At 38.3% G+C, this 144,179-nt stretch overlaps 1 protein-coding gene, 1 long non-coding RNA gene and 1 pseudogene across 5 annotated transcripts; 2 read left to right on the top strand and 1 right to left on the bottom strand.

Annotated features, from left to right (window-relative positions):
- The first annotated feature begins 3,090 nt into the window (after positions 1 to 3,090).
- LOC129659272 (protein yippee-like 5) lies at positions 3,091 to 3,522 on the top strand (annotated as a pseudogene).
- A 32,400-nt stretch (positions 3,523 to 35,922) lies between these two features.
- Positions 35,923 to 38,547, bottom strand: LOC129659274 (uncharacterized). 3 transcript variants are annotated; one of them, XR_008717924.1, is made up of 3 exons: positions 38,337 to 38,547; positions 36,816 to 37,374; positions 35,923 to 36,484 (listed from the first exon to the last, which is right to left on the bottom strand). It is a non-coding gene; the product is annotated as an uncharacterized LOC129659274 (long non-coding RNA). The 3 variants fall into 3 exon arrangements; XR_008717923.1 differs by having other exon boundaries at positions 37,183 to 37,374; XR_008717922.1 differs by having other exon boundaries at positions 35,923 to 37,374.
- On the top strand, positions 37,611 to 139,226 carry ZNRF2 (zinc and ring finger 2). Of its 2 annotated transcripts, XM_055590498.1 has the most exons (5): positions 37,719 to 38,723; positions 96,009 to 96,104; positions 127,216 to 127,321; positions 132,935 to 133,014; positions 136,257 to 139,226. In XM_055590498.1, the coding sequence occupies exons 1-4, from the start codon at positions 38,267 to 38,269 to the stop codon at positions 132,990 to 132,992; spliced, it is 717 nt and encodes a 238-aa protein (XP_055446473.1). In that variant the 5' UTR covers positions 37,719 to 38,266; the 3' UTR covers positions 132,993 to 133,014; positions 136,257 to 139,226. The 2 variants fall into 2 exon arrangements, with proteins under 2 accessions (XP_055446474.1, XP_055446473.1); XM_055590499.1 differs by lacking the exons at positions 127,216 to 127,321; positions 132,935 to 133,014; positions 136,257 to 139,226 and adding an exon at positions 100,454 to 102,168 and having other exon boundaries at positions 37,611 to 38,723.
- Positions 139,227 to 144,179: the final 4,953 nt, after the last annotated feature.

Below are 144,179 nucleotides of genomic sequence, written 5' to 3'. Positions count from 1 at the left end.
TGCGGTCCATGGGTTGCTAAGAGTCGGACACAGCTAAGCGACTTCCCTTTCACTTTTCACTTTCATGCATTGGAGAAGGAAATGGCAACCCACTCCAGTGTTCTTGCCTGGAGAATCCCAGGGACGGGGGAGCCTGGTGGGCTGCCATCTATAGGTCGCACAGAATCGGACATGACTGAAGTGACTTAGCAGCAGCAGCAGCTGAGAGGGAAGTGCATAAACTTCCAAATAACAGCTCATTTTCTGGGTATGTTTCAGTATGAAAAACGGGCCAAAGAGAAAAAAACCCTTAGCTGTGGAGAATTCCAGAGGACTGGGGTGTCTGTGTGTGTGTGTGTGTGTGTGTGTGTGGTGGGGGGTGATAACCCAGTCATGCTAAAGATCCCAGAAAGGACAACATTACGCATACCCTTCAGAAGGACAAGGAATATACTAGGGCCATCAGCATGAAGACCATAAATCTGGACTGGGCAGTCACAGTAATTCAAGTTGCTTGGAATTTCCAGACAGTTCTGTTTTTATTGAATGTACAAGTCAGCATCTCTTTTAAATGCTGCCTGAAAACACCAGTGCTCTGGCTGCCTGCCATGCTTCTCCAAGGTAACTGGCACCACGGTAGGGCTGTCTTCCTGGTTGTTTATGGGCAGGGAGCCATTCTGGTTGATGAGCACCTGAGCTGAACCAGTTGTTAAATACACTGAATGTCTTCCCTAACTCTGCCAGAGCCTTGTGGGTAAGTTGTGACCGTGGAGAGTCACAAAGAGTGAAGGGCATAAAGGGTGCCTTGAGAAAGGGGAGCTGGAGTCTGAGGCTCCTGGCAGAAAAGCAGGAAATATAGCTAAAAATACTTAGTATGCTGTCCCCAGTGAATTGGGGAAACTAGGCCAGAGATGGCAAAGTACCGTTAGGAGAATTAAAGCTGAAGGGCAGGTAGTGGCTCCCTGCCCTGAAATAGATTCGGAGACCAGTCTTGGCAGTGATCATCTACAATCATTGATTACTGATGTCTGCCAAGGGCTCAGGATGGGTACGTGTGTGAGGCATGCTCGTTAGCTGTGCTCTAGGGGACATGGGGCTGACCTTTTGCTGATCTCTCCTTTCAGAAAAACACACCAGCTTATTCTTTCTCCCCATGAATATACATGGCCATCTCCAAGCTGCTCAAATAAGAGATTTATAGTAGTTTAGGCAGAATCTCTCAGAGATATCTGGGCTAATGAGCAGTGAATGCCAGTCAACATATGTCTCTGAAAACTATGAACAGGGGACTCCCTTCAAGCTGGCTTTCCCTGTGTAGTCACTTATTCTCTTTGCAACAGATGTCCAGTGTGTCAGGTTCCCCCAGGCCTTAGAACCTACTGTCACCCTCAGATCCCCTGGAGTGGATCGTGACTGTGGTAGGATGTACATCTGTCACTAGGTTTCACACAGAAGACACGGTGGGTTACTACGAATTACGCCTGTGAAGTCGCAGGTACTCTCAGTCATGGCTGAGGTCCCTGGAAACACCCGCCCCACCTGATGGTGTTGATGTTCCCAGTTGTGATCTGCTGGATGGATGGGCAATGGTGCAGAGGGGGTTCACCTTCTTCCTTATCGCTCCACTGATTGGCTTTTTGCCATTTTTTAAAATGAAAAATCCAGTTTCCTTAAATATTAAATAATCTTGCCTTCAGGGACACTCTCTTTTCTAGAAGGTGTATTGTCATTCAAAAACACCAGCCTTTGATAATAACATAGGGGATATAACCTATGTAACCAAATTTTCTACCAAGATTTTGCTTTGCAGTTTGACCTGACAGTGTTATGCTTGGGGCCTGTAGGGAGTTGATATCCTGGTGGTACTGGGTTGTACTAGTCAGGGTTCTATGGAGAAACAAAACCAGTAGGATATACAGAGATATACATAAGAGGAGGGGCTTCTTTGGTGCTAGTGGCAAAGAACCCGCCTGCCAATGCAGGAGATGTGGGTTTGATCCCTGGGTCGGGAAGATCCCCTGGAGAAGGAAATGGCAACTCACTCCAGTATTCTAGCCTGGAGAATCCCATGGACAGAGGAGCCTGGCGGGCTATAGTCCATGGGGTCGCAAAGAGTCAGACACAACTGAAGTGACTTAGCATGTACGTATGCACATGTAAGAGGAGACGTATTATAGAAATTTGCTCGTGTGAATAAGGAGGTTGAGAAATTTCACAGTCTGATCTGCTGTCTACAGACTGAGAACCAGGAAAGCTGGTGGGGTAATTTAGTCTGAATCCAAAGGCTACAGAGCCAGGAGCCCTGGATATCTAAGGGAGGGAAGAGATGGATGTCCCAGCCCAAGGAAAGGAAGTGATTTCCCCCTTCCTCCAGCTTTTTGTCTTATTCAGTTCCTTAACGGATTTGGTGACACCCACCTGCCTTGGTGAGGGCAATCTTCTTTACACAGTCTACTGATTCAAATGCTAATCTCTTCTTTATACAGTCTACTGATTCAAATGCTAATTTCTTCCAGAAATAATATTTTACCAGCTATCTGGGCATTCCTTAGCTCAGTCAAGTTGACACATAAAATTAACCATCACATGAGTGGAGAGCACAGAGCCTTAAAAAATCATCAAGATTTAGAGAAATAATGGTATTTTTTCAGGTTTAAAAGAAGTAGTGAGTGATTTGGTTGTTAATGCTAATCATAGAAAAATGCCTTCAAAGAATCCTCTGGGGAAATACAGAGGAACCTGCAATAGGGTGTGGGGAAGACTCTTTTCGACTGTAGCCCACCAGGCTCCTCTGTCCATGGGATTCTCCAAGCAAGAATACTGGAGTGGGTAGCCATTCCCTTTATCTTGAGGATCTTCCTGATCCACAGATCAAACCCAGGTCTCTCATATTGCAGGCAGATTCTTTACAGCGAAACTTCCTCTTATATTCACATTTCTAAGCCACGAAGAACTTCCATGTATATACTGACAAATTACGAAAAAGAAAATAGAAATGGTACAGACACATTTGAAAAAATGTTCAAGGCTTTATCCCAGTTGGGGAGCAAAGAGTCATTGGCAGTCATGATCTCGCAGCCACTTGGGGTATTTAGAGCTTCAACTATAAAAATGGGCAGGATTTTCCTTGATATCAGTGGTACCCGTCTGTTTTCCTTTGCAAACTGATACAATCCTGACCAACTGCTCAGAATTCATCTCCATGCAATTCACAGGCACCACTAGCAGAATAGTTCTTTTCAAAAGAAAAATTTCTTTATTTATTTTACTTGGAGGATAATTACTTCACAGTATTGTGATGCAGAGCATTTCTTTATAACAAGGCAGTCAACCTGTGAATTTCAAGACTGGGTCATGCTGTCTAGTCATCACTTGGTTCAAAATGTGAGCTGCAAAAACTGCAATAGCAAACTGGGATGGATCTATGAGTTTGCCACTGAAGATAGCCAATTTTATAAGGAAGGCCATGTGACCCTGAAAAGTGCTCTAGTTTGAGAAAGTGAGGGCTTTGAGGAGGAGCATGAACCATCTGATAACTCTTGAAGAAAAAGAGATAAATCCATCTTTGCCCAGGTCTCTTTCACTGGAAACAAAACTCTACTTACATACATTGTCACCTTAGCATCAGAGTCAGAGTCATGAACTGTGGAATGAGAGGTTATGAGAATCTATGATGGAACCTTTCTCTCTTTTTAAAAATTTTCTATTTTCCATCCAACAGCAGTGTGTAGAGACAATATTATGCAGCTGCTGTTATTTTTTCCCCCTATGTTTATATCTTGGGGCAGAATAGTCTACCTGCAGCTACATGGTGGGCTATGTGAGGAAAAAAATCTGGGCTATTGGAGTGAAAAAGTGTTTTAAGCACATTTTGAAAGGAAAATGTGTCAAGAGCATGGTTTTTAAATTTTTCTGGGCTTCATTTTAAAACTTTTTTTAAAAAAAAAAATCCAGTTATTTCACTTGATTTGCTGAGTTCAAAGAAGAGATCTGGATTTGTGACCAGTGCTGAAGGTTCAGAGTTAGTCTTTTCTGTGTGACTGAAGCATGAAAGTGAAAGTGAAAGTCTCTCAGTCGTGTCTGACTCTTTTCGACTCCATGGACTGTAGTCCATGGAATTCTCCAGGCCTGAACACTGGAATGGGTAGCCTTTCTTATTCCTAGGGAATCTTCCCAGTCCAGGGATCAAACCCAGGTCTCCTGCTTTGCAGGTGGATTCTTAACCAGCTGAGCCACCAAGGAAGCCCAATATATATATATATATATATATATATATATATATATATATATATATATATATATATATATATAAACTATATTGCATCCCATCATTAAGAAGATAAGTGACATGGACTTCCTGGGCATCTTTTAAGAGAGATGAGACACTTCAAGAGACTTGAAACATTTCATCCATTGACAGTGTAATTCCATTTTTAGGGAAACATTTTTCTTAGGGAAACAAAGCTTTATAACAAAAGATGTTTGTTACATCATTACTTAAAATAGCAAAGAAAGAAGGAAGAAAAAAAGGAAGAAAAGAAAGTTTCTACAAATAGCTTAAATGTTCAATGAAGTAATGATTCAGTAGATTATGATGTATCTATGAAGTGATCTGGCTTCCCAGGTGAAGAGGTGGTAAAGAATCTGCCTGCCAACACAGGAGACATGGGTTCAATCCCTGGGTTGGGAAGATCCCCTGGAGAAGAGAATGGCCACCCATCCCAGTATTCTTGCCTGGAGAATCCCATGGATAGAGGAACCTGGCAGGCTAGAGTCTAGGGGTCACAAAAGACTGGACACAACTCACTGACTAAACAACAACAACAAAACTGTCTGTTAGAGGCCTTAAAATGCCAGGCATTCCTACAGTTCCCTTCTAAGGGTCTTTTAGCCAGTGACCTTTCCAGCTGGCCCAGGGGCAGAAACCTGACCAAGGGAAGCCAGTTTATTTACAGGATGATCAGCAGGGGAGACAGTGATTCACTGAAACCATGCAGAGCTTTCCTTGGCACAGGCTGAACCTGAAGCTTGGGGAGAGAAAAGCACTTGGAGGCAGAGGAGAGGTGAAGATGACTAGGATCTCCATCATGGTGGTGACTGAAACAGTGTACCAGTTTTCTCTTGCAGTATTAACAAGCCATCCCCAAATATAGTGCCTTCAGTTCAGTTCAGTTCAGTCACTCAGTCCTGTCCGACTCTTTGAGACCCCATGGACCGCAGCACGCCAGGCCTCCCTGTCCATCACCAACTCCCGGAGTTTACTCAAACTCATGTTCATTGAGTTGGTGATGCCATCCAACCATCTCGTCTATCATTCCCTTCTCCTCCCACCTTCAATATTTCCCAGTATCAGGGCCTTTTCTAATGAGTCGGTATTTGAGTTTCAGCTTCAACATCAGTCTTTCCAATGAACACTCAGGACTGATCTCCTTTAGGATGGACTGGTTGGATCTTCTTGCAGTCCAAGGATCTCTCAATAGTCTTCTTCAACACCACAGTTCAAAAGCATCAATTCTTCAGTGCTCAGCTTTTTTTATAGTCCAACTCTCACATCCATACATGACTACTGGAAAAACCATAGCCTTGACTAGATAGACCTTTGTTGGCTAAGTAATGTCTCTGCTTTTTAATATGCTGTCTGGGTTGGTCATAACTTTCCTTCCAAGGAGTAAGCGTCTTTTAATTTCATGGATGCAGTCACTATCTGCAGTGATTTTGGAGCCCTCCAAATAAAGCCAGCCACCATTTCCACTGTTTCCCCATCTATTTGCCATGAAATGATGGGACCAGATGCCATGATCTTAGTTTTCTGAATTTTGAGCTTTAAGCCAACTTTTTCACTCTCCTCTTTCACTTTCATCAACAGGCTCTTTAGTTCGTCTTCACTTTCTGCCATAAGGGTGGTGCCATCTGCATATCTGAGGTTATTGATATTTCTCCCCGCAATCTTGATTCCAGCTTGTGCTTCTTCCAGCCCAGCATTTCTCATGATGTACTCTGTATATAAGTTAAATAAGCAGGGTGACAATATACAGCCTTGACGTACTCCTTTTCCTATTTGGAACCAGTCTGTTGTTCCATGTCCAGTTCTAACTGTTGCTTCCTGACCTGGAAACAGATTTCTTAAGAGGCAGGTCAGGTGGTCTGGTATTCCCATCTCTTTCAGAATTTTCCACAGTTTATTGTGATCCACACAGTCAAAGGCTTTGGCATAGTCAATAAAGCAGAAATAGATGTTTTCTGGAACTCTCTTGCTTTTTCAATGATGCAGCAGGTGTTGGCAATTTGATGATCTCTGGTTCCTTTGCCTTTTCTAAAACCATCTTGAACATCTGGAAGTTCTCGTTTCATGTATTGCTGAAGCCTGGCTTGGAGAATTTTGAGCATTACTTTACTAGCGTGTGAGATGAATGCAATTGTGTGGTAGTTTGAGCATTCTTTGGCATTGCCTTTCTTTGAGATTGGAATGAAAACTGACCTTTTCCAGTCCTGTGGCCACTGCTGAGTTTTCCAAATTTGCTGGCATATTGAGTACAGCACTTTCACAGCATCAACTTCCAGGATTTGAAATAGCTCAACTGAAATTCCATCACCTCAACTAGCTTTGTTCATAGTGATGCTTCTTAAGGCCCACTGGACTTCACATTCCACGATGTCTGGCTCTAGGCGAATGTAAGTGATCACACCATCGTGATTATCTGGACGTGAAGATCTTTTTTGTATAGTTCTTCTGTGTAGTGCCTTAAAACAACAATAAAAAGTAACGTTGCTCACAAATCTATAATTTGTGGGCAGAGCTTAGTGGGGACAACTGGTGTCTGTTCCATGAGAAGAGCCTGCTCGGGAAGTTAGTGGAGGATTGGATAGAGGATCCCTCTCCAAGATGGCTCACTCACATGGCTGGCATGTGCAGGCCCATCACTAGCTATGAACCTCTCCATGGACTTCCTCACACACAGCATGGTGACTGGGTTTCATCGGGACAGGGTTGAAGAACATGAAAGTGAAAGTCACTCAGTCATGTCCGACTCTTTGTGATACCACGTTCTGTAGTCTGACAGGCTCCTCTGTCCATCGAATTCTCCAGGCCAGAATACTAGAGTGGGTAGGTGTTCCCTTTTCCAGGGGATTTTCCCAACCCAGGGATCAAACCCAGGTCTCCCACATTGCAGGCAAATTCTTTACTATCTGAGTCACCAGGGAAGCCCCTGAAGAACATAGTTTTATTTTTTATAAGCACATGGTATTTTTATGACCTAGACCTGGAAGTCAAGGAGTGTCACTTTTACCAGGCTCAAGGTAAAGGCAGTCATAAAAGTCATCTTACTTTCAAAGGGATGATCATAGACTTCACTTCTTGTTGGAGGAATGGTTAGGCTTTCCTGGTGGCTCAGATGGTAAAGAATCTGCCTGCAATGTGGGAAACCTGGGTTCAATCCCTGGGTTGGGAAGATCAGCTGAGGAAGGGAATGGCTACCCACTCCAGTATTCTGGCCTGGAGAATTCCACAGAGGAGAGAGGAGCCTGGTGGCAGGCTACAGTCCATGGGGTCGCAAAGAGTTGTTCACGATTGAGCAACTTTGACTTCAAGGTTCTAGAGGAGAGCATAGAACAGGAGACACCTTTGCAGGTCTGCCACCAGCATAGAGGGTTAAATAAATGAAAGGGGACCAAGGACCTTAGTTGCTAATTAGGCTATGCTGGGCCCTGAATGACCTGAAGTTTCAAAACTACATTCTAGACACCATGGGACCTGTCTGTTCTTTTTCTCAGATTTCATGATGGCAGACCTCCATTTTTTACAATAAACTTCCATTATTTAATTATTAATACCTCAGGTAACTTTAGCAAATCTTCCATCCTTGCAAACAAAAAAAGAAAAAGAAGTTCCACTAATCTAGACATCCAGATAGCAACTACCTAAAGAAAAATTAATAGAAGGAAGACTGGAAATAAATGTGTTGAAATGATAACAATTGTTGCCTCTGAGTCGTAGATTTTTAGGTGATTTGACTTATTCCTTTAAGATTATTTGAAAAACACTAAGGTGTAAAGGCACTAAAAAACTTTATTTAAAAAAGAAATAAAATTATTCATGGTAGGGAAGTTTGTATTATAAATGAGCCTTCTATCAAGTTATGTCTGGTTGCCCAGAACTGGTTCTCATAAAGATCTTAGCTATACCCAGTTCTTTCCCCAATCTCATTTTTATTTATTAAAAATGTTTTTAGTATTTATTTTTATTTATTTATTTATGTGTCTGCACCGAGACTTAGTTGCAGCATGTGGGCTCTAGTTCTCCCAGCAAGGATTGAACCCGGGCCTCCCACACTGGGAACACAGAGTCTTAGCCACTGGACCACCAGGGAAGTCCCCTAAATCTCTTTTTTAATAATCCCAGCTTGGTGCCAGTTATTTGCAAGAGATCGTTTTCTAGACATATTCATGTCTAATAACAATCCTAAAATTAGATGTTCAGGGAAATTGGAAGAGACATCTTGTCTGATCTGGCTCTCTTGTTCTTCACCACCCTTAAACAAGCAGTCCCTCAGTAAGGGCTGATGATTAAGGATGCTCTGCAGAGGACCCCTGCATCAGGCTGGCTGCTCAGGCTTGCCAGGTTGCCCCAGTGTTCTGCTGCTGGTCACGGAGAGTGATGACATCCTACTGCAATAAATCCTCATGGGCCAAGGGCTCCGTTTCTATTTAAATCCACTGAAGCTAACTCATCTTGTTATTTCTCATTTCCACCACTGCCAGCTGGTTTAAAGGCAGTGATGAAGCAAGTTCAGGCCAAACAGTCCCCATTCTAGAGATTCCCTCCCACTGTCTCCACTGTCTCTTTCTCTTTCATGTTGTCATGTATGGAGAGAGAAGACATAATGTCAGCCACGGGCACGGTCCCTCGACTCGCTGGGAAGTCAGATTGGCTCCCTAAGATTGTAGGGGTATTCTTTATCATCTCCTTCACCCCAGTTCCCTTTTCTTCATCTGACTCACCTCACCTTACAACTCCCCCACTCACTTCTACCTGAGGCACATGTATAAACACACACACATACACCCTCTACTACCACCTCATACAAATCTGTTCATCAGAGAATCTCTTACCAACTTTCCGTAGAGTCTCTGTTGTACTTTGGTACAATGTGGTTGTCCCCTATTCAAAACTAAACCTGTTTCCTTTATCCTCAGCATCCACCTTCTAGCTATGTTTCAAAGCCTCTGTAGGCTTTATGTTTAGTGGGAAGTTCCAAGCAATCCAGGTACTTTTATGGTCAAATAGCTGGGGGGAAGATGGTGCAGGTCAGGCAGACATAGAGGATCTGTGACATTTGTCTTTACCTGTACAACCTCAGGGGTCCTGCTACTTACCAGCGAGATAGTGCTTTAAGGTTTGCCCCGTTTTCATCTCAACGAGGACTTCTCAGACAAGCAAGATTACATCTTGGATTTAGCACTGTTAGCATGCACTCTTCATTCATTTATTTTGGCAATAATAATTAATCTGACCTATACAAACTGGCGTGGTGTGGATCCACTTCAAATGCTTTTCTCATAGGGTAGTTCAACAATAGCAGAAGTAATGATGTCATCTCTGCAGAGTTGTCTAGTATTTGTTTTTTTCCTGACCATACCTTCTGATAGATCACACAAGAGCACTGTGAAGGCAGCAATTAATTTTTCTTTAGTTACTGCACTTACTGAAGACACTTCACTTGTGAGGTCTATGCCTCCTGGCAGAGCATAGAGACAGCCCTGCCAGAAAGAAGATTCCCTTAGTAAGACAACGTTTTGTGCACAGAGAATGTTGAGATTCCCTGTTGAGGTATTTTAGTCTTTTGGAAATATTTTGGGGGAAGATTAGTTGGAATAGTTTTGTGTTAATAAATCCAAAGATCTCTGATGCAGAACCAGTCTCTTCCTTGCTTTTTGAAAACAACAAAACAAAAAAATAAACTATTATCCAATACAATATGCTGAAAAATTGATGCTTTTGAATCGTGGTTCTGAAGACTCTTGAGGGTACATTGGACAGCAAGGCGATCAAACCAGTCATTCCTAAAGGAAATCAACACTGAATATTCATTTAAAGGACTGATTCTGAATCTCCAATACTTTACCCACTTGGTGCAAAGAGCTGACTCATTCGAAAAAAAAAAAAAAACAAACCCTGATGCTGGGAAAGATCAAGGGCAGGAGAAGAAGGGGACAACAGAAGATGAGAAGGTTAGGTGGCATCAACAGACATGAGTTTGAGCAAACTCCAGAAGATAGTGAAGGACAGGGAAGCCTGGTGTGCTGCAGTCCACCAGGTGGCAAAGAGTTGGACACGACTGTGTGACTAAGCACAGCACAATATTCCTCTGTATGATAACATTTTGTTAATCAGTTGACAGTTGGATTGTTTCCACCTTTTGACTATTATGAATAATGTTGTTTACCCCCTTTCGTGTGACACATTTTCAAATCTCTTAGGGGTATGTTTAGAAGTAGCATTTCTGGGTCTTATGATAACTCTATGTTTACGGTGTTTTTGAGGAATTATTAAACTGTTTTTTAAAGTGGCTGTGCAATTTTACACTCCATAAGCAATCACTAGGGGGTTCCAGTTTCTTTATATCCTGCCAACACACATTATTGTCTGTCTTCCCCACTACCCTCTCATGAGTCTGTTTTCTTTTAAATTTATTTTTGTCTTTTATATGATAGCTATCTTAGTGGGAATGAAGTGATATTTCATTGTGGTTTTGATTTGCATGATGACTAATGTTGTTAAGCATCTCTTCATGTGCTTATTGGATATTTGTAAATATTCTTTGCTCATTTTTCAGTTGGGTTATTTGTTTTATTATTACTGAGTTGTAACAGTTCTTGATTTTCTCTCTAGTTGCTCTATCCATTATTGAATCATATTGAAGTTTCCAAATATTATTATTAAATTGCCTATTAATTCTGGTTAGGTAATTATTAGATAGAAATTTCCTTAAATGTTGGGAACCAACGGATCTTTCTTTCTTTGCAGAGGGCCCTTGCATACATGTTGAAGCATGCCTTCAACATCCAGTCAGGCAATTGACAACTCTGCCTTAGCTTACATTTCCTGCCTACACACAACTTCAACGTTAGGTTGCATAGCAGCGAGAACTTAGGGCCTTCTCAGGTCTTTCCTGAGCATATGCAACAGTCCCATGTATGACCACAGCTTTCTAGTTTCCCAGGAATGTGTTGGAGTTTTTCGAAGTCCTTATGGGCATTCCCCAGCCTTTCCTTTTAAGCTTTTAGGTTAGCCTACTGTTTGCCAACATATATCCATTGCCTCGAAGTAGTCATGAGGTTAAATAATTGCTTCTAAGTATTTTCAACAAAAGTCCTCAGGGAAAAGGCTTTTCACATTGGGTGAGCTCCAAAAGAAGTCAAAGATTGCCTTGCAATTGGAATATTTCAGGGGAACAGCAGACAGGTCAAATCATGACTGTTCTGTGAGAAAGAGGCTTTGCAGGTGCTCTAGTTTCATTTTACCCTGTGCCGTTGCTGCCGGCATGCTAATTTCACTGTGATTGTTGGCTATTGGTTTTCAAGGCTATAGAGCTGGGGGATGTGGGTAATGAGAACCGGGAAAATTAAACTCACTCTTCTTTGTAAGATTCAACTGTTTTTCTTGAATAAAAACTTCTTGAATTCCTGTAATCTTTGATTAATTTTCAGAGTTTTGAAAAAGCTGATTCTGACAACTTTTTGCCAGTTTCCTCCTTGTTTTTATGGAGGAAAGAATTTTTGGAGGTCCTTACTCTGCCATTTTCACTGACATTGCTCCAGTGAAGTCTTAATGGGGAAAACAAGTATGTGTTTTGCAATAGTGGAGTACAGTGTGTATGCTTAGTCACTCATGTCATGTCCGATTCTTTGCGACCCCATGGACTGTAGCCCACCAGGCTCCTCTGTCCATGGGGATTCTCCAAGCAAGAATACTGGAGTGGGTTGCCATGTCCTTCTCCAGGGGATCTTCCCAACCCAGGGATTGAACCCAGGTCTCCTACATTGCAGGTGGGTTCATGTTTTGAAATAGTGGAATTGTTTCAAGTAATGACAAGATTCAGGGTAGGATCATGGGACTGGAGAGCTGGAGTGGAGGGTAGGTAAATGCCACTGCTGTGGAGGAAGGTGGCAGGTAATGGATTTTTGAGGCCAGGCTGATGAGAGGATACCATGGTCCCTATGTTTGTATCCTCCCAAAATTCATGTGTTTAAATAATAACCCTCAAGGTGACGGTATTCTGAGGTGGGGCCTCTGAAAAGCAATTAGATCATGAAGGTGGTACACTCATGAACGGGATTAGTGTCCTTATAAAAGAGGTCTCAGAGAGCTCCCTGTTCAGTTGCTAAGCTGTGTCTAACTCTTTGCAACCCCATGGACTGCAGCATGCCAGGCTTCTCTGTCTTTCACTATCTCCCAGAGTTTGCTCAACTCATGTCCATTGAATCGGTGATGACATCCAACCATCTCATCCTCTGTTGCCGCCCCCCGCCTTCTCCTCCTGCCCTCAATCTTTCCCAGCCCCTTCCATCATGTGAGGAAAAAGATGACCATCCAGGAAGGAGGCCTTCACCAAACAACAAATCTACTGGCACCTTGATTCAAGATCTTCTCAGGTTCAGCACTGTGAGAAACAAATTTCTGTGGTTTATAAGCCACTCAGTTTATGGTATTGTGTTTTAGCAGTTTAAATGGACTAAGACAGAGGGTGTCAACATGGATTTTGAAATCTTCCTGAATGATGATACTGCTTCAGGGAAAAGGATATTGACCAGGTACCTAAGTTTCCCATGACTAAGAAGTTACCTGAGACTGATGGATGGTATTGTCAATGTTTGAAATTTGAGAAATAAAAGTTATCATATGCATAGCCCGTAGGAAAAAGCAATGGTAGAGAAATTCTCAAGGGGGAATAGGACCAAAGAAATTTTAATGAGAATTTTAATTATATGGATATTATACCAAGATAAAAAATGGAGAGCTGTTATCAATATACCAAGGATGGTCTATCTGTAGGAGCATTTCTTAATGCCAACAAACTATTTTTACTCATCCCTTCATACATCAGGATGTAAAGGCAAGAATTGCAGCCCTCGATAGCTTCATCTTCTCATAGTTACACTCTGATCATTTTTCAAGGCAGTCTCTTTCTCTGAGCTTCCTATTACCTGGGTTTCTTTCTAGCTTTATATTATAGAAGAGTCCATAAGTCTCTCTCACTGGAGATGACCCACTATAAGGACAAGTTTGGTGACCTGCAATATCTTCAGATCAAAGTTAGTCAAGGTCTTTGTCTTTGGAAAGTCATTGCTTTCTGCAGGCTCTGAGGGCACTGAATCATCCATCTTTGGTCTTTACACACAGAAACATGAGTATTCATTATATAAAATTCTTTTCATTAACATTTTCACTATTTATAATAGCTAATCTATAGTGGCTCACAACACATGTGCAAAAGCATTATACACTAAAATGTCCTAATGGGGCCATTACCAAGTTATATCCGAATACAAGCCAAGACAACAAGATTTGGGACTGGAAAATACACTCTTTAACAAAGTGGTTTAAAGCTACCATCACTTTGGACAAGGAAAATCACTTCAAGTTCAGCTCTCCTGACTGAATTTTAGACCCAAGGGACATGGGGTGAATTCAACTGCTTTTCCCCTAATTTTCTAACCACATGTTATACCAGACTTAGAAGTAAACAGCATGAGGAAAATAAAGCAGGGAAATTGCCTCTCCTTCAAGTGGCTGTAACTCCTTTTCCTGCTGGTTGTTGACTTCCTGGAAATAGTGGTTCCTAGTTGCCTTCTAGTACTCATTCCCAAGCGATCTTCAGCAAGCAGTGGCCTGGCTTCCACCTGCACTGCTCTAAAAAGATCAGCTGTGATGGATGCTCTGCTGTCAAGGATCATGTCTGTCTTGTTTGTGAGCGCTGCATGAATAATTTGATCCTTCATCCCCCTATACCTCCCATCTCCACCTGGGAGCCCCATGTCTCCAGCTCAGCCTGCTGGGCACTGACATTGACACCAATACTTAGCAAATATCTCCAGCTCAGCATGCCTCAGATTGTACAATCTGGTTTCCCCAAACCTGCTTCTCTTCTTGTCTTCCCTAGTCTCCATGTTACCCAGCCTAGAAATACTGAGTCATTACATATTCTCTCTTTCTCCATATAATCCATTCACTCCATTTCTGAATAAAACATTCTTAGATGCCTCTCCTCTCCAACCCCACTGGGTTCCCAGTTATCCCCTCTGCTTTCCTATGTGCATTGCCATCAGACTCCCCTCTATAATATAGACACATCTGAACAGTGTCAGGCCTTACGGGTGTGGCAATGCTAGGGTGACTGAATCGCCCCATTAGCTTGGAAAATTTTAGTTTTATGTTGGGTGTTGTGTTATCCCATCTGGTTAGCATGCCCTTCTATTCTCAAAAGTGACCCATTTGGATGATGAATTATGTGGTCATTCTACCATGGCTAACAGGATAAAATTCAAACTCTTTTATCTAACTTACAGTCTGGCTCCAGGCTAACTTTTTGGCTCTGTCTTCTTCCATTCTGGACACCTGCTATTCCTCAAACATACCAAGCTGTTGCCCACCTCCTCGCTACTGTCTATGCCATTTCCTCTTCCTAAGCAACTTTCCCCCTATTTCCCACTTACTGATTCCTCTTTGACCTTCACTGCCCAACCAAAATAGCACCTCTTCGGTAAACACTATGTCCTCTCTGGCCCCACCTCCACCCATCAGAGATTGCTTCCCACTGTCCCCCAGAATCCTGCCTGTGATCTTGTAGCAATTTGTTCAAACGTTTGTTTGAAACTAGTACAACACCTGGCACATTGTAGGCCTTCAAAGTGTTTTGAAAGAGAGGCTTTAAAGGAGTATGAAGCCAGGAGTATTTTCTCTGTCTCTTTTTAGAATTGAGAGCTTTTATCCTCCATGTGGGACTTACTTGAGAAAATCTGACATGTCAGAGCCAAGTCTATTTCTTCTTCATCTGTAAAGAAATAAGGCGAATAATTGCTGCTGCCAAAACCTACCCAAGTAAACTCAATAGGATGGTAAAAACAAGTCCTTCTGTTGAACTGTAACATGTTGAAATAAAGAGATGAGCTTTCCACCTTCTGTCATCTGTCCCCACAGCCTAGGGCCTGTGGAGGGTGTGGGCAGGAAGAGGTTCTGAGTTCTGGCGGATGGCTAAGTAGAGAATGTACCTATGGGAGGTCAGAATGATTTATTCCAATACAAATGAAACTTAGTTTCATTTATAATAAATAAATAAATAAATAACCATTTATTGACCATATCCATGAGTCAGATACTGTGCTAAGAAGTTTATATACCATTTTTTATGTAAGGCCAATCTTGTAGGATAGATATTATGAGTTCCCATTTTATATTTGAGGAAACTGAAACTCAGAGAGGTTAAGTAACTTACCAAGGGCATAAAGATTGTAAGTGGAGTCGGAATGCATAATCATAACACTAATAAACACATGTATGTGCCAAGGTCTTTATGAAGTTTGCTGCTTGGTCTTCACTACCACTTCACTACCACATATGAGTTTAATACTGTTATGTTTCCATTATCAGATGGGAAAACCTTTAAGTAACTAGCCCAGGGTCACGCAGCTAGTAAGAAATTATACCAGGAAGTTTACATCAGAAGTCACATAGCTGGTCAGTAACTTCACTGTCCTCCAGCTCTGTTTGATTTTGCGATTTTGGTTCATTCTATATTGTCAGCATCCATAATATACTCTAGCTCCTCAAACATATGCAGACCAGCAACACTGATATCACCCGGAAGTATGCTTGAAAATTCCTGGACCCTAGTCCAGACTAGGAAACCAGAGTCGGCACTGTAACATGATCCCAGGTCCTGTCTGAACCAGTGGGTATCAACCTTGTCTGCACACTGGACTTCGTCAATTCAGTTCAGTTGCTCAGTCATGTCTGACTTTTGTGACCCCATGGACTGCAGCATGCCAGGCTTCCCTGTCCATCACCAACTCCCGGAGTTTACTCAAATTCATGTCCATTGAGTCAATGATGCCATCCAACCACCTCATCCTCTGTCGTCCGCTTCTCCTCCTGCCTTCAATCTTTCCCAGCATCAGGGTCTTTTCAAATGAGTCAGCTCTTCACATCAGGTGGCCAAAGGATTGGCATTTCAGCTTCAGTATCAGTCCTCCAATGAATATTCAGGACTGATTTCCTTTAGGACGGACTGGTTGGATCTTCTTGCAGTCCAAGGGACTCTCAAGAGTCTTCTCCAACACCACAGTTTAAAAGCATCAATTCTTCAGCACTCAGCTTTCTTCACAGTCCAACTCTCACATCCATACATGACCACTGGAAAAACCATAGCCTTGAGTAGACGGACATTTGTTGGCAAAGTAATGTCTCTGCTTTTTAATATGCTGTCTAGGTTGTCTTTTCTTCCAAGGAGCAAGGGTCTTTTAATTTCATGGCTGCAGTCACCATCTGCAGTGATTTTGAAGCACCCCAAAATAAAGTCTCTCACTGTTTCCATTGTTTCCCCATCTATTTGCCGTGAAGTAATGGGACGGGATGCCACGATCTTAGTTTTCTGAATGTTGAGTTACAAGCCAACTTTTTCACTCTCCTCTTTCACTTTCATCTAGAGGCTCTTTAGTTCTTCAATTTCTGCCATAAGGGTGGTGTTATCTGCATGTCTGAGGTTATTGATATTTCTCCCAGCAATCTTGATTCCAGCTTGTGTTTCATCCAGCCCAGCGTTTCTCATGATGTACTCTGCATATAAGTTAAATAAGCAGGGTGACAATATACAGCCTTGACATACTCCTTTCCCGATTTGGAACCAGTCTGTTGTTCCATGTCCAGTTCTAACTGTTGCTTCTTGACCTGCATACAGATTTCTCAGGAGGTCAGGTGGTCTGATATTCCCATGTCTTGAAGAATTTTCCACAATTTGCTGTGATCCACACAGTCAAAGGCTTTGGTGTAGTCAACAAAGGAGAAGCAGATGTTTTTCTGGAGCTCTCTTGCTTTTTTGATGATCCAGTTGATGTTGGCAAATTGATCTCTGGTTCCTCTGCCTTTTCTAAATCCAGCTTGAACAAAAAACAAAAAACTCGACAATTATGGTGGAGTAGAAGGACATGTGCTCATCTTCTCCTCCGAGAACTCCAAAATTACAACTCGTTGGTGAACAGTCATCAACAGGAGAATGTTGGATCCTACCAAAAAAGATACTCCACGTCCAAGGGCAAAGGAGAAGCCCCAACAAGACAGTAGGAGGGGCGAAATCGTGTTTAGAATCAAACCCCATAGCTGCAAGGGACGCTTGGAGGGCTCAAACAAACCTTGTGTGCACCAGGACCCAGAGACCCCACAGAGACTGGACTTCCATAGGGAGCTTGAAAGAATCCTGATGCCTGGGTTCCACTGACAGCGATTCTGCTTTGTCTGGCTATGGTTTCAGTATCGAACTTATAAAAAGCTTCCCAGGGGAATTCTGATGTGAGGCCAGGTCTGAGAACCACTCCTTTAAGCAAATATAGCTTGGTTCCTTTCTTCCTTAACTCATTTCTCTTATGTGCAATTGACCTTGCCAAAGTATAGGCACAGCTCTGTGGGAAGATGAACAAACAATTACAATATTGTAGAATAAGCACTATGAAAATCATTACCCCATTGGGCAGGGAGATCCAGAGGAAAGCCTGATGTCCAAGTTCACGTGAAAGAATCAAGGCAGATTGTTTCCAGGACACCACACGGGTTTCAAAGGCAAATAGGAGTTCTTGGATCTGTTGCACCTATGCTCAGTTGCTCAGTTGTGTTTGACTCTTTTTCACTCTATGGAGCCTGCCAGGCTCCTCTGTCTATGGGGTTTTCCAGGCAAATTGAGCCATTGAGCCACCTGGGAAGCCCTGGATTTGTTGAGGGGGATGGGAAGCTGGTATGGGTGAAGGGAGAGTTCTGTGTTTACTATGAAAGTGAGAGTCATAGAATTTGAAGCCATAACAGATTATAAAGATCATTTGATGAATCCAATGAAGTAATATTTACCTTCACTACATGTAATGCACTTTGATGTTTTCTAGTATTTCAATACTCTTTTCCTTCATTAAAAAAATAAATACTGGTCATGCCTAATTGAACTGGCTTCCTGCATCACTAATGGATCACATCTGCAGTTTGGAAGACCAGACTTAAATCCTTCCATCTTCCCTCGCAGAAAAAAATAACCTAGAATATTGAAATAACAGCCTGGAAGAGTAAAGAAAAATGTGTTCAAATTCCAGTGTGAAGGATTTGTATCAGAACTTTTTTTAAAAAGCCTTCTGTATGGTTTCGGTTGTTGGATATTTCAGAAGGACTTGCCTTCCCTAGAAGTTCTACCCATTTTCTGGCAGACTAAGGCATAGACCTGTGCAGAAGGCCAGATGGTGATTAATAAATGAGGTATCCAGGCCCTTTCTTGTCATTGTTGTTCAGTCGTTAAGACATGTCTGACTCTGTGACTCCAAGGACCGAAGCACGCCAGGCTTCCCTGTCCTTCAGTATCTCCCAGAGTTTGCTCAGATTCATGTCCATTGAGTTGGTGATGCTATCTAACCATCTTATCTTCTGCCACCCTCTTCTGCTTTTACCTTCAACCTTTCCCAGCTTCAGGGTCTTTTCCAATGAGTTGGCTCTTCACATCTGGTGGCCATAGTATTGGAGCTTCAGCTTCAGCATCATTCCTTCCAATGAATATTCAAGGTCCTTTCTAACCCCACTCAAATATCCTGGATATATTAATACTACTGAGCAGGAATTCTCAGTATAGCTGGGTTTGGGAAGTGGTCATTGCCATTTGGGCGCGGGGAGAAGGCCCTATTAGCATCACCCGGGGTCTTAATCTAAGGTACATGACTCCCATCTCTTTTGATATGCACCCTGCCCTTTTAAGGCCCCAATTCCAGCTGACAGTGCTATTATGACAGCTCAGTATGCCCTATTGAGGCTGTGGGAAAGGTAGGAAAAGCAAAAATGAGAACCACTGATCTCTTCAGCAATGGTTCCCCACCTTTTAGGTTTCACAGGTGAATAAAAATTCAAAACGAATTTGGGAATCAATATCAGGGTGCCAATATTTCATTGTGTCAAATAAGGAAGTAAAAAAAAAAATACCAAATAAGCAAAAAAAAAAAAAAAAAAAAACAACAAAAAAAAACAAACAAAACACCCAAATTCCCCAAACTACTGCTCTCTACATTTATCATAAGATTAGGAAGGACATAATCTTAAAGGAAAGTTTTGTGAAATGAATATGTTTAGCCTTTTAAGAAATTTTAAACATGGTAGCAGAAAATTTCCCATCTTAACCATTTTTAAGTGTATGGTTGGGTAGTGTTAATTATGTTCAATTATTGTGTAACCAGTCTCCAAAAGTTTTCATCCTGCCAAACTAAAATTCTGTACCCCTTAACAACTCACAGTATCCTCCTCCCCCTAGCCCCTGACAACCACCATTCTACTTTTGGTCTCTATGAATTTGACTGCTCTAGGTACCTCGTGTAAGTGGAATCACACAGTATTTTTGTCTGTCTGTTTTTGTGACTGACTCCTGTCAAGTCTTTAGGTTTCATCCCTGTTGTAGCGTGTGTCACAGTTTCCTTCCTTTCTGCTGTCCCTCTGCTCTCCACTGTGTGTGAATACAATGAGAAGACAGTAATTTACAAATCAGGAGGCTCTCACCCGCCACCAGATCTACTGGCACCTTGATTTTGGACTTCCCAGCTCCAGAGCTGTGAGAAATAAATGTCTATTGTTCGAGTAAAAAAAATCTGAATAATATTTTATCATATGTATATACTACATTCTTTTAATCCATTCATCCACAGATGAACACAGGTTGCTCCCACCTTTTGTCTATTTCTAGTAATGCTGCTATGAACAGGGTGAACAATTCTGTTTGAGTCACTGCTTTCAATTCTTTTGGGTATAATCCCAGAGGTGGGATTGCGGGATCATATGGTAATTGAATGCTTAATTTTTGGAGGTACCATCATATTGTTGGAAGACATTTAGCGTTTTCTAGATAAGAAAGCAACTGCTGCATTGAACTAATTTTTCTTAGTTTACTGTGAAGGCTTCCTCACATACCTGCATCAGTCTGTAGATCGATGCCTAGAATTACTGTTTCAACAGATATAAACTTATTTCTGATGCTGTCCACTCTTCAAATGAGGAAATCTGGGTTCTTTATATCTTGCCTGACAAGAAAGATAATTATTTTTCATCATAAAATATCCATTAAGTAGTTTGGAAAAGTATACAAAATCCATTAGCTTGATTGCACTAAATTATGAAAAACAAGACAGTTTCTGTTATTCACTTTATCAAGCCATCACTATTTTAAATTTGACTATAGGTCATTATCATTCTAATATTGAGCATTGAAGACAGCAGACATTTGCTCTTCCCTGCATAGTGACTGAGTTTATAAAACTCCTCGAGGAGATACTCTTGCTTTCCAAAACTCTTTTCTCTAAAGTTCATGTGTATCAAACTAAGTAAAATTTCTGAATGATGGGGCTTAAAAAAAATTTTTTTTCAAGTTGTTCTTTTTCAGTTCTCTGTGAGCTCCACAAGAAACTCTTTTACTACTGAAAGTCATTAGTTATTATCAAATAACTTTAATTCAGTAGGAAAAAATCCTAATAAAAGAAAAGAAAATCCTGCTGTATTAAAATAAAATCTTAATTGTAGCTGCCATATTGGCCTTGATGGTCTTGACAGTATTTTTCACATCACCCAGTCATTGGAGAGGGGCAGGCATGAAGAAACAGAGCAAAATTTATTAGTAGTATGATGTGTCTTAAAAGACCTTACTCCTTGGAAGGAAAGTTATGACCAACCTAGATAGCATATTGAAAAGCAGAGACATTACTTTGTCAACAAAGGTCTGTCTAGTCAAGGCTATGGTTTTTCCAGTGGTCATGTATGGATGTGAGAGTTGGACTATAAAGAAAGCTGAGTGCTGAAGAATTGATGCTTTTGAACTGTGGTGTTGGAGAAGACTCGTGAGAGTCCCTTTGGACTGCAAGGAGATCCAACCAGTCCATCCTAAAGGAGATCAGTTCTCGGTGTTCATTGGAAGGACTGATGTTGAAGCCAAAACTTCAATCCTTTGTCCACCTGATGTGAAGAGCTGGCTCATTTGAAAAGACCCTGATGCTGGGAAAGATTGAAGGCAGGAGGAGAAGGTGACGACAGAGGATGAGATGGTTGGATGGCATCACCAACTCAATGGATATGGGTTTGGGTGAACTCTGAGAGTTGGTGATGGACAGGGAGGCCTGGCGTGCTACGGTTCACAGGGTTGTGAAGAGTCGGTCACGACTCAGCCACTGAACTGAACTGAACTGATGACGTGTGTTAAAAGACATACTAGAGAAACTCCATAGATGTACATCTGAATGTTAATTGAAATGTTGCATTTTACTGAAGAAATTTCAGATCTCTCCTAATTCCTCCCTGGAATGCCAATGAATCATAATTTCAATATGTCACAAATTCTAAAAATTGTCATTTCCAAACCTGTGAATCTGCTCTTTGCACAAGTCATGTCTGAAGTTCCTCCTATTTAAATATCTTTTTTGTTTTTGCTTGCCTTACAAAGAACTCAATTCTGGAAATGTTTTTTTATTTTTTCTTTCTTTCTTACTTCTGACACTCAAAACGGAATCAGAGATCCCTCACGAAGTGTTTGTGGTTGTATGTGTGTGTGTGTTTTCTTTTTGCCCTTTCTCTGCTAAATCTGTGTGCTTTTAGTGTAGCACATTTTATTTTCCCATCTGTATGATTTGCTTGAAGCTTGGTATTTTTATGCCATACAAGAAAATGTTCTAAATGTATGGGAAAAATACACTTCATTGTAAAATCTGATGAAGTTATTCCACACTGTTTCAGTATGTTTGTTTCAGACAGTTTTATGAGTGTTTTTTGGCATTAATCTTCTAGAGTTTATTATTTGTTCACAATTTGCCCATGGTATGAAAAGGAATCTCCACCCAATCATTTCATTAGGCCTGTAGACTCTTCTTCCTTTCCCACTGTTTCCGATGCAGGTCAGCCTCTTACTTTTTTTTTTCTGGTGGTAAAATATACATAACAAAAATTTTAATCATTAAAATAATTTTATTTTATTGAAGTATCATTGATTTACAATGTTGAGTTAATTTCTGCTATACAGCAAACAGCAAAGTGATTCAGTTACACAAATGTATATTCTTTTTCATACTTTTTTCAGTACTATTTAAGGATAATGATTATAGTTCTCTGTGCTATACAGTAGGACCTTGTTTATTCAAAGCGTCTTTAAGTGTACAGCTCAGTGGCAGTTAAGTGTATTCACATGATTGTGCAGCCCTCATCATTTTGTACCTGGGTTACTGCAACAGCCTTCAAAACCCAGTCTTGCTTCTAATTTTGCCCGCAGTAAGGAAACATAGAAATCGTAACTCTATTGACTTATTTTCACCATGTGCATCCGGAGAAAAAAAGTGAAATGTAAGGGGCATTCTTTGCCATTTCTTCTGTGCTTTAGTCTACATAGCTGATGAAGATCAAAGGCAGATAAAGTTCCAGGGGCAAAAAAAGGCATGTACCTGTTGCACTTGTGCTTCCCTGACGCAAATTATTCCTTGCTCCGGATATCACAGCCGACGCGATTGCTTTGTGAACCTTGAAAACGTAAATGCTCTTAAACTGATTTGGCACTAAAGGGTATGGTCACCAGACGTACCAAAAGGCTTTTAGAAGTAAAATTTGTAGGTTAATAGAGCGCAGAAATGATTATTTCCAAAAACAAAGACGCAAAATTCTTAGACGGCTGAACTTTGTACACACACACACACACACCCCGCCCCCACCCACCCATCCCGTAAAGGAGCCTGACCCGCCTTGGCCCCGCCCACGACCGCTGACGTCACCTGGTCAATCTGGTCCACGCCGAGTCCTGAGCCCTCTAAGAGGGTAAGTGCATCGAAAACGAAAACCAGGAACCGGTTGACGCAAACTGATTCAGGTTTGGAGCCTTTAGCAGTGCAGTTTTGCATCACTAGATGTCAGTGTGGGCTTTCCCGACCGCCTCTGCAGGAGATGCCCCAGACAGCACCCTGGGTCCTTCCCCAAGTCCTGGCAAATACAGGGCTATTTTCAGAACTGTAATTTCACCAAATATATACTTACATATTTTGACTTTTCAGAGCTCTTGTAAAACACAGAAACCCTGAACCAAAGGCTGTTCTTTTTAATGCTGTGACCTAATCTCAGTGCTTGCATTTGGAAGACAGCTTACTACGCTGTTTTGAGGCAGGTGATGGGAAGTCCCAGCTGTGTTCCACTTAGGGTCTTTCAAAAGCAGCGTGCGATGTCAGATACTTGTAATACCTAGCTTCAGGAAATCAAGCATCTTATGCTACCATGACTCACGAATAGGGCAGGAAGCCAAGAAAAAAATATGTATGATTAGCTACATAAGAATTTCATTGGCCATGGTTATTAGATTTTTTTTAAATGTAGTTTGTCATCAGGGAGCTTCTGAAGTCTTAAAGAACAATCAATATATTCGTTTCCTATGGCTGCTGTTGGAGAAGGAAATGGCAACCCACTCCAGTATTCTTGCCTAGAGAATTCCATGGACAGAGGAGCCTGGCAAAAAGTCCAACACAACTGACTAACACACATGGCTGCTGTAACAGATGACCACAAACAGTTGCCTAAAAACAATACACATTTACTCTCTTGCAGTATCAGAGGTCAGAAATCCGAAATGGGTCACACTGACTAAAACCAAGATGTTGGTGGGACTGTTTTCCTCTTGAAGGATCTCGAGAGAATCCATTTTCTTGCCTTTTCCAGCTTCTAGAAGCTACCAGTATTCCTTGGCTTGTAGCCCCCTGTCTTTAGCAATGGCCCACTGAGTTCTTCTTGCACTGTATCACTCTTCTTGATGTATCATTTTGAAAAGTCAAAATATGTAAGTATATATTTGGTGAAATTACAGTTCTGAAAATAGCCCTGTGTTTGCCAGGACTTGGGGAAGGACCCAGGGTGCTGTCTGGTATATCTCCTGCAGAGCAGAGAGATTGGCGGTCGGGAAAATCCACACTGATATCTAGTGCCTCTCCTCTCCTCCTCCCTGTTTCATTTATAAGCAACCTTGAAATTATTATTTTTTAAAATTTATTTATTTTAATTGAAGGCTAATTACAATATTGTAGTGTTTTTTGCCATACATTGACATGAATCAGCCATGGGTGTACATGTGTTCCCCATCCTGAAACTCCCTCCCACCTCCCTCCCCATCCCATCCCTCTGGGTCATCCCAGTGCACCAGCCCTGAGCCCCCTGTCTCATGCGTTGAACCTGGACTGGCGATCTATTTCACATATGGTAATATACATGTTTCAGTGCTCTTCTCTTAGATCATCCCACCCTTGCCTTCTCCCACAGAGTCCAAAAGTCTGTTCTTTATATCTGTGTCTCTTTTGCTGTCTCGCATATAGGGTCATTGTTACGATCTTTCTAAATTCCATATATATGTGTCAGTATACTGTATTCATGTTTTTCTTTCTGACTTACTTCACTTTGTACAATAGGCTCCAGTTTCATCCACCTCATTAGAACTGATTCAAATGTATTCTTTTTAATGGCTGAGTAATATTCCATTGTGTATATGTACCACAGCTTTTTTATCCATTTGTCTGCTGATGGACATCTAGATTGCTTTCATGTCCTGGCTATTATAAACAGTGCTGCGATGAACATTGGGGTACATGTGTCTCTTTCAATTCTGGGAACCTTGAAATTAAATTGGGCCCATTCAGATCATACAATCTCCCTATCTCAAGACCCTTCATTTATTTATACCTGCAAAGTCCCTCTTGCCATGTAAGGTAATATATTCACAAGTACCATAGATAAAGGCAAAGACATCTTTAGGTGAGCATTTCCCTGCCTATCACAGTCATTATTTTAAGTACAACAATATAAGATGCAATTTTTAGATACTTATTTTTTATTTACTGATGTATTTGTCTATGCCGGGTCTTACTTGAGGCACAGTGATCTTTGATCTTTGTTGTGGCATGCAGGATCTTTATCAGTTGCAGCCTGTAAGATCTTTAGTTGTGGCATGTGGGATCTAGTTCCTTGACCAGGGCTTGAATTGGCCTATTAAGGAGTTCATCACCTCAAAAATTGTATCTTAGTCACTGGGACTTTCCTGGTGGTCCAGTGGCAAGGATGCAATTTTTGAGGTGATGAAATTTTTAATAGCCTAATTCACTGTGATAGAAAACTGCTGTACATAGTAGACTGTGTGGGAAAATAACAAGGCCTAAATTTCCTTTATTCATGGAATGTTAACAAGGAGGAAAAATAAATTTGCCACACCCAGCATTAATATTTGGTCACCCTCCAACCTGACTGCACACAGCACTACCTCTCCTTGCCCTGTGGTTCCGCATATTCAGAATGTCTATCCTAGGAATAGCACTGAGCTGGAGAGTGGGAGATGTGGTTCTTGCACTGAGAAGCATTGTACTAAATGAAATCCAGGGCTTTGAGAAAGCTGTTTATATCCCTGTGCAAATTCAGTATAGGATTGGATACTTAAAGCCAACAAAACTTAACTCCATGGCTTGTTACAACCAAAAGGCTGGTTTTGTTCTGCCTTGTAGAGCTGAATGTATTTCCCCACTTCTCAAAATTGATCTTTCCTATCTAGTGCTCGCAGGGACCCAAAAGCTTACCTGTTATCCTTGATTGTCCTTTCTCAGTAATGTACAACACCTGATGGGCCTCCAAGACCTGTGGTGGCTACTCTCTTCATAGCTTTTAAATCCACTGTACATCAGTCTCCTGACTTGTCTTCCTCTTCCACTGTGCTTTCCTATCAAGAAACTCTCCAAAACACTGCTTGAGTTATCCTTCTAAAATGTATATCCAATCATGCTACTTCCCTGTTTATGAAAGTGGTTGTCTTTTGTCTTCTGGATTGATTCCAACCACTTAGCCCAGCACATCAAGCCAGTTAAACTTTGCCTCAACCTACTTTTCCAGCCTAGTTGCTTGCCTCATCTCCTCCCACTCTTTGTTTCAGCTCTAATGAACTGCTTGCTGCTCTTCAGATGCTCAGAGCTCTCCCTTGCTTCATGTTCCCTCAGCCTGGAATGCCTGTGGCTGCTTAAGCCAACTCTCAAGATTCAGTTCAGTATCACTTCTGGGAATTCATCTGTCCTTCACCCAACCCCTGTCCCTGCACTCAGCTCCAGCATGCATTTATCACACTGCACTCTAATCATCTCATGATTTATATCTATGTCCCCTGACTCTAGGCTCTAAGTTTTTCAAAGGCAGGGACCCTGTTTAACTTTGCGTCCCCACTGGTAAACACAGAGCCTGGCAATTACAAATGCTCAGTCACCTTTTGCTTAAGAATGAAGACATCTCCAGCGCAGGTCCCAAGGTATTCTGCAGTTTCCATGAATCAAGGACAACCTAGTTCAGGGCTATGTTCCAAAACCTACCTGGTTTAGACCTGTATCCTGAGAGTGCAGCCAGAGCCCAGCTAGTTTCTGGGAAACAGAGGGTGGGGCAAGTTGAACAGTAGCTCTTATTACTCTGTTTTCTCTCTGGTTGCCAAGGATAGATCATCCATCAATTATGAGTTTACTACTTCCAACCTGCCCTAACCTGGTAGCATATGTCAATCGACAGTGACCCAAAGGGAACTGGCCACCCGAGATATGGACTTCCTGGCTGAAAAGCATAGAAGATGGCAAATGGGACACATGCAAACTTAATGCGGTGATGACAGCCTGGTAAATCAGGAGAGATTCAGGACAGGTACTGTCACGGCTGCCCGTCGTGATCCACGGCAGATACTAATGTCTCTTGTGTGCAGAGTGTCTCAGAAGCAGGCACTGTAGGGAGTTAAAAATAAAACAGAAACAGAGTTCTGTATTTGGGAGGCTTATGCAATCTAGGCTTAAAATAAGGGGCTTGCTTTCATTGGGGCTTTTGGCTACTTTTCGGGCTAGGGGAGGACATGGTTAGGGAAAATGTCTTATAATACTATTTAATCATTGATGTATAACCATAAGGATTTCAGCAAGTGACAGGAAGCAGGGGAGCAAGTGTATATGCACTGGATAAGAGCCCACATGCATTATGTAGCAGAGAGCTATTTTTTCTCCAAGCCAAGCTGTTCTTCACTTCTGGAGGCAGGGAAACACCCCTTGGTACTAACCTCATGACACACCTTTCCACTAAATCTTAAATTTTTTCAACAGTATGCCTCTCAGAGCGGGGATTCCTTTTAAATTTAAAACAGTGTGGGGAAGCTGAGGATTTCTTCATAAGGGAGGAAAATCATTATGTGTTGTGGTTGTTTTGTATGATGGGTTTTAAAACAGGGCTTTTAAATATTGGAAAAAATATATTGTTTGCAATCCGAGGTGGATTGAGAAGACAGCATAATATAAACATTTACACTTGTTGATACTCCATATCATTTTGATAAGCAAGAATTAAGTTATTTTATTAGTAGTTGCTGACATTGTATCTCAAGCTGTTTTGGGAAAGGAAAATGATTTCAGAACCTGTGTTTGACATAGCTTAGGGATCTGGTCACTGATCAACATGAAATGCTGTCACAACATGTTTAGTTCCATTTAGGATGCTGAAGTCTCCTTAGTGAAAATGTGATTTAATTATCTTGTGGACTCAAGAGATTTTTTGTTTTTAAAGCTTTAGATATATTTCAAATAACTAGTCCCTGGCCTCTTAATGACAGTTTCTTTTCAAATTTTATATATATTCATGCATACATATTCATCCATCTTATGACAGTTAGATTTGCCATTATGTCATATTGTCATCAAAATTAGAGGAGTGATAGACATACTTATTAGTAAATTACTACTAAACAATTATTACCAATAAATTGTGTCAATAATGTATTCAAATTATACAAAGTGGTAAAATCAATCCCAGTCAGTACTAGTATATATTAAACTGAATAATATCATAACTTGCTAGAAGTAATGCAAATTATTACAACCTGCTAGGCACAATCACATTGAGATTAAAATGTGTGCATCTATTAACAAATTTCAAAGTGTTTTCCAATAGAGACTGAGTCTTTTGAGACTCACAACTGCTCTGTGCGATGGGTATTATGATCATTTGCATTTTACAGAGGAAACAGGTTTAGCCAGGTGAAGTGGCTTGTCCTAAATCCCACAGCCAGAGCTAGGCAAAGCCAGGGCCTAATGCTGGCCTGAGCTTATCCACTTCACGGTGTGGCTTAGGATCCTATCATGATGGCTCCATCTTTTGGAAGACAGGCATGATTGATTAAAGAATCAATGAAAGTAAAGGGATGGAAGAATTTGGCTTACTTGTGATCCCCAAAAAAAGTGTGTTAAAGACATTATCTAAATTATTGATGTCCTATGAAAAATTACCCAACAACACGAGTCCTAAATATGCCTCTCAACTGACTTCAGTTTTATTAAGATATGTTTCTAATTACCACTCAAGTCTTTTGTAGGATGGATTAGGATAAATTTTAATGTTTAGATGCCTCATTTATTTATGTAAAAAATGAAACATAAGAATAGGAAAAAGGCCTATTTAAAGATAGGTAATTATACCTATGGCTTCCCTGGTTAGAGTAAAGAATCCGCATGCAATGCAGGAGATGCAAGAGATGCGGGTTTGATCCCTGGATTGGAAAGCTCCCCTGGAGAAGGAAATGGCAACCCACTCCAGTATTCTTGCCTGGAGAATCCCATGGACAGAGGAGACTGGTGGGCTATAGTCTACAGGGTTGCAAAGAGTCAGACACGACTGAGTGCACACACACAATTATACCTATAGTCCTATAGTTTGGTAAGGAGACCAGATAGTATATAATACCAAAAAAAAAAAAAGAAAGAAAAGGCAAAATCATGGCCTTTTAAATACTATAGTAAGAGGAAAGTGGGATGGCGGAGACTTTAGCAAACGATGTAGGGCTGGTGCTGGCTGTAGGAAAGCCTGGTGGGGAGGCTGTGGCCTGACTGAGCAGATAAATGGGCGTGACAGTTCCTCTGCCCGGTGCAGATCTACTGTATGTCAAAGGTCTGACCCGTCATAACTTTAAAAGAGTGGGCAAGAGAGGAAAGAGAAGCACACACAAAAAGAGTAAGTGCAAAAGGAAAGAGACGTGCTCTGACTGGAATTCAAACTCGATAACAGCAAACTGCTCGGTCAGGTATTTTTACTAAGTTCACAGCTACTTTATTTGTTCCAGTGTGGGTTTCTGGTCACCAGTTTTGTCAACAGGAAGTACTTTCACAGTACAAACTGATTGTGAACCCCAAAAGTCTTTTGATCAAATATCATCATTTAAACCTGTCAGGAGAAAGAAAAACAGAGCATGAGAAAGCTTCAGACAATTTTAAAGAGCTGGGGCTTTGGTCTCTTGAAGAGTCACTGAGACATTAAAACAACAGCTCTGATTCGGTACAGGAGAGTGTCCTTGAGACGAGTGCTTCTCCAAGGATGTTCTGAGGTCCTGTGGCATCAGCATCACTGGGCTGCTTGTGAGAAAGCACATTCTCAAGGTCCGATCCTGATCTAAGAAAGGAGAATCATTGAAGGTGGGGCCCAGCAGTCTGTTTTAGCGAGGTCTCCAGTTGATTCTCTCATGCACTGAAGTTTGTAAAGCACTGATTTAGACCATCATTTGTCAAACCACAGATTACAACCCATGAGTGGGCTATAAAATCAACTTATCAGGCAGTAACCAGCATTTTACAAAAGTGAAATGGAACAGACCAGAAACTGGAGTGTATCCCATGTAGCATGGGTATGATCGCATAAGGCTTTGTTCAGTTCTATACAAGTGTACCGATTTGGATGAAGCAGCACTTTTAAATGTTGAAGAAAGGGTAGGGTAGAATAAAGAAGCTACAAATTTTAAACGAAGTCAGAACTGTTTGGTTGACAATAAAACACACGGACAGCTTAATGTGCATCCCTGTTTGGAGAGAGACAGAGGAGAGAGGGAAGAGGGCCAAGGGAAAAAAAAAAAAAACAACAACAAAACAGAGCAGGCCAAAGTTTCATAATTCCAGGATCCTTGAGGGGAAAGAAATAAGTCCCACCCAGAGAGAAAACAGAAGGGGAATCAACCACAAGGGAGCTATCAAGGGGGATTCGTGCATGTGTGCTCAGTTGCTTCAGTCATGTCTGACTCTTTGTGACCATATGAACCGCAGCCCTCCAGGCTCCTCTGTCCATGGGATTCTCCAGGCAAGAATACTGGAGTGGGTTGCCATACCCTCCTCCAGGGGATCTTCCTAATTCTGGGATCGAACGCAAGGCTCTTTTGTCTCTTGCATTGGCAGGCAGGTTCTTTACCACTAGCACCGCCTGGGAAGCCCATCAAGGAGGATAAGTATGAAATAAGGTCATGTGTAACCTTCAGGAAACCATCATTTAAGCTGAAATATTCATTCACTCCTTCATTCATTCATTCATAGATCACTTATTGTACCATCACAGGTCCCAGGTACTGTGTTAGATGCTGGACAGTACTGTTTAATGACAGCAAGAAGATGAGTAATAACTATAACAAGATCTGTTATGTGAAGGGAATATTAACTTGTGTTGAGTGAGAATACTCAAGTTAGCCTGTGATGATGGGGTTAAGAGTAGAGTGACAAGTGACATCCATATGGAGAGGGTGTTTAATCAAAATGACCACATTTCAACATGATAGTTTATTCTGAAGTTAATTAATGGTTATTGAGATAAGTGATTCTTAAATATTAGCATGCCTCAGAATCCCTTCAATAGCTTGTTCACACACTTTTTGATTTAGTAGTTCTGGGGGGTGGGGGGAGGGTGGGGTCTGAAAATTGCCTTTCTGACAAACTTCCAGGTGATGCAGATACTACTGATCTGGGCACCATACTTTGAGGATCACTGACCCAAATGACTAAATGAATGGTATTTCTAGACACACAATGTAAAGCAGAAGGAATTTAGCTGACCCATACAGACACAAAACTTTTTTTTTTACATTTTGATGGCTTAAAAACAATAGCTGCCACTTGAAATTTTTCATGTAACTTAATTTTTATTGTAAAGATTAAAGTGTTACTAAGATTTCATACTTAGCTTAGATGTTTGATGGCCAGATAGTTGTTCTTGTGGGGCAAAGATATGTTTGCTATGTGCTTGCCAAAATTATTTCCTTCCCTTCCTGGGCACACACACAAATCCACATTTTCTGACCCCTTTGCAGGTAGGTTAGACCATGTGACTGATTTCTGCCAGCATGGAGAGTGGGAAGGGGGATGCAAAATCTTCTAGTCTTGGCCAAAACTTCTTCCTATATCTGTCCTTTTTCTTTGGGTGGCACAGGATCTAGTGAGGGGACCAGGGGTCTGCTTAGCCACAAGATAAGAACCTGGGTCCCTGAGTCACCACTTGGAGAAGAGACACTCAGGATTGCCACTTAAGTGGGAAACTATTTGGAGGGAGCTGAGTGGGTTTACCAAGTGAACTTGTAATGTGCTTTCATTGCATCATGAACCTGAGGTCAAGGGGCTTGTTTCCATTTTGTGGCTTAGCCTGCCCTGATTAAGATGCTGTTCCTGGCACTAAGTAACACAAAACACACACTTTTGAAGCAGAATGAATAATCATTACAACTCTAATTTTTACCCTGTATGTTCAGTTTGTAAACGGCCTTCTCACTATTCATTTATTCAACAAATACCTACCTGAAGGTTACTGTGTGCCAAGCATTGCAATGGTGAGACAGAAAATGACACTTTCCATGCCCTCATGGAATTTACAATCTTGTGAGGAATGGACATAAACAATCAAACAAATAAAAAATTCCAGGTGTTGTGAGTGGTGTGAACACTGGAAACCTGGCACTATAAGGAGATGTTTTTTCTAGGTAGGAATAAATGAATAAATATTGAGTACTGTTTAGGTGTAATTAACATCTGAGTAAAAATGATTTAAAAGTATAGGTTTGGATGTGTTGAAGCAAAATATATGTAAATTTGGATATGAGCAAGAATCATAGGGTTAAATCTTTTCATTTAACAGTTTTAACTAATGAATGGGGTTTGCTCCATATTATAGCTATCAAAACTTTTAAAATGCATAATGTATAATGATGCATAAAATTTTATATATGATAAAATGTATAATGATGAGTGTGAAACTCTTTATCAGTTGTTAGCTCCTCAGACACCTGTAAAAGTCTTTTATTCCCTTTGAAAATCATAATTTGCTATTTTTCTCTATTAACAATAAGTTCTTGCCATATTGGTATAAATTCCTGTTGAACTAGAGTTTCCCACCAAAGGCCTCATTCAATAAAACTTAAATCGGATTGAATAACTAGATTGCCTGCTTAAATTAGAGCTTATTATTCTGGTAACGACTTTGACCTTTCAAACTTTATTTTTGCTTACCAAGTAAATATTAAATTCTTAAAGAGATAGGAATACCAGACTAACTTACCTGTCTCCTGAGAAATCTGTACGCAGGTCAAGAAGCAACAGTTAGAACCAGACATGGAACAACAGACTGGTTCCAAATTGGGAAAGGAGTACGTCAAGGCTGTATGTTGTCACCCTGCTTAACCTATATGCTAAGTACATCATGAGAAATGCTGGGCTTGATGAAACAGAAGCTGGAATCAAGATTGCCTGGAGAAATATTAATAACCTCAGATATGCAGATGATACCACTTTTATGGCAGAAAGCAAAGAGGAACTGAAGAGCCTCTTGATGAAAGTGAAAGAAGAGAGTGAAAAAGTTGGCTTAAAGCTCAACATTCAGAAAACTAAGATCATGGCAACCGGTCCCATCACTTCATGGCAAATAGATGGGGAAACAGTGGAAACAGTGGCTGACTTTATTTTTCTGGGCTCCAAAATCACTGCAGATGGTGACTGAAGCCATGAAATTAAAAGACCCTTGCTCCTTGGAAGAAAAGCTATGACCAACCTAGACAGCAGAGACATTACTTTGCTGACAAAGGTCTAATCAAAGGTATGTTTTTTTCAGTAGTCATGTATGCATGTGAAAGTTGGACCATAAAGAAAGCTGAATGCTGAAGAATTGATGCTTTTGAACTGTGGTATTGAAGAAGACTCTTGAGACTCTTGGACTACAAGGAGATCAAACCAGTCCATTCCAAAGGAAATCAGTCCTGAATATTCATTGGAAGGACTGATGCTGAAGCTGAAGCTCCAATCCTTTGGCTACCTGATGCAAAGAACTGACTCACTGGAAGACTCTGATGCTGAGAAGGATTGAAGGCAGAAGAAGGGGACGACAGAGGATGATATGGTTGGATGGCATCAATGACTCGATGGACATGAGTTTGAGCAAGCTCCGGGAGTTGGTGATGGAAAGGGAAGCCTGGCGTGTGGCAGTCCATGGTGTTGCAGAGTCGGACACGACTAAGTGACTGAACTGAAGTAAACGTTGGTTTCATTAAGCTCATACCCAAGATGAAAGAATTTTGAGTAGCTCAAGATTGAACTCCGGGAGTTGGTGATGGACAAGGAGGCCTGGCATGCTGCGATTCATGGGGTCACAAAGAGTCGGACATGACTGAGCGACTGAAATGAACTGAACTGAACTTTTATATATATATATATATATATATATATATATATATATATAAAATCGGAGAAGGCAATGGCACCCCACTTCAGTACTCTTGCCTGGAAAATCCCATGGATGGAGAAGCCTGGAAGGCTACAGTCCACAGGGTCACTGAGGGTCGAGGGTCGGACACAACTGAGCGACTTCACTCTCACTTTTCACTTTCATGCATTGGAGAAGGAAATGGCAACCCACTCCAGTGTTCTTGCCTGGAGAATCCCAGGGACGGGGGAGCCTGGTGGGCTGCCGTCTATGGGGTCACACAGAGTTGGACACGACTGAAGTGACTTAGCAGCATACACATGCACACACACACACACAGTACATCAATATCTATACATATAGTCTTCTGTTTAAAAACTTGATTCTCATACTTCAAAGTGATAATCATTACATAAATTACTCATTACTCATTACAAGTATGAGAAAAAAGACAAAGTATTTCTGCAGTTTGTACAAAAAAATACCAGTTATTATTATTTTCACAAAGAGAACATTTTTAGGCATTTTAAAGATTGAAGGGTCACAGCAGGGTGTCCACTGGGTATCTAGACCATGCTTTGCCACCAAAATACCACATTACAGTTTGGACTGGAGTGAGGATAATTTTATTCAGTTCAGTTCAGTCACTCAGTCATGTCCAACTCTTTGCAACCCCATGAACTACAGCACGCCAGGCCTCCCTGTCCATCACCAACTCCTGGAGTTCACTCAAACTCATGTCCATCGAGTTGTCCATCCAGCCATCTCATCGTCTGTCGTCCCCTTCTCCTCCTGCTCCCAGTCCCTCACAGCATCAGAGTCTTTTCCAATGAGTCAACTCTTCACACGAGGTGGCCAAAGTATTGGAGTTTCAGCTTCAACATCAGTCCTTCCAATGAACACCCAGGGCTGATCTCCTTTAGGATGGACTGGTTGGATCTCCTTGCAGTCCAAGGGACTCTCAAGAGTCTTCTCCAACACCATAGTTCAAAAGCATCAATTCTTCGGCGCTCAGCTTTCTTCACGGTCCAACTCTCACATCCATAGATGACCAATGGAAAAACCATAGCCTTGACTAGATGGACCTTTGTTGGCAAAGTAATGTCTCTGCTTTTGAATATGCTATCTAGGTTGGTCATAACTTTCCTTCCAAGGAGTAAGGGTCTTTTAATTTCATGGCTGCAGTTACCATCTGCAGTGATTTTGGAGCCCAGAAAAATAAAGTCTGACACTGTTTCCACTGTTTCCCCATCTATTTCTCATGAGGTGATGGGACCAGATGCCATGATCTTTGTTTTCTGGATGTTGAGCTTTAAGCCAACTTTTTCACACTCCTCTTTCACTTTCATCAAGAGGCTTTTTAGTTCCTCTTCACTTTCTGCCATAAGGGTGGTGTCATCTGCATATCTGAGGTTATTGATATTTCTCCCCGCAATCTTGATTCCAGCTTGTGCTTCTTCCAGTCCAGCATTTCTCATGATGTACTCTGTGTATAAGTTAAATAAGCAGGGTGACAATATACAGCCTTGACGTACTCCTTTTCCTATTTGGAATCAGTCTGTTGTTCCATGTCCAGTTCTAACTGTTGCTTCCTGACCTGCATATAGGTTTCTCAAGAGGCAGGTCAGGTGGTCTGGTATTCCCATCTTTTTCAGAATTTTCCAGTTTATTGTGATCCACACAGTCAAAGCCTTTGGCATAGTCAATAAAGCAGAAATAGATGTTTTTCTGGAAGGTTGATGCAAATACAATTGCGGTTTCACACCGTGAATTTTAAATCATAACTGGGGTCAAGCCCATCTTTATTATTTAAAATAGGAACCATTATAATCAACACATTTTTGCCAACAAGAAATAAGTTTGTTTATCCCTGTAGTATCAAAATCAATACTCAGGGATTCGATGAACTCTTGGAAAGCATTTCCTGCCTTCTGCTGGCTCTGGAAGCATTTTCCCTGCAAAAAGTTCTCGAGATGGTTGAGAAGTGGTAGTCGGTTGATGAGAGGTCAGGTGAATATGGTGGATGATGCAAAACTTCATAGCCCATTTGTTCAGCTTTTGAAGCGTTGGTTGTGTGATGTGCAGTCAGGTGTTGTCAAGGAGAACTGGGCCCTTTCTGTTGATCAATGCCAGCTGCAGGTGTTGCAGCTTTTGGTGTATCTCATTGATTTGATGAACATACTTTTCAGATGTGTTAGTTTTGCTGGGATGGACAAAGCTGTAGTGGATCAGACCGACATCAGACCATCAATCAGTGACCATAACCTTTTTTGGGTGCAAGTTTGGCTTTGGGAAGTGCTTTGAAGCTTCTCGGTCCAACCACTGAACTGGTCATCACTGGGTCTCATATAAAATCCACTTTTTGTCACATATCACAATCCGATAAAGAATAAGAGAAGAACCTAATGTAGAAAAAGAGAAGATGACCCTTCAAAACAATGATTTTTTTCATTATTGGTCAGCTCATGATGCACCCACTTCTCGAGCGTTTCACCTTTCAAATTTGCTTCAAATGCTGAGCAACTATAGAATGGTTGATGTTCAGTTCTTGGGCAACTTCTCATGTAATTTTAAGCCTCTCAGTTGGTTATTGTCAACTTTCCATGGGCAGCCACTATGTTTATCTTCAGGCTTTTATCTAGTCTGCAAAACTTCTTCAACCACCACTGCACCGTACATTTGTAAGCAGCTCCTGGGCCAAATGTGTTGTTGTGAGTTGTCTCTGCAAACCTGAGTAGGAAAATATCTTGAATTTGCTTTTTCTCTAACATCATTTCCATAGTTGAAATAAATATAAACAAATACTAAGTCAGCCAAAAACATAAAGCAAGAAATGTGCATTAAAATGATGTACAGCACAACCATACTTAAGAATGTATTCCAATATAAAATGGAAAATTTAAACAACGCAAAAACCGCAATTGCATTTGCACCAACCTAGTAGTAATTGACATTTTAGCGAAATTACAGGGTTTTAAAGTAGCAGGTGCTGTGGAGATTTGATACAAACATCCCAGGTAAGGAAACTAAAGTCCACAAAGGTAAAATGATTGCTTATTACACTTAGTTTTGGTCCCAGACCTAGACCCCAGGTCTTATGAATCGGTTGCAGTTGTCTCTGTGCCGCAGTTTTTGCTCTACAGCTGAAGATCATGTTGGATTATCTTTAGTTCTATCAACTCTGCTTTCTCTACAGTCGGAGTGTTTAAATGGGATAGATCTAATTCAGATCAAGTTGCCTTCAGCCTCCTAGGTTGTTTCTTTTGTTTTCAGTCTTTTATTATCAGACTGGTGAGCTTCTGCTTTATTTAAAAGACGCACTCGGAGTAACATCAAGGAGGAAGGTCGACACCCACTCAAACGCAATGGCTAGGGACACAGGACCGAGACACACCCAGCCCCAGCTGTAAAAAGGTGAGACTACCCACCGTCAGGTCCAGCGTCCGAGGGCCACGTGCAGGAGGAGGGGCCGCCTTCTGGTTGGCGCCCGGAGGAGCTCCGTCCCTCCAATCAGCGCAAGCCCCGCGGTGGAGAGGGGGCGCGCCCAGCAAGGGAGGGCGGGGCTAGAGACCTGTCCATCACCGAATCCGCGGGTGGCAGCACCTACCCCACCAAGGCACCTAGGCGAGACAGGGCGGGAGCGGGAAGGCCGCGGCGAGGGGGGAGGCGGGGCCAGACCGGTGGGAGCCAATCCGCCCGGCGGCGCCAGGGGGCGGAGGCGGGGTCACCGCGCGCGACCCAAACACACGGGTTCGGGCGCACCCTGGGGCCGCGCTGCTCCTCCGCCTTCCGGTGCGAGGGCCGCAGTACCTCCTTCCCTTCTGAGCACCCCCACCTCGTGGTCCAGACCCTACCCACCCCCCCGCCCCTCCTTCTCTGGGGGAGCGCGGTGACGGTTGCCGGGAAGCGCGCGCTGCCCCTCCCTCTCCTCCTGCGTCCTCTCCTCCCGCGCCACCCGTTTTTCCTCCTTCTCAGTTAATAACAGCTGGGTGGCTGGGGGAGGAGGGAAGGTGGCCCCAGCGGAGTCTGGGCGGGCACCTCCCACTCACCCGCGAGCCGCCGTGGGAGCAGGAGGATGGCGGCGGTAGCGGCGGCCGCCCGGGAGGAGGCGGTGCCGAGGGCCCGGGCGCAGAGCGCAGCGGCGGCGGCAGAGAGCGGCAGCGGCCCGTCGCGGCGCACCAGAACCGAAAGCAGCGGCAGCCGCGCAGCCACCTGAGCCGCCCCTCCCGCCGGAGCCAGCGATCGGCGCCCGCGGGAGCCGGGACCTCCTTCCTCTCCGTCTCTCCTTGTCCCCCGCGTCCCCAGATAGGCCGTCGATCTCGCTCGTCACCCCTTAGAAGAGCGCGGCGGGCGCCGACCGCCCCCTGGGGCGCCGGGCGGCGGCCCTGGACGTGCGGGCTTCTTTCTGCGCCGGCCTCCGCGCCTCGGCCCTGCCCTCTCGCTCCCGCGCTCGCTCCCGCCCTCCCGGCGCTCCAGGCACTGTGCGCGGGCCCGGCCCGGGGCAGGGCGGACATGGGCGCCAAGCAGAGCGGGCCGGCCGCTGCTAACGGCCGCACCCGCGCGTACTCGGGCTCAGATTTACCTTCCAGCAGCAGCAGCAGCGGAGGGGCCAACGGGACCGCGGGCGGCGGGGCGCGAGCCGCAGCCGCTGGGAGGTTTCCGGCTCAGGTGCCCAGCGCGCACCAGCCCAGCGCCTCCGGCGGCGCCGCGGCGGCCTCGGCGGCCCCGCGCAGCCGCTCCCTCGGCGGGGCCGTGGGGACCGTGGCGTCGGGGGCCCGGGCGGCGCAGTCAACCTTCAGCATCCCCAACAGCAGCAGCGGCCCGTACGGCTCGCAGGACTCGGTTCACAGCAGCCCGGAGGACGGCGGCAGCAGCGGCGGCAGGGACCGGCCGGCGAGCGGGGGTCCCGGAGGGCCGCGCCTGGTGATCGGCTCCTTACCAGCTCACCTCTCGCCGCACATGTTTGGAGGTACGGCCCTTTCCCTCTCTGCCTCCCGCAGGCGGCACGTGGGCCGCGGCTGCGCTTATTTTTACCCTTCTCCTTTTCTCCTTCAGCCCGAGCGCCGGGGGTTCGCCGCGCGGCCGGGCCGGGTCACCCCTCTTTGGGGTGGGAGGGGAAGAGAGAGGGAGAGAGCGCCTCTTAACCCCTGCAGCGCCGCTACCGCGGGACCCCAGTGTTTGGTTTTTGAACACCGCGTGCACCCTCACCTCTTCGTGGCTTTCTCATACAGAAAGCCCTTGTTTGCTCCCGGAGGTGAAGGGAGCAAATATTGTTTTAAAAACAAACGCAATAGCTGGTGCTTGTGGTTTTTAGTAGCAGGAAGTCAGGACCCGTTGCTAAATGTAGTTGTATCTGGTGACTCGAGTGGTGAGCGGTTTTTAAAGGCCAAAAGTCAGAGTCTCAAATGAACAGATGAGTGTTTGAAAAAGGAGCGAGTTATCGCTTTTGGAGTAACTTATTGTAGAGCTGTAATTCTCATGCCTTGTGTCAGTAGTCCCACCTACTGTGTATGCTTTAATTGAGTGAATGTGTTAATGAAAAGTATATTTTTAACCTCAGTAAACTGCTGCTTTAGATAATGATTAATGTGAGTTATGCTTAATTTGGACAGAGCATTAAAAAATTGAGAACTGTTTTTTAAGGAAAGAAACCAATAATCATTACAACTCTGCCTACAAGATGCAGTAAAAGCCCAGGTGTTTTTGAAAAGCGGTGCTCTCTAGGGTTCAAGAAAGACCTTGTGAAAAATGGAAATTTTAGTAGCAAAACGGTATGTCTTTTTGGATTGATAGAAACGGGGGAGGGGTACCCCTGATCTGAGGAAAGCAAATTCGACCTCTTCAGTTGTGTTTTATGGTTTCTACTTTCCTTCAGAACAGTTAATGGTAAATGAATTAAGACACTCCCTTCCCAGTTCATGAAGAGTAGCAGTTAAATCCGGTTAGAGATGCAGACAATAGAAGATAAACATTTCCATATCATTGCTTTCTTTACACATCATGGTATTACCTACAATTACAGTTAAGCACAGGTGAATAGTGAAAACACCATCTTCTCTATTTCTCTGCTTCCTTTACTCATGTTTATAAATGTGAGAAATTTGAGCAGGCAGTTGGTAAAGTGAAATGTTCAATAATGTAATTGCTCTGATGTTCTGTACTATCAATATTCACATTCGCACAAATTAAAAATGGAGGGGACATGTTTAGTTTTCCTTCCATCTTTTTAATACCGCTTTGCATATTCAAAATATAAAACAACTTTTTAATCACCTTTATTTTAATTACTTGTTATAAAATGATTTTTTTTTGTAACTAAAAATACTGATTTTTCTTAAGGGGCCCTTAAAACATTTCTTTTTGAGAAAAAGAACCAGTGCTGACTGTACTGTGATTTGTCATTCATAACTAACACAGCTGAAGGTCCTGTAGTACCGCACCGAAGAAGAACAAAAGACAGTTTCTTAAGAATGGGAGATTAGTGGCAAGAATAAAGGCTAAGCTGGTCCTAAAAAAAATATATTTATCTTAAGATTAAAATTTGCATGTAGTTCTGTCTAACAGCTTGCTAAAGAAAGGGAATAGGGAAAGGCTCATCAGATGAGTAACTTCTTTGGTATACTGATGGCTTAACTTTTTTTAAAGGACTGTTTTTTTCTTTTAAAAAAGTTTATCTGTATGGGTTTAAAGTGTTTCATCTGGGGGTGGGGGCAAATATTTGACACCTGTGCTATTAATTCTTAGTGAAATAGCAGGTGGAGAAGATGTAGTTGCTGAAAGTTGGATTAAGTAAAGCATTTATCTTTTTTCTTCTCTGAGTTCTTAGATTTGTACACGTTAGCCGTTTTTAGTATTTTAGGGGTCAGCATGATTGGGGCCTAGTGGAAGCACAGTGACACTGAGAACTGTGGCAGCGTTTCCTAACCAAGTCTCTGTAGAGAATGGAGCCCCAATGACTTAAAAGTATCTGTTGTGTGCAGTTAGTTAACTATTCTCTTGTGCATTTGGAATATTTCTAGCTATGTATCATTCTTAGGAAATTTGAGAAAACAGTCACTGGGATAATTTTGTGTTTGGTAGTTCAGATGAGGGACTCTAGTTGAGAAAACTTGGAAGAGAATCAGAGAAATTACCTGTTCTTTCTAAATGACACGAACAGATCAAAGTGCCAGTACCTTAAATCCTACTTAAGACTGGGAGATGGAATACACTTGAGAGTGAAAAAGCGTCTTTCTAGCAGCGTTTGCTTTAATGAGATTTTTTACCTGTATTTCAGTAGTTGGGCTCATTAGGGAAACGTAATAGAACCCTCTTTGTCATCATCCTGAGATTTAGGGAACCAGATGATAAATCTTATTTTTTTTTTTAATTTTTTAAACTCTTTATTGAGTTTGTTACATATTGCTTCTATTTTACATTTAAAATTTTTGGCCCCAAGGCTTGTGGGATCTTAACTTTCTGACCAGGAATCGAACCTGCACCCGCCACATTGGAAGGCAAAGTCGTAACGTCTGGATTGCCAGGGAAGTCCCTGAATCTAAAACTGGACTTCATTATTACTCCATGTTGACTTAATTTTTTAGTAGTTTATTCAGTTAGAAATTGTGCAGATGTTTGGGCAAATAAAAAGGAACTCCATCTGAAAGTTGAGAGAAGGATTATTTCTAAATTAGTGGAAAGTTATTTCTGTAATTTTATAAAACTTTAATTGATGTTTGTATTGTTACTGTTTCCTAATAGGAAAATATGGTACTAATCAGATACAAAATTATCTTTCCCTTATGGAAAAGGAAAATCTAAACAATATCACTTTAAAAAAATTTAGACGTCTGGTGAGTTGAATTGTTAACTAGTTCCATCGTAGTGAATTACCAAATTAAACGAGGTTTTCTGTGTTGGTTTTATGTTTTGCTCTCTTTGGGACATGTATTTTGGCTATATTCGCTCTTCTTTAATTCTGTCTAGAGAAATAGAAGAGAGGTACTTAATTTATATTTCAGTTTACAGAATTTTCCTAGAATTTCTTAGAACTGAGTTGTATATCAGAGTATGATTATAAAACATACAGGAATTTTTAGATCAAGTAGGTTTCTTTTTTTATTTTCAGAGTGCTGAGTTTAACAAAAGTTTTACAGTGAACAAAAGCCTTTTTTTGTTTAATCACCTTTGTTTAAAAACAGGTCTTTAAGAGAATAGTCTAATATTGAAGACTTGATGGTATCTTAGGATTTTCTTGGCTTTAGTGTATATCTGCATTTTTTTCACTACAAGTTGCTAATGTTTGTAACATCAATTATGATGGATGGTAAAATAGTGTTGAATGATCTAGCAAGGATATCGAAGGTAAATTGGACTATAAAATTATGCCAGTCAATGGAGATCATTTCTAGAGAAATCATGTGGGGTCCTCATGTATCTGAGTCTGGAAGTGAGACAGAGAGATGAATTAATCTAGACTATTTATTGATGGTACTGGGTTGCTTTTGGTCACCTCCTAATTGATTGGTTTAAGTTTGGGTGTGTGATTGTAATTCAGGTGCCTCCTGTTACTTAGGAACAATTGCTTCCTTTTATTGAAGAAGTTTGTCATTGCTTAAAACTGAATATGTTAAAATTTGTAGTTCTAGGCCAACTTCTCAGGAAGTTCTAGGCCAATCTTCAGGACGGATGTGGGTTTTAAGGTGTTAGATTATCTGTATTAATTAACTGTTGAATTATGCTCAGTCACTATTACTTACCAGTATTTAGTGCCAGAATGTTTGAATTGGGGATATTGTGATTAATCTCCTTTCTATTCCTGAATGTTCTTTTATTCAGTTGAAAACTTACAGGGTGGTAGAAGAGAAATGTCTGCTTCAGAAAAATGACTAATTAACCACCATCCTGTCACCCATCTCCTCCCACATCCACCCCCCAGAAATCAAGAACTCTTGTGGTTACTTTTTCTCATTTGTAATCTCACATAATCCTTAAACACTTGATACTTTGTTATGCTAAAGTATGTGCTCCCTCATGAAAGTTTCTGCTTTGGGAATATTTTAAGTTTTCTTGCCTGCAGGGTGGAGCGGGTGCCGAAGGGGGGAGTGGTTTGTGTTGCAGTGGGCACCTTCTGATAAGAGAGCAGCTGCCTGACCTAAGTACTTTTGATGCTTTGCTGACTGCAAAGCCAGTACAAGCTCCATTGTTTTACTAACAGGTAGTGTCTCCAGCGGAGAAGGCAATGGCACCCCACTACAGTACTCTTGCCTGGAAAATCCCAGGGGCGGAGGACCCTGATAGGCTGCTGTCCATGGGGTCTCGAAGAGTCGGACACGACTGAGCAACTTCACTCTCACTCTTCACTTTCCTGCATTGGAGAAGGAAATAGCAACCCACTCCAGTGTTCTTGCCTGGAGAATCCCAGGGACAGGGGAGCCTGGTGGGCTGCCGTCTATGGGGTCACACAGAGTCAGACACGACTGAAGCGACTTAGCAGCAGCAGCAGCAGCAGTGTCTCCAGCAAGTCCCCTAGTCCTCTCCAATTGGATTACTTTGCCTGGAAACCACTTATTTATTTTCTTTACCAATACCACTAATTAGTTGTCAGTTTTTATAAGAATTGTGATAAGGTTATACTTACTATGTATTCTGGGTATCTGCACAATTGGGTATATTAGCAAATAGATTAAAAAAAGTATAGGAACTGCTATATGTAGCAAAATACTTCCTAATTAATTTTACATATGTGTATATACTGACTGGTGTTAGTAATGAATTGTTCTCCACTTATTGAAGTGTTTAGAATTGGGAGCAAACATGCCCTTTGTATGAACAGAGTTCAGAAATAGCTTAGGTTATGATTGTATTCAGTTGCAGGTAGTTTTCTGTGCTGCTTATTAAATACTACAATTCATTTCTTCATGGTTATTAAGCTGTTGGCAGCTTGCTTCTTCAAAGCCAGCAAAGGAGAGACTCGCAAGATGGGCCGGTACTACACTCTCATGTAAATATGTACACGTAATGACACTCAGCCCATGGCCCTTGCTGTGTTCCATTGGTTATAAACAAGTCACAGGGCCTGCTTATACTCAAGGGGGAGGGAATGACAGAAAGGTGTAAGTATCAGGAGGCAGGAATCACGTGTGCCCACACTGATGATAGACTTAGGTTAATCAGCTAAACATGCAACTGTTCGAACCATATTTTTGAATTTACTGTTTACTTTGAAGAAGTTATAATAGTGTAGATGCCAAGTATGCTTTAATAAATGTGAATCGAGCCCTTTCTAGGGGCTGGCCATTGTAGTTGTCAGGGTTACAACTGGTTATACACTTGAGTTCTCTAAGATAGAACTGATAGAGTTGGGAACTGGGGTGTGTGGTGATGTCATTAACCAATATTAAAAATAAAGAAGAAAATAATAAGTTATAGGAAATGATAATGAGTCCTTTTAGGCTTGTTAAATTTTGAGGATTTCTATCTGGAAGCATCTTTTAAGCATTTGGAAATATGTCTCCAATTTAGGACATTACAAAAAAAAATTGAGAAATTGTCAATTTGCATATTATAAATGAAGCTGAACAGTGGTTAAGATTACTGAGGGATGGATACAAATTGAGGCACAAGCATAGAATTCTGGGGAGCAAGAATTTTAAGAGACAGGCAGTGCAGGAGGCCAGTGATTACAATTAAAGCACAAAGAAAATTTGTTTAAAATGTTTTTATTATTAAAATAATATGTGTTCATTAGAGAAAGCTATAATGTGGAAAATACAGAAAGGCACATACAAGAAATTGCAAATCACTTGTAATATCACCATGGGAAATAACCAGAATAAAATGTTGATGGCTATTCTTCTCATATATATGTTTTGGATAGAAAATTTGGAGGTCATTCTTGTATATTCTTTTGATTTTTAAATCTTTTGGATGTTCTAATAGAAGATTTTAAGGCTACAGATTTCCCCCCAAGAATTGCTTTAGCTGAATGCCACAATTTTTGAAGTGTTTTGTTAACATTCAGTTAAAAATATTATCTAATTTTCCTTGTGATTTCCTTTTTGATACATTGGTTACATATTCTTTGATAAAATGCTCTTTCTACTTAATCAGTTTCTTCTATCATGTTAAAATTTTTTATAGCATTATTTTTAATGACTGCTCAGTATTCCAGAGCTCATTCAATAAATATTTGATGAAGACCTACTTTGCCTTGCACTGTCCTAAGGATATAGAAGTGGAGAAATCTCCGGGGGAGACAGTAAACAAACAAGTAAAATATCAATATACAGTGTTTCAGAGGATTTTGAATGTGATGCAGAAAAACGGGAGTGGAAAGGTAGAGATCGTGGGGAATAGACTTGTTTTTATTTTAAATAGGGTTTTAGGGATAACTTCTCTGATAAGGTGACATTCAAGCAGAAACTAAAGAAACAAGCCATGAAGAATCTCTAGGTGAGTAGCAAACGCAGGGAGAAAGTGAAGTGAAGTCGCTCAGTCGTGTCCAACTCTGCAACCTCGTAGACTGTAGCCTACCAGGCTCCTCCGTCCATGGGATTTTCCAGGCAAGAGTACTGTAGTGGGTTGCCATTTCCTTCTCCAGAAGATCTTCCTCACCCAGGGATCGAACCCGGGTCTCCTGCATTGTAGGCAGACTCTTTACCATCTGAGCCACCAGGGAAGCCCTGGTGAAGGAACAGTAACTAGAAAGGTACTTAGGTGTGATTGTAATGAACATACCTGGTGTGTTCTGGGAGTAGTTACGACACCAGTGTAGTTGGAGTGCAAGGGGTTGTAGATAAGGACTGGGATGGGGTATGAACTGCCTTATAACCATTGATGTGGTTTTTAGAGTTTTGTTTTAGAGAGAGATGGGGAGACATTGCAGAGTTATTTTGAGGAGGAGATTGACATAACTCGACTTAGGCTTTTAAAAGATTGCTCTGGGCACCATGCGGGAATAGACCCTAGAGAGCAAGAGTCAAGCAAAGGTGCAAAACCCTTGGCAAGAGATAAATGTCTTGGACAGAGTCGTGGCACTAAAGTTGGTGAAGTTGGTGAAGAGTTGGTAGACTCTGGATATCTAGCTCTTCGAAAGTGGAGTCAACTAGATAAGATGTAGAGGATTTATATTCAGCCAACCCTTGAATGTCATGGGGGTTTGGGGTGCAGGTGCTCTGGGCAGTCCAGTTTAATTTGTAGCCCTTCTCTGAAATAGCCATTCCTCTGTATCCATGGTTAGGAATGGAGGACTCAACCAAACTGAAGATGGTGTGTTGTTGTTGTTCAGTCGCTAAGTCATGTCCGACTCTTCCACCCAGTAGAATGCAGCATGCAGGGTTCCTTTGTCCTTCTCTAACTCTTGGGAGTTTGCTAGAATTCATGGTGTACTGGAGAATTTACTATTGAAAAAAGTCCATGTATTTGACCTTCACAGTTCTAATTTGTATCAAGGGTCAACTGTAGTTTGTCTGAAGTTTGGTTCTTTCAAATTATTAGGAAAAGTCCTACAATAGCTCACAGACTCAAAGGACCAAATTCAGGAACCAGCATCAGTGGAGCTGAAATTGAGAAATTCTGTACGTGCATGCATACTTCAGTTGCGTCTGACTCTTGTGACCCCATGGACTGCAGCATGCCAGGCCCCCCTGTCCATCACCACCTCCCGGAGTTTACTCAAACTCATGTCCATTTGAGTTTGTGATGCCATCCAACCATCTCATCCTCTGTCGTCCCCTTCTCCTGCCTTCAGTCTTTCCCAGCATCAGAGTCTTTTCAAATGAGTCAGCTCTTTGCATCAGGTGACCAAAGTATTGGAGTTTCAGCTTCAGCATCAGTCCTTCCAATGAATATTCAGGACTGATTTCCTTTAGGATGGACTGGTTGGATCTCCTTGCAGTCCAAGGTACTCTCAACAGTCTTCCTACACCAACGCCTCGGAAGAGTCGTCTTCTCCAACACCACAGTTCAAAAACATCAGTTCTTCAGCGCCCAGCTGTCTTTATAGTCCAACTCTCACATCCATACATGACTACTGGAAAAACCATAGCTTTGACTAGACAGACCTTTGTTGGCAAAGTAATGTCTCTGCTGTTTAATATGCTGTCTATGTTGGTCATAACTTTTCCTCCAAGGAGCAAGTGTCTTTTAATTTCATGGCTGCAGTCACCATCTGCAGTGGTTTTGGAGCCCCCAAAATAGTTTGTCACTGTTTCCATTGTTTCCCCATCTATTTGCCATGAAGTGATGGGACCAGATGCCATGATGTTAGTTTTAAGCCAACCTTTTCAGTCTCCTCTCTCACTTTCATCAAGAGGCTGTTTAGTTCTTCTTTGCTTTCTGCCATAAGGGTGGTGTCATCTGGATATCTGAGGTTATTGGTAATTCTCCTGGCAGTCGTGATTCCAGCTTGTGCTTCATCCAGCCTAGCGTTTCTCATGATGTACTCTGCATGCACACCCACACCCTAGTTTTCATTTTGCTTGTTACCTAGTTTTATCCTCTTATATTGTGTAGAGGCTTTATTTAAGGTGATGGGCTGTTGGCTCATGGTTACTTCCATCTGCATGTCATCTGAGTGGCCTGAAGGGAATGTTTTCCTCCAGCTGTAGCAAGAGGACTCTGATTTAAGTTGTGTGCCTATCCACACATCAGTCACCGAAGCGAAGGAGATGGAATGCACTCTCGGAATGAGAAGGCTGTCTTCTGTTATCATGGGGAGGAGTTTGGGTTTTCCGAGTCAGGCTGCCTGGGTTGAGTCCATCCACACTGTGTGACCTTAAGTAAGTTATTTAACCGCTCCATACCTTAGTTTTTTCACCTCTAAAATCAGGATAAAAATAAATCTTGTTTTGTGGTATTGTGAGGTTTAATCTATCTTTTTATTTTTAACATTTGAACTGCTATCAAAAATTAAAACATTTAAGACTCATATCCCTCTTCTCATTCTCACCCTCTTCAGGAAGACTATGTCCTTTACTTTTCTCAACTTCTCAGATTTTGCAAAAAAAAAAAAAAATCCAAGTATTTAGTTTTTATGTATGTGTTTTCTGTTCCCATGAATCTCCCTTGAATATCTGGATTAAGCTTTACAGCGCATGTACTGTGTTAATCAGAAGGTAAAATTTTGTAAATTCAGTGTTTTCAAGTACATTTTGTATTTGAGAACACAGCTAATGGTCACTAAAATTATTGTATATTTAAATTGTATATAAAAACTTACTGCTCCAGAGAGATGTTATATTTTTACTTGTGTAAAGTAAATATATGTAAACTGAATTGTTGAGCCAAAGAAAATAGGTATAATGTGGACTATGCAAATGTGGCAGTCATAAAATTGTCTTACAAATAAAAGTATGCTGTACTTAATAGGAAGTGCTGCAAACATTGTTGATCAGTTTGAGTATATTTTGTGGGTGGTGGGAGATGGTTGGTGTGAAGTTAAAGCAGGTCAATTCTTTTAAATATAGGCTACTTCTCCAGGAAAGTATCCGAAAACCTTAGCGTTTTTATGCTGTATGATTTACTGCATCTCAGGCAACCTGGATGACATGGCATTTGATAAAGGAGCATGCTGCTTTGCTGGTGTTTTGGCATGCTCTGGTCTGAGACCTCTAAGGTCTTGATTGGGATTTTTTCAGATTTCCTGTCTATTAGGACACATCTTCAGAAGCAGTGCATCTTCGGAAGCAGTGCCTCTGGTAACCTTTAAATCTCAGTTAATTCCCATGTTTCACTCTTTCCACCATCTTGCCATGTAAAGAATTGTCATTAATTTCCTAAGAGAAAACTTAAACGAGGAATACTTAATATTATAGACCACTTTTAGTATCTCTTTAAATATAGAACTAATACTGTTTTATGTGGTAATTTGTGGATTAGAAAAGGGACTTCACAAGCACTGACCCATTTGCATTTCATAAACATAGAGTCATTTCTTTGGTTATTTGGAGATGAACATCAGAAGTTAGATGAATTCCAATTCTGCATTTGTTGTATTTTTACTTATTCCCAGGTGGCGCAGTGCTAAAAAATCCACCTGCCAATGCAGGAAACACAAGAGACACGGGTTCATTCCTGGGTCAGGAAGATCGCCTGGAGTAGGAAATGGCAACCCACTCCAGAATTTATGCTTGAAAAAGTCTCCTGGACAGAAGAGTCTGGTGGGCTGCAGTCCATGGGGTTTCAAAGAGTCAGACACGACAAGTGACTGGACATGCATTTCATATGTTGCAATGCACAGATCCTAATTTACATTTTATTTATTTATTTATTTTTAAAAATTTTATTTTATTTTTAAACTTTACATAATTGTATTAGTTTTGCCAAATACCAAAATGAATCCGCCACAGGTATACATGTGTTCCCCATCCTGAACACTCCTCCCTCCTCCCTCCCCATTCCATCCCTCTGGGTCGTCCCAGTGCACCAGCCCCAAGCATCCAGTATCGTGCATCGAACCTGGACTGGCAACTCGTTTCATACATGATATTTTACATGTTTCAATGCCATTCTCCCAAATCATCCCACCCTCTTCCTCTCTCACAGAGTCCATAAGACTGTTCTATACATCAGTGTCTCTTTTGCTGTCTCGTACACAGGGTTATTGTTACCATCTTTCTAAATTCCATATATATGTATTAGTATACTGTATTGGTGTTTTTCTTTCTGGCTTACTTCACTCTGTATAATAGGCTCCAGTTTCATCCACCTCATTAGAACTGATTCAAATGTATTCTTTTTAATGGCTGAGGAATACTCCATTGTGTATATGTACCACAGCTTTCTTATCCATTCATCTGCTGATGGGCATCTAGGTTGCTTCCATGTCCTGGCTATTATAAACACTGCTGCGATGAACATTGGGGTACTCGTGTCTCTTTCCCTTCTGGTTTCCTCAGTGTGTATGCCCAGCAGTGGGATTGCTGGATCATAAGGCAGTTCTATTTCCAGTTTTTTAAGGGATCTCCACACTGTTCTCCATAGTGGCTGTACTAGTTTGCATTCCCACCAACAGTGTAAGAGGGTTGCCTTTTCTCCACACCCTCTCCAGCATTTATTACTTGTAGACTTTTGGATGGCAGCCATTCTGACTGGTGTGAAATGGTACCTCATAGTGGTTTTGATTTGCATTTCTCTGATAATGAGTGATGTTGAGCATCTTTTCATGTGTTTGTTAGCCATCTGTATGTCTTCTTTGGAGAAATGTCTATTTAGTTCTTTGGCCCATGTTTTGATTGGGTCATTTATTTTTCTGGAGTTGAGCTGTAGGAGTTGCTTGTATATTCTCGAGATTAGTTGTTTGTCAGTTGCTTCATTTGCTATTATCTTCTCCCATTCTGAAGGCTGTCTTTTCACCTTGCTAATAGTTTCCTTTGATGTGCAGAAGCTTTTAAGGTTAATTAGGTCCCATTTGTTTATTTTTGCTTTTATTTCCAATATTCTGGGAGGTGGGTCATAGAGGATCCTGCTGTGATGTATGTCAGAGAGTGTTTTGCCTATGTTCTCTTACATTTTATTTAAAGAGTTTTGACAAATAGATTTGACAATACACTGTGTAACCAACACACTGTCAAAAGTAGGAAACACTCTCTTTATCCCCAAAAGTTCTCTTACACTCCTTCTAAGTCATTCCCACGGTACTTCTTAGAGATGATTACTATTACCTATTTCTATTATCATAGATTATCGTATCATCTATTATATCATCTATTATCATAGATGAAATAGTTGGATGGTATCAGCACTCAATGAACATGAATTTGAGTAAACTCCAGGAAATAATGAAGGACAGGGAAGCCTGGCATGCTGCAGTTCATGGGATTGCAAAGAGTCAGACATGACTTCACAGCTGAACAACGTTATCATACATTAGTTTTGTCTCTTCTTGAATTTAATGGAGTCATAATAACAGGTAGTTCTTCATGTTGAGGGTTTGGGGTAGTTGTAAAGTTAAAAATAGGAGACATTGGAAAGGTTAATAAAATTTTTTATTGCCACTCCCTCCCTGCAGTAACACTGTCCTCTAATGTGTGGACACTAAGCCTGAGAATACCCACGATGTTTAATCAGTGATAGATTTATGGTAGGATACTTGAGTGTGTAAATACTTCAAATAAAGGAGAAATTTAATTTTAAAATTAATGCTTAAATTTATCCTTAAACTTGATCAACTCTTTAATCTTAAATTATCTGATTGGAAAAGGTTTTGAATGATACTAAATGTTTTAGATGTTATTCACTTTATCAAAGTGGGATATAATGGTTAATTGTGTCTTCAAATTGTCAATTCTAAGGAAAAGGACAGCATTCAGGAAGCTTTGTTGTTAGGATCAGTGCTTCTAAACATGGGAGAAGTGTAACTTGTCCAAGGAATGTAGAGAAGTGATTGAACAAAGATGAAAAAGTTGGTTATTTCCTGTGTTTTTGGTTTAGTCTAAATCTTTTAAAAATTAAGTAGACAGTAGCTAGCCATCTAATTTTCTTTCTTCTTATGGTTTCTGTTTTTGTATATAAATCAGGAAGTATAAATGAGTCAAAGATCCTAAGTTTTGTGTACAACCTAACTGTAATCCACAGTAACAGCTGCTGCTGCTAAGTTGCTTCAGTCGTGTCCGACTCTGTGCGACCCCATAGATGGCAGCCTACCAGGTTTCTCTGTCCCTGGGATTCTCCAGGCAAGAAAACTGGAGTGGGTTGCCATTTCCTTCTCCAATGCATGAAAGTGGAAAGTGGAAGCTAGTTAGTAGAAATTGCAGTCTTATGCAAGAAGAACCAGAAAAAGGAGTTCTTAGGCTATTTGTGACCGTGAGACAGACTGTACTGAATCTTGAATATGGATTCTGTATTCACCAAGGATGAGAACAGGAGAAGAATCTACTCATTTTTTATATGATGCATGTATCAAGCTACATGGACCGAGAAAGGTGACTAGGAAGACAGAACCTCAGCCTGGAGATTCCTTTAATATCTATGGAGAAGAGTATTCTTAAAAAGCTAGTATAAAGGGCCTAACTAAAATTCTTAAAAGCAATCAGGGACGTGGTTAGCTGCATTCACTTTTGATATATTAGATATTTTTGGAAGGGTCATTGGTTATGGTGAGAACAAATTCTACCTTGAGGTCAATAAAGCTTGTTTTATGACCTTCATCTTTCATTTTCTTGGGCTTCAGTTTCCAGGATAGACTAAAGAATAATGAAGCTTAAGAAAACAACTCTGTCCGTGCCTTGGAATTGAATATACTAATGCAGACAATTCCCATTTTTACAAATTCCAAAAGGGTAATTAAATTTGCTGTGTAAGAACAAATGATTAGGACAGCAGCCTGGAGGCCTCCTCTTGCAGGTTAGTGCGCTGAAGAGTCATAATGAGACTTGTAGAAAGGCACATGCTGTTGCTTGTTCAGAGGAGGTGGTTTCACTTGGTTCAGAGGGGGTGGTAAACTAGCTCTGTCAGCATTATTCCTTGGTGTTCTGAAAGCAGTCTTCCTCTTTCGGAGTCAAGAGCTCTAGAGGAATTTGAGAAATCTGACAAGCTTATGCCACAGAAAATTGAGGTCCTTTGGGGACCAAATTGTCTGTCATTCTATTGACATTATTCTTGCTTTTGCTATGTATCCACATACTTAATGTCTTAAGGCTTTTTGAAGAAAGTAGCTTTATAATGTGGCAAGCACTAGAAAAAGTATTTCCTGTATTATGAAAGTGTGACAATGAACTTTTATAGGCCAATGCACAGGACTTAGAGATATCTTTTGTGTTTAGCTGGCTTTAAAATTGAGCATGGAAGAAACCTAAACTCTTCTCTTATTATCATGCACAGTCTGTATATCTGATTCTTCTTATTCACTCAGTCAAAAAATATTCAATGCTAGCTGCAGTAAGCTAGGTAGGCTTTCTGGTACTGGGAATGTAAAGGTCAAAACCACTTTTGTCCTCAGAAAGTCTGTCTAGTGGACAGACTGGAAACTACAAAATTAAGTATACAGTGGTACGGGTTTTGTTTTGGTGATTTTGTTACCAAATTTGTGTATGTATGTGCCTATAAGGAAAAAAGACCAGAAGGTAATAGCCATACACTAAAAGTTGATTATCTGGCTTGTAGGAATTTATGTTTTGTCATATAATACGTGTATACCTTTTATAAAGAGAAAAGAACTGGTAGCAGTATCATTATCATTGCTGTTCTTACTGTTACTACTCCTGTACTACCTTTACTCGTGCTTTGAGAGCTCAGGTTCACATTTAAGTTTATCTGACTTCCGGTGTGTGCCCTTAGCCCTCAGGCCCCACGGAACAAAAGCTGCTTTGGGACAGGATCCTTGAGAGTTTAATCATATTAAAACACTGGTCCCATAAGATTCTCCTAGAAGAGAGAGTTCTGCAGCCAAGGAAGTTTTGTAAAGAAATTTGGTTAACCCCTTTTAATTCAGTAGCTCCTAAATTAGTTTCACAGTAATTTGACTTCTGTTTCATTAATCCTTTATTGATCTTCTGTGGCTCTTAAACTTTAGTGGGCATCACCCCCACTCCCAAAGTGTTTGACTCAGTGAGTTTGGAATGGGGCCTGAGAATGTGCATTTCTGACAAGTTTTCAGGTTGCTGATGCTGCTGGTTTGAGAATCACAGCTAGTACTCTCTCTGTTAGGTGATTTGCAGTCCCATTTTTGCATTGAGATGTAAACTTGACAACTCTTAGGTTATGATGCTAGTGTTTTCCTGCTGAAAGAAGATATCTAAAAATAGGAAATAATTGTGGTATGGAAAGAGCCGTCAAAGGGGTTTCATTAACTAAATTAACCGGGGGGCATTATTTCCCTTCTACCATCAGTATTTCTCTGTTACCTTATGAGCTTGAGTTTAGGTATCTGTAGATGGAAATGAGTAAACCTACCTCAGAAAGTTTTAATAAGGATTAAATGATGTAATATTTGCAAAAGTGCCCAGTGCTCCCCACTTAGTGCTCACATTCTAAATGGTCACCACCTTGTTAAAGTACACTCTGTGGGCCAATTGCATTACATTTACTTGTGAGCTTATTAGAAATGGAGAATCTTGGGCCCCATCCCAGACTTACTGAAACAGAAAAGAAAGTGAAAGTGAAAGTCGCTCAGTCGTGTCAGACTCTTTGCAACCCCATGGACTATACGGTCCATGGAATTCTCCAGGCCAGAATACTGGAGTGGGTAGCCATTCCCTTCAAACAGAATCTGCATTTTAAAAAGGCCCAGGTGATTGGTATGTACATTACCACACAAGCAGGGCTAGTGGCGGACACCTTGAAAATAGCTTCTCTAGTGTAGCATGTGACTTACTTTATAAACTGACCATCCAGGGCTGTTTCTGTATGGCTGTCACCAGGTGGGCTATTATTTATTTTAGACCTTAGAGATACTTTGTCCAAAATGATAGTATCTACTTTAGTGTTTACTGGCCATAAAATAATATATCCTATTTATAAATCTGGAGTGCTATTGTTAAAATCTTGAAATGGCACATAAAAATATAAGAAAATAAAAATTACCTGAAAATCCAGTAAGATAAATTACTTGAAAAGTTGCTTGAAAACCTGCTAAGATAAATACCACTGACACTTTGGTACATCACTTTATACATGTATGTATGTTCACACCAATTTTTTTTGCTTTCTTTTTCTTTTTTATCCCCACACCTTTACCTGCCAGATAAAATGATTTCATGTTTATTTTCTGAACCTTTGTGCTAGGCATGGATATAACATATACACATATATAGGCATTTTGTGGATTGTATTATGAATACTTTTCTGCATCTTGTTTTTTTCACTTAAAACACTTTAAAAATTCCTCAAGTAATGTACTTAAGATTCTTTGTAATGACTGCAAGATATTTCACAGTTGCCATGTTGGATAAATTATTGAGCTTTTTTTTTTTAAACTACTACAAACAAATGAAAATCATTATGCATATGTCCTTTGTATATTGATGTTATCCCTAGGATGAATTACCAGATGGAGATTGCTGGATCAAAGGGTAATTTTTAGAAGTCATTTTATTGTGTAATATATTTTACATGCAGAAAAATATGTAAAATTGTATGCATCTTTCAAGACTAATAAAGTGAGTCCTTTAGTACCGCCACCCATGCCAAGAAATGAACGGTTCAGTGTTTGTTAGAATCTTCCTCTTGGTCTTCTGTTGTATTATACTTGCCTCTGAGAAAAATATTTTTCTTTCTTTATGGCTTCATCGCTAAGTTACGCATCTCTAAAACATAAGCATCCTCAAATAATAGACTTCGTCATGAATACCATGTAAATGGAGTCATTCTAAATAGATGACTTTATTTACAGTTCATCCGTGTTATTGTTTGTAGCTGTAGCTTATTCATCTTTATTGATACATTGTATTCCATTGAATGAATATCCCACAATTTATTCATTTTAATTGTTGATGAAATTGGTGTTTCTGATTTTGCATTATTATAAAGATGCTGCTGTGAACGTTTTTATTCATGACTCCTTTTGCACATGTTCACAAGTACTTTGGGACAGTGGTCATTAAACCTTTTTGCTTTTTTATCTCCTAAATTTAAAAAATTGAAGTATAGTTTATTTCCAGTGTTGTTACCTTCTTATGTACAGCAAAGTGATTTAGTTATACACATGCATACACACACACACCTGTATATACTTTTTTCAGATTCTTTTCCATCATAGTTTATTACTTGATATAGTTCCCTCTGTATAATAGAACCTTGTTTATCTGTTTTATTCAATATATATATATAGTTTGTATATGCTAATCCCAAACTCCTAATTTATCCCTCCTCCCTGCTTTCCCCTTGTAACCATAAATATATTTTCTATGTCTATGAGCCTGTTTGTTTGTAAATAAGTTCATTCATATCATACTTTGGATTCCACATGTAAGTGATACATTTGTCTGATTGCACTTAGTATAATCTGTAGGTCCATGTTGCTGCAAATATTTCATTCTGTTTTATAGCCAAGTACTGTTGCCTCGTGTGTATGTGTGTATATACACACCACATCATCCTTATCCATTCGTCTGTCGATGGACATTTACGTTGCTTCCACGTCTTGGCTTTTGTAAATGGTGCTGCTCTGAATATTGTGGTGCAGGTATCTTTTTCAGTTAGAGTTTTCTCTGGGCGTATATCCAGGAGTAGGAGTGTTGGATCATATGGTTACTTTCTTTTTAGTGTTTTAAGAAACCTCTATGCTGTTTTCCATAGTGCCTCACCAGTTTATAATCCTACCAGCAGTGCAGGAGAGTTCCTGTTTCTTTGCATTCTCTCTAGCATTTATTATTTGTAGACTTCTTAATGAGGGCCGATCTTACTGGTGTGCGGTGATACTTGATTATGGTTTTGATTTACATTTCTTTAATAATTAGCAGTGTGCATCTTTTTGTGTGCTATCGACCATTTGTATGTCTTCTTTGGAGAAATTCCTATTTAGGTCTTTTACTTGTTTTTTGAACCCCAAATAATTTTTTAAACTATCTACCTCTTTTTACATTTTTAAGTTGACCTCTAACTTTTTTTATCATAATGTTTAAATAGTTGTAAGGGATATAATTTCAAGAATATTAAAAATATTGATGTTTTAAAATACTAATATCACTGTTTTAAGTATATCCAATGGAATATAAATATAATATCCTAGTGTCTTGAGATTTGCTTGCATCCTTTATAACATTCATGAAGAGCCTAGTCTTTAGTTGTTGGACATTTTGCATTGTTCCTTTTTTACCTTGAAGTAGTATTTGTATTTTATTTCCACCACAGAATTTTGCACCAGAGAACCATACTTTTATGTTTGAGTGTTCACTGATCACTTTATTATACTCCTCTTCATGTATTTTTATATATATATATATATATATATATACACACACACACACACATACATACACACACACACGCACACACACACGTGCATATTATGTAGTACTGGTACATAATATATTTTAAATATAATTTAAATTTCATTAAACATTTTGTTGCCATCAGACTCTAGATATTAAACATTGCAGCTGATGATAATATCAGTTCAGTTCACTCACTCAATCCTGTCCAACTCTCTGCGACTCCATGGATTGCAGCACACCAGGCCTCCTTGTCCATCGCCAACTCACAGAGCTTGCTCAAACTCATGTCCATCAAGTCAGTGGTGCCATCCAACTATTCATTCTCTGTTGTCCCCTTCTCCTGCCTTTAACCTTTCCCAGCATCAAAGTCTTTTCAGATGAGTCAGTTCTTCACATCAGGTGGCCAAAGTATTGGAATTTCAGCTTCAGCATCAGTCCTTCCAATGAATATTCAGGACTGATCTCCTTTAGGATGGACTGGTTGGATCTCCTTGCAGTCCAAGGGACTCTCAAGAGTCTTCTCCAACACCACAGTTCAGAAGCATCAGTTCTTCGGCACTCAACTTTCTTTATGGTCCAACTCTCACATCCATACATGACTGCTGGAAAAAACATAGCTTTGACTAGACAGATTTTTGTTGGCAGTGTCTCTGCTTTTTAATATGCTGTCTAGGTTTGTCATCAGAGAAGGCAATGGCACCCCACTCCAGTACTCTTGCCTGGAAAATCCCATGGATGGAGGAGCCTAGTAGGCTGCAGTCCATGGGATCGCTAAGAGTCGGACACGACTGAGCAACTTCCCTTTCGCTTTTCACTTTCATGCATTGGAGAAGGAAATGGCAACCCACTCCAGTGTTCTTGCCTGGAGAATCCCAGGGACGGGGGAGCCTGGTGGGCTGCCATCTATGGGGTCGCACAGAGTCGGACACGACTGAAGTGACTTAGCAGCAGCAGCAGCAGGTTTGTCATAGCTTTTCTTCCAGGGGCAAGCATCTTTTGATTTCACAGCTGCAGTCACCATCTGCAGTGACTTTGGAGCCCCCCAAAATAAAGTCTCTCACAGTCTTCATTGTTTCCCCATCTATTTGCCATGAAGTGATGGGACTGGATGCCATGATCTTCGTTTTTTGAATGTTGAGTTTTAAGGCAGCTTTTTCACTCGCCTGTTTCACTTTCATCAAGAGGCTCTTTAGTTTCTCTTTGCTTTCTGCCATAAGGGTGGTGTCATCTGCATATCTGAGGTTATTTATTTCTCCAGGCAATTTTGATTCCAGCTTGTGCTTCCTCCAGCCCAGCATTTCACATTATGTACTCTGCATAGAAGTTAAATAAGCAGGGTGATAATATACAGCCTTGATGTACTGCTTTCCAAATTTGGAACCAGTCTGTTGTTCCATGTCTAGTTCTTACTGTTGCTTCTTGACCTGTATGCAGATTTCTCAAGAGGCAGGTTAGGTGGTCTGGTATTCTCATCTCTCTAAGAATTTTCCACAGTTTGTTGTGATCCATACAGTCAAAGGCTTTGGCGTAGTCAATAAAGCAGAAGTAGATGTTTTTCTGAAACTCTCTTGCTTTTTTGATGATCCAATCAATGTAAGTTGGCAATTTGATCTCTGGTTCTTCTGCCTTTTCTAAAACCAGCTTGAACATTTGGGTGTTCTTGGTTCACATACTCTTGAAGTCTCGTTTGGAGAATTTTGAGCATTACTTTGCAAGTGTGTGAGATGTGTGTAATTGTGCAGTAGTTTGAACATTCTTTGGCATTGCCTTTCTTTGGGATTGGAATGAAAACCGATCTTTTCCAGACCTGTGGCCACTGCTGAGTTTTCCAAATTTGCTGGCATATTGAGTGCAGCACTTTCATAGCATCATCTTTTAGGACATGAGATAGCTTAGCTGGAATTCCATTACCTCCGCTAGCTTGTTCATAGTGATGCTTCCTAAGGCCCACTTGACCTCGCACTCCAGGATATCTGGCTCTAGGTGAGTGATCACACTATCGTGGTTATCTGGGTCATTAAGATCTTTTTTTGTATAAATCTTCTGTGTATTCTTGCCACTTCTTCTTAATATCTTGTGCTTCTGTTAGGTCCATACTCTTTCTGTCCTTTATTGTGCCCATCCTTGCATGAAATGTTCCCTTGGTATCTCTAATTTTCTTGAAGAGATCGCTCTTTCCCATACTGTTGTTTCCCTCTATTTCTTTGCATTGATCACTGAAGGAGGCTTTCTTATCTTTCCTTACTAGTCTTTGGAACTCTGCATTCAGATGGGTGTATCTTTCTTTTTTTCTTTTGCCTTTAGCTTCTCTTCTTTTCTCAGCTATGTGTAAGGCCTCCTCAGACAGCCATTTTGCCTTTTTTGCATTTCTTTTTCTTGGGGATGGTGTTGATCACTGCCTCCTGTACAGTGTCATGAACCTCCATCCATAGTTCTTCAAGCACTCTTGTCTATCAGATCTAATTCCTTGAATCTGTTTGTCACTTCCACTGTATAATCACAAGGGATTTGATTGAGGTCATACCTGAATGGTCTAGAGGTTTTCCCTACTTTCTTCAATTTAAGTCTGAATTTGGCAATAAGGAGCTCATGATCTGAGCCACAGTCAGCTCCTGGTCTTGTTTTTGCTGACTATATAGAGGTTCTCCATCTTCAATTGCAAAAAATATAATCAGTCTGATTTTGGTGTTGACCATCTCGTGATGTCCATGTGTAATTCGTCTTTTGTGTTGTTGGAAGAGGGTGTTTGCTATGACCAGTGCATTCTCTTGGCAAAATTTATGAGCCTTTGCCCTATTAGTTTTGTACTCCAAGGCCAAACTTGCCTGTTACTCCAGGTATCTCTTGACTTTCTACCTTTGCATTCCAATCCCCTGTGATGAAAAGGACATCATTTTGGGGTGTTAGTTCTAGAAGGTCTTGTAGGTCTTCATAGAACCATTCAGCTTCTTCAGCATTAGTGGTTGGGGCATAGACTTGGGTTACTCTGAGACTGAATGATTTGCCTTGAAAACAACTGTCATTGTTTAGGGTTAGGGTTAGAGATCATTCTCTCATTTTTGAGATTGCACCCAGGTACTGCATTTCAGACTCTTCTGTTAACTATGATGGCTAATCCATTTTTTCTAAGGTATTCTTGGGCACAGTAGTAGATACAATGGTCATCTGAATTAAATTTGCCCATTCCAGTCCATTTTAGTTCACTGACTCATAAAATGTCGATGTTCACTCTTGCCATCTCCTATTTGACCATTTCCAATTTACCTTGATTCATGGACCTAACATTCCATGTTTCTATGCAATATTGTTCTTTACAGCATTGGACTTTAGTTCCATCACCAGTTACATCCATAACTGGGCATTATTTTCACTTTGGCTCTGTCTCTTCATTCTTTCTGCAGTTATTTCTCTACTCTTCTCCAGTAGCATATTGGTCACCAACCGACCTGGGGAGTTCATCTTTCAGTATCATTCTTTTTGTCTTTTCATATTGGTCATGGGCTTCTCAAGGCAAAAATACTGAAGTGGTTTGCCATTCCCTTCTCCAGTGGACCACATTCTGTCAGAACTCTCCACCATGACCCTTCCGTCTGGGGTGGCCCCTCACGGCATGGCTCATAGTTTCATCTAGTTACACAAGGCGGTGGTCCGTGTGATTAGTTTGGTTATTTGTCTATGATTGTGGTAATAGTAGGCTATAAAAATGAAAGTTAAAGGAGTAGTAAATAACTAAAATTTTAATAAATTAAAAAGTGATAATATTTATCTAGGAGTTTCTCTGGAGCTGCTCTGGGCAGTGTTGGGTCAGTTCAGTGTCAGATGGTTCCTTATTCCGGCTTGTATTTGTTCTCAAGGTCTATGGTTGCCCCTCAAATGCAGTCTCAGCATTAACTGCAGGGTTTTAATCTGTTGCACCTGTCACTTCCAGAGCGGTATGCCCTTCTTTGTTTGTTTTGGCTTCCTCTGTTTCCAAGTCTCTTCAGTGTCTAATTTCTACCCTGACACGAGGGGGCAAAGGTGGCCCCTTATTTAGACTCACTTGTTCAATTGTAATGTGGAGAGGGAGGGACACCCAAACAAATGCCGCTAGCATGTGTGGGGAGTGCTCGCAGCGGATGGATCACGCTGGGTTCCCTCAGAGGCGGCATGCACTCCCCAGGCCTGCGATGCTCTGGCTCCAGCGTGCTCTGCAAGTGCACTGTCCCCTGTGGGGGGACAGTGTGTCCCCTTTGTTTCATGCACTTCCCCGGTCTAAGCTGCTCAGGTTCTCGGGTGCTCCGCAAGGGCACAGACCCAGATGGGCTGTGTGTTTTGTGCCCTTCTCAGGTCCAAGCCACTCAGACAGCTGGGTACTTGGCGAGTGCCCTGTCCCAGATGGACTGTGTGTCTTAGGCACCTCCTTGGTCCTGGCTGCGCGGTTTCTCATTGATCAAAAATAACATTCAAATTATGCAAATTACACACACACACACACACACACACACACACACACACACATTTATCTATGAGGTAGCAGCATTCTGTTTAAATAGGCCATGTAGGTGATTCTGATGCCTGTTAAAGTGTGAGAATTTCAGGATAGGGATTTTGGACCATGTAGGAATTACAAAGTCAGAGAGCAGATGCAGCAAGAGTTCTATTTGTGTCCCAAATTCACAGTGGTGATTTTTTTCATCTCCTCCCCACTCAGTGTCCAGGTTCAGTGGATTTTCCTTGAAGTTGCCTGGGAGATGGTGGTCAGGAGAGGAAAGTTATTTCTAATTTACCATAATACAGCCATTTGAGGGTATCCTACCTCAAGGCAAAGGGCTTCCCTGGTGGCACTAGTGGTAAAGAACGCCCCTGCCAATGCAGGAGACATGGGTTTGATCCCTGGGTCAGGAAGATCCCAGATCCCCTACAGAAGAATGTGGTAGCCTATTCCAGGATTCTTGCCTGGAGAATCCCATGGACAGAGGAGACTGGTGGGTTATGGTCCCTAGGGTTGCAAAGAGTTGGACATGACTGGAGTGACTTAGTATGTATACCTCAAGACAAAAGCTTGTCGCTGTTCTTGTACTGTTTTGGATTTTCAGTCTTTTTTCATTTTCTGGCCTAGGAATTTGTATCTTCCTTGCTAGCTTGTTAATGTTTTTAAGATTTTTTTAATGCTAGATTTTTATTTATTTATATTTTTTTCTGTTAGGATTGACATAAGTACCTATTCTTCTGTATTCCTGGGACATCTTTCTCTATTACTAAATTCAATAGATTTTGCCAGGTTGCTCTCTAGGGAAATTCAAGCTAAAGTAGTAATGCAGCACTTTGTTCCTGTCAGATTGGCAGAAAGTAAAGTAGTAGCAACATAGCATTGCAGGTGAGAGGGGTGTAAGTGATAGTGGTGTAAATGTAAGTTGTTCTGGTTTTGTAGGCAACTTAAAAATCAGCTTGTGTCAGGCAAAAACCATCATGTCAAAGGAATAGGTTGGGGGAAGTATGTTTACAGCAAAGGAAACTGGCCATTGCTTTTATTTTTCTGTGATGAGGAATAGGAATGAATGATTGTTACTCATTTTTTATGTTTAAGCCCTGGGGAGTGGCTTTTGCTTAACTGAACAAAAAGAATAGGTGGATTTAGGGGATATTTACATAGGCTTGGAATAAATAAGTGAAAGCACTGATGGATTAAACTTGAAACTTCCTTACTAATCCACCAAAATGTATAATAGCAAAGAGGGGAAATAAATGAAGGACTGGGGTGAATTAAAAAGGGAATAGTGGTGTGCTAGAACTGGCTCTTCTTGGAGTTGATTATTAAATTCAGGATTTTGGCAGCCATCATTACATTACATAAACATACAGTTAGATAAATTACATTTTGAACAAAAATAATGAATACTCAAAACTCACCACTTCCTAGTTACTTTACTATATTTTACTGTTAATGTGTTCTTGAGGTTACTGGCATCTATTTGATTGTATCTGTATGGTGGAAATACTATAAAATGATGTACTAGTGCTCATCTCTTCCCAATTCTGTTCAGTGATGATCCTTTGGTGGCTTAAAATCAGACAGAAATCATGGAAATTAGCAAATACTGAAATTCAGGATTTTTTTTTGCTCTGAAGAGCAGTTGTTATGCATTCACCAGAACACCACTGGGTATGTAACATTTTGCTGTTTGAGATATCGATTGCCTTTCATCTCTTTAAATGCACTTAGCTTTCTGAAGTTTTAGGCCTTCCAATATTATGTGTAAAGCTTTAACTGTTCTTAGGGAAATACTCAGTTATTTTAAACGAATCTTGAAGATACGCCTTTTACTTAGCTGTAACGTGTATAGACTGTATCTGCAAATTTGTTCTAGTCTTTTAAAACATTGTTATTTAAAAGTATCTTGATAAACTTTTGTTTTTCATGTAAGTCATTAGTTTCATTTATTGAGTTCCTTGTAGCAAGAAGGAATATGCTTTTTTGTTATTTTTAAAATGAGTGTGTGTGAGAGAGAGATTGAGAGATTTGAATCTTGCACTGGTGTTATCGATGAAGTTGACCAGTTAACACTAAGAAACATTGTCTAGTATTTTTATTTATGACTAGAATTTGATTTTTTAAAATAAGATTCAAGTAGTGTTTTAATTATTTCCTACTTGTATATGTGGTATCTTTATATTCAGGTACTTAGAAAATCAATGAATTGGGAAGTTCCTCATAAAACTTTTGATTGATGTTACATTGGTCTGTCATACATATTTTCAGCATTCATAGAAATAAGAAAATGACATTGAAATAATGTGAAAATACTATTTTAAGTTGCTTACTTATTCTGCAGTATAATGGTTTACATTTTTGGATTTATAGTTGGGCCTTTGCGACTTTGGTCAAATCATTTAAACACCAAACCTGTATTTCCTCAAATAAGTGGTTATAATAAATAGTATCTGCCTCATGTGATGGTTTTGAAAATTAGATGAGGTAGTGTAGCATTCAGCAAATCACTTGACTTAATAGTAAAGTGCTCTGCAAGTATGAGTTAACATCCTTATTACCAAAATAATAAATCCTCCTATCTACAGATTGCTTTGAATGGTGGGTATGAAGCTAGTAGTAAGTAAAAGATGGTATGATATACTTTATAAAACAATAAAAGCTAATGTAACAGAGTTGTGAGTAAAATTCCATCTTTTATGGCACATTAGGTACATATAAGTAAGGTAATTGTCACCTTTCATTTGTTCAGGGTGATGGTTCGATATGAACCGTACCAGCAAATATAAAAACCATCTATTTTATTCACTTAAATGTTAAACCACTACTTTAGTTGTATAGATACATTCTGGATAAACTTAGATGATTTTCCTAAAATACTAGGTAGTCCAGTTGCTGTAGAATAAAATGTAAGGGTTCTTAGTCCGTTAGTGATTTCAGTTGCATATTGATTCGTTGACCTTAATGAATATTACAGACTTAACCTTTGCCCTCCCCAGTCTGCTCTTTAGAATAGCTAAGGAACTCTGTCCATATAATAAGCAAAATGGGGATAAGAAGCGGAAGGGGCACCAACAGCCCACCTCTCAATACTTGTAGAAAGTTGGCCGCTTGACCTCGTACTTTCTATTCATTTGTTATTTTATTCAAGGTGCCTAGAGTTGATGTTGTGTTGCCACTTTTTATTCTTAGTATTGATTGGGTTTTCCCTCTTTTTTCTACTCTGCTACCTCTATTCCTTCTGGAACCAGTAGTTTGATGGTAAGTATTTCAATAAGATTTACAAAGTTTTTGACCTTGTGAGGAATTTTTTCCCCTCACCTATGCTGGTGAAAACTTTGTAGACTCCAGATGGTCCCTGTGGTTTCCCAGGTTTCATTGTTGCCTTGTTTGTGTGTGGACTGATGGACCTCAATTTTGAGGTACCGCTGTCCTTGCATGCTGTGTCAAATGGCATCCATCGTTTGTGTGTTTCATAGTGGTATTTCTCTTGGAGCTTGCACTCTCCTTTTCCCCTTCTTTCTGCTGTTTTTTTTTTTTTTGGGGTCGGGGGGTGGGGGTGGTGGTGGAAGAGGGAGCTTTTGGGGTGGGAAGGAGAAAAATCTTTCTCACACCTGCACTTTATTTTTCCTATGATATTTGGAATCTTTCCAAATCTTGCTAGTTAGATACCTGTAATGTTTGTTCTATACACATTAAAAGCATAATTACTATTATCTTTGGGCAGACTTACAGATTGAGTGATAGTGAAGTTGATTAAGCAATACTGCTTTCATCCATTGACTCTTCAGTGTTAAATTTGCAATTAGGTTTTGTGTTGCTGTTATTTCTCAATTCAGATTTCAAGATATTTGAGCCGTTTCAGTATTTTTAAAAGGTATAAATTTTTTTTTTTTTAGGATTTATCATAGCAATATCTATTTGTTACGCTGTTCCCTCAAAGCTTTGTACTGTAGTGATAAATTACCATTGCATTTACCACCAAGGCTAATATTTATTTCTTTGAACTTACATTATAAAATATAATTTAATTGACTGAAAGGATGAGGCTAGATTTAGAACACTGAGATTCAAATAGCAAACTTTGGGAAGTCACTTTCATAAAATCCTATCATCAAAGAAAAATCTTAAAAAATTTGTTATAGGAAAGAAAGATGCATAAGATAGAATAATTCATATTTACAAAATGAATACCAATGCAGCTATCACCAATATGCAGAATAGAACATCGCTAGTACTCCACCCCACTCCAGTGTTCTTGCCTGGAGAATCCCAGGGACGGGGGAGCCTGGTGGGCTGCCGTCTATGGGGTCGCACTCGGACACGACTGAAGCGACTTAGCATTAGCAATAGTACTCCAGAAACCTGTCTTTCTGATTATGAAACTTCTTCTTTCACTTAGAATAATAATTTTTTAGATAACCATTTCCTTGATTTTGTTTATTATTTATATATGCAATCTAAAGAATGCCTTTAATTTTTCTGGCTTGATATAAGCAGAATCATATTTTTATTTTTGGATCTTTCTTCTTTTCCTCAGTTTTTTGGTAAAAGATTCATTTAATTTTGTGTGTAGTATACAGAGGGAATAATAATTTCCCTCTACAGTTCTGAGATTTTAGCTGAAACTCTGGTAAATGGCAGCCCAGTCCAGTAGCCTTGCCTAGAAAATCCCATGGACGGAGGAACCTGGTGGGCTACAGTCCATGGGGTCGCAAAGAATTGGACACAACTGAGCTGCCTCCACTTCCACTTCCACTGGTAATGAAAGACAGATTAACATGAGAAAAATAAGCTTATTAACATGTGTGATTTATGTATACATGGAAGAAACCCAGAGAAAAATGCCAAGATGGCTTAGAATTCAGGCTTAAATATCATCTTAACAGGGAAAGGGGAGAGGGGATATTGGTCCCTCAGGGGAGAGAAATTACTTTTAGGAAGAGTGAATGGACTTGTATAAGAACAGATGGGAGGTATGATAGTTTGTGACAAAGTTTGTCTGACTGTAGTGTCAACTTCTAGTCTCCTCTCCTGTGATAAGGGTCAGTTTTCCCTGGTTGATGAAATTCCTGGGGCAGGGAGGAAGGAACTCCCCAACTGAGTTCTTTCTTGAGCTTACCTCTTTGGGCAGATAAGAGGAGTTTGGAGGGAGCTGCTCTATGGATTAGCTGTCTTTTCAAGTGTCTACAGCTCAAAATAATCTGTATACCAAAGTGACATGTTTTAGGGTGGTGTATTCTGTCCTTCGGTAGCTGGTTAATCTCATCATTCCTTTCTCTGAATATACCACAATTTATTTTACCATTCCTTTGCTGGATATTTGTTTCCATTTCAGTGTTAGAAATACTGCTGCTGTGAATATTTTGTTAATGTGCATTTTGGTGCACGTGTGCACAAGTTTCTTTAGGACAGTGTTAACTCAAAGTGTGGTCCTTTGATCGGCAGCATTGGTGTTATCATCTGTGCTGCTGCTGCTAAGTCGCTTCAGTAGTGTCTGACTCTGTGTGACCCCACCAGGCTCCCCGTCCCTGGGATTCTCCAGGCAAGAACACTGGAGTGGGGTGCCATTTCCTTCTCCAACGCATGAAAGTGAAAAGTGGAAGTGAAGTCACTCAGTCGTGTCCGACTCTTAGCGACCCCATGGACTGCAGCCCACCAGGCTCCTCCGTTCATGGGATTTTCCAGGCAAGAGTACTGGAGTGGGGTGCGATTGCCTTCTCCCTATTATCTGTGAGCTTATCACAAATGCAAATTGATGGGCCACACCCTCACCAGCTGCATGAAAAACTCTGGTGTCCAGCAGACTGAAACAAAATCTCCAGGTGAATCTTAAGCACATTAAAGTTTGAGAATCACTGTTCTGAGATTTATACCTTGGAGTGGATTGAGGAATTATAGGTGTGCATACCTTCAGCTTTATTTCAGTTTTCCAGTGTAGTTGTATCAGTTTATACTTAGGCTGGCGGTGTTTCAAGACTGTTGTTGCTCTGTAAAAATGTTGTCAAGAGTTTTAGGGTTTTGTTTTCTTTTACATGTCAGTATTTTCTGAGTTCACTTTTAATTGCAGTCGAATTTCGCCTTTTCAGACCTGTTGGAAAAATTGACTTCTTAGATTTACTGAAGACTTTCTAAAAGTAGTATTAGAGAAGTTTTCAAACATTCTCAGAAATAGAAATAGTGCAGTGAACTAATAAACTGCATCCCCATTTACCGGTTAATTATTTTTTTTCCATATTTGGCTTTATCCCTTTTCTTTGAAATATTTTAAGCCAGATCCCAGATATTCTTGTCATTTCACCCCATATTCTCAAATGTGCATATTTGAAATACATACTATTTCTTTATATGATGAGAAAAACTTTTTTATTTTAAAAAGTTAAACATCGTCATATTAAAAGCATTTACAAATTCTAAAGTAATGACACAAAACAGTTTTTAAACATTTGGGACATTATGAGTGAGGGATTTTGACATTGAACATTCAAACATTCTCTGCACTCTTCTAATATATTGAATTAGATAATTATACTGAATATTGTCTCTTTCACTTCACCAATAGAGTCAGAAATTTAACCTTCTTAAAATTATTAACTGGGTTTTACTTTTAGGTATAATTTTTTTTTGAGTGCTTAGAAATTTATCACTTCTCTAATGACTTACTTAATGACTTACTCCAGGGATCAGCAAACTTTCAGTAAAGGGCCAGATAGTAAATATTTTAGGCCTTGCAGGCCATTGATCTCTGTTCCTTCTTGTGTAGTATGAAGTCAGCCATAGAAAATATATAAGTGCATGTACATGACTCTGTGTTGCAACAGAGCTATTAGTGGACACGGAAGAACTTTGAATTTCATATAACTTTCATGTGTCACAAAAAATTCTTCTGGTTTCTTTCCCCAGACATTAAAAAATGTAAAACTATTTTTGATTCAAGGGCTGTGCAAAGGCAGACTGCATTTAGCTCAAACATTCAGTTTGCCAGTTACCCCAGATGCAGGTTCTTCACAAGAAAGTTTTAAGATAAACAGTAAATAGGCTGTAAGGTGTCAATTCCTTTCAGTCCTAAGGATTTATAAATCTTTCAGTATGTAATGCTGTTATTTGATCCCTCCATGTGTAGGTTGAATTCCCCAAGAGACAGGAATATACACAGAAACAAGGAACTCCCAGCGAACTCTGTATAGCTGGGGAAATATTTAATGTAGAGTGAATTCCCTGAAGAACTGAATCTTTAAGGAGGTAAGAAGTAGTTTCCAGAGGTCAGCCCCTATGGGAAAGAAAGTCAGTAACTTCGACTAATTGCAGATGTGTTAACAAAGTGGAGTTGGGTTATATTCTAGTGGTCAGGAATCTGATTTGTACATGGAAGTTGGCATTTCTTTTAGGCCTTGCTCTACTCAGTTCAATTCAGTTGCTCAGTCGTGTCTGACTCTTCTTGACCTCATGGACTGCAGCATGCCAGACCTCCTTGTCCATCACCGACTCTGAGTTTACTCAGACTCATATTCATTGAGTCAGTGATGCCATCCGACCATCTCATCCTCTGTAGTCCCCTTTTCCTCCCACCTTCAATCTTTCCCAGCATCAGGGTCTTTTCCAAGGAGTCAGTTCTTGGCATCAGGTGGCCAAAGTAATGGAGTTTCAGCTTCAGCATCAGTCCTTCCATTGAATATTCAGGACTGATTTCCTTTAGGATGGATTGGTTGGATCTCCTTGCAGTCCAAGGGACTCTAAAGAGTCTTCTCCAACACCTCGGTTCAAAAGCATCAATTCTTCTGTGCTCAGCTTTCTTTATAGTCCAGCTCTCACATCCATACATGACTACTGGAAAAACCATAGCTTTGACTAGATGGACCTTTGTTGGCAAAAACGTCTCTGCTTTTTAATAAGCTGTCTAGGTCGGTCATAACTTTTCCTCCAAGGAGCAAGCGTCTTTTAATTTCATGGCTGCAGTCACCATCTGTAGTGATTTTGGAGCCCCCCAAAATAAAGTCTCTCACTGTTTCCATTGTTTCCCCATCTATTTGCCATGAAGTGATGGAACCAGATGCCATGATCTTCGTTTTCTGAATGTTGAGTTTTAAAGCCAACTTTTTCACTCTCCTCTTTCACTTTCATCAAGAGGCTGTTTAGTTCTTCTTTGCTTTCTGCCATAAGGGTGGTGTCATCTGCATATCTGAGGTTATTGGTATTTCTCCTGGCAATCTTGATTCCAGCTTGTGCTTCATCCAGCCCAGTGTTTCTCATGATGATCTCTGCATAGAAGTTAAATAAGCAGGGTGACAGTATACAGCCTTGGTGGACTCCTTTCCCAATTTGGAAGCAGGTCTACCAGCTCTACTAGGAATACCATATACTAGTGATTTAACGTCTCCTGCTAAACTTATATAAACTCTTATAGAACCAGCCTTTTAATTCTAAGTCAGATTTGATACGGTAAACCATGAGAATTAAATTATGTATACATGATATTAGGAAATACTGCCAACATTGAGTCAGATTATTTGTGTACAAATATAGTGGGCGAGTTTTACCCAATTCGTTTTGTGTGTGCGTGTGTGTGTGTGTGTGTGTGTGTCTGTGTGGCTTGTGGAATCTCATAGTTCCCTAACCAGGGATTGAACCAAAGCCATGGCAGTGAAAGCCTGGAATCCTAACAAGTAGGCCACTGGAGAATTCCTGATACTAAACTGTTAATGTATGTTTAGCTTTCATAATTAACTCTTTGTTGTGGTGGACTTAAAAAAATTGACAGTAACTGAAAATACTTTTAGTCAAACATATAAGATTTTAAAACTCCAGTTGCCAAAAGAGCATTTTTTAAAATCCTATCAAATTTTGTTAGGTATATTCTACATTTGATTGTGTATCTAAAAACAGTTATTTGGTAAAGAATTTAGTGTTTGTGATAGACATGTTAAATTTTTACACACTAGTGAATTGAATTATTTTATTTATTGTCTATAAGAAATCTCTAAACATCAAAGCCATATTGTTTTTTGCAGAAAACAAAATATTTAAAATAAGATTTTAAAGTATCAGGCTTCTATTTAACTTTTAATTTTTGTTTTAATTATTTTTATCTCCTCACATTTCATGTTAGCACATTAGTACTAATGTACTACATGGGAAAAAGTAAATTTACTCATTCAAGTGTAAGCTATAACTAGAATGGCACAAATATAATTTAAATCTAATTCTAGGAGTTTAATAAATATGAATATTTTGTATACTTTGTCCCTGTATAATGTTTGGCCTAGTATTTTTTCTTTCAATGTATATTTTTTTGCATTTCCAATTAAAAAAATCTTTTTTCATTTTGTATAGGGTATAGTGAGAAGAGAAATAAGAGTATAGAAGAGAGGATATACTTTTATTCTTGGCTGTATCTTCCTGTTTTCTTGGCTGTGTTCTAACAGCTCTGCTTTAGCCATTGCACCAGGTACTTGTACTTTCTCTTGCTCTCTCAGCCTTCCTGGTTGGATATTAACTTTTTTTCTTTCGCTTCTTCAAGTCTCTAGTTCCATGAGAGTGAATGGAATCATTAAAGGTTTTAAAATTGAGTTAATCAGAATGATTGATAAAAGATTATCCCCCTTAGAGATAAAGTGCACACTAAACGTTTTAGGATTTTATTAAAAAGTAAGTTCTCTAAGAATGTAATGTGCATATCATTCCCTGATCTTTTTTGAAAAACATATTTTTTTATGGTCGATGAGGGAGAATTTATACTATGATTTTCAGAAGAATAGGTACCTCACTCTGTCTGCTTCTCCTCATGTTTCTGTGGCTGAGTGGAACATTAAACCATTTAAATGTGTTTTTATGTGAAACAACAGACAGGCACCAGCTATTGTTCACCAAATAACTATTGTATAGTTATTCAGTGAACTATTGTTCATTCTGTCTTCTCCTACTTTCTAGAAAATTGTGTCATATTTTGTGGTCTTTAATTTAGGTTTAATTCTGACAGTTGACAGCATGATAAAACATCCATGGTGTGTAGTGTGAGAGAGAGAGAGACAGACAGACAGAGGTGGGGGGAGGGGAGAGAAAGAGAAATATAAGTGAGCCATGCTTTAAAAATGTCATCTAGCTAGCTCTTCAGAGCTGCTATTGTTAACTTGAGCACTAAGGAGAGAATTGTGGAGAGAGAAAAAAAACTCATACTTCATCACATTTGGGCATGAGGAGGGATATATTAGAGGGAATACATCACTGTTCATTCATTCAATAAATATTTGAATGTCTACTTTACTTTGCCTTGGTGTGCTGGAAAGTAGATATCCTGATATGAAACACAAAGAAGATATATTTTAATCAGCTGAATATTTTGTATATTTTATATTTGTACTTGAAAGTTCTAAAGACGTTTGACTTGAAGACTCTAATATGATTAGCTGCCTTGTAGTTCCTGAAAAAAATTTTAAAGTCTGATGACTATACTATAGTAGTAATTTTGTTCTCGTTTACATTTTGAAAAGGCTTGAGCTTTAGTAAAATTGAACTGAACCTTTAGCAAATTGTTTTTGGAATAGCTAATAAGACAGCAAATATAAATATGATAGGGACAATATATGTGTCTTACAGAACCTGAAATGAAACAGGTGATAAACATGTATAAGCCTTGTGGGCTATATCCAGGTTGATAGTTTGTTTCTACAGCTTTGGTCATATGATTTCTGCACTTCCAAGGGAACTGAAAACATGTCTGTTTACAAACAAATATTTTGGGACATTGAGCTTATTGAGAATTTTAGTTGTGTAAGTTTTTCATAGTATTTTGCTTTAAGCCAACAAGTGTGAAAAGTTAACTGTTGTGGTTAGAGTTCATTGTAATAATTCTGAAGTTTATTGTTTAAAAATTTCCCCTTGATTTGATTTCTTTGTTAATCTAGAGCCATGACAAAACTAACACTTAGCTTATTATATGTTATTACATATGAACTGGTAGACTAGTGGGCATTATTATATAGCTGTACCATGTGTGTCTTGGATGAGAAACTGTGGCTCAAAGATACTTTTCTCCATCTAGTATGTGAATTCCCAAAGTAAATGCCATTACTCTATCCTCTGCCTCTCCTCCTCCCTCAACTGAGAGAACATCCCAGAGCAGAGGTTACTGTCCTTTATATAAAAATGAATTAACTGTGACTGTTGCTGAAGTTCAATTTCTAAAATGCCTTGCATATTGTTGTGATTTGAATATTTGTGCCCTGCCCCCAAATTAATATGTTGAAAACCTAATGGCCAAAGTGATGATGGTGTTAGGAGATAGGGCCTTTGGGGTGGGATTTGGTCATGAAGGTAGAGCCCTCATGGAAGAAATTAGTGCCATTGTGAAAGAGGCTCCAGAGAGCTCCCTAGCCCCATCCACTGTGTGAGGATACAGTGAGAAGTCTGCAGCCAGGAGGGAGGGCCCTTGTGCGACTATGCTGGCACCCTGACCTCCAGAACTACGAGAGAGAAAATTTCTGTTATTAGCTACCTTGTCTCTGGTATTTTGTTCCGGTAGCCTGAATGGACTAAACATGTCCCCAAAATGCAGAGACTAATTTACCCTTGGCACTGAGGCATTCTCCTGTTCTAATAGTGATCTTTTTTCCATCAGTGAAGGATAAAAACTCATTCCTTCCCTTGGGCCTGTGTCTGTGTTTTGGTCATTCAGTGTCCTGTCTCACTGCCCTCCTCCCCCTGTGGGGATATGTGGCCATTTTGAGGTTCACTGATGAAAGAAGATGTTCAGTATATTAAATTTAACAGGACTCATTTGTACTTGTTAAACTACTGATCCATAGGTTCTTATACTATTATTGGCATACTTATTCATTATGAATTAAGGACATCTTGTTTGTATTACCATATGAAATTTAATTTTCCATGAGAGCTGACCTGTTGCATACTACTGTAGTTTGTTTACTTTTCTAACCATTCCCCTTTTCCAACCGTTTAATAAGAGCAATCAGTCATAGCCTATGGTTCTTCTCTTCCCCTTTTCCAGTAGTTTAATAAGTGCAGTCAGGCGTATCCTATGGTTCTTCTGTTCCCCTTTTCCAACTGTTTAATAAGAGCAATCTATCATATCCTGTTTGACTTTCTTATGTAAGATGGATTAATTTCTTAATTCAGTCATACAAGTTTAAGAAGGAAGATTTATCTTATTTGTCTTCCAGAGAAAAGATCCATGTTGCTGTGGCTGTGCTGGGTCTTTGTAGCTGTGCACAGGCTTTCTCCAGTTGTGGCGAGTAGGGCTTTCTCTTGTCATGGTATGTTGGCTTCTCATTGTGGCTTTTCGCTGTAGAGCATGGGCCCTAGGGAGTGGGGCTTTGAGTAGTTGTGGCTCTTAGGTCTAGAGCACAGGCTCAATAGTTATGGCACATGGCATGTAGGATCTTCCCAGTTCAGGGATTGAACCCGTTTCCTGCATTGGCAGGTGATTCTTTACCACTGAACCACCAGGAAAGCCCCAAGATCTTTATTTTTTAATGAACCTGTGATTTTCCATGTTAGAATTATCTTTCTTTTTTTTAATTTAATTTTATTTTTAAACTTTACATAATTGTATTAGTTTTGCCAAATATCAAAATGAATCCGCCACAGGTATACATGTGTTCCCCATCCTGAACCCTCCTCCCTCCTCCCTCCCCATTCCATCCCTCTGGGTCGTCCCAGTGCACCAGCCCCAAGCATCCAGTATCGTGCATCGAACCTGGACTGGCAACTCGTTTCATACATGATATTTTACATGTTCAATTATCTTTCTTATATAATATAGGGCTCGTACAAATTGCTGTGCCAGAGAAGCCTTCTCTGTCACTTGTGGCCCACTGTTAAGATGGTTCCTTTATCACATTTGTCAGTTATATGTAATATTTAAAATAGTCGAGACAATAAAGAAGCCAAAATGTAGGATGAGAAATAAAGCTAATGGGATATTTAAGAGAGTTGGGTGGAGGAGAGAGAAAAAAGTTGACTTAGAGTTGATTGATAAACTAGAAGACAGTAAAAAGAATAATAAAAGGAAACCAAAGTAAAAAGATGGGCATCTTTGCAGTATTGTTTTCTAAGATTGTGAGTATATCAAAGACATAAACATTTCTACATGTTTTTCTTGCATTTTATGACTGCAATTGCTTTTTGAATATTGAAGGAAAATTATTGAATCTCCAGTACTTAATCTTTCTGGGTTTCTGAACGGTTTCCCAAGCATGGGAAGTACAAGTGTTAAGATGTCCAGGAATGGGTCCTAGTATGGATTTTGATTTGCTTGTGGTTCCTGGTGTATGTTCTTAATTCTGGCCATTGATTTTGTAGAATTTTGCCACTGTACACAAGGAATCTCACCTTTTCTTGAAAACAAACAAGTTCAGAATAGATCTCCTATAATTGTTGTATGGTTGTTACATTAGGTTGGTGCAAAAGTAATTATGGTTTTGGACCCTGAATTTTAATTCGTTATAACTAGGCTCAAACACATCTTTATTAATCAAAATAGGAACCATTACAGTCAACACAGTTTTGCCAACGAGAAATAAAGTTTGGTTATTCCTGTAGCATAAAAATCCATGCTTCAGGATTCAGCAAACTCTTGGAAAGCATTTTCTCTGCAAAAAGTTGTTGAGATACTTGAAGAAGTGGTAGTTGGTTGGCCAGAGATCAGGTGAATATGGTGGATGAGGCAAAACTTCATAGCCCAATTCATTCAACTTTTAAAGCGTTGGTTGTGTGACGTCTGGTTGGATGTTGTTGTGGGGAAGAACTGGGCTCTTAACAAGTTCTGGCTGCAGATGTTGCAGTTTTCGGAGCATTTCATCGGTGTGCTGAGCATACTTCTCAGATGTACTGATTTTGCTGGGATTCAGAAAGCTGTGGTGGGTCAGAGGAGCAGCAAACCACCAAGCAGTGACCATGACCCTTTTTTGGTGCCAGTATGGCTTTGGGAAGTGCTTTGGACCTTTTTCTTGGTCCAACCACTGAGCTAGTCATTGTATAAAATCCACCTTTCAACACACATCACAATCTGATCAAGAAATGTTTCGTTATTGTTCCATTATTGTTCCAAATGGTTCATTATTGCGTAGACTAAGAGATGATGACACTTCAGAACAACAATTTTCTTTTTGGCAACCAGCTCATGTGGCACCTACTTTTCGAGCTTTTTCCCTTTCCAGTTTGCTTCAAATGCCAGATGACTGTAGGATGGTTGATGTTGAGCTCTTGGGCAACTTCTTAGGTAATTGTAAGAGGGTAAGCTTTGATGATCCTCTCAGTTGATCATTGACAACTTCTGATGGCTGGCCACTGCGCTCCTCATCTTCAAGATCTTGAACCATCACTGTGCTATATGTTCATTAGTAATTCCTGGGCCAAATGCATTGTTGATGTTGCAAGTTGTCTCTTCTGCTTTATGACCCAGTTGCAACTTGAATAAGAAAACCACTTTTTGTCTAACATCATTTCCATAGTCTAAATTGCATATAAAATATATAATAAGTAATAATTCATTTAGCAAAAAACATAAAGCAAGAAATGCTTATTAAAATGATGTATAACTTAACCACAGTTAAGAATGTATTCCAGTATTAAATGCCAAGTTCAGTAATGCAAAACCGCATTCACTTTTGCACCAACCTACTAGCTTTTTTATGTATATCTTATTATAAATTATTAGTTTAATTGGTTACAAATGCTTATGAGAGAGATCTCATGGTAGATGAATGAATTGGGGAATGTAGTGAGAAGAACCCTAGTTCTGGCCCTCAGTTCAGTTCAGTTCAGTCTCTCAATCGTGTCCAACTCTTTGCGACCCCATGAATCACAGCACGCCAGGCCTCCCTGTCCATCACCAACTCACAGAGTTCACCCAGACTCACGTCCATCTAGTCAGTGATGCCATCCAGCCATCTCATCCTCTGTCGTCCCCTTCTCCTCCTGCCCCCAATCCCTCCCAGCATCAGAGTCTTTTCCAATGAGTCAACTCTTCACATGAGGTGGCCAAAGTACTGGAGTTTCAGCTTCAGCATCATTCCTTCCAAAGAAATCCCAGGGCTGATCTCCTTCAGAATGGACTGGTTGGATCTCCTTGCAGTCCAAGGGACTCTCAAGAGTCTTCTCCAACACCACAGTTCAAAAGCATCAATTCTTTGGCGCTCAGCCTTCTTCACAGTCCAACTCTCACATCCATACATGACCACTGGAAAAACCATAGCCTTGACTAGACGAACCTTTGTTGGCAAAGTAATGTCTCTGCTTTTGAATATGCTCTCTAGGTTGGTCATAACTTTCCTTCCAAGGAGTAAGCGTCTTTTAATTATGGCTTTAATTATGGTTGCAGTCACCATCTGCAGTGATTTTGGAGCCCAAAAAAATTAAGTCTGACACTGTTTCCACTGTTGCCCCATCTGTTTCCCATGAAGTGATGGGACCAGATGCCATGATCTTCGTTTTCTGAATGTTGAGCTTTAAGCCAACCTTTTCACTCTCCACTTTCACTTTCATCAAGAGGCTTTTTAGTTCCTCTTTCTGCCATAAGGGTGGTGTCATCTGCATATCTGAGGTTATTTGATATTTCTCCCGGCAATCTTGATTCCAGCTTGTGTTTCTTCCAGTCCAGCGTTTCTTATGATGTACTCTGCATAGAAGTTAAATAAGCAGGGTGACAATATACAGCCTTGACGTACTCCTTTTCCTATTTGGAACCAGTCTGTTGTTCCATGTCCAGTTCTAACTGTTGCTTCCTGACCTGCATACCGGTTTCTCAAGAGGCCGGTCAGGTGGTCTGGTATTCCCATCTCTTTCAGAGTTTTCCACAGTTTATTGTGATCCACACAGTCAAAGGCTTTGGCATAGTCAATAAAGCAGAAATCGATGTTTTTCTGGAACTCGCTTGCTTTTTCGATGATCCAGCGGATGTTGGCAATTTGATCTCCGGTTCCTCGGCCTTTTCTAAAACCAGCTTGAACATCTGAAAGTTCACGGTTCACGTATTGCTGAAGCCTGGCTTGGAGAATTTTGAGCATTACTTCACTAGCGTGTGAGATGAATGCAATTGTGTGGTAGTTTGAGCATTCTTTGGCATTGCCTTTCTTTGGGATCGGAATGAAAACACCTTTTCCAGTTCTGGCCCTACTGCTGACTTATTTTATAACTTCTGGCAAATTTTTTTACTTCTCTGGATTTTCTTATCTGTTGATGTAGATTAGAATAGATACTCTATTCAGACCCATTCACATTCTTATAAAATTGTTTCTAAACGGCATGGGAATAATTATGGTGAACATAGGAAAGGGGCTTTTTTAAAAACAGTACTGGAGGGCATTGTTTGAACCTTGTTTGTTGTTAGTCGCTCAGTCATGTCTGACTCTTTGAGACCCCTTGAACTTACCTGTCCTTCACTATCTCCCAGAGTTTGCTCAGACTTCGTCTAAGTCCATTGAGTTAGTGATGCCATTCAACCATCTCATCCTCTGTCACCCCCTTCTCCTCTTGCCCTCAATCTTTACCAGCATCAGGGTCTTTTCCAGTGAGTCAGTTCTTTGCATCAGGTGGCCAAAGAATTGGAGCTTCAACTTCAGTCCTTGCAATGAATATTCAGGACTGATTTCCTTTAGGATTGACTGATTTGATATCATTGCTGTCCAAGGGACTCTCAAGAGACTTCTGCAGCGCCACAGTTCGAAAGCTTAGGGCTTCCCAGGTGGCACTAGTGGTAAAGGACCTGACCGCCAGTACAGGAAATGTAAGAGAGTTGGGTTTGACCCTGGGTCAGGAAGGTCCCCTGGAGAAGGAAACGGCAACTGACTCCTGTATTGTTGCCTAGAAAATCCCATGGACAGAGGAGCCTGGTGGGCTATAGTCCATAGGGTAGCAAAGAGTCAGACACAACTGTAGCGACTTAGCTCATACATAGCCTTGTTTATGGTCCAACTCTCACATCCATTCATGACTACTGGAAAAACCATAGCTTTGACTATATATGGCCCTTTGTTGACAAAGTGATGTCTCTGCTTTTTAATACACTGTTTAGGTTTGTCATAGCTTTATTCCAAGGAGCAAGCATATTTTAACATCATGGCTGCTGTCACCATCTGCAGTGGTTTTGGAGCCCAGCAATATAAAATCTATGATGGTTTCCATTCCCACCCCCCCCATCTCTTTGCCATGAAGTGATGGGACTGGATGCCATAATCTTAAGTTTTTTTTAATGTTGAATTTTAAGTCAGCTTTTTCAATCTCTTTCACCTTTATCAAGAGGCTCTTTAGTTCCCTTTCTCTTTCTGCCATTGGGGTGATGTCAGTGAAGCAGAAGTAGATGTTTTTCTGTAATTCTTTTGCTTTTTCTGTGATCCAGCGGATGTTGGCAGTTTGATCTCTGGTTCCTCTGCCTTTTAGATCCAGCTTGTACATCTAGAATTTCTTGGTTCATGTACTGTTGAAGCCTAGCTTGAAGGATTTTGAGTATTATCTTGCTGGCATGTGACATGAAAACCTAGCATAATGCTATGCTAAGTCACTTCACTCGTGTCCAACTCTGTGTGACCCCATAGATGGCAGCCCTCCAGGCTCCCCCGTCCCTGGGGTTCTCCAGGCAGGAACACTGGAGTGGGTAGCCATTTCCTTCTCCAATGCATGAAGGTGAAAAGTGAAAGTGAAGTCACTCAGTCGTGTCCGACTCTTAGCTACCCCATGGACCGCAGCCCACCAGGCTCCTCCGTCCATGGGATTTTCCAGGCAAGAGCACTGGAGTGGGGTGCCATTGCCTTCTCCTAGCACAAAGCATATAAAAATATTCAAACTAAGTATTTTTGTTTTTTCTAAAACCAGGAGGCAGAAGAGACAAATTATACTCTTCCCCCACGTTTTAAACTACAAAGAAACTTTCAGGACATATTTAAAGTGCTTGTAGAACATTTTATGAATCATTTCAGTGTGCTCATATGTAACTTGAAAAAATAAAACTTCTCTGGATAGGCTTTCATTTATGCCGTTATTTGAATGTCTGCGGTGTGTCATAATAGGCATACTAATGGCTCTGTGACGAGAAAAATAGACCATTTCACTTAAAATCGTTTCATTTCCTTTTTCCATTCTCATTGGAAATCATCTTTTTAAAAAGATAATATATGAAAAAAGAATAATAGAATTGTCACAAGTGGGTACATGGTAGAAAAAAATGAGTTTTCCTAATGGACTTAAAATGTAATCCTAACATAAACTAACATAAACATTGCATAAATGTTCATTATGCAAATTGATACACACTGATGTTGTTTTGTAGGTTCTCAAGGATTGTTTTTGATGGTTTTTGGGATTCACGACTTGAACATTTACTCTGGTGGAAACCCTTGCCGAGCGAAAAATGTGTCCTACTGTCTTGCATTGTGGAAGCATTTGCTTTGCTGTCATTTACATTTTGTTAGAGCTGTTTTGTCTTTTAAGTAGCTGTCATTTTTAAACAATACAGGTTTTACCTAAATGTTTCCCTTTGGCTTTTTGAGCATCTTTTTCTTGTAGTAGAAGTTTTGCCAGTTAGAAACCCATGATAGTTAGAAGACAGTCTACAGCTCATCTTGTCTGTTGTTTTTTTTTTTTCTCCCAAGGTGAATTGCCTTGCATTTTCTGAGGAAATTTTTCAAATCAGATAATCCTGTATTTGCCAAGCTCTGAACAAGTCCTATTGGCAAATGAGATGTTGCTCTATACACTCCATACCTTTTCCTGAATGTCATGTATATTATGACAGTTGCTTATGGAAGTTGCTCTGTTTACCTTTCTTTTTATTGCATGTTTTCTTTTTATTGGCATGTTTAGAATTTTATCTTTAAACTGAATTTCTAAGAAGACAAAATGCAGTTTATTCATGCAAACAATGCTTAGGACTTTATTAAATTGCAGTTAAAATTACCAGTAATTAGAATTTTCCTTATCTGCCTTTAATTGTGCCAGTCTTGCCTTTTAGAACTCAGGTCACCTATACAATTAATTCACACATGCATTTAGGTATTTACTGAGTCTTGACTCTAGATCTATCTAGATGATGGGGCAGAGTGATTGAATAGAATATTTAGAAGAATATACAGCTTCTGCCCCACAGGTATTATCAAATTTGGGAGATTAAGTCTACATAGAAGAAATGTAGTAGCTGCTTTTATATATATATATATGTGTGTGTGTGTGTGTGTGTGTGTGTGTGTGTGTATGTGTGTATGTATGTGTGTGTTAAAAATGGAATATAGTAGAACAGAGAAGGACATGGTTTCAGATTCTTTTAAAAGGTCTTCTTGAGATAGAAAGACTTAACCTAGACTTATCCCATCTAGTCCTGAAGGAATGGGAGTAGATCTTTAATAAGAGAAAAGGCATTGGATTCAAGAGCAAAGGCATAGAGGTATGACTGGGTGTATTCTATTGGAAGAAAGGATTAAATTGCCTTCACTAAGTTAGTATTATGTTAATAGTGATTATGCAAAACATCTAGTGTAGGGGAAATGAAGAGTCCTAAAGTAAGGCATGTAAAAGATGATCCCAAGTCAGAGTGCTGTGGTAGAAAGCTTGATAGCTCAGGCATCGGAAGAGCTAAATTCTGTTACTTGACTTCTTTGCACTTAGGCTAGTCTCTTTAAATGAGCAGTTTAAACGAAGACAGTCTGTAGACTCTTTTAGCTTAATAGTCTTCATTTCTGTTATTGAAGATAGGAGATGGCAACTACTGTTTTGTGTTATTGTACTTGAAGAGATTGATGTGGCAAATTGAGGTCACCTGCTGTGAAAATCTCTTGAATACGTTCCTTTGTCATTGATTCATTTCATTTTTGTCACATTCAGTGCACATATACCTTAGAGAGTTTTAAACCTATTGATCATTTCCTTCTGGAAATTTGTATTAGTAAAATTACCTAATGGAGATTAGAAGGAATAGAGCTTTGTTTAAGGCAGTGTGTAGATAAATAGTTTTGACTTTGGGTAACTTGGGAGTGCCATCTTTGGGTAGAGAAATCTATACCCACGGGGTAATATAGAAGGGTGAACACACCTTGGGAGGGGCAGACTATTTGGATTTTTATAAAGACTGAAGTAGAAGAGTCCTAAAGTCAGGCATCTATTATATCTTGACAGCAGCCAGCACAGATTATCTTCCTATTCTTTTTCCCCTGAATTCTGGTAGTGGTTGAGAGGATAGCTTTTCCACTGTGACCCTCTCTGATGTTTTTATTTTGTTCATGACTCAACTAATAAGCAAGTGCGTTAGATGACTTGTTTGTTGTAGAATTGACAATTTGATATGTAAATCTCTTAATAGGACCTGATACTTTATAATCTTCTGTTTTGCCCAGCAAATTCTGATTGTGGAAACAGATTTTTCCTGCTGATTGCTGTATACTGTCTCCCCATGTCTGAAGCAAATTGTTTCTAGGACTCCCAAGGGCACCAAAATCCACCTATGCTCAAGTCTTGTGTATAAAAATTGGCGTATGTATATTTGTATATAACCTATGCACACTTTAAATCATCTCTAGATTACCTGTAATACCTAATACAATATAAATGCTGTGTAAATAGTTACCAGGGTATGGCAAATTCAGGTTTTATTTTCTGGAATATTTTCCTCCTCAGTATTTTGATCCCAGTGGTTGGATCTGTGGCTGTGGAGCTTGCTTATACAGAGGGCCGACTATGTTTAGCAAACTTGGGTGTAGGAGCAATCCTTTTTGCTTATAGAAGGAAACAATGTACAAATGCTAAGTAAATGTAGGGTTGGGCCAGAGGGGATACTGAAGACTATAAAGAAGAACCTTTTTGCCTTAGTCATCAAAGTGGAAAAGGACAGGTATTCACAGTTTACTGGTGCTGTTCATGTTTAATGTATAAAGTAACTGAGATGTCGCAAGTACATCTCATTGAACTGTTGCAGGACATTTTCCTTTAGTCTGAAGGATCTGAATTTTACCATTAAAGAATGCCATTTTAGAACTGTACTGTTTTAAGAACTTCACGAAAAATAAGTGAATTGTCTTGAAGCTGAAAAAGAAACAATGTCAATAAGTAATAAACACTGTTTATTGAATGGCTACTATGTTTTTTTGGCACTTTACATAACATTTTTGTAATCTTTAATCCTTAATCAGATTGCCAGTATGTAAGTGATACTAACATTTTATAGGGAAAAAATCAGACCTGGAGAACTTCAGTATTATATGCCCTCCCTTGGGACACATAGTTTGTAGTAGAAACCACATAGCCAGGTTTGTACCCATGTCTTTGGGGTCCAAAGACTGTTTTCACTGGACCATTAAAGCTAGTAAGGAGGATAGACACACAAGTGAGTGACTAGAGTTCCATGTGCTACATTGCAGGATTGGAAGTATCATCAAAGTACAGAAGAAACAAAAATGGAGAGGATGATTAAGTCAGCTCTGAGGTGGAGCATTCTGTAACCTTTAGAGAAAGACTCTTGGGAAAAGGATGATCCCTGGGTGCGGTTTTGATGACAGCCTCAAAGTTCTATAGGGTAGAAGAGAGAGAATAATAACATTAATGTTTCAGTACCTCTATAGTTAGTGTTAGGTGCTCATTTGTGTCCAACTCTTTGCAACCCTGTGGACTGTAGCTCATCCATGGAATTCTGCAGGCAAGAATACTGGAATAGGTTGCCATTTGCTCCTCCAGGGGATCTTCCCTATCCGGGGATTGAACCGGGTTTTTTGCATTGCAGGCAGATTCTTTACTGTCTGAGTCACCATGGAAGCCCCAGTACCTCTATACTTAGTTTTAAAAGAACAGGGTGATCTAGATCATTTCTGCTGTTCATTTGCTTCTTGCATCCCAGTCTTTTTTGTCCCTTTTATACACAGCAGGATCATGCCATTCTCATCTCAGTTTTTGCTAGTTGTGTCGTTTTTGCATTGTTGACATTTCTAATACTGTAGCAATAATTTCTACGATTGTTTTATGATGCTGCTGCTGCTAAGTCACTTGTCATGTCCGATTCTTTGTGACCCCATAGACGGCAGCCCACCAGGCTCCCCTGTCCCTGGGATTCTCCAGGCAAGAACACTGGAGTGGGCTGCCATTTCCTTCCCCAGTGCATGAAAGTGAAAAGTGAAAGCGAAGTCACTCAGTCATGTCTGACTCTTAGCAGCCCCATGGACTGCAGCCCAGCAGGCTCCTCTGTCCATGGGATTTTCCAGGCAAGAGTACTGGAGTGGGGTGCCATTGCCTTCTCGGACGATTGTTTTATACCTATTCAATTAAATGATAACGTGTAGTGTGCTACCTTGTGTGTGTGTAAAACACCACAGCTTTTTTTGGTTAATCTCTTGGTTGAGTCTTGAGTCTTTGAACTTCTGAGGATATGAATTTCTCGAGTCCTACTCCCTGCCCCCCCCCACCCCTAAGTTCTGAAGACATCTTTCCCATCCTTCCCCACACGTAAAATGTGTGTATTATTCTGTGGATAATTCTGAGACCAGTGTTATTTCTGCCATCCTCCCCCTTAATTGTAGACATCTTATGCTTTCTGTCTAGATATTCACTAGGATACTTGGTAATTTTGTTCTGTTCTTTTGATTCAAGTCTCTTTGAGAGAACCAGTTAGCCCCTTGTTTTCCATGTGTTTCATCTTTTTTTCAAATTACTGTCATCTGTTTTGTTTTTCATACATCTGCTTTCCATGTCAGTGATGTCACTGCTAGCTATTTCTGTCCCGTTCTGATTCTTCTGATAGTGGTTATCGTTACAGGTTTATTATTTAGTTCATGAACTATGACAGCTGTTTTTTGAGTTAATTTTCTAAGTTGTCTAATTCATAGGCCATTTTATTGTTTTTGTTTTCCTTAAATAGATTTCAGTGGTTAGGTCCTGTAATAAATTCTTTATTATTCATCAAACAGTGGAGCCAATTCTAGTTGGCCCTATTGTAAGTGAAGACAGTATGGGAGTTGGGGTAGGGTAGAGTGGGGGACTGGCAGAGGAAGAGATCTGAGGCAGCCTATAGTTTCAGCTAAGTTCCTATGGAAACCTTTTCACTTGGCTTATATGTTCCATGCTCTTCTTCCTTTAGAATAGTTTAAAAAATTAAACTAATGTAAGATATATGTATATTTCAAAAATACAGAATACATCTAGTCTTAAAATAAAAATAATTGTTTTCTTGCCTCAGCCTCCCCCAACTCCCAGTTTTTATTTTTTGGGGGATGGCTGTTTTCAACACCTATAGATGTTGCTTGTAAAATTTACTTTGGTTGGTTATAAAGACTGCTATTTTTATTACTACGTATTACTAAGTAGTAAATATTACTATTGGTAAGAAATATACCTATATTCCTGTTTTTAATTTATTTTAAATGCTAGCTATCAACTGCTTGTTATGGAAGGTGAGGATTTTCACATCACCTGTCTTTATTTTTATGCTTCCACCTTTTGAATGTCTTTTTAAATGACAGTTTGCTTGAATTGATACTCATTGTTTCTGACTGTGGATTGCATTTCCTTTTATGTATTTTGTTTCATAATGAATAATTGCCTCATCTATTTGCTTACTTCATTTTTTAAGGTCCTATCAGTTTTTCCCAAACTTGCCCGAAGAATTATAGAACTGTCTAAGTACAGTACTGTTTCCACATGATTGAACACATCAAGGAGCCTCATCAGTTCACTCCCTGCCCCTCCCTCCTCCCCTATATTTCCCTCTCTCCAGTCCCACCCCTCCCTTCCTTCCCCTTCCCTGTCCTCTGCCTTTTTCCCCCTTCTTTCTCCCACTTCTTGACCAGCTAGAGAACTATGCAAGGAGTTCCCTTCACCTTTCTCCTATGAGAGATCTTGTTGCCTTGATCTTGGTGTCTTTCTCATTTTCCTCTTCTGTTTACTCCCTTATTTTAGTGGAGCATATGTGCTAAAAGTTTCTTAACAATGCATATAGGAAGAAAAGGTTTTGATGGGTTTTTTTTAATCAGGGAAATATGTTTTTGTCAATCAAGTATGAGTATGTGTAGTTTTTGTATATAGTCTAAGTGAAATAATTTTCTTTTAGAATTTTGAAGTTATTGCTTCACATGTCTTTTTTCAAGTGTTGCTGTTGAGAACACTAGCGCCATTCTGATTCTGAAAAGTGGACTAGACTCTCCAAAAGTACTAGTTTCATGAAAGACAGAGTATAGAAGTCTGGGAAGCTGTTTCAGATATTTTATATTGATCGTTTTTCATTTTCAAAACTTGGATTTATTCTCTTTCCCTAGTGCTCTGTTATTTCGTGGTAATATACTTTGGTATGGCTCTTATTTTTCACTTGTTGTATGGGTCCATTCTTTTGGTCTGTATACTCAAACTTCAGTTTGGGAAATTATGTCTTTGACAGTTTCTTTCTCTTTTTTCAATTGTATTTCTAGCTGATTAGATGTTAGGCCACCTTGGATCAATCTTTTGATTTTATTTACTCTCCTGTTTGACTTTTGGTTTTACTTCCTGGGAGATTAAAAAAATATGTGTAGAGTAATGGTTAAGAATTAGGCTCTGGATCCAGAAGGCCTGTTTGAACTCTTCATTGCCAATTTCTAACTGATCTTATGCAAGTTAATTACCTTTTGTCTTTTTTATTTGTAAAATAGGGTTAATACTAGTGTCTAACTCAAGGATGTAAGGATAAATAAGTTGCTGAGATGCTTAGATAATTTCTTGTTATATAGTAAATGTTACTGTTATTAACAGTTGGCATCATTATTACCTTGAAGTTAATACTTTAACCATCTATTTGAATTCTTAGTTTCTACCAAAAGTTTCAATTTTCCAGAGCTTTTGTTTGCTTCTCTGTTCCTAGTTTATATATAGCCTCCTGTTCTTGTTTCATGGATGCAGTATCATCTTGAATTACTGGGACAATTGAGTAAATTTGGAAAAAAACTCCAGTATGTAAGATGTACACCAAAACAATATGAAGAAACACAATTAAATAGATAAAGCAAAAATAGAAATCTTTTAATTATAAGGTTTGGGTGGGGGGATCAGCAATGCTGAAGTTTGTTTTCTACATTGATTGTATTATCAGAGTTCCCTTTTCTGTTAGTGTTGGTGTACATCTCGTTAGAGGCTTTTTCTAAATTTCCTTGTTGTTGTTCAGCCACCAAGTCCTATCCAACTCTCTTGACACCCACAGTATGTCATATCAGGGAGCACAGATGTCAGCTTGCCCTTGTGTTGGTGATACTAAGTTTGGACTTTTAAGCTAATGTCAGCCAGTTTCTCCATTTTAAAAATACCTTTTAATCTTTGTTAAGTAAGTGATTTCAGTTGATATTTCAGAATGTGTAATTATCCATCTGTAATTTTGCATTTTTTCAAATTTAAAATATTATAATTTATTATATCATGCATTTTGATGTTTAGATTGTCTGGATTTGACCAGGAGAAGCCCTTTCAAAGTGGCTTCTTTGCCTTTTTGTGTCTGTTTCTGAACTCTTACTTAATCTGGAACAAGATATTTGAGGTTCACTATTTCTTGGTGCCCCAGACTTAAAACCAGCCATTTCCTCAGGGATCTCTGGTTCCTTTTCTGGGACGGGGAGGGGGAAGGATATTTAAAAACCCAAGATCTGGGAGTAGGTCCTTTTTGCTACCGAGCAATGGCACCCCACTCCAGTACTCTTGCCCGGAAAATCCCATGAACGGAGGAGCCTGTTAGGCTGCAGTCCATGGGGTCGCTAAGAGTCGGACACGACTGAGCGACTGAGCAACTTCACTTTCACTTTTCACTTTCATGCATTGGAGAAGGAAATGGCAACCCACTCCAGTGTTCTTGCCTGGAGAATCGCAGGGACGGGGGAGCCTGGTGGGCTGCCGTCTATGGGGTCACACAGAGTTGGACACGACTGAAGTGACTTAGCATAGCATAGCATCATTGCTTCTAGGCTCTTTTAGAGAACTGAGCTAAATAAGTTTGTATGTATATTTTTGTTTGTATCTGTTTATATACAGTTGAGTTCATTTGTTTTCATTTATATTTGCTTTTGAGCTTCCCTGATGGCTCAGACATGTTGTAATGTGAAGTCAAGTGGGCCTTAGAAAGCATCACTACAAACAAAGCTAGTGGAGGTGATGGAATTCCAGTTGAGCTATTTCAGATCCTGAAAGATGATGCTGTGAAAGTGCTGCACTCAATATGCCAGCAAATTTGGAAAACTCAGCAGTGGCCACAGGACTGGAAAAGGTCAGTTTTCATTCCAATCCCAAAGAAAGGCAATGCCAAAGAATGCTCAAACTACTGCACAATTGCACTCATCTCACATGCTAGTAAAGTTGTGCTCAAAATTCTCCAAGCCAGGCTTCAGCAATACGTGAACCATGAAATTCCAGATGTTCAAGCTGGATTTAGAAAAGGCAGAGGAACCAGAGATCAAATTGCCAACATCCGCTGGATCATCGAAAAAGCAAGAGAGTTCCAGAAAAATATCTATTTCTGCTTTATTGACTATGCCAAAGCCTTTGACTGTGTGGATCACAATAAACTGTGGAAAACTCTGAAAGAGATGGGAATACCAGACCACCTGACCGGCCTCTTGAGAAACCGGTATGCAGGTCAGGAAGCAACAGTTAGAACTGGACATGGAACAACAGACTGGTTCCAAATAGGAAAAGGAGTACGTCAAGGCTGTATATTGTCACCCTGCTTATTTAACTTCTATGCAGAGTACATCATGAGAAACGCTGGACTGGAAGAAGCACAAGCTGGAATCAAGATTACCAGGAGAAATATCAATAACCTCAGATATGCAGATGAAACCACCCTTATGGCAGAAAGTGAAGAGGAACTAAAGAGCCTCTTGATGAAAGTGAAAGAGGAGGGTGAAAAGGTTGGCTTAAAGCTCAACATTCAGAAAACGAAGATCATGGCATCTGGTCCCATCACTTCATGGGAAATAGATGGGGCAACAGTGGAAACAGTGTCAGACTTTATTTTTCTGGGCTCCAAAATCACTGCAGATGGTGATTGCATGAAATTAAAAGACGCTTACTCCTTGGAAGGAAAGTTATGACCAACCTAGATAGCATATTCAAAAGCAGAGACATTACTTTGCCAACAAAGGTCCATCTAGTCAAGGCTGTGGTTTTTCCAGTGGTCATGTATGGATGTGAGAGTTGGACTGTGAAGAAAGCTGAGCGCTGAAGAATTGATGCTTTTGAACTGTGGTGTTGGAGAAGACTCTTGAGATTCCCTTAGACTGCAAGGAGATCCAACCAGTCCATTCTGAAGGAGATCAGTCCTGGGTGTTCATTAGAAGGACTGATGCTAAAGCTGAAACTCCAGTACTTTGGCCACCTCATGCGAAAAGTTGACTCATTGGAAAAGACTCTGATGCTGGGAGGGATTGGGGGCAGGAGGGGAAGAGGACAGAAGAGGATGAGATGGCTGGATGGCATCACAGACTCGATGGATATGAGTCTGAGTGAACTCTGGGAGTTGGTGATGGACAGGGAGGCCTGGCCTGCTGCTGGGGTCGCAAAGAGTCGGACATGACTGAGCGACTGAACTGAACTGATGGCTCAGAACCTAAAGAATCTGCCTGCAGTGCAGGAGACACACCCTGATCCCTGGGTTGGGAAAATCCCCTAGAGAAGGAAATGGCTACCACTTCAGTATTCTTGCTTGGGAAATCCCATGGACAGAGGAACCTGGCAGGCTACAGCCCATGGGATCACGAAAAGTCAGAAGCAGCTGAGTGACTAACACAGAGACATACACACATTTACTTTTACTAGAGACTTTCCCTAATCCTTGTTTGTTTTTAATCTTTAAATGCTTGTTATTAACATTGTTCAAAAGTCTAAAACTTTATTAAAAGGTGGACCCAGGAGTACCTTCTTCTTTGAGTTTTTCTTTCACTACATTCTCATTTACCACCTGTAGGTAATGTGTGTAAACTTTAATTTGAAATTTATCCTTCCTTGTATTTCTTTTTGCAGATATACACATACATGTGTATTCTTATTCATTCTTTCTTACACAGTAATGAGTATAACATATGCCTGCTTTTCCACATTGTTTTTTCCATTTAATTTAGCTTGGGCATCTCTTCATACCAGTTTATAGAGGTTCTCATTTTTAAAAAATATTTGCATAGCTGTTCCATTGCATAGATGTGTAAATGCGTAATTGTTTATTTACCAAATCTTTTATGTGTTTCCAATATTAGGCTGTTTCAGAGTGTCACAGTAAATTACTGTGTGTGTTTTAATTAAAAGATAAATGTATTATCTCTTTAGGTTCTAGGATGAGTAAGCTAGGATCAGTAGATGGGCTTCCTGTTTGGAGTCTCAAGCAGTTGCAGTTGGAAATTGAGATTGGAGTCATCTGAAAGTCCAAGTGACTCAACATCTAAGGAAACTCACTTAGTATGCCTGGCGATTGATATTGGTTGTTAACTCTGAGCCCAGCTTGGGTTGTCAGCTGGAGTACCTACCATGACCCCTCTGTGTGCCTGGTACTTCCAGAGCATGTCAGCTGGGTTCTGAAAAGAAATGTCCCCAAAGTGAACATTCTAAAAGGCTCAAATGGAATCTGCTAGACTTCTTAAGGTTTATCTCAGAAATCCCAGAGCATCAGTTATGTATTCCATTGATCAAGTTATTAAGGCTGACACATACTCATGGGGAGGAGAATTGGACTCCTTAATGTGAGGAACAGGATGCATGAAATTGATAGCAACTATTCTTGGAGACTGTATACCATAGTCCACTTAAAACTCAGCATTCAGAAAACTAAAATCATGACATCCGGTCCCATCACTTCATAGCAGATAGATAGGGAAACAATGGAAACAGTGACAGACTTTGTTTTCTTGGGCTCTAAAATCACTGCAGATGGTGACTGCAGCCGTGAAATTAAAAGATGCTTGCTCCTTAGAAGAAAAGCTATGAGAAACCTAGACAGCATATTAAAAAGCAGAGACGTTACTTTGCTGACAAAGGTCCATCTAGTCAAAGCTATGGTTTTTCCAGTAGTCATGTAGGGATGTGCGAGTTGGACTATAAAGAAAGCTGGGCACTGAAGAATTGATGCTTTTGAACTGTGGTGTTGGAGAAGACTCTTGAGAGTCCCTTGGACTGCAAGGAGATCAAGCCAGTCCATCCTAAAGGAGATCAGTCCTGAATATTCATTGGAAGGACTGATGTTGAAGCTGAAGCTCCAATACTTTGGTTACCTGATGTGAAGAGCTAATTCATTAGAAAAGACCCTGATGCTGGCAAAGATTGAAGGCAGGAGGAGAAGGGGACAACAGAGGATGAGATGGTTGGATGGCATCATCGACTCAGTGGACATGAATTTGAGCAAGCTCTGGGAGTTGGTGGTGGACAGGGAAGCCTAGTGTGCTGCAGTCCATGGGGTTCCAAAGAGTTGGACACGACTGAGCAACTGAACAATGACAAAAGTCTTGTTATCTAAGTCAGGTCCAGTTATAGTTGAAGCTTTTCAGGTGCAGTGCCTCCAGTATAGCAACTTGATAACAGTTTCCTTGATCTAAAGATGTTTACTGAGATCTTTATTTCTCCATATGGCTTTGAGTTACTGTCCAGTATCCTTTCATTTCCGCTTGTAGGACTCCATTGAGCATATCCGGTAGGGCATGTCAGTGATAACAAACTCCTTCAGCTTTTGTTTATTTGGGAATTTCATTTTTCCCTCACTTTTGAAGAAGTTTTGCTGTATATAAGATTTTTTTTGGCTGAGGTGGGTCTTCGTTGTGGCATGTGGGATCCACTTCCCTAACTACGGATCGAATACTCATGGAGGTGTGGAGTCTTAGCCACTGGACCACCTGAGAAGTCTGTGAATATAAGATTCTTAGTTAATGGTTTTTTCCTTTCTCCACCTGCCAGCTGCTTTCTGGAATCCAAGTTTATCATGAGTATTCTGCTTATAATCATATTGAGGATCCCTGTTTTCAATAATTTTTCTTTGTCTTTTGAAAATTTGATTATAATATGACCTAGTTGGCCTCATCCTACATGGAGGCTGTTGAGTGTCTCACATGTTTATATTTGTGACTTTCATCAAATTTGGGAAGATTTCAGCCATTATTCACATATTTTCTCTACTCCCTTCTCTCTCCTTCTGGGACTCCCAAATGTATATTTTGGTCTGCTTGTTGGTGTCTCACAGGTCTCATACTCTGTTCACTTTTTTCCGTCTGTTTTACTGTTCTGCTCCTAAGACATGATAATTTCATTGTCCTATCCTCACACTCACTGTTTTCTTTCATCTTCTTGTTCAAATCTGCCTTTGAATCCCTCTAGCGAGTTTTTCCGGAGAAGGCAGTGGCACCCCCCTCCAGTACTCTTGCCTGGAAAATCCCATGGGCGGAGGGCTGCTGTCTGTGGGGTCGCACAGAGTCGGACACGACTGATCAAAAGACCATGGGAAGATGGCAAAGTAGAATGCACTCAGGGAATCTATCTCCCCACCTAGGCAAAAACTGAATGGGTGGAATTTGTTTGAAGGAACTATTTTGGAAGTCTGCAATCTACTGAAGGCTTGCAACTTCCAGGGGAAGGAAGGCTTGGACAATACACTGTGGTTAATTTCAGCTCTTAGCACAGAGGCAGTTACCCTTCCCCTCCATTCCCAGCCACATGGCAGGCAGTGGTGCACTTGTTCCTGGCAAAATCTGATTTTCAGAGTTACCACATTAGATCTAAATGTTCAGTTTTCAGGAAGAAAAAAAAAAGTTATACAAATGAACAGGGCCATTCAAAGGGGGGAAAAATCAGCAGAAACTGTCCCTGAAAAAGACCTGAGGGCAGATATACTAGGAAATAAACTTTTAAAATGCCTGTCTTATATGATATTATACATGAAGGGGGTTCAGGATGGGGAACACGTGTACGCCCGTGGCGGATTCATGTTGATGTGTGGCAGAACCAATACAATATTGTAAAGTAATTAGCCTCCAATTAAAATAAATAAATTTAAATTAAAATAATTAAAATGCCTGTCTTAGAGATGCTCAATAAAGAAAGGTGTAGAAAGTTAAGAAAATGACAAATGAGCAAAATATCAATAGAGAACAAATAAAAACCAACAAAAAATTCTGGAGCTGAAAAGTATAATGTCTGTCTTATCAGCTCAGTCACGTCCAACTCTTTGAGACCCCACAGACTATATGCAGCCCACTAGGCTCCTCTGTCCATAGGATTCTCCAGGCAAGAATACTGGAGTGAGTTGCCATTTCCTTCTCCAGCAGACCTTCCCGACTCAGTTCTTCTGCATCGCAGGCAGATTCTTTACCATCTAAGCCACCAGGACTGAAAAGTATAATAACTGAAATGAAAAACTCACTGCTGCTGCTAAGTGCTGCTAAGTCACTGCAGTCGTGTCCAACTTTGTGCGACCCCATAGACGGCAGCCCACCAGGCTCCCCCATCCCTGGGATTCTCCAGGCAAGAACACTGGAGTGGGTTGCCATTTCCTTCTCCAGTGTGTGAAAGTGAAAAGTGAAAGTGAAGTCACTCAGTTATGTCTGACTCTTGGGGACCCCATGGACTGCAGCCCACCAGGTTCCTCCGTCCATGGGGTTTTCCAGGCAAGAGTACTGGAGTGGGGGTGCCATTGCAAGTCTTAAATTTAAAGCTTCCAAACAGCTTTTCAGGTTTTCTTCTCATATACCTAACGCAATACCAAAAAAAAAAAAAAATGCACAGTTAAAACACAGCAGAAACAATTTCAAAAGGCTGATGAAATATTTATAACTGTTATCACAAAAGGACAATATCCTTAATATACAAAGAACTCTTTAAAAATGAGGAAAACCAAACACCTGTTAGAAAAATGGGCAAAAATGTTAAACAGACATCTCAGAAAGAAAGATAAGCAACCAACCCTTAAACAAATGAAAAACTGAACAGTGTCAGAATGTAAGAAGCGCTTTCCTCTCAAGAAGTTCTGTTTATTTCTTTACTCTCATTTTAGTGGACTTAGGAGGGAGGAGAGAAATATGTGTTTAATTCACTGTTTTCTAATTAAAAATCCAGGTGGTTCTTTGTACATACTGTTTTCTCTCCTTGGGCTTTGTATCTCTACACTGATATCATGACTCATCCCAGACAGGCAAGAACACAAAAGACTGGCACTCATTCTTGGAGAGGCTGTGGAGAAACAGGCACTTTCACACATTGCTAGTAGGAGTACTAGACTGTACAACCTCTACAGAGGGTAATTTCAGAATATCTAAGTAGATACATGTGTAATCTCCTGATGACACATGTAATCTACTAATCCTGCAGTCCCATTTCTAGGATCTCTCCCTGAGGGTATACCAGCCAAAACACCAAAAAACACATGCAGCAGCATCCTTAGCAACAGACAAGGATCTTGATGTTTCATCTGTGGAATTTCTGATTTAAGAGGAGAAGCTACCAGATTTTTTGGTAGAGATAGAGAAAAGGAGATTTGTAGGAAGGGCCCTTTTCTGTACATAGATATTTATTTATTCATTCCCTTGTTTTCTTTCCTTCTCCTTGCTGTACCTGGTGTCCTCAAGCCAATCTGTTTTGGGTCTTTTTTTCTCCTGTAGTGAACTCTTATTCTTCTACTCTCATTGCGAAGCTGTATTTGCTTGGCTACACGACATGGGTTGGAGACTTGGGAATTTCTTTTATTCTGTTTATTAGTCCATTATTTTAACGTCATGGTTAACCTCATCACTGGCCTGGAAAGTTATTGGAGGTATAGGTTCTTGAGTTTTTTGAGAATTATGTAGTGAGAATTGGCTTCTGCAGACACTTAGTATGTCTGTTTTCTCAGTCCTGTCAGTTCCGCCCATCTGTTCATCTGCTGTCTCCTTTCAAGTTCCTTACCTTATTTTATTATATGTATTTTTGATTTAGTGGGTTTTAGGTGAAGGAGAAAGAAACACATCAGTTTATTGTATTTAACTAGAAATATGGTAGTCCTCTGTACAGAGTTTTTTTCCTTAGGCTCTACTTTGTGGGCAGCTGGATGGCTCTCAGACGTTCATGGTTGTGCACTTTTGTTTGATAATTTAGAGTTCATGTGCCAGTATGCATATGATTTTGATCAGTAGTTAGAAAATCAAGTAGTTAAAAAAAATTTTTTTTAATGTCCTGTTTAATTTCAAGAGAAGGATGTTTTTGCAATTCTTTTTTTTTTTTCCAGAATCACATTGCTCTTAGCCGTGATGCCTTTTATTTATTTTATTTTATTTTATTTATTTTTTTTAATTTTATTTTATTTTTAAACTTTACATAACTGTATTAGTTTTGCCAAATATCAAAATGAATCCGCCACAGGTATACAGAAAAAGATTGCTAATGGTCCTGGAAATAGGAATGCTGCTTGATAGTCTCTTTGTCTTCTCCCTGTTTGATGCATGTTTTGCCACATTGATGCAGTAGCTAGTATTTGTGTCAGAATTGTTTGAGGGTTGTAGCTCTTTTTGTAGTTTAATTTTAGATTGATCCTCTTTTGCTTTTTTGGTGGTTTTTAAGAAGTGGGAATTAAATATACCTTTGTTCCTTTCTCTTGAAATGTATTTAATACAATGTGAAAAACTGCTCAGAAACACATATTTCGTTTAGGAAGTTGAGTGCGTGGATTAAGTATGCAGGCCAAAACCTTTTCCGATTCAACAGAGCTCTGCATGAGGTATGACTCTACTCTGTCTTGAGTTGCAGTGGGTTTCATGTCAAGATGAAAGGAGAAGAGTGTCTATCAGAGTGCACATATACTAGAAGTAGAAAGCTACCACAATCTGGGTCAGCTTTTAGGGACTTTTTTTTTTTTTTCCCCCCACCACTCTTGTTGTTTCTCACAGCACTTTGCTCCTCTCTGCACATCTGCTCTAAGATCTCCACGTGAGCTGTTTTCCTGTGCTTGCTGATAGCTTTTCTCCTGTAAGTTCAGCCTACACATGACCCAGAATAGATACCCCACCGCAGTCTCTTAACTTCATGTGCCCTTTTTGCTTCAGCTGTCTACAGCTGACCCATGACCCTCTTGCTGTTTCTTAGTCATATTTTCAAGAAAAATGAATTGGCTCAGGCCATCTTTTTGTGCCACTTCTGATTAGTCGTTCCTCACCAGACTATAAATGGACTTTATCAGTTCACTGCTTATGCAGGTTGGAGATGTTGGAGGAAAGAGCAGTAAGTAGGTCTACAGGGAAACAGCAAGGACCCATGAATGAACAGTTACTCTTGGTAAATGAGGGAGCAGGATAGAGCTGAATTCATAACATATTCCCTCCTTCAGTCTACCAGTTTATTTTTAATAGAGTACTGCTGGAAAGTACTTAGTGCAAATTGAATATTGTAGGAAACTAATATTTGTGTCAAAATTGACTAAGAAATCTGCCATTTGGTGCTATTTTCTGTTTGCCTTGTGACTTGTGGTATGGCAATAAGTGCAATATAGTAGGAGTCAGGAGTCTTAGATTCTAGACCTGGTTTTGCTGTTCCACAAAAGGCTTCACTTTCTTCATCAGATCAATTTTTAAAAGGTCAGTGGAATAGAATAGTTTGTAAGGTACTATCTAGCTATAAAACCTTGCAACTCAAATTGTACTGTACCAAGCTGGGAAAGGTACTGTCAGGAAAGATGGTCAGAATACAAAGCTATTATAACAAAATCGTAAGTTCAGATTAATGAAAAAAGAAATGAAAATGATTGGACCCATACATTAGAAGAGGATATGAGAGTTTTGTAGTGAATCAGATTTTCTTCATTGAAATTGGATGGTGTTCATAAACTGATTTAAGTCAGACACTAATAGTCACAAACTCTTTTCCCAACTTAAGTTGCGCATAGGTAGTATATTAATGTACATGTAATACTGAAGTTTGAAATGCTTTTTCTTCCTTGCTTTTTTAAAGAGCAAGGCTGGATATTTAAAATTGTGAAGTAACATGGATTTCTTTTATTTTTTAGGATTTAAGTGCCCTGTATGCTCAAAATTTGTACCCTCAGATGAAATGGATTTACATCTTGTGATGTGTTTAACAAAGCCAAGAATAACCTATAATGGTAAGTCCAGTGCTTTAAAATGATACTTTAAATTATCATTGTAATTATATTTCATAAAATGTATTATGAATTTCATGTTTCAGGTAGAAGTTAAAAGGCCAGCAGGGACTGGCTCTGAGCCCTGAGCTAACTGATACCCTGATTAGGTCTGGTACTTTGGCCGTGCCATTCTTACCTGACCACAATCTCCAGATATTCAAAATCATAGGAGAAATTTTCAGTGTAGTCTTAGTACATTTTGAAGTAGACTTGGGAAAAAAAAAGTAGTTTATTTGTGACTTCAGATGAATAGAGTGAAATAAAGGAAAAATGAGAGCTTTTTTCAAAATTTTATTGATAAAAAGAGAGACTGCAAAATCCGTGGAGAAATTTTAGATTTTTCAAATGTAAAATTTGGTTTAAAATAGAATGAGTAAGAAGAGTACCAGTAAACAGTGAAGCCAGTTGAAAGACTGACTCATTGATTAGCAAATGTTTTTTGAGTACCTGTCACCTATAAGGCATATAGTGTTAGAAACTTTGGATATACCAGTAAATAAAACAGATGGATCCTACAGCATAGGATCAACCAAAGGTTAATCAGTGTAGTAACACTTTGTCAGTAATCTGAGATTTGTCCTCAGATTATAGAAACTTGTAGGAGTACAATTTAGTATTGAAATGAACATGTTATTTTGAGTAGCTTTTTTGCAAAGTGATTTAGGAATGTCTCTCTTGATAAGGTAGTGCTTCAGCCCCACTCTTATAGTAGTAATTGAGCACTTTCCCCCATTTTCCAGTGAATAAATAAAAATAGCTTTTAGCATTTTCTTTGAATATTATATGTACCTGTTGATTATATATAAATCTTTTTGCATTAGGAAATTGAGTTGGCTACTTTGCATAATCTAATTGAAATTTAGTTACTTAAGAAACAAAAGACAGGTTCAAAATTTGAGATAAAATTGATTTGGCTTGTTTCTCATACTTTATTATCTTATTCTCCTCCATAATTATTATGTTTATTATAAGTGTTTTTAAAATGAATATCCTTAAATGTTAAGACTCTTGCCTTGAATTTTAAAAGACAAGTGTATTTCCTTTTACCATATAATATATTTGCACATAATCTTAGTATTCTGTTTATTTTATGTGCGGTATATTTGGATTTAATCTTCTTACATGTTGATATTTGGCAGTTTTTAATTTCCTGGTTGAGCTGTGCCTGGTCATTAAAGTGTTCTAATAGATCACTTATTTGGTGGCTTAAAGAGCAGTATATAACCTTCTGTTTGGGGATACCTTGATCCAAGAATAGAGGTTTTAAATATTTGACAGTATTCCAGTTTAGACATTAGTAAACTTAATAGAAAAAGTGAAGTTTCAGCCACTTGTAAGAAGAGCTACCTACTATAAGGTAGGTAGGCCTGAAAATTTTTAAATTGTTAATTATATATGGGTATCTATAGACATTCACAACAGGAAACAAAAACGCTTCTTTATAAACATGTATGATTCTTGAATTTTTAAAATGTGGACAGTGGTCAACTATGAGTGAAAAGGAAGAACTGTGATTGACTGGTTTAGGTTAGATAGAGGTAGCAGATTGGTAATGTACTCTCCCCTCACAGGCTGTGGCAATTCTAAGGCAAAGGTCTGTAGGGGAAGGAAAAAATGATCCCCTTACCCTTGAGTTCTTGTCTGAGACCTCTGTAATAAAAGACGGATTAATAAGAGGAAAACAAAAGTTTATTAACATGTATACCTCCTGGGTTCATAGAAGGTATTCCTGGGAAAATGAGATCTCCAGGGTGGCTTATAATGTGGGCTTAATAACATCTTCAGCTGCAGACAAAGAAGAAAGTGAGGATGGGGAGGCCAGTTGTGGAGGATTACCAGGAAAATCATGATAAACGAGGTTTGTCACGCAGGTATAAGTTAGTGCCGTCTCCTTCTCTTGTTGTAAGCTTTTGTGCTTTAGAGCCCTCCTTCTTTTCCTGGAACTGAGGAGACATCCTGGCAAATGAAGAGTTCCTCTGCTCAATCTTATGTAACAGCCTAAATGGGAAAAGAATTTGAAAATGCTTCTTGTTTTGTGTAGTAATTTTAAAATTTAGCATGTATTTACTTTATAAATAAGATGATGGATCAGAAGTGGTTATACACAGTCTTATCCAGTTACCAAAATTGTATACCTATTTTATGTGGCACTAAATTCAGTTTTATTGCCCTTCTTTTAGCATATAGCTGCTCAAAAGCAGTACCAGTTTGCAATTAAAGTGTTGTAAAGAACAACGATACTTAGTACAAACTGTAATCTTTAAGTTCAGCTTGCTGAGTTCAGATCTCTGTTTTATTACTTAATTCCAGTGTGAAATCTTGGTTTTGATTTTCTCTCCTGTAAACTTAGGACTGGAAGTAGCGCCTGTCTTCACAGAGTTACTGCGAAAATCATACATACTTCTTTGTAGGTTTTGTAGTGAGTGTTAAGGAAACAAGACCTGTTGTTATAAATATTACCTTTGACTTTAAGAGGTAAAGATATAGTGGATACCATATTTAATGTGCTGACAAGTCTGAATTTCTTTTGATATTTTAAAAGCTCATAGTAACTTAATTCCAAATTAGATGTCTAAAAGTCTTGCATAGCAATAGTAGTTCCTATAATATATGGAGAAGCAAGGGGATAATTAGAGCACTACCTGTTCTCACCTGATGTGATAAATTTACAACTGCAATTCAAGGAAAGAAATACTTTTTCTGCTTTCTATAAGGAATATGGTGGCCTGCACAGCTGAAATCTGAGGTCTAAAGCTGATGATAGGCAGTTTGCTTACTCTTTGAAGAAGCAGAAATCCTTTCATATTCAGTACAGAAATAAAATATTGTAAATAACTAATTATAAATGGATGTGTGTTTCTGTTACCTTTTTTTCTTAGGGCCTATTATAAAAGAAGATATGTAGAATAGAAGTTGAAATTAAAATGCATATTTCAGTGAGAAGGAAGTTCTGTAGATCTCTAAAGCATAAAGTAGGTTTCATATTTCTGTTTCTGATTTTTTCAGTAAAATTTGAGAAGAAAAATTACATCTTTTTTTATTTATAGATTTTGTTTTTACTTATAGATCTTATTTTGTTTCATGATTTTATAAATCATTGTCTTGCCTTTTTGTGTGTTCTTATCATATCACTTTTATAACATTGATTTTTAAAAAATTAATCCAGCATTCAAGGTAAGCTTTCCTGAATCATAAGAAATCTGAAGAAACAAAACAGAGACAATGAAAAGACTTTTCTTGGAGTGCAAGAAAACCAAGTAAACCTATAGAGCTGTCCTCAGAGGGCAAGGTTTTTCCTATGGTCACAGTTCTTTGGTTAGAATGTAGTATTGGCAAACTCATTTTAAACAAATTTCAATGCAAATTTATACAATGCATTTCTAAATTTGTCTCATTTTTATGTTTCTTCTATATTGGAGCAAAGATACGAATCAGCTCATGTCTATCAACAGTTTTGCCATTTCAAAATTATTTTATATATATATACATTGGTCTGATATTAATAAGATTTGGAGAGAAATGGAGGATGTACTTGTAAATAACAACTAGGTAGGTATAGTTTGGGGCAACAGAATGATAAGAAAATTGTAGGTGAAAAGATAAATTAGGGCTGAAGAATGAAGTTTTTAAATAAATTACGTGTAATTATTTGTATTCATGTGCAAAAATATTTGTAAGGAAAATAATTTATTTAAAGACCAGTTGGAAGAATGGTATGGTATTTCATGTAGGAAATGGTCAGATGATTGTTACGTAGAGAAAGAGATGAAGAAAGAATTAATTGAGTTCAGTGATTGCTAGAAATGGGGAAAGAGGAGCCATGGGCGACTTGAGGATTGGCACTGGAGGACTCAAATTGGAGTAAAATGGCTGTAAAAGTACCTAGCTGCTGTCAACGTTGTTGATCTTTGCAAAATGTGAAAATTGTGAATTTTTTTTTTTAGGATTTTTCCAAAATGAGTAAGGGGTTAAGGTCATTGAATATTTTAAGGTAACAAAACAATAAAAATATTCTAGTCTCACTCCTTTGGTATCTAAATATTTATGATATTTGTGATTTGCTTGATTTCTTCCATTTTTTGCTAGACAGACTTTGGGATCTCCAGGCTTCTTGACCTCTCAGTACCTCATAGGTTATTGTTACTTAGGATTCTTTTTATCTTAATCCCTTTAAACTGTACTTCTTGGTATTCATTTCTTAGACCTTTCCTTGTAATGCTTTTTGGTGTGAGAGATATTTTTACAGCTTAAAAATCTTTGACACCCAGTACCCAAATTTTGGTTTCTAAATACCATTCTCATGTAAAAAGAAAACAGGATTCCTTGGAGAAATGGCTGATTCCAGGACTGGAGCAGCAAAAGAAAAACCTGGAGATACTGTATTATTTGAATGCAAGGAAGTGCTCCAAAATCAGGAAAGATGAAGGACACAGGAGGAGCAAACCTGAATGAGCTCCCCGTAAACAATTCGAGCAACAGAATTATTACAGCAAGGAGATGGTGGTTTCATCATTAAGTCGTGTCTGCCTCTTGTGACCGCTTGGACTGTAGCCCTTCAGGCTCCTGTGTCCATGGATTTTTCCAGGCAATAATCCTGGAGTGGGTTGCCATTTCCTTCTCCAGGGAATCTTCCCCACCCAGGGATCGAAGTTGGGTTTTCTGCATTGCAGGTGGATTCTTCATCGACTGATCCACCAGGGAGGCCCTGTAGCATGGTATTGGATTATAACTCAATGTAAAGAATAATTATATCTGGTTCCACCAATCAATCAGTAAATTAATACAGAAAAGTAGAAGTTTAACCTGAATATTAATTCTAAGAGACAGACCATACATTTCTTTAAAAAAATTTTTTTTAAGATTTTTAACATTCTCATTTGTGGTTATTTAAAATAATATTTTTCCAAAAGTTTTTAATGGTCCATATGTGCTCTCTGATTTTAAGTATTCCCAAGACACACTAAAATGTATAATGGCACATATATAATTTGAAATACCTAATCTTAGTTTATTATTATCATTATAGTAGTGGATGAAAGGGGTTTTTAGGTGGATGAGAGCTACTATTGTAAGCCCCAGCAACAAAAAACTTTGTAATTTTCTCTTCCTTAGGGAAAACATGAGTTAATTTTGTTAGGTTTCATATTGTGACATTTTCATAGTGAAGGACTCCTATTGTGAAGTCTTACTTTCTAGTTTCAGACATTTTATGTTTGTTATATACAGAATACAGATGAGTGACTATAGAACAGCCTCTTATTCATTATTATTCATTATTCATTAACATAAGACTGAACTGGACTCGACATGTTTTATACCTTATTAAATCTTACTAAGGAAAAGTTCACTGTCTTCCTCAGTGCTGTATTTTTTAAGATTGTCAGTTTACCTATTAAGGGACATGCTTTGTCTCTACATTTGATTCACTGAGAACCTATACTTCAGTGTTAAACTTGCTAAATTTTTGCTTAGTATTTTATAGTTTTGCTACTGTTGTGGATCAGATTTGCTTACTATTTGAATATCAAATTGTTTTTGCTGGTTATAAAGAGAAGCTAGGTTTTAGGCAAGTCTTTGGGTTTTCTAGATTTATGACATATCTGCAAATGAAGATACTATTTTCAAGCATTTATGCACATTTGTTGTTTCTTTGTATTCCTGCATTAGTTTGAAGCTTAAAAATGATGCTGATAATAATGGTGCCAGGGGACATGCCTGTCTTATGTGTCTTTAGTGTTTCATAGATGCTGGCTAAGAGTTACGGTTAATCATCTTCATTGTATATATGTCATTCTCATTTCATTCTCTTTTACTTAAGGCAAAAAACAGCCTAATTTTATTAAATGCTTTGTTCCTTTATTTGTTGATAAATTACATTGGTAGATTTTATAATGTTTCAATTGAATTGTGTTGATTTCTAATATTAACTGGATTTAACTGTTTGATCATAGATTATTCTTATAAAGCAATGTTACCAAGTTTGTGCTAACTAAAGATTATGCTAATAAAATGAGTGGGAAAGCTTTCCATCTTTGCTCTGGAATAATTTGAAAAACCCTGAAGGACTATTATTTTCATATCATATATAATTTGACTGCAAAACCATATAGCTTCCCCCTTTTTAAATCTTTGACAGTCCTTATAACTTCCCTAATTATTAGTATATTCATGTTCTTCAATGTCCTTAGTCAATTATGGGAATTTGTATTTTGTTAGAAAATATTTTTCTTCTGAATTTCCTAATTAATTGCCACAGCATTGCATTGCATATAATATTTTCTTACAAATATTATAATTTTTATTTTTTGTTATATTGGCCTTTTCATTCTAATGTTGTATATTTTTGTACTTTTGAACCTTAGGCTATTTGAAAGAGCTTATATTTAGTTTGTATTTTCAAAAAAGCTTCTTTAGAATTGTAAATAAAGCTAATAATAAGGTCTATGAACTGGATAAAGCTACTTTCTTTTCAGTTTTTTAATTTTAATAAAAGTATTTTAGAAATAGAAGTATTTTTCTTACAAGAGGCTTCAGTTGTATCTGAGGTTTTAATATGTATCTGAGAAGAAAATGCTTCTTTAGAGGGAGGAGCCAAGATGGCGGAGGAGTAGGACGGGGAGAACACTTTCTCCCCCACAAATTCATCAAAAGAGCATTTAAACGTCGAGTAAATTCCACAAAACAACTTCTGAATGCCGGCAGAGGACATCAGGCACCCAGAAAAGCAGCCCAACTCTTCAAAAGGAGAGAGAAGAAATACAGCTCCATCCACCAGAACATCAACACAAGCTTCCCTAACCAGGAAACCTTGACAAGCCACCTGTACAAACCCACACACAGCGAGGAAACGCCACAATAAAGAGAACTCCACAAACTGCCAGAATACAGAAAGGACACCCCAAACTCAGCAATTCAAACAAGATGAAGAGACAGAGGAATAGCCAGCAGATAAAGGAACAGGATAAATGCCCACCAAACCAAACAAAAGAGGAAGAGATAGGGAATCTACCTGATAAAGAATTCCGAATAATGATAGTGAAATTGATCCAAAATCTTGAAATTAAAATGGAATCACAGATAAATAGCCTGGAGGCAAGGATTGAGAAGATGCAAGAAAGGTTTAACAAGGACTTAGAAGAAATAAAAAAGAGTCAATATATAATGAATAATGCAATAAGTGAAATTAAAACACTCTGGAGGCAACAAATAGTAGAATAACAGAGGCAGAAGATAGGATTAGTGAATTAGAAGATAGAATGGTAGAAATAAATGAATCAGAGAGGATAAAAGAAAAACGAATTAAAAGAAATGAGGACAATCTCAGAGACCTCCAGGACAATATTAAACGCTACAACATTCGAATCATAGGGGTCCCAGAAGAAGAAGACAAAAAGAAAGACCATGAGAAAATACTGGAGGAGATAATAGCTGAAAACTTCCCTAAAATGGGGAAGGAAATAATCACCCAAGTCCAAGAAACCCAGAGAGTCCCAAACAGGATAAACCCAAGGCGAAACACCCCAAGACACATAGTAATCAAATTAACAAAGATCAAACACAAAGAACAAATATTAAAAGCAGCAAGGGAAAAACAACAAATAACACACAAGGGAATTCCCATAAGGATAACAGCTGATCTTTCAATAGAAACTCTCCAAGCCAGGAGGGAATGGCAAGACATACTTAAAATGATGAAAGAAAATAACCTACAGCCCAGATTATTGTACCCAGCAAGGATCTCATTCAAGTATGAAGGAGAAATCAAAAGCTTTTCAGACAAGCAAAAGCTGAGAGAATTCTGCACCACCAAACCAGCTCTCCAACAAATACTAAAGGATATTCTCTAGACAGGAAACACAAAAATGGTGTATAAATTCGAACCCAAAACAATAAAGTAAATGGCAACGGGGTCATACTTATCAGTAATTACCTTAAACGTAAATGGGTTGAATGCCCCAACCAAAAGACAAAGACTGGCTGAATGGATACAAAAACAAGACCCCTGCATATGTTGTCTACAAGAGACCCACCTCAAAACAGGGGACACATACAGACTGAAAGTGAAGGGCTGGAAAAAGATTTTCCATGCGAATAGGGACCAAAAGAAAGCAGGAGTAGCAATACTCATATCAGATAAAATAGACTTTAAAACAAAGACTGTGAAAAGAGACAAAGATGGTCACTACATAATGATCAAAGGATCAATCCAAGAAGAAGATATAACAATTATAAATATATATGCACCCAACACGGGAGCACCGCAGTATGTAAGCAAATGCTAACAAGTATGAAAGAAGAAATTAACAATAACACAATAATAGTGGGAGACTTTAATACCCCACTCACACCTATGGATAGATCAACTAAACAGAAAATTAACAAGGAAACACAAACTTTAAACGATACAATAGACCAGTTAGACCTAATTGATATCTATAGGACATTTCATCCCAAAACAATGAATTTCACCTTCTTCTCAAGCGCACATGGAACCTTCTCCAGGATAGATCACATCCTGGGCCATAAAGCTAGCCTTGGTAAATTCAAAAAAATAGAAATCATTCCAAGCATCTTTTCTGACCACAATGCAGTAAGATTAGATCTCAATTACAGGAGAAAAACTATTAAAAAATCCAACATATGGAGGCTGAACAACACGCTGCTGAATAACCAACAAATCACAGAAGAAATCAAAAAAGAAATCAAAATTTGCATAGAAACGAATGAAAATGAAAACACAACAACCCAAAACCTGTGGGACACGGTAAAAGCAGTCCTAAGGGGAAAGTTCATAGCAATACAGGCACACCTCAAGAAACAAGAAAAAAGTCAAATAAATAACCTAACTCTACACCTAAAGCAACTAGAAAAGGAAGAAATGAAGAACCCCAGGGTTAGTAGAAGGAAAGAAATCTTAAAAATTAGAGCAGAAATAAATGCAAAAGAAACAAAAGAGACCATAGCAAAAATCAACAAAACCAAAAGCTGGTTCTTTGAAAGGATAAATAAAATTGACAAACCATTAGCCAGACTCATCAAGAAACAAAGGGAGAAAAATCAAATCAATAAAATTAGAAATGAAAATGGAGAGATCACAACAGACAACACAGAAATACAAAGGATCATAAGAGACTACTATCAACGATTATATGCCAATAAAATGGACAACGAGGAAGAAATGGACAAATTCTTAGAAAAGTACAACTTTCCAAAACTCGATCAGGAAGAAATAGAAAATCTTAACAGACCCATCACAAGCACGGAAATTGAAACTGTAATAAAAAATCTTCCAGCAAACAAAAGCCCAGGTCCAGACGGCTTCACAGCTGAATTCTACCAAAAATTTAGAGAAGAGCTAACACCTATCCTGCTCAAACTCTTCCAGAAAATTGCAGAGGATGGTAAACTTCCAAACTCATTCTATGAGGCCACCATCACCCTAATACCAAAACCTGACAAAGATCCCACAAAAAAAGAAAACTACAGGCCAATATCACTGATGAACATAGATGCAAAAATCCTTAACAAAATTCTAGCAATCAGAATCCAACAACACATTAAAAAGATCATACACCATGACCAAGTGGGCTTTATCCCAGGGATGCAAGGATTCTTCAATATCCGCAAATCAATCAATGTAATACACCACATTAACAAATTGAAAAATAAAAACCATATGATTATCTCAATAGATGCAGAGAAAGCCTTTGACAAAATTCAACATCCATTTATGATAAAAACTCTCCAGAAAGCAGGAATAGAAGGAACATACCTCAACATAATCAAAGCTATATATGACAAACCCACAGCAAACATTATCCTCAATGGTGAAAAATTGAAAGCATTTCCTCTAAAGTCAGGAACAAGACAAGGGTGCCCACTTTCACCATTACTATTCAACATAGTTTTGGAAGTTTTGGCCACAGCAATCAGAGCAGAAAAAGAAATAAAAGGAATCCAAATTGGAAAAGAAGAAGTAAAGCTCTCACTGTTTGCAGATGACATGATCCTCTACATAGAAAACCCTAAAGACTCCACCAGAAAATTACTAGAACTAATCAATGACTATAGTAAAGTTGCAGGATATAAAATCAACACACAGAAATCCCTTGCATTCCTATACACTAATAATGAGAAAACAGAAAGAGAAATTAAGGAAACAATTCCATTCACCATTGCAACGGAAAGAATAAAATACTTAGGAATATATCTACCTAAAGAATCTAAAGACCTATATATAGAAAACTATAAAACACTGGTGAAAGAAATCAAAGAGGACACTAACAGATGGAGAAATATACCATGTTCATGGATTGGAAGAATCAATGTAGTGAAAATGAGTATACTACCCAAAGCAATCTATAGATTCAATGCAATCCCTATCAAGCTACCAACAGCATTCTTCACAGAGCTAGAACAAATAATTTCACAATTTGTATGGAAAAACAAAAAACCTCGAATAGCCAAAGCGATCTTGAGAAAGAAGAATGGAACTGGAGGAATCAACCTACCTGACTTCAGGCTCTACTACAAAGCCACAGTTATCAAGACAGTATGGTACTGGCACAAAGACAGAAATATAGATCAATGGAACAAAATAGAAAGCCCAGAGATAAATCCACGCACATATGGACACCTTATCTTCGACAAAGGAGGCAAGAATATACAATGGATTAAAGACAATCTCTTTAACAAGTGGTGCTGGGAACTCTGGTCAACCACTTGTAAAAGAATGAAACTAGAACACTTTCTAACACCATACACAAAAATAAACTCAAAATGGATTAAAGATCTAAACGTAAGACCAGAAACTATAAAACTCCTAGAGGAGAACATAGGCAAAACACTCTCTGACATACATCACAGCAGGATCCTCTATGACCCACCTCCCAGAATATTGGAAATAAAAGCAAAAATAAACAAATGGGACCTAATTAACCTTAAAAGCTTCTGCACATCAAAGGAAACTATTAGCAAGGTGAAAAGACAGCCTTCAGAATGGGAGAAGATAATAGCAAATGAAGCAACTGACAAACAACTAATCTCGAGAATATACAAGCAACTCCTACAGCTCAACTCCAGAAAAATAAATGACCCAATCAAAAAATGGGCCAAAGAACTAAATAGACATTTCTCCAAAGAAGACATACAGATGGCTAACAAACACATGAAAAGATGCTCAACATCACTCATTATCAGAGAAATGCAAATCAAAACCACTATGAGGTACCATTTCACACCAGTCAGAATGGCTGCAATCCAAAAGTCTACAAGTAATAAATGCTGGAGAGGGTGTGGAGAAAAGGGAACCCTCTTACACTGTTGGTGGGAATGCAAACTAGTACAGCCACTATGGAGAACAGTGTGGAGATTCCTTAAAAAACTGGAAATAGACATGCCTTATGATCCAGCAATCCCACTGCTGGGCATACACACTGAGAAAACCAGAAGGGAAAGAGACACGTGTACCCCAATGTTCATCGCAGCAGTGTTTATAATAGCCAGGACATGGAAGCAACCTAGATGTCCATCAGCAGATGAATGGATAAGAAAGCTGTGGTACATATACACAATGGAGTATTATTCAGCCATTAAAAAGAATACATTTGAATCAGTTCTAATGAGGTGGATGAAACTGGAGCCTATTATACAGAGTGAAGTAAGCCAGAAAGAAAAACACCAATACAGTATACTAACGCATATATATGGAATTTAGAAAGATGGTAACAATAACCCTGTGTACGAGACAGCAAAAGAGACACTGATGTATAGAACAGTCTTATGGACTCTGTGGGAGAGGGAGAGGGTGGGAAGATTTGGGAGAATGGCATTGAAACATGTAAAATATCATGTATGAAATGAGTTGCCAGTCCAGGTTCGATGCACGATACTGGATGCTTGGGGCTGGTGCACTGGGACGACCCAGAGGGATGGAATGGGGAGGGAGGAGGGAGGAGGGTTCAGGATGGGGAACACATGTAAACCTGTGGCGGATTCATTTTGATATTTGGCAAATCTAATACAGTTATGTAAAGTTTAAAAATAAAATAAAATTAAAAAAAAAAAAAAAAAAAAAAGAAAATGCTTCTTTAGTTTGAAGATAAATTTTTTTATGACAGGAGGAGTGTGATGGGAAGTCATTCTGATCTTGTTATTAGAGAATGCTGCCCATAACTATGTTTTTAATAACTATGTGACCACATACATCATTGATCTCTGTAAATCATGAATATAAGAGAAGCATATATGTTCTCTGTAGAATAAAAAATTTACTTATATTATTCTTTTTAAAACATATATGCATATACTTCCAGTAAACTGAGTTTGGTTGTATTATTGAAATACTCTGTATTCTTGCCTATGTTTGGTTTACATAGTTTGACAAATTTGGAAAGAGTTTATTAGTGCCCCCTCTGTGGCCATAGTTTGATTAATTTTTTTCTTACAATGTTATAAGTTCCTTTTGGTGATAGTTGCCTGCAGCAATCTTTTTCTGGCTTTATGTATTTCATAATATGTTGTTTACACAAATATTATGGCTTATTTTCCTTTTCCATTGAATCTTTTTATGTTATAAAGCATACTTCTCTCTGTTCTGCTTTCTCTAATGTTATTTGACTTAGGCTTACCAGAAACCATGCAGGGTCTTAGATTTTTACCTTGTTTTTATTGTTCAGTCAGAGTCATGTCCAACTCTTTGTGACCCCATGAACTACAGCACACCAGGCTTCTCTGTCCTTCAGTGTTTCCAGGAGTTTGCTTAAATTCATGTCCATTGAGTCGGTGATGCCATCCAACCATCTCATCCTCTGTAGCCCCCTTCTCCTCCTGCCTTCAGTCTTTCCAGAATCAGGGTCTTTTCCAGTGAGGTGGCTCTTCGCATCAGGTGGCCATAGTATTACAGGTTCAATATCCGTCCTTCCAGTGAATATTCAGGGTTGATTTCTTTTAGGATTGACTGGTTTGAACTTCTTGCTGTCCAAGGGTCTCTCAAGAGTCTTCTCCAACACCACAGTTTAAAACATCAATTCTTCGGTGCTCTGTCTTCCTTATGGTCCAACTCTCACATCTGTACATGACTACTGGAAAAACCATAGCTTTGACTATATGTACCTTTTGTCAGCAAAGTAATGTCTCTGCTTTGTAATATGCTGTCTAGGTTTATCATAGTTTTTTTTTTTTTTTCCAAGGAGTAGGCCTCTCTTAATTTCATGGCTGAAGTACACCCTTGACAGTGATTTTGGAGCCCTAGAAAATAAAATCTGTCACTGTTTCCACTTTTCCCCACCTACGTGCCATGAAGTGATGAGGCTGGATGCCATGATCTTCTTTTTTTGAATGTTGCATTTTAAGCTAGCTTTTCCCCTCTCCTCTTTCACCTTCATCAAGAGGCTCTTTAGTTCCTCCTCACTTTCTGCCATTAGAATGGTATCATCTGTATATCTGAGGTTATTGATATTTCTCCTGGTAATCTTGATTCCAGTTTGTACTTCATCCAGCCCAGGATTTCTCATGATGTACTCTGCATATAAGTTAAATATGCAGGGTGATAGTATACAACCTTGACATACTCCTTTCCTAATTTTGAACCATTCTGTTGTTCATGTCTGATTCTAACTGATGCTTCTTGACCTGCATACAGGTTTCTCAGGAGGCAGGTAAAAATGTGGTCCAGTATTCCCATCTCTTGAAGAATTTTCCACAGTTTGTTGTGATCCACACAGTCAAAGGCTTTAACATAGTGAAACAGAGATTGATGTTTTTTTGGCATTCCCTTGCTTTTTCTGTGATACAACAGATGTTGACAATTTGATCTCTGGTTCCTCTGCCTTTTGTAAATCCAACTTGTTCATTAGGAAGTTCTTGGTTCACATAATGCTGAAACCTAGCTTGAAGGATTTTGAACATAACCTTGCTAGCATGTGAAATGAGCTTTATTGTATGGTAGTTGGAACATTCTTTGGCGTTGCCTTTCTTTGGGATTGGAATGAGAACTGACCTTTTCCAGTCCTGTGGCCACTGTTGGGTTTTCCAAATTTGCTGGCATATTGAGTGCAGCACTTTAACAGCATAATCTTTTAGGACTTGAATTAGCTCAGCTGGAATTTCGTCACTTCTACTAGCTTTGTTTGTAGTAATGCTCCCTAAGGCCCACTTGACTTCACACTCCAGGATATCTGACTCAAGGTGAGGGACCACTCCATTGTGATTATCTGGGTGTGGGTAAACTATAAAAATCTTAACTTTTTTGTATGGTTCTTCTGTGTATTCTTTCTACCTCTTCATATCTTCTGCTTCTGTTAGGTCCTTGCCATTTCTGTCCTTTATTGTGCCTATCTTTGCATGAAATGTTCCCTTGGCATCTCCAGTTTTCTTTAGTCTTTCCAATTCTATTATTTTTCTCTATTTCTTTGCATTGTTCACTTAAGAAGGCTTCTTATCTCTCTTTACTGTTGTCTGAAACTGCATTCAGTTTGGTATATCTTCCCATTTCTCCATTCCCTTTCTCTCATATTCTTTTCTCAATTATTTGTAAAGCTTCCTCAGACAACCACTTTGCCTTCCTGTGTTTCTTTTTCTTAAGGATAGTTTTGGTCACTGCCTCCTGTACAGTATTATGAACTTTCATCCATAGTTCTTCAGGCACTCAGACCTGATCCCTTGAATCTACTTGTCACCTTCACTGTATAATTATAAGGGATTAGGTTTAGGTCATACCTGAATGGCCTAGTGGTTTTCCTTACTTTCTTCAATTTGAGTCTGAATTTGGCAATAAGGAGCTCATGATCTGAGCCACAGTCAGCTCCTGGTTTTGTTTTTGCTGACTGTATGGAGCTTCTCCATCAGTCTAATTTCCATATTGACCATCTGATGTCCATGTTTAGAGCTGTCTCTTGTATTGTTAGAAGAGGGTGTTTGCTATGACTAGTGCATTTGCTTGGCAAAACTGTTAGACTTTGCTCGTCTTCATTTGGTACTTCAAGGCCAAACTTGCCTGTTAACTCCAGGTATCTCTTGACTTCCTACTTTTGCATTCCAATCCACTATGATGAAAAAAGACATCTTCTTTTTTGGTGTTAGTTCTAAAAGTTCTTGTAGGTCTTCATAGAACTGTTCTCCTTCACCTTTTTCGGCATTAGTGGTTGGGGCATAGACTTGGATTACTGTGATGTTGAAAAGTTTGTTTTGGAAATGAGCTGAGATCATTCTGTTGTTTTTGAGATTTCACTCAAGTACTGTATTTTGTACTCTCTCTCTCTTTTTTTTTTTTTAACTATCAGAGCTACTCCATTTCTTCCATATGATTTTTGCCCACAATAGTAGATACAATGGTCATCTGAATTAAATTTGCCTATTCCTGTCCATTTTAGTTCACGGATTCCTGAAGTGTTGATGTTAACTCTTTCCATTCCCTGCTTGACCACATCCAATTTACCTTGATTCACGGACGTAACATTCCAGGTTCCTATGCACAGTCACAGAAAGCTCGCCAAAATGATCACATGGATCACAGTCTTGTGTAATTCAGTGAAACTATGAGCCATACCATGCAGGGCCACCCAGGATGGATGGATCATGGTGGAGAGTTCTGACAAAATGTGGTCCCCTGGAGTAGGGAATGGCAAACCACTTCAGTATTCTTGCCTCAAGAACCCCATAAACAGTACGAAAAGGCAAAAAGATTTGACACTGGAAGATGAGTCCCCCAGGTCAGTAGGTGTCCAATATGTTATTGGGAAAAAGTAGAGAAACACCTCCAGAAAAGAATAAAGAGCCTGGGCCAAAGTGGAAGTGATACTCAGTTGTGGATGTGTCTGGTGGTAAAAGTAAAGTCCACTGCTGTAAAGATCAATATTTCTTATACATTAATATTTCTGATAATACTTCTAGTACTTTATTTTAATGCTGGAGTATATTTGCTAGTATATGAGATATTGAAGAAGTTGTTACTTTTAAAAAATTTGTTCAAATATTCTATGTTTTGGGTGAATACCCTCTTGGATCAAAAGTTACTGAGTATTTTAAAATTCCCATGTTAAGGGCTTTTTCCCTGTAGTTTTGTTACTTGTTTTCTAGTTTTACTATATTGTGATCAGAGGATATTATCTTTACTGTTTCTTTTAGTTTATTAAGATTTTCTTTTTGTTGTTTAATATGTAGTCATTTGGGGGAAGTGTTTTGTATTTGTATTCGAAAGATCTTTTACATCCATCTTTTTCTTCCTCTGTTTGTCATGGACTGAAGTGAGTTGAAGTCCTCTGCTGCTAGTATTTCTATTTCTGTCTGTTTTGTCTGCGCTTTATGCTTTGTGAATGCTAGTGCTGTGTCTCTTATTCCTAACTAGAATAACTGTGCCATTTCACCTTTTAGTGCTATAATGGTCCTTTGTCTCTTTTCACGCTTCTCTCCTTACATCCAACCTTGTCTGATGTTAAGATTGTAATTCTTTATTTCTTTTCGTTTGTATTTGCCTGGTAAATGTTTTCTTGTCCTGTTACTTTCAACTTTTGTCTTTTTGTTTTGGATATGCTTCTTGTTTACAGTGCAGGGTTAATTTCAGTCAGGATCTAAGCTTTCCTTTTATTGTGTTGGTTTATTTCATTTATATGTATTAATAGGCTAGTTTTAGTTCTGGCATTATAATTTTATATACTTTGTTTTTCTGGCTCTTTAAAAATGTTTCACCAAATGGCCAGTTTTTCTTTGTTTCATATGCTTCTTCTTTTAGGAAGAACCATTTTTCTTTTTTTAGAGAGTACTTTCATAAATATAATTGTATAGTATTTTTTAGATATTTTTAGACACTTAATTTCTTTTTATGAGCAATGATGAAATTAAATATATTTCCTTTCTCCTTTCTTACCTCCATATCCCAATTTTAATTATCTCTTTATCTTAATCTTTAAACTAATAAATATATTTATACTTCTGTTATTTGCCTTGTCAACTTCAAATGATACTTTTTTGTACCCAATTATTAGACAATAATTAACTTTTAATTTTTAGGTATATAATTTGTATATCATAATTCCCACATTTGTTTTAATCTTGTAGTTAAGTAGATTCACTTCTCAGTGCCAGTCCTTTTGCTTAAGCTTTTCCAGGCCTGTCTTGATTAGTTGAGGTTTATCCTCATATAAATCCTTTGAGAAGAGTCATGGGAAACAGTTCTCTAGACTTCTTGTTTAACATTGCTTATCTGTGTTGTTTTTAAGTAACAGTTCAACTAGATATAAAATCTTTGGGTTATGCTTCCTTTACTTGAGGATATTATAAACATTCTTCCAGCCTTATAGTGTAAGTTGCTACTCTGGAGAAATCTAAGACCAACCTGATTTCACCTCTTTTTTAGAGTTGACATTCTTTTTACCAAGGTGCCTAAAGAATTCCACTTTTTATGACAAAAATACAGTAGCGTATATATTAAATAGCATTGATTTTTCATGATTAGTTCTTTCTAGGATTCAGTATGCCCTTAAGTATATAGATCTAGATCTAGTTTTGTTTCTGTGATGTTTTCTTGAATTTTATTTTTTACTATAGGTATGTGATGGAATCTCCTTTTTATGTCTTCCATAGGTAATGATTAAAGCTCTTTTCATTTCCAGTTTATTCTCACTTTTGTCCCCTTGTGGTCCTGTGATATCAGGAATGTCATTTTTTTCTTGTGCTCCATTTTTTTCTAGTTTCAACTTCATTTTGTAGTAGGTTGTTCCCTCTTTTTCATCTTCACTCCTCAACTGTTATATCTTGACATGTGTTCTAGGACAGTTGTTTCCCTATCTTTCCCTGTTTTTTTTTTTAATTCATGGTAAATAAGTTGATTTTTTTGAAGCTAGATAAATATTATATGATTTACCATTCAGCACACATACGTTTACATTATAGCTGGTGGTTCTTCCTTGTCTTCTCTGGATTGGTCGAGTTCCTTCCCTTTCTTCCAAATTAATTCAGAACTTTCACTATAAATCTTTGATTCTTTGTTGGTTACCTAACTTTAATATATATATAGTTAAACATATACTTCTGTTTTATTCTATCAAAATTAGGAGTTTTCTTTGTGCTCATCTACCTAATACATTATTCTTGCTCACTTTCCTGTCTCCTACTCACCTTCCCCTCTATCTCCAACTCTTGGGTATTATGAAATAATTTTGACTTTACATCCTATATTACATATTAAGTTTGCACTGGCAGGATCTTGCTTCTGTTTCAAAAACCCTTTGTTATGTTGCAGTTTCAATAATTTCCTTAGTCTTTCGTGGATGATATACTTAATGAGCTGTTGGGTTTGCAGGTGTTTCTTGTTTGGTTTCACATATGATTATTATCTTAGCTAAATATAGGATATTTTAATTTTTTTCCCCTTTAAGTCTGTAAAATTGTAGTATTCTTTTATTCCCAGTATTACAGATGTGAGGTCTTGCTGGGTCTCATTTTCCTTTCATCTTAATTTGCCTGTTCTTTCCATTTGGAAGCTTACAGATTAATTTCTTTTTTTTTGAAGGTTGAAACTTCTCTTTTTGTTCCCAGGATGCATCTATCTAAGTGTTTTTTCACTGTGCTCCCATCTCTAATTGAGACTTTAGAAGACTTTTCAGTCTAGAAATGCAGATCTTTAGTCAGCTTGGGGATTATTTTCTTCTAGTATTTCTTTGATTATTATTTCTTTCTCTGTTCCTTTTTCTCTTCCTGTGATTCCTATAATTTCAATACAAGAGCTCCTGGATTTATCCTCTCTTATGTCTTTGTTAATGATTTTTGTTTTTTATTTACATGATATTTATTCCAGATTACTGACTTGGTTTTCTGCGTTGACCTTCCTTTTCCCTTCCTCTGAAGTATTAATCCTTCTAGGAATTTCTACTTGTAGAGTCACCATCTCCCTTACTTCCATTCATTCGTTTGTTCTGACTTTATGGTAAGTGTCTATTTCAGTTTTTTAGCTTGGTTCACCTTCATTCACATTGTTGTTGTGTGCTTAGTTTATGACTTTTCTCTGTTGTGTAATGTTAGCACACATATAGATCACACTTACTTGTTTCTCAAATAGAAGAGGATAGAAAGCAAGATACTTTCCGCCTGTGAACCTTGTGGTCATAAGCTTGGTGCACACTAGCCCTTTTTGTTTAAAACTGTGAAAGCTGTAGAGTTTTGTTTAGAACTGTTTCCTTGTTCTTGGGTGCAGAGAGAGTTCTAGCCTCAGCCCAGCTCAGTAGGTTCTTTCTGTGAGTAGTACTCTCACCACCAGAGCAGCCTTCTCCCCTTGTTCTAATGGGGTTCGCTCAGGTACTGAAGTTGCCTTGGGCAGCTGAAGGATTGGTGAAATTTGAGCAGAAAGAAATAAACCTCTTTCAGAATCAGTGTGTTTCCCCTCTCCTTAAAAACAATTTTTTGAAGAAAGCATTTTACATTTGCCCTTTCTTGATTTTCATGAGGTGTCATTACATGAATTTTCAGATGAATCTAGATTTAGTTTCTCCAGGGTTTTTCTCACAGGGTGTTTTTTTTCCTTAAGTAATTTAGTCGCAGTATTTAGTCATTTAGTAGCAAAGTGTAAGGGGATCAGGAAAGAACTCTGAGTTGTTATTGCATGACTGTTGTTGTGAGAAATACTGGTTCTCACCTTCCTTTTTCTCCAGGTACATGTGAGTTTCACACTTTGCTTTATTATCTTGGTGGAATGGACATATAAAATATCTCTCCTGTGTATACATAATACTTATAACTCTTTACCCATAATTTTAATCAACTTATTATTATTTATTGGCAAACTCTGCATTTATTAGTGCTTTCTGGTTGATTGGCGGATAGGAACCACTTGGATAAAGAAGTCAGTACACTTAAAAAAAGTCTGAGCTCAGCTGAGTCACCAGACTGCAAACTACGTGCCCAAGTCACCGAAACTCCAGCCCTCTGACTGTGGTGTTTTCTGTCTCCGTTGGTTCATTTGTTGCTTAGTGCTTTCTTTAGTCTTCTGAGATCTTCTGTTTTCTTAGCTGTTCAGAAAATATTTTTCAAGCAGTAACTGCAAAACACCATGCTACCTGCTGGAGTAAGCAGAATCTACAAGCTTCCCTTCCTCATGGAATGTATTGTTTCTTGAATACAGAGATGGCAAAGTATTGGCCACCTCTGGCTCAAAGACTCTATTTTTGTTTGTTTGTTATCAAAAATGTTGGGCCAATGAAAAATAAATGAAAACAAAAAAACCAAGGAACTTCCCTGGCAGTCTAGTGGTTAAGACTCCACCTTCTAATTCCTTCCTCCTCATAGACTCAGGAGGAAGCAGAAGGGAAGGAGCATCACACTCCAGCCTCAGTTAATAAAAGCAGTACATACACATACACACCGTAACACTCATTCTCAAATTCATTCTAACAAAATGATAGATGTATTCCTACTTCATAAATCTGATAATAGTTCTGACATAATATGTTTTGTTATATGCCATTTGAGTTGACATTTTTCAGTTTCAATATGATAGTAGATGGAATTTTAATTTAGCCAACATTTAGAGTTAAGCATTTTTATATTAGCTCTTCGATTTTTAATGATCAATATTAAAGAGTGTGTGAGATATAACTATTAAAACTTTCAATTTATTTGAAGAAAACGAAGCTCAAAGAATTTTGTGTGTTGTCCAAAGTTCAGGTCTTCCATTTGCGTTCTCATTAGATCTCCATAATACTCTTAAGAGACCCGTCTAGCAGCCTTCATCATTTCTTTCAATTGAAGATAACAAGCTCAGAGGAAGAGTCCCTTCTCAGTAGTCCTATAGCTAGTATTCAGAACATACCTGTTCCTTGCTAGGTACAATTCTAGACATTTAACAGGTATTTTTAAATTCTTACCATTGCCCTATGAAGTAGGTACTGTTATCCCCATTATGTACCTAGATCTGTTGCAGAGTTGGAATTTTATTTTATTTAATTCCTATCACTGCCCTGTGAAGTAGGTATTGTTATCCCTATTATTCCTAGATCCATTGCAGAGTTGGGATTTGAATCTAGAACTGTCTATAACATTTTTAAAATTTGCTACATTATATTACCCAGATTGTTTGACTTCTGTTATTGCCATTAAAGACTACTTTATAATTGAATACATTAATATAATTTGAAAGTATACAATCATAAATGAAGTCTGAAAATCAGCTTTTTTGTTTTTTTTTTTAGGACTGATGGTTTTTTCTTTGCATTGATGCAAAGCAAAAATGAACTTGAAACTTTAGTTCAAAGTGTATTTTATTCTGTTTTTATATATTCAGCAGTTTTTTTCTTTTCTGTGGTTTTTTTTTTTTTTTTTCCTTTTTTAATGTGGACAACTCATTTATGTGATCTGAAGAGAAACCAGGGTATTAATGTGGACAACTCATTTAAGTAAACATTTATTTAGAGTTAGCAAATCAGCGATTTGTGATAGGGAGAGAGTAAAGGAAAGTCATCTTAATTTGATATGAAGATTGGGAAGTAATTTGGTAATTTAGAAATTTCTTAGATGACTTGTAAAACTTCTTATAGCTTATTAGGTATGTGGTTTTATAGAATACTTAATCCTGAGCTTTTTCCTAGGCAAGTTAGAAACAAAAATGCCCAAGAAAACTGAATTTATAAGTATTTAGTTACTGTTGTTTTTGTCTATTTCACTTTTTAGAGTATATAGTTAGGGTTCTGTTTTATTTTGCTTATATTTGCTTGGACAAGGATCCAAATGTCAATTTCCAGAAAATCCCAAGAGTATACATTTTTCCAAGTCATCAGAAGAGTTGCAGATTCTGTCTCTTGAAGAATAGTCTTGATTTTAAAGTAAGTTTCTAACAATGCAAATGAAAAGCGACTAGGTGTTTAGTTATTTCTCAGTTATATTTAAAGAAAGCATTGACATTTATGTCAATGGCATGTAGGCAGAGGAAGCCAGCAATTGCTCCTTGAACCAGAAAAATAAATTTCTAAAAAGGATAAAAGTTGACCCTGACCACAAATTTTGAGTTTTAGACAGTTTAGTGAAGGTTACTCCCATGTTTTTATTGATATATTAATTTTACACTGAAAATGACTGTTTCCCTTTGTTAAATATAATTTCTAATTCCCTTTATGGTATTTGAGTACAGTAACAGCTCATGGATCTATAATCTAGAATGTTAATGTTAACGTCTTCAAAATCCATTAGATATAACTTTATATCTGAAAGTACTTATTAATAAACCCTGTGAGCCCCAGTTTTTCATTCTTTGAGTAATTGCTTCTTACTAATGTTGTGAATTTTTTTAATTCTTGATTTTTCTAGGGATTATTTCACATTTCAGCTGCTTTTGTTTTCTACTGCTATCATTGAGGGTTCAAGAACAAAAAATAAGTCTTCAGGTAAAATGCCTGATCCATAATAGTGCTTGGCATTGTATTTTGCTGAAAAGATCATATACTTTTGGATGCTTGATCTGAAAATAAAGTTGTGATGATTATAACTTTTTCGCATGGAGTTTTTTTGGCTGGCTCTAACAAATTTGGTCTTATTTGTTGTTTTTTCTCCCCCTCCCCCAAAGGATTTTGGCTGTGTGCTTTTTTTCATGTTGTCTTGATCTGCAATAACTATATGGATATGTGCTTGTACTTGCTACATATTTTAATTTTGCATATTTGGCTGCTTGAATTTTAAATAATTTCTTTGGGCAATGCAAATTAAGAGCTTGAGGCTATAAGTAAAATAACAATTTAAAGAAAATTTTAGTTTATAAATGTATGTTCCTTGTCTACTATATTGAAATGTATAGGTTTCATATTTTGTACTGGCCACATTTAAAGTGCTATTTTCAGGCCATATGTGGCTAGTAGCTACTGTTTTGGACAACATAGATAAAAGACTATTTTTGTCATCATAGAAAGTTATATTGGACAGAGCTGGTTTTCTATTCTGTAAAGAAAGTAAATAGTAAAGTGTAAGCTCATTTCTGATAACAGTTTTTATGGCAGTTTATTAACTCCAGAAGATAAAGCATAATATCAGTCTTGAGCATGCTTCCTCTAATCTAAATAGGTAGCCATAGTACTTCTAACCTAAAGTTGTCTAACATAGTTTGCTTCTGTATTTATACTCTTAAAGTGAAATTGTTTCTTGTACCAAAATTGATGAAGTTGTAAAAAGGCCAATAGCCTAAATTTGAATCCTGACCCCAGGACTTACTAGTTTAGTAACTTCTGGTAAATTAATTTATTTGAGCCTCATCTGTAAAATGGAGGTAATTTTAATTACCTAATAGGATTAATAAAAGACTTAAATATGTCTAAAAGCATGTAATAAAGTAGACATTTATAGTACTTTCAAATATATAATGAAGCCAAGACATTTAAAAATTAATTAGGCAATATTGTTTGTATGGAGTTGTCCCCAGCATGGAGTTATAAAAGGTCTCTAGAAATGACTAGGTCTAGAGTATCTGTTAGAAGTTTCTGTTGGCCATGGGATTATTTACGACATTTTATAAAATTGAAACAACTAGGATACCAGAATGGGGAGAAAAAGAAAAATGACCAACTTTGTTTTTGGAGAAGTCCATTAAGTTTTTTCTGATAATATTTTATATAGTGTTTTTATAACTTAAAAGTTTTATGTAAGATTCTTTAAAGACTCATCTCTGTAATATTTTGGATACCCAAAAGGAAACTCAAGGTTGACCAACATTTTGGAGGTTATGTACCTAATAGTGAGAATGGAAATTCATATTATTTGCAACTTTAAGTCTTAACGTTCTTTCTACTTCAACATGGTGTTTCCTTGATAGCAGTTGTTTTTCTGAAGCAGTTGTACATTTCAGAACTCTAGGGATGGGGCCCAGGTATATATAATCCTTTTTTTTTTTTCTTTCTGTGTTGAGACAGAATACAAACCCAAGTAATTTTGGTGCCCACTTCTTGATAAAATCATTGCTGCCTTCCCAGTTTAATTCTTCTTTTCCAGTATCAGTATCTCTATCTCTGTATCAGTATCTCTAAATTAATGCACAGACCATGTGAATAAATCAAAGAATTTGACTGTAAAGCAGTACACTGCCTCTAGATGTTAGGTTGGACATTGACAACACTTTTGAAAAAGCAACATAAATTTAGTTTCTTGTTCACAATCTTGAGTATCTCTCCCCTGATCAGTGCTGTGGAGAGGGGGATTACACAAGCAAACCATGGTAGTTAAGTCTGTGTTCCCTTCTCTGCTTTTCTCATTTTAATTTTGGTTGGTTAGTCATCTGCCCTTAAGATATTCTAGTCCTAAAACATTGATTCCTTATTTTTTGAGATGGTTTTTTCATGACTGTTTTCAGTTGACTGGTTAAAGACTTTTAATAATCTTTTCCCAGCTTTCTTAAAGGCACTTCAGTCTCCTGGATTTAGTAGTATTTCTAGGCTCTAGTTAACTCTGCATGTGTCTCATTGCTAAGCTGAAAACTTCTCTTTTAATGAAAATTCTCTTTTAATGAAGTGAAGTCGCTGGGTCGTGTCCAACTCTCTGCGACCCTGTGGACTGTAGCCCACCAGGCTTCTCCGTCCATGGGATTCTCCAGGCAAGGAATACTGGAGTGGGTTGCCATATCTTTCTCCAGGGGATCTTCCCAACCCAGGGATCAAACCCAGGTCTCCCGCATTATAGGCAGATGCTTTAACCTGTGAGACACCAGGGAAGCCCTTTAATGAAAATAGAATGTCATAATGGGGTAGGAGAGGGAATACTGTGGAAAACCTCCAGATGTTGCATAGTGAATTTTCAAAAATAAAAAATGCCTTCAAATATTTAAAGACAGATTCTATTGGAAATAAGTCTTTCAAATTTGAAAATTAAGTATTTGTTACTTGAGGCAGTAACTGTGAGGTTTTGCAGTGAGAGTGAACTCAGAGTGACTTATCAAAATGCAGTTGAGCAGTGGCTGTAGTATGTTAACAGCTTTTAATTTTCTGAGCAGGTATCATTTCATTAGAAGCCATTTACATTGGATATTGGGCTGCTTCTGCATTGAAATTAATGTGTTTGGAATGTTCTTGTATGTACAGGAGTACCTTTCTTAACATAGAGAATACAGTTCTGCATATTTTTTATTACTTGGGCTTAGAGACCTTGTGATTAAAATGACTGATGTTAATATGTCATTCTAGATTAAAGTAAAAAGATTTTTTTAACTTAGTAACTGCAAAGCATATCATCATATTCTTAAAATATATATTATTCTGTTAATGATATAAATATTGGCTTTGTCTTTGTTGTACTGTAAATAAATTTTCTTGTAAGCAGGATAGCCAAGGCCTTTCAAGACTAAACTTTTCCCAACTCAAAGATTTTTAATACCTATTGCAATTAATGAGAGTTGGTAGTCATAGGTCCGCATAAAAGTATTGTAAGACATTTATATTTGTGTGAACAGTGAATTTGGAAGCTTGCAGCTAGTGGATTTCTACTTACTTTTATTTGGTGCTGAGAATATGTTACAGAGATTTAGATGGAAAAAATGTGGCAATACAGTTTATTTTTCAAAAGCTGGTCTAATTTATGTTAATGGAGTTTTTGGTTCATTTATACGTAAATCTAGATGTGTTGTTAATGTATTCTAGAAGGTAGAAAATTTTACACCCTAGTCCATCAAATCTAAGACATACTTTTAAAAAATAAATTGTAAAGTTCTGAAAAAGGTATATCTTAAAATTGATTTATATCACAGTTTAGTGGGAACATTTTTTACTCAGTGAAATATAAAACCCATGGTGCATTTTATATAGTGTCTTAGGCTTAATAAAAATAAATGGTTAATTTTTTGAAGTTAGTTGTGAGACATAGATTCATTTTATGATGTGGTTATCCCTGTGGTGGAAAAAAAAATCTAAGTGGTGAGAATATACATTCATTTGGAATTATACAATTGTACAGTGATCTTCTAGTATTTCCTTCAGATCTTTTTCTCTTTGTTTTCGTTGCTATCATCTTCATATCAAATGGCAAAACTAAAAAACTTAGTAACAAGTTTGATGTCCTTTTACTCAAGGGAAAACAGTCTGTAGACCGGGGTCTACAATGCCTAGCAAGCACCTCCTCAGGGAATTCAGGGTAAGAGTGACTTTTATGGGGTCTTAAAAGAGGCACTGCAGAAACAGGACATGATTGGCTAGAAAGATGGGAGTTTCCTTATAAAACTAGGAGGTCCTGTTTTCTAGGACAAGGTAGGCTAGCTAAAGCTGAATTGGACAACTGTGGTTGATGTTGGGTTTCTTGAGAGTGAGGTAATTTCTATGGTGCAGGCTGACTTAACATATAGGTTTGTGATGTTGTCTGAGCCACTGGCATGACTTTTGTGAGTTCTGATATAGCAGTTAACATTAACTGGGTGCTGTATAAACTGGTTCTCTGTTTCTGGGAAGCTATTCAGAACAATAAAGGAAAAATAGAGATCAAGAGGAGGAGCAAAGAATTGGGGTTGCAGTTGAGGACAGGGTAGTGGTTAGGACTTCCAGGCTCAAGAAGGAAACTTGAGAAGACTCTTGTTCAGTCGCCACGTTATGGGCAACTCTTAGAAACCCCATGAACTGTAGCATACCAGGCTTCTCTGTCCTCTGCTATCTCCCAGAGTTTGCTCACATTCATGTCCATTGAGTCAGTGATGCCATCCAACCATCTCATCCTCTGCCGCCCCTTTCTCCTTTTGCCTTCAGTCTTTCCCAGCATCAGGGTCTTTTCCAGTGAGTCAACTCTTCATGTCACGTGGCTGAAGTATTGGAGCTTCAGTGTCAGTCCTTCCAGTGAATATTCAGGACTGATTTCCTTTAGGATTGACTGGTTTGATCTCCTTGAAGTCCAAGGGACTCTCAAGAGTCTTCTCCAGCACCACAGTTCAGAAGCCTCAATTCTTCAGCGCTCAGCCTTCTTTATGGTGCAGCCGTCACATCTGTGCATGACTACTGGAAAAGCCATAGCTTTGATTATATGGACCTTAGTCAGCAAAGTGATGTCTCTACTCTTTAATACACTGTCTAGTTTTGTCATACCTTTGGGCTTCCCTGATGGCTCAGATGGTAAAGAATCTGCCTGCAATGCAGGAGGCCCGGCTTCAATCCCTGAGTTGGGAAGATTTCCTGGAGAAGGAAATGGCAACCCACTCCAGTATTCTTGCCTGGAGAATCCCATGGACAGAGAAGCCTGGCGGGCTACATACAGTCCATGGGGTTGCAAAAGAGTCAGACAAGACTGAGCAACTAACACTTTCACTTTTCTTCCAAAGAGCAAACGTCTTTTATTTTCATGGCTGCAGTCACCATCCGCAGTGATTTTAGAGCCCAAGAAAATAAAATCTGTCACTGCTTCTGCTTTTTCCCCTTTTATTTGCCATGAAGTGATGGGAACAGATGCCATTTTTTTAGTTCTTTTAATGTTGAGTTTTAAGCCCGCTTTTTCACTCTTCTCTTTCACCCTCAAGAGGCTCTTTATTTCCTCTTCACTGTCTGCCATTAGAGTGATATCATCTGCATATCTGAGGTTGTTGATATTTTTCCCACAGTCTTGATTCCAGCTTGTGCTTTATCCAGCCTGGCATCTTGTATGATGTACTCTGCATATGTTAAAATAGACAGGGTGACAGGATACAGCCTTGACATAGTCCTTTTCCAATTTTGAACCAGTGAGTTGTTCCATCACGGTTCTTGACCTACACAGATTTCTCCGGAGACAGGTAAGGTGGACTGGTATTCCCGTCTTTAAGAATTTTGTGCAGTTTTTGTGATCCACACAGTCAAAAGCTTTAGTGTAATCAATGAAGCAGAAGTAAATGTTTTTCTGGAACTGCTGAATATCTGGAAGTTCCCGGTTCACATACTGCTGAAGCCTAGCTTGAAGGATTTTGAGCATAACCTTGCTTGCGTATGAAATGAGCTAAATTGCATGATAGTTTGAACATTCTTCAGCCTTGGAATGTAAACTGACACTTTTCCAGCCCTGTAGCCACTGCTGAGTTTTCCAAATTTGCTGACATATTGAATGCAGCACTTTCACAGCATCATCTTTTAGGATTTTAAATAGCTCAACTGGAATTCTGTCACCTCCACTAAATTTGTTTGTAGTAGTGCTTCCTAAAGGCTGACTTGATGTCACACTCCAGTATGTCCAGCTCTATGTGAGTGACCACACCATTGTAGTTATTCAGGTCATTAAGACCTTTTTTGTATAGTTCTTTGTATTCTTGCCACCTCTTCTTAATCTCTTAGGTCCCTGCATCTGTTAGGTCCTTGCCATTTCTGTCCATTGCATGAAATGTTCCCTTGTTATCGCCAGTTTTCTTGAGGTCTCTAGTCTTTCCCATTCTATTATTTTCTTCTATTTCTTTGCATAGTTCATGTAAGAAGGCCTTCTTATCTCTCCTTGCTATTGTCCAAAACTCTGAATTCAGTTGGTTATGTCTTTCCCTTTCTCCCTTACTTTTCACTTTTCTTCTTTACTCAGCTGTTTGTAAAGTCTCCTCAGACAACCATTTTGCCTTCTTGCATTTCTTTTTCTTTGGGATGGTTTTGGTCACCCCCTTCTGTACAGTGTTAAAATGTCCATAGTTCTTCAGTCACTGTCTGCCGGATCTAATCCCTTGAATCTGTTTGTCACTTCCACTGTATAATCATAAGGGATTTGATGTTTGTCATATTTGAATGACAGTGGTTTTCCCACTTTCTTCAATTTAAGTCTGAATTTTGCAATAAGAAGCTCATGATCTGAGCCACGGTCAGCTCCATCTTGTTTTAGTTGACTGTAAAGTGCTTTTCCGTCTTCGACTGCAAAGAACATAGTCTGATTTCGGTATTGACAATTCAGTCAATGATTCAGTGTAGAATCATCTCTTCTGTTGTTGGAAAAGGGTGTTTGTTGTGACCAGTGTGTTCTCTTGACAAAACTGTTAGCTTTTGCCCTGTTTCGTTTTGTCCTCCAAGGCGAAACATGCCTGTTGTTCTGGATATCTCTTGACTTAATACATCTGCGTTCCAGTCCCTGATGATGAAAAGGACATCTTTTTTTTGGTGTTAGTTCCAGAAGGTGTTGTAGGTCTTTATAGGTGGGTGTTAATCAGCATTTTTCCCAGTTTACCCAGTTCCACTTGCCGAAAACTTTTTCTGGTTAAATCTTTGATGTGATGTATTAGCTTGTGAGCTACCCAATAGTTAGCTAAAATTGCCTCAGTCATATTCCCTAAATTCTGAGAGCGTAGACCTTCTTACCAAGGCCTTTCCTTTTGCTGTGGAAGTTGCCCTGTTGCCCTCTGTAGCCTAATGGGTAAATAATCTACTGACACCTTCCTTTCTACAGACCAAATAGAGGGGTATTTCCTCTTAATGTGCTGTCTCAAAATGAATCACTGAAGGGGAAACTATTTACAGAATGGATTTTTCTAAAAGGAACTATTAGGAAACTTACCTACATTGGTCTATGTTTAAGCATTAGGGAGAGATTAATGCAGCTTTTCCCTTTTAGCTTGTTTGAGTTTTATTTCCAAAGCAGTAATTTATCTATTTGTGATACAAATTTATATTGCATGTTCCTGCTTTTGCTTTGTGTTCTCTAAACTTATTAAGTTTCTCCATATTAAAAGTAATGGCATGTTTTAGTTATTCCTTGTTTAAAAAGAGTCACAACGCATATACTAAGATATTTTTAGGCAGGATCCTTCCAAAAATTAAAATTTAATGTTAAAATATCAGTTAAATTTTCAGTATAAAACATAAATTGAGAAAACGTTGGTGGGTTTTTTTGTTTGTTTGCTTTTCTTTTTCTTTTTTTCAAAGGGAAATTTTGCTTTATAAAGGGTTTCACTACAGTAGTATTTGTGTTTAAAATACCCTGCAGGACCTTTTTCAATTGAGTCTACTTGGCGTCTGGGATAAACTTTTTTTTTTTTTTTTTTCTTTTTAAACTTTACATAATTGTATTAGTTTTGCCAAATATCAAAACTTTGGATAGTTGCAGAAAAGGATTAAGAATTGTTGAGCCCAGTGTCTGAAATCCTCATTTCTAAAAGTCCCTTTCAGAATCTACACAGAAGCTTTGATCTCCCTCGTTTTGTATGTTCTTGAATTAAGCATATTTTTTTAAAGTCCTGTATTCGAGATGATTTCTTTAACTTATGCAATTTTGTTACTTTAGAATTTTAAAAATTATAATAGTATTTTAATGTCTTTTCTGCCATGTTATACTGTCTATACTTTTTTGACCTAGCTTGGTGGTGGTTTAGTCTCTCGGTTGTGTCCAACTCTTTGTGACGCCATAGACTGTAGCCTGTCAGGCTCCTCTCCTTTGTCCATGGGATTTCCTAGGCAAGAATACTGGAGTGGGTTGCCATTTCCTTCTCCAGGGGATCTTCCTGACTCAGGGATCATACCCAGATCTCCTGTGTTGCAGGCAGTCTCCTGCATTGCAGTCAGATTCCTTATTGACTGAACCACCAGGGAAGGACCTTTGCTGCTAAGTCGCTTCAGTCGTGTCCGACTCTGTGCAACCCCATAGACGGCAGCCCACCAGGCTCCCCGGTCCCTGGGATTCTCCAGGCAAGAACACTGGAGTAGGTTGCCATTTCCTTCTCCAATGCATGAGAGTGAAAAGTGAAAGTGAAGTCACTCAGTGGTGTCTGACTCTCAGCGACCCCATGGACTGCAGCCTACCAGGCTCCTCCATCCATGGGATTTGCCAGGCAGGAGTACTGGAGTGGGTTGCCATTGCCTTCTCTGGAAGGATCTTTGCGCACGAGATTAATATTGGTTAGTAGGATGAATTCTAAATTACAAATAACGGACTTACTGATAAAATTTTATAGCAAAGTTGTTTGCGAGTTGGAAGATTGTATACTGTGTTTGTATTAACTGTAATGCCTCAGTGAAATCTAAATGAAATTGAGAGACACTGTAAGTAAAGGTAAATATTGTTTAGTGAATTACAAATAGTATTTCAAATATAGGTGCTGAATTTTATGTGCTTCTGACAAAAATATGCCAGACACCACTCTGTAGAAGTTAGGATTCACATAATTCTTTCAGTTCTATTGTACTAAATGCATTTTCTTCTTTCTCAGAGGACGTACTGAGTAAAGATGCTGGGGAATGTGCAATATGCCTTGAAGAACTGCAGCAGGGAGATACTATAGCACGGCTGCCTTGTCTATGCATATATCATAAAGGGTGAGTTTATTTTTATGTTAGCCAAATTGATATTAGACTAAAAGACCTTTCTCAAAGTTTCAAATTTTGTAGTTAGGGCTGAAAGATTTCTTCTTCATTGAAACTCCCTTCCCCCATTTCTTTAAAAAAAAAAAAAGGCCTTTTTTCCCTTGTTGGTAATAAAAATCTGTTTGCATCTCAAAGTCTACCATTTGTTAAGCATTTACTATGACCCGTATTGTCCATAGCTTCTTGAATAGGTTATCTTACGTAAGCCTTATAACAGTCCCGTTGTACCATTGAGGAAATAAGCTGGGGGGCATGGTCACATGGCTAGTAATAAATGAAAGAACTGAGATTCCAGCCATGTCTGTCTGACTCCAAAGCCCATCTGGTTTCTGATAAAGTGTTTTGGTTTTAGGGCAACAAGGAAAATTTGATTTAAGATGATTTGAAGTAAATTACAAAAAGAACAGAAAACTATAACTTTAAAAGCAATAGTGGAAATAAAAAAGCAGGGTGTGGAGGTTGGAGAAAATAGTAAATAATACCAAAACAAAGAGGCAAAAATAAATAATTATAATAAATTAATTATATCAGTAATTATAATAATTATACTAATATCAGTAATTATAATAAATCCAAATGGTCAAACTAACCAGGTGAAAACAAATCAAAAGGTTGGAACATCCTATTGATGAGCAGCACACTTAAACATAAGGGATACAGAACAATATGGACATAAAGGGATAGAAGACTATATCCAGGCAAATGTTAAATAAATAAAACTGACAAAGCTAAATTAATATTAGACAAAATTAACTTTATTGAAAAAAGTATTACTGGTATTATATGATGATCCATGAATGAAGTTGCTCAGTCATGGCTGACTCTTTGCAACCCCATGGACTGTAGCCCACCAGGCTCCTCCATGCATGGGATTTTCTATGCAAGAATACTGGAATGGGTTGCCATTTCCTTCTCCAGGGCATCTTCCTGACCTGGGGATCAAACCCTGGCCTCCCGCATTGTGGGCAGACGCTTTACTGTCTGAGCCACCAGGGCATCCCTCCATTATCATTATCAATCCCTCCATATCATTATATGATGATAATAGTATATAAAACTCCATTCTTTTTTTACCAAAGAACACAGTCTCAAAGTAAAATATTTGTAGAATGGTCAGAAAAAATTGAGAAATCATCATGGTAATTGAAAATTTGATATACTTCTCATTGAGTCAAACAGGCATACACATAACTAGTTAAGACCTAGAAAAATTGAGCAGTACAGTGAACAGATTTGATCTCATGAGTATGAATGGATGTATCTACACTCAGCAATTTAGAGAATACATTTTATTTCCAGGGACATACAAAACATTATAGAAATTGGTCATGTACTAGGCCACAAGGCAGATCTTAGTAAACCACAAAAAGCTGGTGCCATACAGAAAGCTGTTCTGTTCTTTGGGCACAGTTAGATGTCAATGACAAAAGATAAATGATCTTCACAAGTACTCTTAAGTAACTTATAGATCAAAGAAGAAATCATAATGGAACTTAGAAAATATTCTGAAAAATAATGAAAACCTTTTCAGCATTTTTCTAGAGTGATCCTTGCAAAATTTGTGTTACTGTGGAAAGGAAGACTGGAAATCAATAGTCTAAGTTTTTACCTGAATTAGAAAATTGATAGCAGGATAAACACAAAGGAAACAAAGATCAGAGAAGAAAAAATTGAATGAAAAAATTACACACTAGAATAGAGACTAACAAAGTCAAAAGTTGATTCTTTGAAAAGAATAATAAAATAGGTTAGCCACTGGCAAGATTATGTCTAGAAGGAAAAAATAAACAGTGTTGGAATGAAAAGGAAAACATAACTTTAGATATAACAGGAATTTAAATAGTTGGACAATTCTGTGCAAAGTTTTATATTTTCACCTAAAAATTCTAAACAAAACAGGTAATTTCCTTAGAAATATTTTATTGTCCAAAATGACTTGAAAAGAAATAGGAAATCCAAATAAAGTAGTAACTATCCTAAGTGGTTATTAAGACTAACCCCAAAAAGTAACAAATATTTTTTAAAAAGCCAAACCAAAAAACTAAAGACAGGCCTACCATGACAGTTTGACAACAAGTTTACCACATAGCCAAAACATTATATGGGCTTCCGTGATGGCTCAGTGGTAAAGAATCTGACTATAATGCAGGAGACGCAGATTCTATCCCTAGGTTGGGAAGTTCCCCTGCAGAAGGAAATGGCAACCCACTCTAGTATTTCTTGCCTGGAAAACCCCATGGACAGAGGAGTCTGGTGAGCTACAGTCCATGGGGTCACAAAGAGTCGAACATGACTTAGCAACTAAACAGCAACAACAAAACATTGTGTTAATAATCATAAATTCCTCCAAAAAGTAGATAATGATGGAGGGTTCTCCCACTTATTTTATGAGTATAGTATATACTTGATACCCATATCAGACAAGAACAGTATAAGAAAGAAAACTAAAAGACACTCTGATTTATGAACATAAATGCAAAATCTGAAAACATAGTAGCAAACCAAGTTCATATGTAAAATAAAGCCTCTTGACCAAATTGGATTTATGTTATTAATAGTAATGTGAAAACACTATATGATTAGAAAATTTATGTATATAATTTACCGCATTAGCAAAGGAAGAGGACTGTATTAACTTAATAAACTCTATTTATTATTAATTTAAAATCAAAAGCAAAAAATAAGTATTAGATAATATGTTAAAATTAATAAGAATTTAGCTAGGTTGTCTGATTGGAGCTCAACATATGAAATCAGTTGCATTCATATCCCAGTAAAAAAATATATAACTTTTTTTAGGATAATAACATTAATAGCAACAGAAACTGCAACAGGAATAAGATTTATTAAGAATAAATCTTACAAAAAGATATTGAAGATTTTAAAACATTCCTGGAAGATATTATAGAAGATCTAAAATAAATATGTGGCATATGATTTTGTGGATGGGAAAACTCAATATCATAAAGATGTCACTGCACCCCAAATCTATGTAGTTAATACTATTTCAGTCAAATCTCAACTGGTTTTTTCATATAACTTGACAAGTTGTTTCTTACATATATATGGACAAAAGAGCAAAGGGTCAAGAATAGTCAAGACAATCTAAAGAAGTAAGTGATGCTGGGTGGTGGTAATGGGGTACTTATCCTATACAGATTCACTGTAAGAGTCTTAATTAGGGTGGTGTGGAAAGAATATAGACAAGTAAGTGGAAAAGAATAGAGTCCATAAACACTCATACATATAAAATGGAGATTCAGCATTGCATGGAGGTAAAGAACATGGCCAATACTCTAATACTTGGTCACCTGATGTGAAGAACTGACTCATTGGAAAAGACCCTGATGCCGGGAAGATTGAAGGTAGGAGGAGAAGGGGGCGACAGAGGATGAGATGGTTGGATGGCATCACCGACTTGATGGACATGAATTTGAGCAAGCTTCAGGAGTTGGTGATGGACAGGGAATCCTGGCATGCTGCAGTCCATGGGGTCGCAAAGAGTCAGACTCGACTGAGCAACTGAACTGAAAGAACATGGACTGTTAAGAGTCAAGATTCCTAAAATTTGAATCCCAGCCCCTCTGCTAATTCATTGTATCATCTTGGTCAAGTTACTTTCTCTGCCTTAATCTGTAAAATGAAGCACTATTATTAACTTCGTAGAGTACTTGTGAGGTTTTAAATGAGTTATTTTTAGAAAGTGCTGGCAAATAATAGATGCTACATAAGTGTTTGTTTAACATGAATAAATGGAAAAATTGGTTTACCAAAGGTGGTATTACAGTATAGTAAAGATAATAAGGAATAAACTATTCATTGAATGGCACTGGAATCAATTAGTTACTGTCATGAAAAAATAATTGAATCTCTATTTTACTTTTGAAATAAGAATTAATTCTAGATTAACTGCCTATGGAAACTAAAGTCTAAAGTATTGGAAAGAATATAGAGAGATGTTCTTAACCTCATGGCAAGGAATTATTTTGGGGGCTAAGGTAACCTCTCCATAAAAAGTTAAAAGAAAAGTTGAAGAATTTGACTACATTAAAATTTAAAACTGTTTTTTGCATCATGATACTATAAAAAAGTAAAAAACTAGATGTCAGAGTGTTTTCAGTACATATAACAAAGGTTTGATATGTAAAACATGGAAGCAGTACTGTATGTTATTGTGGAATACATACACACACACAGTTTTAGAGTACAGGAGAGTGATTTCCTGCTGGATCTTGGGAGGGGAATATAATATTTTAAATAACATGGGTTCATAGCAGTTAATCTAAGAAGGGGGGATTTTAAATGCTTTCTTTGTCGAGATGAACTGAAATCACATGGTTATAAAATAGGAGGTACCCATTTTAGATCACAGAACTGTACATTCAGATGTACTGGGAATTGTTAACGCATCTGGTGTATTTTGTTCAGTTCTCAGTATTTTGTTGTTAAGAGGCATTCTGGTAGACCAGAAGTGAGTCAAACAGCAAGTTGAAAACAGTGTCGTAAGTCAAATTGGGCATGTTTATTTAGACAGCAAAAGTCTTAATGGCAACAGAAATTATTTTAAAATATTTGTAAGAATATCGTGTGGATGGGATCTTTTACCTTCTTTCCTTTTAAATTTACCTATTGGTTTTACCTATGAAAACAACCTGTGAGGATAACTATTAATTTTGCCCTTCAGCATATTAGTCAAGCCATCTGGCTTTGTGGCATATATTAATTTGCACTGTTAACTGTGAGAATGTTTGACTCTTTAAAAGCAAATCTGCTTGGGTCGTTTCCTAGCTGTTGGGCAAGTTACTTAACCTTCTTAAGGCGTTGAGTTTATCATTAGAACTTTCTGTTCTATGTCTGTTTTATCTAGTAGAGTAGCCACTAGCCATGTGGCTGTTGAACACTTGAAATGTGGCTAGTGTGACTAAGCAAGTGGGTTTTTCTTTAATTTTAATGAACTTAAATAGCCATAGGTGGCTCGTGGCTTACTGCATTGAACAATGCATATCTATAATGATAGTTATATATGCACCCTGATATTTAACTTCCTATAAACTCGTAAGATAGTTTATAAATGGATGATGGTATATTTATTTGTATCTGTACATGTATTGTCGGAAGAAAGCGATAGAATTAAGTTTTCAATACTCCCATATAGTCTTTTAAAATGTGATATATAGTATTGTCAAGAATTAAAGTTTAAAAGCTTGATCTGTGGTTGACATTTGCATAAACTTGAACAACTATTTTGGAGACAGGTATCTGTCCAGATTTGGCCTTTAACTTTGAATATTGGTCAAGTGGTAGTTCTTCAGGTTCTCTTTTGGGAATGGTGGTTCTGTTTAAACCTTAAAGTACTTTATAGCATAATTTTGCAAAGATTTATTTTCTTCTTAGACTAATCAGAATGTAATAAAAATATCCTTTTATTTATATATGTCAAATATCATTAAAAATATCAAATTATTTTTCTGTAGAGATATTAATGTCAAGAAGTAAGCATTTTTATTATAACTATTATATAGATAATTAAACGTGTTTCAATTTTTCTGTTTTTTACTTTTCTAGCTGCATAGATGAATGGTTTGAAGTAAATAGATCTTGCCCTGAGCACCCTTCAGATTAAGCATCAGCTTCCTGTCTTATAGGTAATTTTCCCTTTTTTAAAAAAAATTGCTTTTTGAACTGTTACCTGAGTCATCCATTCTCAACCACTGTTTTATTCATTGATTTAGTCAGTGAGGTGTGTATGTGTTCCAGACATTGTATTAGGCTGCTGTATAGAAAACTCACATGAAAAGTTACAAAGAAACAATTTTCTTGATTTCCTGAAGAGAATCATGTATTAAGTAAACTCTCAAATTTTGGTACTTTAAGGCACTTTAACTTATTTTAGTTTAATGCTTTAAAAAACACCATGAACTACTATGCTGACCCCATTTTACCAATGAGAAACCCGAGGGTCAGAGTAATTAAGTTCCATGACATTAAGAAGCATGTTGTCCCAACAATCCAAGGTTATGTAGTTAGCAACAGAATCAAATTCCACACTCTTCTTCTAACTTCCCAGGTATGTTTTTTAGGTAATGCAATATATTATAGTTCTTCAGTCATAATAATTAGTTAACATTTATACTGCATTATTATATTAAAAATCAGAAACATTACTTTGCCAACAGAGGTCCATCTAGTCAAGGCTATGGTTTTTCTGGTAGTCATGTATGGATGTGAGAGTTGGACCATAAAGAAAGCTGAGTGCCGAAGAATTGATGCTTTTGAATTGTGGTGTTGGAGAAGACTCTTGAGAGTCCCTTGGACTGCAAGGAGATCCAACCAGTCCATCCTAAAGGAGATCAGTCCTGGGTGTTCATTGGAGGGACTGATATTGAAGCTGAAACTCCAGTACTTTGGCCACCTGATGCAAAGAGCTGACTCATTAGAAAAAACCCTGATGCTGGGAAAGATTGAGGGCAGGAGAAGGGGACGACAGAGGATGAGATGGTTGGATGGCATCACCAACACAATGGACATGGGTTTGAGTGGACTCCAGGAGTTGGTGATGGACAGGGAGGCCTGGCCTGCTGCAGTTCATGGGGTCGCAAAGACTTGGACATGACTGAGCAACTGAACTGATTATGTACCAGGCATTGGTCTAAGCATTTTACATCTGTTAATAACTCATCTAATTGTTATAACAATTCTTTGATCTCAGTACTCTTTAACTACTCCCATAATGCAGATGAGGAAACTTAAGTTTTAGAGAGGGTAAGAAACTTGACTTGTCAAGGTCACATGGCTAGTTCCTTAGTAGAGCTGGGAATTGAACCCAAAGATTGTATTGTTTGCTGTTTTGCTGTTATTAGTGACATTTTCCACAGAAAGGTGTTTTTATAGTCATTCATTCAATTTTATCTTTCATTTGTGTATCCTATCTACACAGTAGACAGAAAAAAAGAATTTTTAAACCAAATACAGAATTTGTTTTCTGTTGACATAGCTTATTCATGATTCTGCATTTTCTGAAAATGTATAGTAAATTGAATGAAAACCTCAAAACCTCACTTGTGTATTGCTTTTTTTTGAGTTCCATGAAGTGAATTGAATGACATCATTTAGCTTTGAAATAAGTTAATTGGTAACTTCATATGTATGAAAAGCTTTTTATTTGTATCACTTCAGAATGGTATAAAGTATTGTGTTTTACATGAAGGCAGAATATTTTAGCCAGTCTTGAAATTGTTTTGGAAGGAGTTACTGCCTCTGTGTTCAGAGACTCAAGGTAGTCACAGAAGAATCTTTTCTGAATGTCTATGATCGCAGGCAGGAAACTAGAGCAGATAGTATCCTAAGTTCTAGTCCTGTGTTGTCCCCCCAACTTCCTTTTATCTCAGTAACTCCTCGTCTTAAATATGAGGTGTTGTGATAATAAACACATTCAAGGAATTCTGTTGTTCTTAATGAGGATCATTTAATAGCAACAGATTAGAATATTAACAAAGGAGATTTGAGGTGACTTAATAACAGCTCTTGCAGCTGGAATAAGAGCTGCAACTTTGAGACCTCTGTATTAATTAACAACAGTAGGGTAACACTTGTGAACTATGAAGTCCTGGCTGAACTATCAGCTTTTGAACCTTTTTACCATGAGATGATTCAGATCATACCGTGACACATTTGAAGTATGAATTGGAATTCGATTACTGTGTAAGAGAAGGTGATGGGAGTGATATTTTGAGGATGCTGCATGTATACTTTTATCTCACTTTATTAAAGGGATTTTGAAGAGGAAGATGCTTTGGAATGTCTTCAGTGTCACCTTACATCTGGGTCACTAAAGTAAAGCTACTGCTAAAATTTATAGAAGCTTTTTAAGAGAAGTACTAACACCAATGCTAATAGAATGAAATATAGTATTTTATGGACCAAAACAATATGTCTAAGTCTTTCACCCATAAGTAAAATTTGTCTTTTTAGTCAATAAACTTTTTTGTGTGTAAGTGGAGTTTTATGATACAAAATCTGCTATTACCTGGTCTCATCAGCTAAATCTTTGTTTTAGGGTCACAGTAAGCTTATGGGATGTGTGGGAACATGGCATCTCATCTTATGGGCAACATCGTGTGTTGGTTTTAAACAGCATTTCAGTTTCCTTACCCTGTGTATCAGTGTTACCTTCTATCTTCTTCTTTAGTTGTTTTTTTTTTTTCCCCAATGTAGAACCTGGGTTTGGATGTGAATCGATGGAATCTGTCTCTATGGGTCTTTTCAAATGATGAGTCATTTCTAAGAATGTATAGACATGGGATTTCTCAACTCACATTTTGTCTTTGTTCTGACTGCCTTTGTCAAATGATGAATCCTCCTGTCTCTTTAGCTGTCCTAGATTAAAAGTGTATGGGTTTGAAGAGGATTTGGTGTTGTTAAAACTTTTTTTTTTTTTAAGGCAACATGTACCAATACTCTTCAGCATATGAATTTAGTAGTCAGCCTAAAATAGAGATACATGAATATCTAAGGTCTTGATTAGTTAGGAAATCATTTACTACTTTTAATTTGAGATTTTGGGCTACTTGGAAAGGGATTAATGAATTGTGTATATGTGTATGTGTTTGTACTTTCTGTACTCTATTGTAGTCTTGATTGTGGAGGGGGAAGGACTGTTGTGTGTGTTGTTTTGTTTTTTTTTGTAACAATTTTAAGCTTTAATTTGTGCTTTGGTGTCCTTGATTTTTTTCTTTTGCAGAACACAGATTTTATCAGCTTTTTAAAATGCTAAGTGTATGAAAATTTACAGTCTAAAGCAATGTTCATGGGGAAATAGGTGTTTAATTTTGATTTGTGTTACTATCATGAACCGTTGCTTAAGCTTAATGTATCTGCTTTTACACAGGTTTCCTTGACTTCAAGATGCTTGAAAAACCAAGAGGATACGAAGATCTGTCTCTGGAAAAACAAAAACAAAAATGCAGGCACACTCAGCCAGATATCTGAGTTCTTTGAGACTCAGTAATGCAGAGATGGACAATCATATAGGGAAAAAATCCTGCTGAAGAGAGGACAATTGCCACAGAACTCAGTGTACCAAACATGCATATAAAGGACACACAGGGATTTTGAAAATGCTGCACATCCCTTAGTAGTCATCTACATAGGTAATACTGATGAACATTTTGTATTCAGACGCCAAAGTTAACTGATTTAAAAGTTGATTTACTTTTTATTAAGTTCTCTAGGGCTGCACAACTACTTGTGTTTGATTTGTTTTGGTTTTTAGTTTGGGGACCTTTACTTTCCTGACATGATGTTCCTGCATTCATCAGTTCTTAAATTGAAGACCACGTAATTTACTTCTTAAAAATTAAAGTCTTAAATGTGAAACCAAGAAATGTAATCAAGCAGTAAAACATTCTCTGAATGTAGACCATGATCTCAAGTTCTTCGATTTTTTTTTTTTCTCCCCAAGACTAGAAAGTAGGCTTCTACATAGGAAAGCTACAGTATGTTGCTATTTTAAATTAAAGGTTTAACATTATCAGAATGCAATCCAAAGAATAAAAAATCAAGTTACATATTATATTCTAATTAATTAAATCTAGGATTATCTACTGAATTGCAATTTATTAAATATGTTATTTCCTTTTTAAATAAAACTGCTCAACAGGTAATCAGCAATGAATCATCTTGCAGCTATGCAACTTAAAAAAAATAATTACCAATTTTAAGTGCTGCCAGCTATAATAACTTTGTTTTAACGGGTATTTTTATTTGTTCTTTTCATGTAATATGCTTTGCATCTCCAGGCAGTTTTCCTACATTTAGGTAAAATGTTTAGCAGGTTGTAATACTTTAATAACTTATGAAAAGGGTAAAATAAAATTTTCTTGAGTGGAACTTGGAATAATTTGAGGGACATTTTTATATACTTTTAAAAATCAGAATTTAATTGGGATGCCAGATTTATAGCAATTTGCATCTTTAATTTTCCAGATAATCTGGAGTTTAGCATTTGATAAATGATTTTTTAAAGCAGACATGAAGATTTTGTTAATTTATAATTTATTAATGTGTTATTACTATAATTAAATGTTACAGAGAGTTTTAAATTCAGTCTTGTATAGAAAGAAATGTATTAAGCAAAATTCTGTGAATAAATATTCCCACAAAATACATCTGAATGGTTAAAAAGTACTGGAAGAGAGCTATCAGGGCTGCAACAATGAATGTTTTTTTCTTTTTTTTAGTATCAAAAATACCAATTCATAAATTTCATGTTTTCAACATAGGGAAAATGTTATCAGAGGACAATTTAAGCAGTGCACTTTACTTGGGATAATTAAGAGTTACACAGTACTGTTTCCTTATTTTAAGCTTTCTTTAATGTATTTAAGTATTTACTTTTCTTTTTTACTGCTGCTCTTATCCTTCTCGATTGTCTTCCCTTGTTCTGTTGCTTCTGTTTCATATTTTTTTTTAAAGGGCATGTACAGGAGCAACTGCTGCTACCCAGAAAAATTTGTGTATTATAAACAATTTTTTAGAAGAGTTTTTAATTGTTATTTGTGTGATTCTAGAGCAGATAACATTTTCCCTAAAGTTATGCTGTGAAATGCCTTTTGTTATGGTGCAGTTAAGGAATCCTCAACCTCCATTGTGACAGGCTGACAGCAGTTTCACAGGTGCTTTTTTAACCAGTTTTGGAGATTATTCTTTCCTCAAGGAAAATATTCTCTTCTTAAATTTTTTGTGGTCATGAAATCTTAATATGAATGGATTTTAGTTCACATTTTCAGTTTTGTAAGCTCTCTCTCCCTCCCTCTCTTGCTCTCGCGTACGTGCTCTTTCTCTGACACACACACACACACACACACCCACCCACCCACCAAGAAAAACCTCTTAGAATGTGAATAATTTTTTTTTCTACTGGTATGTTGTTATGGTAAGAATTACTTTGTCTTCCATTCTTAAAGGAAAAGATTTACTGTAGCTGTGGTAGTTAGCTATTGATATTTTCTTGGAAGTTGATTTTCCGATATAATTTATTCATTGACTTTTGAAGTTTATTGGCCTGAATTCCCTTGTCCTTCTTTATCCAGCACCATTCTCGCACAGTCTTATTCGCGTGGCCTTTGTTCGTCACAAGGTTCTGTGCTGCAGCTCCTACGGTAGAAGCTCCTGTGGTTGAAAAGAAAGTTCATTGTTTGCCGTGTCAAGTGCTACTTGATTATTTGTTTAGAACAGTATTTACTTATTAATAAATTTGTTCATAGTGATCCCTTTTTGTTAAAATTTACAAAAGGTAGCATTCTTTTTAACTTTAAATTCAGTCTCCATCAGTGACTTCTTAAAAAGAATTTAGAAACTGAAAAAATTTTAAAGCCCAAATGCTCCAGTTTTTATTTAAAGTCAAAATTGTTAATCTGGAAAATATTATAAGTAATATTGTGCATAATGTCACTTATAATATTTATATTTATATAAAGATACCGAGTAGTGTACGTAGGACATAAAATCACATTAGATGTTTAAATGTGTAGCTGAAACTACTGACAGCTGAATATTATGGAGACAAAATAAAGATTGAAACCCTAGTTATCAAGTTGGTTCTAGTTTTCTAGCAACTTTGTAAATACTTGTTTTTAAGTAAGATCACAGTTAGGTATATAGAAAGCAGTATACTCTGACATTTCACTTTAGTGCCACTCTTCTTTATAATGGGTTTATTGCCAATTTTGACTCACGCTGATCTGATTTTTTTTCCCCCCAGAATGTATAAAAGAGTGTAAGGATGTATATGAGTACAATTATTCTGTCTTCTTTTGGCTCTTTCCCAGAGAAATAAACTAAGAATAATTTTAATCTGTATTTCAGATCTGGTCCTAAATCAGATGTAGATTGTGTTTTAAGAGTAATGTTTGTGATTGAAATATAGATAATGGTTTCTCTAACTCATTTTTTTGTAGTCGCCAAAGCAACTAAAAAGTCATGTTGTTAACTGTTGGATACTGTGTAGGTTTTGATTGTTTCTTAGTGCAAGTTTTCTATTTCTTTTGAATATTATACAGTTATTTCAGTTTTCACCTACTAAATAGTGTACTGGAATGTAGCCCCGAATATCTTGAGTTAATGAAAATACCAGATTTTTTTCAAAGTTTCTTTCTAAATTTGGATTTAGTGGAGTTTAAAAGCAGTTGTTTAACTTTATAGCAAGACACAAGGATATTCCTTTAGTTGAAAAAGGAATTTAATATAAATATTAATAATAATAATTTAATGTAAATATTACCTAATTTAATTTACTAACATAGAATTGAAGAAGGGAAATTACGTTTGAACAAAACATGAAACTTTTTTAAAATTCAAGAATAATTGACTTAACCATCTGATTGACATCCATGTTGTTATACATTGATATTAATAGTCATCTTACATTTCCACAGAGAAAGTTTCCAGATAAGTCAGATTATTAAGAATTTTATAAAACTGCATAGAGATACATATTGCTCTAAATACAGTACAACTTGTTAGTTGCAGGAAGCATTTTAGATCATTTGGGTTGTTTTCTTGCATTCTGATTTATCTTGAGGTTAACTCAGAACATATTGACAATGGGTGGTTAAATGTGAAGTGTCCCTTGTTCATGTACAGATATTTTCTAAGTTTAAAAAAATAATCTAGCATGCCAGTATTTTGCCTTTGGCCCATTCCCCTTTATTTCTGAAGTACGTAACTTCTGATCTTTTTCTTTGCTATATTATGAGAAATATTATGGTAGTTACATCATCTGTGTTATTGTCCCCTTTTCTTCTCTACCCAGATTTTTTATTCTGAAACTCAATTGTTACTTGATTTATTTATTTATATATATATATATATGAAATTGCTACTTAGTGTAGTAGTGATCCTTATTCAGGAACAGCTGGTAAAAAATTTTTTTGTAATAATAGATAATACTCGGCTTCCCTGGTGGCTTAGCTGGTAAAGAATCTGCCTGCAATGTGAGAGACCTGGGTTTGATTCCTGGGTTCGGAAGATCCCCTGGAGAAGGGAATGGCTACCCACTCCAGTATTCTGACCTGGAGAATTGCATGGACTGTATAGTGCATGGGATTGCAAAGAGTCAGACACAACTGAGCAACTTTCAGTAAACAATACTACAAATAAACCATAATTTATGAATGCTGTGCTTAAGCTAGGGATATTCTTTTCAAATCACAGAATTCCTGTATTGAATCAGAAATACCTTGTCTTTTAAGTTGTCTGATTCTCTATGGAAAGTAAAAGACATCAAAGAAAATCAGATTTGATAATGTGTTTTAGTCAAAAATGCAACATTACTATACTTAGGGGAGTTGGCATATTTTCAGATATTAAAGCCATCATTAATTTTAGACCAATAGCTAATAAGACAAATTGTTGGTTGCTTGTTGGTTGCATGGCATAAACTCACATCCCAGAAAGAAACAAAATTTTAAAAGTGATATTATATTATCTGTTAACCAACTTTGTGGTTCTTAACTCTGCTCTGGACTGTGTGGCATCTTCCAGGATTGTAAGTCTTATAATCAGAAGTGACTAATTTCTTCTGTTACTAGATTCCCATGACTTCCTTTTTCATTTAAAATGCTGAGATTGGTAAGTATTGATGATTTCTGTTTATAAACTTAAAAGAGTTCTCTGGGCAACCTGTTACCAGTGAATCTGGTGCCAGCATCTTGAAAAGGTTTCGTTGTTAGTCAGAAGCATTTTGAGCATCTGTGTGCATTTAATACAGTTAGCAGATCCTATAGAGAGATGCAAGAGATTTGGGGATTTGATGATGATATTGATCTCCATTACATTTTATTGCTTTGTAATGACTGTGTGAGTTTCCTTATTTGAAAATCATGATAATAATGAATATTTACCTCTACTGCTCTAGAGGTTCATGGTTTCCTCAGCTCTTCTGTAATACTTTTTTAATTTCCTCTATTAGAAAGGGTTTTCCTGGTATCAAAAGCATCAGTCACAAGAAATAGAGAAAATGTTTTGGGAACAACTTGTATGCTCTAAAGTGGAACAATTCATTATTAATATTTTAATAAATAAGACTTCCAAATGATCTTGCCAAATTATCCCACTATTTAGAAGTAGAAAATAAGAGAAGAATTCTTTCAGGGAACCTTGTCATATCCACCTTATGTCTAGAAGTTGACAGAACATTACACTAAAACAGAATTATCTGAATTCTGAAAGGTTACCATGAATTAACTTATGTGAAAATTTTCTTTATTTTTGTATACTCATTGCCACAAAAATTGAATAAAAATATTAAAACTCAGCAATAGCTTAAGAAACAGCTGTTTGTAGTGGTAGTGGACAAGGAGGCCTCTCTTCACTACTGTAACCATAAGGAAAGAGACGTACTGTGAAATTTCTAATGTAAAACCTATTTTGTAAATTTGTAATTGAAATGTGATTGGAGAGATATTACATTTTAGGGAGGGATGATGGTCTGCCAGTGCACAATCATAACTTAAAATTCAGATTGTATTTTAGTGACATTCCATTATGTTTTTAAAAGGAGAGTAATTAATCTTCTGAAGCACAGTTTTCATGATGGAAGACGTATTGAGTTTTTTAGCATAGTGGTTAACAACATGGATTTTGGAGCCACAGTGCCTAGTTTTGCCATCTTCTTAATGTTGGCAATACACTTCTCTGTGCCTCGCTTTTGCCTATAAAAACAGGTAATACTACTGCCTACCTCAAGGTTGTTGTGAGGATTAAATGGAAAGTACGTGTATGCACCAGAGTAAGCACTTAATAATGTTAGTAGTTTTTGTAAATAAAAATATTTTTGCCCATCTGTGAATAAATTTTGTTATTATCTTCATTCATGAAGTATAGGAGTAATTCATAGACCTTGATTTAAGAAACGTAAGTGTAATAGAGGACGGGGTGGATTCTGATCTTCCCTCTTGCTGAAATCTGAAGATTATTTCAGCAGTTACATATTAAGCACTGCTTGGTTCTGTGGACTGTTAGGGAACTAAGAATATAGAAATCAAGAATAACTGATCTCCAGGAATTTAATCTTTAGTATGTGATGCAAATAAGTAAACATATATAATAAGGAGTAAAGGCTCTTGCGGAGGTAGGGAGAAGGGTCATTAAGCTCAGACTAGGCAAGAGAATGACCTTAAGTCTTTAAGAAGAAATAGATCATAGCTCTAGGGCATATGGATTAAAAGGAAATATGAAGCAGGAGGTCAGGAAGAGTATTCTCAGGCAGAAAACATAGCACATAGAATCATAACCCTCTTGGACAGTTGTGTCTAGAGAGGTAAGCAGGTAACAAATATCGAAGGGATGTATGTACCAAACTAAGATTGAAGGATTTTTAGCAGGAAAAAAACAATCAGATTCACTCTTCAGATTAGAGAGGAATGAGACTAGTGGCAGACATGTTAGAAAATTTATAATAATTCAGACAAGATGATGAGCAAGACTAAAGCAATGACAATAGAGCAAAAATGGAACTTAAAAAATGTAAAGAGTAGAATTAACTCATCCTGGTAGTCACTTAGATGTAAAAGATGACAGATAAGACCAAGACAACTCCCAGCTAGTACTTTTCCCACATCTCAATGAAGAGTGGAATCTTAAGGACAGAATATCTTTCCCTTGGGAAAGCCAATTATGCTGAAGAATCTGCTGGAGAACCAGAGATAAAGAGCACCAGTTCTGACCTGCAGGATCTTAAATCGAAGCAGTGTTGAGAGAACCAGACAGGAACAGCTGGTGTGTGTGTGTCTGTCTGTCTGTTTTTAGTGTTTAGGGGGCATCTAGAAAAAAATGTGGCCAACACTATTAGAGGTATATGGTAAGTGGTCTGCACCGAACTAGGTTATTGACATCTAGGTTGGGTGGTGACCTGGACTCCTCCACCACTAATCTTCCCCTTAACCTCAGATACCTCTTGGAGTAGGGCCATGCTTTCCTAGGTGTGTTTAGTGAAATGCTGAGATGCACACTGAAGCCTTCTTGAAGTTTTCTCTTTGAGTCATTTGTCCGTACCCTTTCTCTGTACCATTCTACCCTTGGAAGAAGAGTATTTTTAGAAATAGACAGCAAGGATGAATCCTGCTGTCCTAATGGCTGCTGCTGTTGGGATGAGTAGGTTAGGCTGTGCAAGAGGACTAGAAGAGGACCAGTTCCTGGAAGACACTGGATTGCTTCTGGCTGCATTTTGATCTTTGTTAGCAATTGTTAAAGTCTGTCACACAGTGCTTTATTTCTTTGGTTCTTTCCATATAAACTTAGGAATTCAGTGTTCATTATTTTATGAGATTTTAAAAAGTACATGACACAAAAAATATCTTCCCAATGAAGTCAGTTTGAGATTTAAATGCTTTTGGAGTATCTTGATCATTTTGTAGCTGGATAACTGAAAGCAGTTGTAATTGTACAGCATTAGCAATGTAAATTTGTATTTCAGAAAAACATCAAGTTATTGTATGTCATGAACTTTTCAAAGTTAATCATTAATAATTCAAATGTTATTAAATCTGTAAATGTTAAAAGGATTCATGTCCAAGTTTTCAGAGGATAGCTATCAATGAAGTTAAACGGTATATGGTTCAACTGTTGTTAGATTTCAAACACTGCAAAAGCTAAAGGCCTTGCTAGGGTATTTCAGTATCTAAACTATTATCACTTTAGTATATAATCAGTATAAAAACTACCAATGAAGTATTTTGCATTCTTTTTCAGTCTTTGAAATTGGGTATATCTTTTATATTTATAGCACATCTGTATTCAGAACTAGCCTTAT

This window comes from Bubalus kerabau, chromosome 8 (genome assembly GCF_029407905.1).
Source record: "Bubalus kerabau isolate K-KA32 ecotype Philippines breed swamp buffalo chromosome 8, PCC_UOA_SB_1v2, whole genome shotgun sequence".
In the NCBI taxonomy this organism is placed as follows: Eukaryota; Metazoa; Chordata; class Mammalia; order Artiodactyla; family Bovidae; genus Bubalus; species Bubalus kerabau.
Note: the sequence above shows the minus strand (reverse complement) of the source record. Positions and strands in the feature narration are given on the sequence as shown.

Excerpts from the sequence above, each read along its gene's own strand:
- ZNRF2 (XM_055590498.1), top strand. The coding sequence starts at position 38,267 with ATGGGCGCCAAGCAGAGCGGGCCGGCCGCTGCTAACGGCCGCACCCGC. Across the intron at positions 38,724-96,008 it reads CTCGCCGCACATGTTTGGAG|GATTTAAGTGCCCTGTATGC; the intron begins GTACGGCCCTTT and ends TTTATTTTTTAG. Across the intron at positions 96,105-127,215 it reads GCCAAGAATAACCTATAATG|AGGACGTACTGAGTAAAGAT; the intron begins GTAAGTCCAGTG and ends CTTCTTTCTCAG.